Source organism: Phycodurus eques, chromosome 12 (assembly GCF_024500275.1).
Source record: "Phycodurus eques isolate BA_2022a chromosome 12, UOR_Pequ_1.1, whole genome shotgun sequence".
In the NCBI taxonomy this organism is placed as follows: domain Eukaryota; kingdom Metazoa; phylum Chordata; class Actinopteri; order Syngnathiformes; family Syngnathidae; genus Phycodurus; species Phycodurus eques.
Genome location: NC_084536.1, coordinates 9,532,716 through 9,643,415, shown reverse-complemented (window position 1 = coordinate 9,643,415; position 110,700 = coordinate 9,532,716). Strand labels below are relative to the sequence as shown.

Genomic DNA, 110,700 nt, shown 5'->3' with positions numbered 1-110,700 from the left:
CATTTAAGCCTACCAGAACCGGGAATCCGATGCCAGAGTATTGACGAACAACTCTCATGATTACTCTCGTAAGTTACACGACTCCCAGCAATTGCGCTTACCCCATTGTGTTCTCCACCTCCAGTGCTCCTTCCCTGCCACCTGCCTCGCCGTCTGTTCCAGCCACGGTCCTTCTCTGGCCCGTGCTCCCGCTTCCTGCACGTTCCCTGCTCCGGCCAACCAGCCTTTCTTTGAAAATATATATATATAGATATATATATATATATATATATATATAGATATAGATATAGATATATATATATAGGCCGTGATATCTAGGGTGCCTCAATAAACATGTGAAATATGAATTAAAATCGTCCACACATTCCAGTTCCAGACATTTTCTGCCAAGAGGCCTGAAATCAGGTCATTCAAATTTCTCGATCTTATCTATGTCACTAGCAACGATCGCTGCCTTCCCTCTCTGCTCCCGAGCCAGCACTGTCAACATAACAAACGCCCACAAGTGGGTCTGTTACACGAAGGCAACCAATCATAGGAAAGGGGGCGGTCTTAGCCAAATATGGACAAAGTGGATACAAAACTGTCAATTTTACAATAAAATCGAAATAAAATTATTCCAAATGTGTGAGTATTTTCCTTGCATTAGTTAAACCTGGCCAGGACTCCTTATAAAGCACCTGCATGATCGATCACAATTACGAAGGCTACTTTAAAACCGCATACTGTTACGTTGTAGACAGACCATGGCGCCATTAAGATGACTGCAGTTGTGCAAGCGCTTTCAGACAAACTCCTAAGATGCCATGCAGCGTGCCTGAAGCGAAAAAGCCGCTCGCAGCTTGTGCATGAAACTTATTAGATTAATATGACATAATATGTTGACGTTCCGCCGTCGATTGCCGTAATGTGGTCAGGACACATTATGGCCGTTTAGCAGTCAGTAATGGGTCAGCTAGGCCAACCGTCGGATGCTGGGTGCACGTGAGTGGACGAATCAAAACGTGCAAGATGATGTTTCACCTCCCTGGGACATGAGACTTACTACAGCCTCTGGAGCCCGGAAGAGGAAACGTGCTTAAGTCTTTGGCAGAATGCACACACGAAGCCAGATATGAGCGGAAACGCCCACACTTTAGGGTTACTCCACCTAAAGTGCGCAGAAAACGCACAAATGATAGAATTAAGTGGATGGCAGAATGGGCGCAGAGAGAAAGGCGGGGAGCTGCGTGCCTTTTATGACTTAAGCATACGAGAGAATATTGCCCTATCAGCACAGCACAATATGCTGCCTTCCAGTGATATACAGCTAATAAATCAGATTTAATGGTTTAGTCACCGACTTTCCTAAAAAGTGTTATGCTTTTTTTTCATAAATGTGGGTATGAAACTCCATTAAATTTACAAAGCAGTGAAATGTATCTTGCCTGGCTGGAAGCTCAACACCCTCAAACCTCTGATCCTAGAATCGCCCCTGGATGTGTGTGTGTCTTTTTTCAATTCCTGTGAGTACCTCAGCTTTTGTGTTCTACTAAACAGGCCCGGATTTCACACTAGTCAGTAGATTTGTGAGTAAACTGAGACTTCTTCAGTGTACAGTATATACTTTCAAGTAAGGTTGGGAAACGCAAAGTCAAAATAGAATATGAAACTAAGAGTAAAGACTAAAGATCTACCTTTTATGAAATACTAAAAGCACTGTTTTCTCAGACACAAAAAGAAACAATTGATAACGAGCATCTCAGTAGATCAAAGTGGAGTCGTGCTCCAGGTTTCCTGCGAATTTCCCCGCTGTATCTCACTCGGCGTGTCGCCACTGTCTCATGCAGCAGTCAGAAGAGGAATTTTGGACTAATTAACATGTCAGAGAGTGGCTGCTGCCTTTTGAGCTGTGCGAACACTGATTGACACCTAGTGTCCGACCTCATGCATTAAAAATGCACTTGAGCACTTCTTCAGGCGCAAATACTGTTGAAGCAACTGACGTTACTGTAAGAAACAGTCCGTTTAGCTGGGATACATTCAAGAGTACAGCTGTGCTTTGAGATACAACTTTAATTTGTTCCGTCACCATGCATATAACTCATAACACTTATCAATATCAGTATCAATAATGATTTATCCCAATTGAAATGAATGGAAATGCTATTAATACGTTCCAGCCTCACCGCCCCAAATTATAACATTGTACTTTATAAAATAAAAAATATATACTGTAGTAATAACGACGGCACGGTGGACGGCTGGTCAGAGCGTCTGCCTCACAGTTCTGAGGACCGGGGTTCAATCCCCGGCCCCGCCTGTGTGGAGTTTGCATGTTCGCGCCGTGCCTGTGTGGATTTTCTCCGGGCAGTTCAAGTTCTTAAACCACTCTATTGACTAACAGATCCCTTTAGATGGCAGCGTTGCATAGCTTTTGTGAAGAAGAACAAGATTAGGCAGTGAATCTCGGTTTGTCATGTTGATTATGAGGGAGATAAAGTTTAGGCACTTCACACTCGAAACAGACTATGTATATGTGTGATATAAACAGAATATGTATCGCGGTAGGTACTAAAAAGTGTGAAAAAAAGATGACGCAGTTCATGGAGTGAATGACGAACGAACGGCATGTAAAAGAGCCACTGACGTTCAACTTGAGCCATGCGGTGAGTCAGTGTCACAAACGGAGGATTTCATAGTTGTATAATCTGTAAATACATTTTTATTTTGGCATCAAAAGCCATTTGTCAGTCTTGGTTTTGTTGCTGTGGATTTGTTTCTTTTCACAAAAACTTGTTTTCTCTGTTTTTGGTCAGAAATTTGTTTTGGGTAAAACCAACCCAAATTCTACCACAGATTACAAATTTTTTTTTTTTTTAAAAAGCTAGTCTACTCTTTCTTTTATTTGGTTCGGTGCTAATATTGTCACAGAACGCAATATTGTGCGGGTCTTGAAAGATCAATCAAAATGATTTGAAAACGGCTGGCAGTGAAAGAGTGAACAAACTGTATTCTGTAAAGCTTAGATGACCTTTTGCCAGTCACCTAATGAATTGAAGGAAAACTCCAAACTAATGCCAACAACACTGATGGACTATACTGCGTGTCAATGGCAAGTTCCGTCCATAAAAAAAATTTGCATTTTTACTGCATCGCCTTTGGCATTCTTGGCATGAAAATATCCAGCGTACTAATAATCAACACAAAACAAATCAGCCCATCTGCTCTCATAAAAGTAATTTGGCATCAATAGCAAGCATATGTAGGCACATAAATCCAGCAACATTATGGAGCAAATTAACAAGAGCAGTTTTAGGCAAAGGAGGTGGCGATAAAACCTGCACGATTCATGCCTATAATAAATTGAAACTTAGGCAGCAGAAACATTGAACCTAAAAAAAAAAAAAGACTATTGTTACTCCAAAAGCAAAGCAGATTAATGGAAGACATCATTAACAATGTATGAGAGCACAAGCAGCAGATTTCTTAGAGGAAAATCTGACTCTTCAGCATGTTGAACCCTGCAAATGTTCACTCTCTACATTATTGCGATGACTATGGTTATCAATCATGTGACCCCTGTATGCGTGTACAAAACACTCCAGAAAAATTACATTTCCCTTCAATAAAAAACAAATTATCTGTCCTGATGAAATCAACTGATTCATTCTAATAACCTTGTCTGATGGCATAGGCCTGATCACCAGAATGCACATAATTTACCACATTTCCTTTTTTAACATGTAGGCCTACACTATATGATGTAATCGGACCAGAAAGACCCGCGATTGTGAAGGTCACATGGAGGAGCATCTGCACATATACTAATGGAATGCAAGCAGGGCTAATGGAGTTAAAGTAATAAATATTGACACTCTTGAATCATTACAGTGAAAAGCAGGTCTCGAGGTGGTGCAGGACTTGGTCAAGTTCATTTTTCCTCATCTGTTACTTCTTGTCGTCTTCGATTTCACACTCCATTACTGCAACTATGCCACACCTGCAATATCGGATCAATGTGGATGAAGTTCTCGCTCATCCACTTTTCTTACCCTTATACTTCACACCCCCGTAATTAATCAACAATGGATATAAGCTACAGTATATAGCAATAAGACATAATAGTGAATTTATTTGTTGGAAGATAATTTCAGCATAATTGTGCAATGAACTATTTTCTTTGTCATATTTGAGGAACACGTCATGAAAGATTTTTCAATCATGAGAAGCAATATTGTTTGATTAATCCTAATCATAATGCAGGGAAAATCACACAGCAAAACTGGCAGAAAAAATACCAGTGTGCTCACTGCCAATTTTTCATGCCCAAACAATACATGTGATTTACATTTAATTTAGGTGTGAAGATACATCTTTTCCTGTTGAATTCTACTTGTACTAATAGGTGGTGAGCTGGGGTTCAGTAGCCTAAAAGGTGAGGCTATTTTGTTTGATGGATAAAATGGCCAAAGGTGAGCATGTACTGTAGATTGAGAACAGGAGGGGGCCAAGTACAGAGCCTTGTGGCATGCATCAGTTAACAGGAAGTGGATTTCAGCTATTGGTTTTCTGTTGAAAATGTATGGTTACAATATTCAACGATAAAGAGTACAAATATACATATAAATATTGTCATAAGCTTGACACATCAGATGATACAGTAAGAATCTGAATGAATCTGCAATAAGTGAACCGCGATCTAGTAAGGGTTTACTGTATTTTATTAACTTTCATTGCACGGAATGTCATGGACACAAGCACATGCAAATAACTGGTATAGTAATTCGCAATTCACATTTAGGTATGCACAAGCTTTCTAAATAGGTACATGTGAATTGTTGTACATGTTGATTAACAGCCTAAACTTTAGAATCTAAAGGCATCAGTAGTCTCAATGTGGCTGACCTATATTCTGTCGTAACATTTATAGCTCACGTCAGAGTAGGGACTTCTTTGATTGAGTATGGATAATGGGCAAGACAAGAATGCATTGTAAAGCACTATCATGCTGGCTCGTAATTGCCTAATGACTTTAATTAAACTTCAGTCTCTAGTTCCTGACAAATCACACTGCCCACAGGTCCCACCTCTCCTATAAATGGATGACCACGTGACTTTTGTGCCATCGTCAGCAACCTATTCCAAGCACTCAAATTGTGTCTCTTATTGGGATCCAAATATTGTACACACAAGAAGCCAAGCACTGTCAACCAAGATAATTTGTCACTGCCTTTGGTACAAATTCTCGGCAAGTTATCACAACAAATATATCAGTAGTCTCCCAAATAGCCTCCAAAGGCGTACCATCACCCAAATTAATTATCAGTTTATTGCACATTAATGTCACTTAATAATTGCCTCTGGTAACAGTTTTCTGCAAAGGTTATTTTCTTTCATTGTTACTCCAACAATGGCCCACTGTAGGGAACATACATTTTACAATGGCTATAAATAATAATCATCCATATCAAGTGTATATTTTCTTCATAACTAATTCAGCTTAAACGTGCAGTTCTCTGCTAAGACCTAATAAGGTGCAGAGGCAAAGCCATTAAATAAACAGATGCAGACAATGTTATGCTGAGTAATGGCAATTGTGGCCTCTGCTGCCTTATTTTATAGTTACAAGGAACAGATATAAATAAAACATTATAATTGCATTTTACATTTTGCAAATAATCATTGAATTATTCAAATAATGTGAGCGATGATTCAGGTTAACCATCTACACCATTTTAAATGGTTTTATGAATTTGTGGTTTTATCCTCCCCAATCTTCCATTGTGATGATCAAAATGTTGCACTTTGACATTTTGCTGGTAGAGAGTGTTGCACTATTTATTATCCATCCATCCATCCATCCATTTTCTGTACTGCTTTATCCTCACGTGGGTCGCGGCCGTGCTGGAGCCTATACCAGCTATCTTCGGGCGCAAGGCGGGGTACACCCTGATCCAATCGTTAGCCAATCGCAGGGCACATAGAAACAAACAACCATTTGCACTCTCATTCACACCTATGAGCAATTTCAAGTCTTCAATCAACCTACCACGCATGTTTTTGGGATGTGGGAGGAAATCAGAGTACCCGGAGAAAACCCACGCATGCACGGGGAGAACATGCAAACTCGACAGAGGATTTGAACCCCGGTCCTCAGAACTGTGAGGCAGATGTGCTAACCAGTCGCCCACCGTGCCGCCACTATTTATCAACAAATACTTCGTTATGTGGTGGAAAGGTCATTGCACTTGCAATTTATGGATGTCAAGCCAAAAGAGATAAATAATTGCGATATTGGATTTTAATTTCAGATATATGAAAGGGATACATGGTAGTGTGTGAGTACAAGGAAAGCCTCCCATTGGGAATAAAGACACTACAAATAAAAAAGAAGGGAGGGAGGGTTGAAGAGAGAGAGAGAGCGAGAGAGAGAGAGAGAGATAATATAAACTGTCCCGGTTGGGAATACAAAGTAGATTTGCAGTGATTACAGAGGTGATGGCTTAGTTTAGCTTTTAGCTCTTAGCTAAAGTACCTCTATACCATCTACAGATCAATATCCACCAGCTGTTTGTATTTACGGCCGAAGGACTGCTGAGTTGAGACGACAGAGTGGGAACGTAGAAAATATTTGAATCCTAAATTTCCCCATAGGAGACGTAACCATCGTACGGTAATAGCAGAAGTTCTGCAACATAGCAGTAGTGAAATTATTAAATTCTTGCAATCTTCACAAAAGTATGGTGGGACACTGTAAGAAAAGATTGCTTCTGGCTGATTTGGTGATAGGAGTGTTTGAGAAAGTGAGCACAGAGCGTCATGGGGGCATATCTTGGCGAGAGGTGGAAAATGCAATTTATTTGAGTGCAAGTTCTTCATCCCCATGTTTACATTGTACACGAAATGTGGCATATGTCTTCATTTAAGTGCATGACTCGCATGCACTGTAGTGAATATGAAAAAAATTGTAAAGTGCTACTAGACTTGTTTGGTTTGCAGAGAGAACCTACCAAAAGAAAGAGTAGACTCTTTTCTTTCACCAGGAAAAAAGATTATTTCTAGCTTTTTACGTTACTGGTTACAGGTTACTGACCAAAAAGCAGACAAAACAAGCTTTTTGTGAAAAGAAACATGACAAGCAGTAGAGTGACTTTGACGCTAATATATTTAGCTTTTGTGACACCTCAAACTATAAAACAAGAAAACAAGATTGCGATCTCCCTGAACTCAGTTGCGGTAAAGTTGCAATTTTTAAGTCAACGATGAAAGAGCTAATAAAGGTAATAAACTTTGTAGACATCCAAGTGGTAAGAAAGACTGACGACTACTATCTGAAGATGACTATTTCATCTGTAATGGTACCTTGACTTATGAGTTTCATAACCATGCGCAGAGCTCAAAATACTTGTATCTCAAATCATCTTTCCCAACCTTCCAAAAAACGTTTGTAATGTGTTTGGATCAGAAAAATAGCACGATATAATTGTTGTTTGGTTGCACTCTAGTACAACAACAGACCATTGTGACAACGGGACCAGTGTGGTCACAGCCAATTGGGACATAAAAACACACTACCGAGAGTCACTTAGCAATGATGTGTTGCCGGTAATGTGGTAACGCTGATACATTGACAATCGTGCAAGTGATGCAGAGTCCTCCACTAATTTAGAGCGGTTTGGAATGACTAATAATGTGATAACTGGTATAGTGACAAATGGTGCAGCTAGTTCTCAAGCACACGAGTGGCCAGTATTGGTCCACAACAGATATGCAAAGTGAATGCACAAATAATGTAGTAGTGTCTCAACAGAGATGAGGAAAAATTGGCAGCATGTTACAATGGAATTTTAATTGTTTAAGAAGTTAATGGCAAAAGGGAAGCAGCTGTTGGAGTGTCTGTTGATTTTTGTTTGCATTGTTCGATAGCGCCTACTCTAGGGAAGGAGCTGGAAGAGGTGGTGACCAGGGTGTGGAGGGTCCAAGAGGATTTTGCATGTGCTTTTCTTAGTTTTGGCAGCATGCAAATCCTCAAGAGAGGGTAGAGGGGTACTGACTATTTTTTTGGCAGTCCTGACTGTCTGTTGCAGTCAGATTTTCCCCTTCTTTGTAGCAGCACCAAACTAGACTGTGATGGATGAACACAGAACCGATTCAATGACTACTGTGCATAACTGCCTCAACAGCTCCCGTGGCAGGCCGTGCTTCCTCAGAAGCCGCAAGAAGTACATCCTCTGCTGGGCCTTTTTGAAAATGGAGTTGATGTTACTCTCCCACTTCAGGTCCTGAGAGACTTTAATTCCCAGGAACCTGAAGCTATCGACAGTTGACACAGGGCAGTTGGACAGCGTGAGGGGCAGCGATGGCGAAGGATGCCTCCTGAAGTCCACGATCATTTCCACAGTCTTGAGCGTGTACAGCTCCAGGTTATGTCGGCCGCACCAAAGCTCCAGCCGCTCCACCTCCTGTTGATACGCAGACTCATCACCGTCTATGATGAGGCCGATGACTGTGGTGTTGTCTGCAAACTTCAGGAGTTTGACAGCCGAGTACGTTGATGTGCATTCATTCGTTAGTGTAAAACAAGAAGAACGGTGGAGAGAGGACACATCCTTGGGGGGCCTCGGTGCTGATGTTGCGTATGGATGTGATGGAGTCCCCCAGCCTCACCAGCTGTGTCCTGCTCGTCAGGAAGCATTAAATCCACTGGCAGATGGCAGGTGAGACGCTGAGCTGGAGAAGCTTGGAGGTGAGGAGTTCGGGGATGATGATGTTGAACGCAGAGCTGAAGTCCACCAACAGGATCCTCACGTAGATCCCTGTTCCGTCGAGTATTGTTATATTTTCTGTCTACATGTGGTGCCCCACCGTTTGTGTTTAAATATCCGTTGCTTCAAACATTCCACCACATAGATGCTATTCATTGGCCCTGTTTGTTTGCATTGTTTGTTAGCATTAAGCTGAATGCAGTTTTGCTATGTAGTTGTTTAAAATACACAATGTGTTATTGTCTTTATGTATGTTTAGTTTGACAGTAAACTTCAACTGGGAATACCAATAAACAGCTTAAAGCCTCTTTTCTGACGAATCGTTTACTCAATGCCAAACTGCAAATAATTGAAGTGAAGTTAGTTGAGTTCAGTCCAATGCCACCATATACTGTAGCACTTGAATTTCCAAATTTTGCTCACAAGTCAAAGCTTACAAATCCTCCAAACAAAGGCCCATACCTTGAAAAACTATTGTGACAAATGTTAAGACTCCACTTTGAAAAGATATAAAGCACAAACTTACATCTGAGCTCTGCCGATGGATCTTTTTGATGGGACTTGGAAGCTCACACGACCAAATAAGTATTGAAGGTTTAAATAAGCATTTTAAATTGAGGTTGGATTGTGATTCATGGAAAGCTAGTTATGGCTGGAGCCTGAAAAAGAAAGTATATTCATTATTGCTGCCACTGCACATCTCGCAGCAAAGTGGGAGATATATGCGCAACAGCTTTGCACTTGACGCTCTGGCCGACCGGGCACACACTTGATGTGTGAAGTCATCAATCATCCTTAATCCGGCACAGGGTTCAGGTTATTGATTTTAAGAAGGACCGAAGAAGCTCCCACTGCTCAACATTTGTAAGATCACTAACTAAGTGAACCTTCCCATGGTTCATCTCTGTTCACAATGTACGCGTCTGCTCCAAAAGGTATTGAAAAGTTTAATTTCTCTCTCTCTCTCATTTTTTTCTCCTCTTCACTCAAAACAATGATTCTCAAAGTGCAGTTACGGGTACCACTAGTGGTACACATAATCTTTCTCCAAATTGCCCTTAGGTGTGAATGTGTGCATGAATGGTTGTTTGTTTATATGTGCCCTGTGACCAGTTCAGGGTGTACCCTGCCTCTCACCCGAAGATAGCTGGGATAGGTTGCAGCACGCCTACGACCCTTGTGAGGATAAAGCGGTACCGAAAATGGATGGATGGATACACCTCTGCTTTGTTTTTTGATGAACACTTGAACCTACTACATTACTGTCCTCTAGTTTTGGCCATTATGGTGGTACTAGGAGAGCTTAGTATTTTCTGAGGTGGTCTTTCGCGAAGAAAACACACAACATTATTTCTTCGTCTTACTCATTTTGAACCTGGCCTGAATTTTGAAAAGTAGAAACTGACACTCACCAGCACGGGCAATTCCTGCCAGAAAAAGCATTTTGGAGCCCCTTCCGCACACCAGAGAGCAGGAATGTATTCATTAAAATGCTATTACATTCAAATGTTCTTACCAAAAAATAAAAAAATCCAGAAATGAAAAATTGAGCAGCTTTGCTCTGCCCATGTGCGGTTGAGTGGAATGATGATGGTGTGTGCGTGGTGTTTCCGGGAGGGGAGGGGATGGGAAGGACGTTGGCGGTGGTACCAAGGTTGGCAAGGTTGATGGAGGACATCTTGCTGTACAATTGATAGTGATATAGCCTCTTGCCATGTTTTGGAAGTTATACATATTCATATTTCATTGCTCTTCCACTCATGAAAGTTTCACATAATGTACACGACATGGCTGTGGCTTTAGGACGCAGTTGCACAGCAACAATCCAGAGTGGAAACAACTTTGTGGAAATAAAGTGAGGATGACCAAATTAAGTATACTGGTGCATTGAGATACAAGTTGAGTCTATCGTGACCACGCACGTAACTCAAAACACTAGTACCTCAAATCATCTTTCCCCATTGAAATGAATGGAAATACAGTCTACACCGTGTGGAACTTTAGTCAAGTCAATTGGGTGAGTGAAACAATAAAATATGTCTATGCCAACATTGAAACAGCTAACAAGTTAAACGGTGGGTTGCACTCTTGCACAGATGGTTTTAAGCGTTTACTTTAGTCTTCAAACCAACGTAAGAGATGATAACACACAAAAATAAAATATAAATTACTTTACCATACTGGAAAGAAAGTAGAAAGAGTCGCATTAGAAGCTTAACGTTGAGCTAAAACTTCAAAGATCAAACTAGCAACTGTACATCACAATGAATTGTGACAGAATTCACAAAAAGTCCCACAGTATGACAAACAGTAAACTTGTGTCTCATCAGTGTGAAGGGAAAAGAATCAACATTTTACAGAGTATATGGTTCCATCCATTACTCCTTTTGAGTTTGTTTTAATTTAGTTTTTACCGGTGTCGTGTGAAGTTATTTTGTTAAGTTTATTAAGTTATTATATATAAACAGCTTGAAGTCTTTTTTTTTGGGAGGAATTGTACTCGTTGCCAAACTGCGCCGTGCTGTGAAGTGAGTTAACTTGGTCACTGCCACCATACAGAGCTTGTATCTATATTTATAAAAAAATAAAAATAAAAAAATAAAAATAAAAAAGACAAAAACTCGAACGCAGACAAAGCCTCGTATCGCCCAAAAATTAAGATGGGTCACTTGTATCTCAAGACCCCACTGTACTTCCCTTATAAATGAAGACTGAGGCAAATTATCAGAAGGCTGGACAGTACCAGTAATATAAATAGGGGACCAAAAACATGTATATGTTCCATCACATTCAGGCTAGCTGGAAGAATAACAATTAAATCTCCTATTGAGGCCAATCTTAAAAAGAGGCGACCCAGAGTGGAATGCTATGGACTGTTAACTTGCCATGTCGGCCTGATGTCTACTGCATTGCTGAATAAATGGTAATTCTATTTTTTCTCATCGCTCTGGCCGCCATGTCATCTGAAACAGTTGCATGTGCGTTCCATTTGCAGGTGTTTTGAAGGTCCTCGTCATCATCATCATCACTGTACTTGTTTTTGTCCTTGCTTACCCCATTGATGTGCGCCTCATGCTTCAATTTTGACCCCCATTTTCCTACAAGTCATCTCAGGCCATTTATATAATGCTGAAACTCTGACACCTACAACGATTGAGTAGAAAAGTGTCAGCAGACAACAGTGCAAACTGGAGAGAATTACTGCTCGAGGACAAAAGCTGTTTAAGAATTTTGCAGTCCTTATTTTAATGGATCAAAACTGCCAGCCAGGAGTTAGAAGTTCAAACAGACAATGATTTATGTTGTAAGAATATTGTCCATAATGACTGACTTGGCTGTGAAAGGGCTGTGAGTATGCATAGTTTGTAGGAGGGGAGAGAACAACAGAATACTTTTTTCTTTTTTTCTTCTCATAATTCTAAGCACCCCGCAAACCAAGCGAAGATATAACATTTCATACCACTCACCAAAAACGGCAGATAGGTTATGATGAACAGTTTATTAGGGAAGGTAATGGAGGTTGTCCCAGGTGTGTTGGCAGGCAGTGGCGAGGACAGACGGCTGGCTTGGTGGCAGGAATGACGTAGATCAGGAACATGGGGGAAACACTGACAATGAGGAGAGACACAGGAGTCATAAAAGGGGACGATGAGTAATGTGGCTTACGTGAGGCAGGTGAGCCGTGATACCGCTTGGAGAAGCTGCAATACTTTGGCGAGGATTTCTGGGATCAGGCAGGCTTATATGCAGGTGTTGACGAGGGCTGATTGGTGACAGGTGCGCGGCTTGAGGAAGGTGCTGGAAAGAGAGCGGGGAGGGGAGAGAAAGTGCGAGAGGGCGCAAAACGCCGCCCAGGCTCCAACAATACGGCAGTTCGTGACAAAAACATTCTCCTGCAGCACATTCGCTAGCTCTCAGTGCTTTTTGCAACATTCAAAGCAATAGCTTGATGTTCCAGCTGTGGCTATGTCAAAATGTTTCAGTTTGTCAACGCTACCATTTATTCTACTTTCCTGTGGTTTATGATTTCAAAATATACTGGAACGAAAGAAAATTTAATTACACAAAGCTACAGATTTACAAGTCCTTCTGTATGCTCTTTGAGGATACGGCTGCACCAAATGTTTAAAGGTTATACATTATTTCATACTCTCTAATTACAAATATTAACTAAAAAGTCTAGATTATGATATAATGTAAAACATGATATAACTTGCATAGTATTTTAGAGTGAATCCTTTATCTTAGACCGTGTCTTTGAAAAACAGGGGACTTGTATTACTGTATTACTTTGAAAGGAAAGAAAAACATCATCAACATCAAACCAAATGAGGAAAAGGAAAGAACGTAGCAACACAACCGCCAATGTATGATTATGCTGAAAAATCATTACCAACATTGTGACAATAAGAATGTCTTTAAGGTTCCTTAAAAGCTCTTTTTCAGAGAAAATAGACCTCTACTGAGAGCCGCACCTCTTAAATAGTCAGTACATAAATGATTCTTCTACCCACCCTCATTTGCACACAGACGCAAGCTTATTTAAGTCTGGCTACATACGTATGACACACATATGAGGAGAATAGATGCTCGGACTTTAAAAAAAAAAAAAAAAAAAAAAACTATGATGTCCATCCATAGGCTAGGCTCAGTTTAAAATGTGTCAATTGGGCAACAACTTTAGAGTCCCTGGAAATGAAGGTGTTTTTTTTTTTTTTTCCATCTTTAACTTTTTGAATACTGCAGCACAACAGCCCCAGATTGGTAGAGCCAGTGACTTGGCTGGACTTCTACGGCACAAATGGTACTAACCCCTCCATTGCATGGTCTTTGCCTGCTCGCTTCTGACAAAACATGCTTCACCGTATTCCCATTACTGCCTCCTCACTGGATTTCTCAGTGGTCTGCTTCCGTGGGCAACAAATCCGAACCATGACTCCTTTGAATCCAGCATCTCCAGTACTCGCTTCCACATCACAACGCAGCAGCAAGTCTGGGGCATGTAATTAGTGTGTGGGTTTGCCCTTGTGTCCGTAATTGGTGGGGGTCTGCTCCCCACTGAGATTCCGCCAGGCATAAATTGTTTGACCCTGAGCTTTACAATACAGCACAAGATCTGTTCAGCTCTCAGCGTCATTATACACCCAGTGGAGCTGTTGAGATTGCAGGCTTCTACATATTTTTGATTACGTCTAAACGCTTGTCCCAGCTGATTTAGGGTGAGTGGTGGGGTACTTCCCTGGCCCTGATGCATGCATAATGTATTCTTGAACCGTTGAACTAACAAGTCATGTTTGTCATTTTTCACCCTGTTATCCCCTCCTGAAATATTAGTCAGATGTTACAAACAGGCGGCACGGTGGACGACTGGTTAGAGCGTCTGCCTCACAGTTCTGAGGACCGGGGTACAATCCCCGCCCCCGCCTGTGGGGAGTTTGCATGTTCTCCCCGTGCCTGTGTGGGTTTTCTCCGGGCACTCCGGTTTCCTCCCACATCCCAAAAACATGCATGGTAGGTTAATTGACAACTCTAAATTGCCCCTTGGCGTGACTGTGAGTGCGAATGGTTGTTTGTTTCTGTGTGCCCTGCGATTGGCTGGAAACCAGTTCAGGGTGTACCCCGCCTCCTGCCCGAAGATAGCTGGGATAGGCTCCAGCCCTTCCGCGACCCTTGTGTGGATAAGCGGCTGAGAAAATGGATGGTTGGATGGGTAAATCCAATTGAGTTTCGCTCTCAAGCACAAGAAGGCCTTTATGGGAGGAGGAATGTGTCTCTGTACTGCCATCTGTTGGAACTGAGGGAGAGTGATTTCATATTTGAAAATACACAATCTATATTAAATTGAAAATAATGGATATTAATTCTAAAACCAGCATGCTACACATCGACCATCTAATCCGGTCCTCCACAGTAGAGCACTATCAAAGAAATCTGCCAAAACAAACACAAAAGGTATTAAATTTTGATTGATACTGTCAGTGAGTGTTTCATTTAAATATATATATATATATATATATATATATATATATATATATATATATATATATATATATAGTTGCATAGAACTGCACTGCATTATACTGACATTGTGCTTCAAAACAATGAATATACGGTACTGGATTGTTAAATGTATTCTTCTCTGACAAGGTAAATCAAAGCCAATCATTATCTTTGCGTACATTTTGCTTTGAATCCAATTATATTGTACGGGTGTACTAAATATATATATTGCATAATATGTACAGTACATTCCTGTCACTGTCATCGTGTAGGCATGGGTTTAATCACCAAAAAAGTATTTGGTAATACAAATGTGGAACTATATAAGTAGTACACTCATCTGTATATACAACTAAGTGGATGTTTTCACACCTTGAATTACTCTCTCTCTCTCTTCCTTTTCTGCATGCTTGAGTGAACCTGAATTACCATTTAAAGTGAGATAGATGCAAGTGAAGTGGATGAGATTCTTGTTTGCACCTAAAGTGCACACATGCTAGACAGCCTTTCAAAATCATTTGCTTAGGTCAGGCCGGATGGAACCAACACCTAGATATTTTAGAAATGCAGGTATGGACATGTACACTCTCCTTCAAAAGTATTGTTAACGCTGAGGCCAATTCCTCAATGTTTGCGTTACACTGAAAACATAGGTTTGTCATCAAAAGACGAATATGAGAGCTCAACCAGGGGTTCTTTTGGTTGCGGTTTGTTTTGGGGGGCATCTTCCTTCAGTCTCCTGTTTAACAGGTAAATGCATGCTCCATGGGGTTCAATTCTGGAGAATTTCTATTCTACTCATTGGTTTCAGATTAATTCCTTTGTTGATTTTCTAGTGTTTCAGGCATTACCTTGCTGCGTGATGAATGATCTCCAACGAGTTTGGTTGCTTTTTATATCTGAGTTATTTTGCTGCTGCCGTCATGCGTTAAATCAACAACAAAGATGATTTAGCCTGTCCCAGAAGAAGCAATACAAGCCCAAGACATTATGTCCACTGAGTTTCACACCTTTGTATGCTTGGGCTCAGGATTGCATCCTATCTGTCTTTTTTGAGGCTTCAGCCTTCCATCACATCAAATTCCAGCCTTGCCTACTTATTCTTTCTGCTAAATAGTGTTTTGAATCTTCTGGTGTAGCATCTGTATTTCTGATCACGAACTCCTCTCCCAAACAAATACAATATTCATGCTTGTGATGATTGTTGTATGTAAACCCTGCAGCTGCATTTTTTTTTTCTATAGTTCACTGTTGTAGCATCATGGTTAAGTGGGTACTCGGTATTGATTCTGGCCCAAAAAAAAAAAAGACCACAACTAATAAAGCCCCAGAGTGAATATAAGAAGATAGAATAAATGAAAAGCAAGCAAAGCAAAAGCAAAGCAAATTTATTTATGTAGCGCATTTTACATTTTATACTATACTACGTACTTTACATGATTAAAAGCATTTAAAAACAAAGGAAAAAAGACACCTTATAAACGTTTCACAAAGAGAAAAATAAAAAAAAATAATTAAAAAAAAAAAGCGTACAGTGCAAGAAAGATCATTTAAAATGGAAACGCTCAAAAAATAAACATGACAAAAAAGACAAGTTTTTAACCTGTACATAAAAACTCTCACTTGGGGTTGACGTCACTTCTGTTGGCAACGTATTCCCCTTGTGTGCAGCATTAAAAAAAAAAAAAAGGAAATACAGAAGACGTGTCTTGTGTATTATACTGCAAGTTAAGCATAAAAGAGCAAGTTCATTTGCAAGAGAGACAGAACGCAAACAAATTAGCAGTAGCTTAAAATTCAAATAATAAATTGGATTCATTCATCTCTTGTTGAGCTAAAAGTGCAAATGGGATGATTTATGGAAACCTAAGAGTAACCTAGAATTTCTAAGCCATTCAGCAAATGATTTCATCTGCCCAAGGAAAACACTCCCCTTGGCAAAGTCAACTTCTTGTTCGTGTACATCATAACCGCTCCCTCATCTAAGACATCCACAAGAAAAATACACACAAAGAAGAAAAAACGATTTCAACTTACCGCCAACAGAACAGATGTGTCCTCAGGTGCTTAAGAAACAAATGTCGCTCGGCAGGTTTACGACATCAATCAAAAAGTCTTGGCTATAATCTCGAGCCATCTGGCAACTCAGTGCTTCCCAACATGAAATAAACTTTTCTCACAAATGTGAGTGCGGAAACAGTCCACTAATGGACATAAATAATTTACCTTTTCAAAGTAGACATTTTTTTTTGTTGGAAGGCCATCAAGAAGTGGAGGTTTTTGGAGAAACACTCTTGGATATTTAGAAGAAGACTGAGTTCAGATAAATCCTGGTATGTGAAGGCCCTCCAACAGCAAGTCGTGCTTCTGAAAATGTTCAACAGGGTAAATTAGAATTTCAGTTGTCTACGGTAAAAGAAACTGAAGTTCCTTGTTGTGAGTGTTTGGAAAATGGAATGATTTGACCTACTTTTTTGTTCTTTATTCTATTTCTAAAGATGTAAATCGGAAATCAAATACCTGTAGTTTCTGCTTGAGGGAAATGCGCCTTGAAATATTAATAGTTGAATTCAAAAAGTGGAACTAATGGACATGCATTACACACACTCCAAGTGAAATATTGTATGATTTTTTTTTTAAATATATAATTTTGAGGATTATACCTTTCAGAAAACAAAAAACACAAAATTCACCATCTCTAAAAACTTTAATATTATGTAACAATCAAGAATACATTTAAATTATTTTTTAATGTAGAAATTAGACAGGAATTTTCCCTCTGAAAAGTAGCTTTCATTCATTAAGTGTTTAATGATTTATTTTCCATACTGTTTATCCTCACTAGGGTCGCGAGCGTACTGGAGCCTATCCCAGCTGACTTTGGATGAGAGGCGCGGTACATCCTGCACTGGTCGCCAGCCAATCGCAGGGCACATACAAACAAACAACCATTTGCACACTCATTCACACCTACAGGCAATTTAGAGTCTTCAATCAACCTACAATCCATGTTTTTGGGATGTGGGAGGAAACCGGAGTACCCGGAGAAAACCCACGCAGGCACGGGGAGAACATGCAAACTCCACACAGGCGAGGCCGGATTTGAACCCCGGTCTTCAGAACTGTGAGGCACATCTGCTAACCAGTCAGCCGCTCTATCTAATATATGAATACTGAAATACATGAACTTGTGTGTATGCTGCTGGCAGGGTACCGCTGGTTGAACCAGAGTGGTTTTTAAGTTGTAGGTAGTGGGTAGCAACCCACAGACGCAGTCAGCGAAGTTACCTCTTCGACAAAACTGCAGCAGTGCATACAGGACAGAAAGAGAAACTCAAGTATCGATCTCATGACACTGATTTTGATTAATATCAATACCAACGTCTGTATTGATTTTAGCGATATCCGAGAGATCCGCCCACCACTAGTAGGAGGTTTTGCATTAGCTGATAACACATTACATTACATACTGTACATATTTACAGGCTTAGTGGATTTTGACAAATTGGATTTATTTTGCTGCGCTCAAGATTGGAAAAAGGCCTAAAGATACATAGTATTTGATCACAATTGTTCCTCTCAACAGTGATACAAGGAGACTGTTAGATATATTTTAGTAGTTATCATTTATTTGCTTAGCTTGCATTAGTATTTTGCATTAGTAGCTTGCATTAGTATTATGGACAATATTTAGATAGAAAGATGTCTCGCCTTCAAGAAGATGACTCAGCAACATTTGATGGAAGGGCGCCTTGACCAAGGACGTGATCGGATGTGGTCGGGGACGGGACAGGTGTCGTCTGGTCCTATGTTTTGTGTTGTGTCTTAATGCTTAGAACATTATGTCTTGTAGAACCCTCCTATTTTCAAATAAATGTAGGAGCGACGGGGGAGATTGTTTAGAGCGTGTTGAGAGGCTGTAACCTGAACAATCTCCCATGCGCCCTCCTCATGAGTAAAATGACCAACGTCTTCATTCCTTTTGTGTTTATTCATTATAATGTTTGGTGAGATAAATCCAACAGAGACACACTAAACTAACAAGGCTTACTTATTTGATGGGGTCGCCAAGTGACATCTGCCCCTGAAGCATCCCGAAGCTCCTTGTTGGCACTCTTGGCTGACACCTCTTTCAACGGTGTGTCTATCAAACACTTTGAAAAATGCTCACAACTCCTCTCGCAAGTGAAAGCGCTCCTGCCAAGCAGAAAGTAAAATAATGAAGTAGATCCTGTTTGCCTGCTCCATTACTTGAACAGTAAACACCACAGTAGTATCAGCCTACCATGCATCCATCTATTTTCCACGCTGCTTATCGTTTTCAGGATCATCAGAATCAGAATCATCTTTATTTGCCAAGTATGTCCGAAAAACACACAAGGAATTTGTCTCCGGTAGTTGGAGCGGTAGTTGGAATTTGTCTCCGGTAGTTGGAGTACGACAACAGACAGTCAATTGACAGAGAACACTTTTGAGACATAAAGACATTGACAAAAAACAGTCACTGAGCAATAAAGGGTTGCTTGTTATCTGGTAATGCCGGTATATTTATTTATTTATTTGTTTGACAATTGTGCAAAAAGATGCAGAGTCCTCTAGCACTTAGAGCAGTTCGAATGACTATTATTGCAATAGTCCGGTGCAATGACCATTGTGCAAAGGGCGCCAAGACTTCAAGGAGTGTATGCGGTTTAAAGTGATGAGAAGCGCGATAATCTGGGACAATGTTCTTTGTGCAAATGTTGCAGATACTCCTCAATCAGTGTGCAAATGGAGCAGATGCTACTCTGGCATGAGTAGCCAGTATTGGTCAACAACAGATATGCAAATAGTGCAGCGTGGCGAGACTACTACAGTGAGTGCACGAGTAATGAGTAAAATTGGCCCCACAGAAATGTGACAACAAACTCAAGTCAAGAAATTGCCAGCATGTTGTAATGGAATTGTAGGTTAGGTGTTTAAGAAGTTGACATAAGGCAAGAGGCGTGGTCTTAAACATGGATTTGGACTGTGGAACCAAGGTGAATGCCAAAACATTAATACATAAAATATATTTAGATTCAGGGGTACCACATTAAACTCATGGATCGTTCCTGGAAAAGTTTGTGGGGCACTGAATCAATCACAACTGGGCTGTTCTGGTTATCTTAAGAAGAAACTTCACCTCTCATCCAACCAGAACAATCCAGTTGCCATCTTTTCAATGCCTTGAGAATGAAAGCTGGATGATTAACAATATTCACAGGAACGTTGCTAGAAAAGTGGGCTGCTGAGAGTAAGAGAGAGGGGAGATATTAAAAGCGCTTTGAGTACACTTAAAATTGAAAAGCGCTATTCAAGTGAAATCAATACCACTAAATACGTTTTCAGTACTTGAGGAGTAATTATTTAATTTAAAAGTTACATACTATGCGAGTTTAGTTATGCTAATGGAGGTTATTTACAGTATGTTCCTCTCTTTTTTCCAAAGGATGAGGGCCCAACAACCTCAGATTCTGCTTTGAGAACCAGACCAACATAGTTACAGTCTGTGCTCCCCTGTTCGTATTTACAATCAGAGACATACATTAGGCTACATAGAAGCATATTACTAATTCCAGATAGCTATGAATCAAACACAAGGCCTTGCTGTGAAGTCGCAGTGCTAATTGCCAAACAACTAGGCTGCCATTAGTTTACTAAATTAGCAATGTAAAACATTCATTCCGATCCAGCCAATACCTGTATAATTAAGAAAAGAAGTGGCATTGGAATAGGCCCATTGACAGTAGAGTTACAGTATACCTCTTGTACTTCCCAGAGGTGAAAATGAAACCATTAATTATTTCATTTTTAATCTGTAGTCATATACTGTATGTTGATATGACCTCAAATTTTTATTTTGGCACCTTGACGCATGCACACTGTCCGCTGCTGATAATGTATTTCAGAGCAAAAACCAAGCTATGTGCCAACCTTAATGTGTAGATGGTGACATCATAAAAAAAAATGTGTACCAGAGCACTATGGATTTTCAAAAGGGCAACATTTCTGACGAGAGCAGCTTTAGGATGACTCTGTGAATGCCCAAATGTAGAAAGCCAGAGCCCTGACTTGTGAAAGTACATCTCTGGAGACACCCAGAAATGGCAGCCTACCAACACTCCCTAATTTAATTTAACCTTGAGTTTGGCAGAAGCTGCAAAGAAATGTCAAGAATATTCTCAAAGGTGTGTGTTTCTTCTAAAAGCTCGGCAGAGACAGGATTATGTTTTTTTTTTAGATGTATGACAACTTTTGCATTCACTCATGCTTTATTAAGGGTTAGGCCTACTGAGTGAGTCAGTGAATCTGACACGCCGACTGAGTGGAACCTTACACACAGTTGGAGATGGAGCAGAGGACGTTTAGCAAAGTTAGCCTACGAACTGTGTGTATCTGGGGTTCGGCATCCGTAAATGTTCATATTGGGAGGCCAAAGCAATAAAAGCATTACTTTGCAGTCATCTTGTGGCATCTTGGTGCCAATGAACTGTACTTAAGTGAGTTGAGGAACTTCATTTATACCAGTGATTCCCAACCAGGGTGCCGTGGCATACTAATGTGCCGTGAGAGATCATCAAGTGATCATGCGGGGAATTTTTCAATTTCACTTTCTTTGTCCGAAAATTTGCATTTCTCAATTAAAAATACATGGTTGCCTTGAAATATGAGTGCCTTGACTTACACGTTTTTCAAGATAAGAGCCATTTGCGGCAGGGCAGAGTCGAGTCACTATTCCTTAAGAATAGCAGGGGTTCGCTGTATCTCTGTGGCCTCTCAACTATGTTCACATTTTCAGAACCAACTGTCACTAAAATGCATTCATATTGATGAGCTTCTGCTGTATTTCTAATTCAAGGGAAATTGTCTAGCTACACCTCTTCAGTAACGGCCTCCAGTTTCCATACTTTGGTCCACTGGACTCGAGTTTGCCACCTTCTGGTTTTCAAGTTCTCATCGTTTATGTTTCAGGTTAGCCTGTGAAAGATTTTATTGCAGAATGCCTTTCTCACTGTGTCGTTTTGTCCATGCCAACCTTGAGGTGGTTGGCAGAAAAACCTTCTTTCCAGAGAGCTTGGACTTATAGTTTTACAGCACAGTGCATTCAATAAATGCATAATGTATGCGAGCGGCTGATAACTGGGAAACAACATATTGATCTATTCCGAGAAAAGTCACTCAAGTAAATGTTTCAAGACTATGCTGCTTCAAATTCAAACATTAACAAAACTAGTATACATTCTGTACCATTGCCAACTCTGCCAAGAAAAAAAAAAGCGTACTGTACAAAAGAAGGAACAATATTTAGTCATCCCACAAATGACTTATTGCTATAACATTTTCATTTCATTTGCTAGCATACAATTTCTAATACTGTACCATGAGTACACACATATATTATCTGTGGCAGCCACAAATGGACAACTGAACATATATAGTGGGTACGGACAGGATTCAAGACCCTCTTACATTTTTCACTCTTTGTTATATTGCCGCCATTTGCTGAAATCATTCAAGTTCTTTTTTCCCCTCATTAATGTACGCACAGCACCCCATTTTGAGAGTACAAAACAGCATGGTTGAAATTGTTGCAGATTTATGAAAAAAGAAAAACTGAAATATCACACACCTATACGTATTCAGACCCTTTGCTCAGTATTTAGGAGAAGCACCCTTTTGAGCTAATACAGCCATGAGTCTTTTGGGGAATGATGCAACAAAGTTTTCATCCCTGGATTTGGGGATCTGCCATTCCTCCTTGCAGATACTCTTTGCTCAGTATTTCGTAGAAGCACCCTTTTGAGCTAATACAGCTATGAGTCTTTCTTCCTCCTTGCAGAGCCTCTCCAGTTCTGTCAGGCTGTCTGCTTCCTGTTGTCTCTCTAATCCGTACATCATGGCTGGCCTCACCACTGTCTTATAAACTTTGCCCTTCATCCTAGCAGAGACCATTCTGTCACATAACACACCTGACACCTTCCTCCACCCGTTCCAACCTGCTTGGACCCATTTTTTCACTTCCTTACCACGCTCACCATTGCTCTGATCTGTTGACCCCAAGTATTTGAAGTCCTCCACCCTTGCTATCTCTTCTTCCTGTAGCCTCACTCTTCCCCCTCCACCCCTCACATTCATGCACATACAGAGGGTACGGAAAGTTTTCAGACCCCTTAAATTTTTCACTCTTTGTTATATTACAGCCATTTGTTAAAATCGTTTAAGTCATTTTAAGTCATCCCCATATTGACAGAGAAAAAACGGAATTGTTGAAATTTTTGCAGATTTATGAAAAAAGAAAAACTGAAATATCACACAGCCATAAGTATTCAGACCCTTTGCTCAGTATTTAGTAGAAGCACCCTTTTGAGTCTTTTTGGGAATGATGCAACAAGTTTTTCTCACCTGGATTTGGGGATCATCTGCCATTCCTCCTTGCAGATCGTCTCCAGTTCTGTCAGGTTGGATGGTGAACGGTGGTGTACAGCCATTTTCAGGTCTCTCCAGAGATGCTCAAATGGGTTTAAGTCAGGGCTCTGACTGGGCCATTCACGAACAGTCACAGAGTTGTTCTGAAGCCACTCCTTTGTTATTTTAGCTGTGTACTTAGGGTCATTGTCCAGTTTGAAGGTGAACCTTTGGCCCAGTCTGAGGTACTGAGCACTCTGGAGATGGTTTTCGTCCAGGATATCCCTGTACTTGGCCGCATTCATCTTTCCTTTGATTGCAACCAGTCGTCCTGTCCCTGCAGCTGAAAAACACCCCCACAGCATGATGCTGCCACTACCATGATGCACTGTTGGGACTGTATTGGACAGGTGATGAGCAGTGCCTGGTTTTCTCCACACATACCGCTTAGAATTGAGGCCAAAAAGTTCTATCTTAGTCTCATCAGACCAGAGAATCTTATTCCTAACCATCTTGGAGTCCTTCAGGTGTTTATTAGCAAACTCCATCCGGGGTTTCATGTGCCTTGCACTGAGGAGAGGCTTCCGTCGGGCCACTCTGCCATAAAGCACAACTGGTAGAGGGGCTGCAGTGATGGTTGACTTTGTAGAACTTTCTCCCATCTCCCGACTGCATCGCTGGAGCTCAGACAGAGTGATCTTTGGGTTCTTCTTTACCTCTCTCACCAAGGCTCTTCTCTCCCGATTGCTCAGTTTGGCCAGACGGCCAGCGCTAGGAAGATTCTGGTCGTCCCAAACGTCTTCCATTTAAGGATTATGGAGGCCACTGTGCTCTTAGAAACCTTAAGTGCAGCAGAAATGTTTTTGTAACCTTGGCGAGATCTCTGCCTTGCCACAATTCTGTCTCTGAGCTCTTCAGGCAGTTCCTTTGACCTCATGATTCTCATTTGCTCTGACATGCACTGTGAGCTGTAAGGTCTTATATAGACAGGTGTGTGGCTTTCCTAATCAAGTCCAATCAGTATGATCAAACACAGCTGGACTCCAATGAAGGTTTAGAACCATCTCAAGGATGATCAGAAGAAATGGACAGCACCCGAGTTAAATATATGAGTGTCACAGCAAAGGGTCTGAATACTTAAGGCTGTGCGATATTTCAGTTTTTCTTTTTTAATAAATCTGCAAAAATTTCAACAATTCCGTTTTTTTTCTGTCAATATGGGGTGATGTGTGTACATTAATGAGGAAAAATTAACTTAAATGATTTTAGCAAATGGTTGTAATATAACATCCATCCATTTCTCCTCACTAGGGTCGCGGGCGTGCTGGAGCCTATCCCAGCTGTCATCAGGCAGGAGGCGGGGTACACTCTGAACCGGTTGCCAGCCAATCGCAGGGCATATACGAACAAACAACCATGCGCACTCACATTCACACCTACGGGCAATTTTTAGAGTCTCCAATTCATGCATGTTTTTGGGATGTGGGAGGAAACCGGAGTGCCCTGTAATATAACAAAGAGTGAAAAATTTAAGGGGGTCTGAATACTTTCTGTACCCAATGTATATCCCAAATATCCCTTTTTCAGAATTTAACCTACAACCTTCCAAGAATATAATCTTTTTTACAGTAAGGAGACCATAGCTGGGTATAGTCTCATGTCCACAATCATTTTGGATACCATTGTCACAGCGAAAGAGAGAAGCAAACTTGGGGAAAGCGGAGGAGCTCCAGGCAAAACTACAGGCTACAGAATGAGCACTATTCCCACATGACCACCCAAAACCACAGCATGTGATGTCTTGCTCAATCTCTCATACTGAGTGATATCATCAGACTGAGGCAAGATGTATTGATTTCTGATTCTGAACAAAGATAACAGGACCCAACATTACTCATGCTCTGACAGTTTAGTAAGGGGGGCTAGCGATATAAAATTCCTGATATGCTTGGCATTCTGCCATATTGCACTTTTGATCAATGGGTTTCTTCAAGCCTTAGTGTTGTTCCCTTGGAAATGAAGTAACACATGAAGTAATTTTTTGTGTCCAGCTCCAGATGGAACAATGAAGGAAGGAGTGCGCTTGTTGGAATAGGAATAAATATGGGCCGACCTGCAGGAGCCATGCCTCTTAATCAGTCACTTTGCACACACTCACACCATTCACTGTATATATTTCTCACTAATCACATCTGGGTACATACACATATCAAAGGACTGGTATGGGATCAGGAGGGTGTGGGTGTCGGATTGGCTTTCAGTATGTCTGTGCTGTTTCCCGGTCCGTGCGCCCTGCCCCTCCACCCTGCCTGCCCCCCTGGATTTTAAATGCATCACACACACTCCCCATGTTTTAATGCACCACATACACCTATCTCTGGGGGGCGGTGGGTCGTGGGTGGGGGTAGGGGGGCTTTGGCTGTTAGGCAGTAGTGCCTGGCAGCCCTGCCCCACCCCCTCGGCTCACTGACCTCTCCAGATTTTAATGCACCACACCACTCGGGGGGGGGGGGCACTGATACACGGGGCAGGGCCAATGATTGCTAGTCGGGGACCTGGCAGTCATAGTAACAGGGGGGAGGCGGATCTCACTTACTTGCATGGCGGTAGTCCCGAGGCCGGCCCCCCCGGGCTAGATGACTGCTTGATGCTGGGGCTGACCTCTCATGGCCCGGGGCTGCCCCCCGTATCGTTTCCTTGTCGGGTGCCCCAATCCTTTCCAACAAACAAGGCACACTCTCCGTTGCGGGCCTTGCGGCTTGGGGGCGTGGGGCATCTGGCTCTCCTGGGGGTGGCATTGAGTCCCTGCGGCCCCCGCTAGGTGGCCGGTTGTCGGGGAGCCTCGGTGGGGCCGGCGGACCGCCCTGTGTCCCTCGGTGTGGGACGTGTCCCGTCCGCCGGGCTGCTCTCGGGTGGACCCCTAGGCCTGATCCCGCCCCTCGATTGATTGGGTGGGGTCCTCAGCCGCCGCGGTGCGGCCACAGCAATTGCAGGACACTTCTGTCAGTCTTTGTGCATGTAAAACGATATCAATTCACTTGCATGTATCCGCAAGCACACACCCCTTACTGCAACAAATAACTCATGAATATGCAAATTGATTCTGTATCCCCTCAATTATACTCTCGTCCTGTAAACTTTTATAATTTACTATAATTAATGCCACCACACTTCAGTTGTACAGCCGGGTTCACGACCCTGGTCCTGCATGCTTCGTCTCCTGTCCTTGTCCTGTTCTATCTTGTCCTGTCCTTTCCTCACAGGGTGTAGCACTACAGCCCCATGCAACACTCATATTTAACGTTTCATTGTTGTAGATAATGTAATGATTTACTTCACTCATCCTGTTTACAATTAGTGCTCTGTCTTTTGTCTTTGTTTCTTTCTCCCTTCTAGAAACTTAGTTCTGTTCGACTGATCAAGTCTGATTCTCAATAAACCTCAATTATAATACCACAGCGGAAGCTTAAAAACTCCACTGTGACACAGTCAAACTGTTTCGGCATAAAAGGGATACAGATTTTCCATTCTGCTTGACCTAATAGCCGACAGGACAAAAAAAAAAAGGAATAGGAATAAAGATAAAATTGGGTTTCACAAAGAAATCTAACGATACACATATGAGTTAATTCATTTAACGGTTGGGTGATTGTTAGTGGCGGTTTCTGTTCTGTGCAATATGTGTGGCCACACAAAAATGCTTTGTGAAATGGTTTTCTATTGGAGACATTACAGGGGGTCTTCAAGTATTTTGCCAATACAGGAAAACGAAGTGAAAGGTGACTGATTTTGGTCGATGATGTGGGGCAAAAAGTAGTCTCGCACAGGGCACCCTGCAAGCTAGGTGAAGGTAACTTGTACAATAAAATGAATTTAGAAAATGAACTCACCCCTCATTTTTTTCACCAATATTTGTGGAGAAGTGGGGTGTGGGTCAAGAACACACTTTTGGAACAGCCTACTGCCTGTCCATTCCTGAGATTTTAAATCATGACACAGAACGTAATCAACAACAACAGACAAACAGAAGGACCAACAACCCAACAAAATATGACCCTCCCCAAGTGGTCAGTAGAGCTCCGATAATCTCAAAACAGAACACCACATATAAAGATTCTGTTCCACCACCCATCTAGAAAAAAGTCATGCAAGACAGAAATCTCATGTGATCACACTTGATATGACAAAAACGGAGAAGAACAAACACAACTGGGTATGTTGCGTCGATGTTTCCAGAGCGTCTCCGAAGGGATCTGAGGTGGGAGTGTTGTAGAATGGCGCTGTCGTCAAAATAGACTTGCTTTGGAAAAGCAACCGTCACCGTTTGAGGAACCTAATTTTATACAAAAATTACATCAGGTCAGACATTTTTAATTTACGGCCGTTTTGTTGTTTATCAGGTTGCTTTTGGATTGTCTACATTCTGTTTCATGTCACAATTCACGGAGTCATGACCCCGGAGACATCATCTTTCCCCACACACATGAAGATTTTTGGTCGTAAATATTGAACACATTACTATTTAAGATTGTCGGCCCTGACTCTGTTTGTACCCTCTTATCAGCACAAGTTCCCTCTTATCAGGACAACTTCACTCTTAACACACCTCAGACCAAATCATAGGATAAACTTTAAAAAACTAGGATAATCTGTTGTTTGTCATGTTTGGTCAGGAAAGGGGGACAAAAACAGCCTGATTATCTTTATCTGTGTACCGGACCTTAGTAATTAGTTGTGCGTCTTACCAGGTGGAATGAACCAATTAGCATTTTTGCAAGTTGGGCGTAGGTAGTTTCAGACAGTTTTCATTTGATTACAGCAACCTTAATTAATTTACTTTAGCAAAAAAAAAGTATTTTACCTTAATACTTATGTCATTAGTAAAACCGCCATATTTGAATAAAAGAAGATATCTTCCCAACTTAGAAGCCCAAGGCCCTGGTACAGCATTCCAATGAAATTGGCATGGAAAATGAAAACAAATACTGGATATATTTTTTACTATGACATACTAAGGAAAATGACATAAATAGTAAGGCACAGTGACTTGGGGTAAGTCAATTAAATATGATAACCAGTCCGGATATAGTAACGCGTTAGATTACTCGTTACCAAAAAAAGTATTTACAACACATTTGTACCGCCTTCTATGAAACAATTGTGACAATCTGATTTATAGTTAACAAATGAAGTTAAAATCTGTGTAATTTTCAGCTCTAAGTGATGTACCTGCAACTGTTTCTTCAAAAAAGAGGAGTGTGTACCTTCTTGTCAGGGTTCTCATTAAAAAGGCTGCTAAGAGTGAAGGCAGACATTGCACTTCGCCAGCAGAATTCCAGTGAGCATTGCCGGCTTGTTAGGTGTCTTTTCTGTGAAGCTCTTAAGAAACACCAAAAGCTGCCAAGCTGCAAAACACAAAAACAAGGTAAATTGACTCAGACACATTAATGACTTGAAAAAGTTTTGAGTAGTCATTTTATATGGGTGTGAAATAAGAAAATGAATCAGCACTCTTTAATGATTGTATCTTATCTTCTCCCACTTAAATCAGAATCAGAATTATCTTTATTTGCCAAGTATGTCAAAAACACACGAGGAATTTGTCTCCGGGAGTTGGGGGGGGGGGGTCATTCAGACTCGAGATTGCAGGTTTCCTGGGGACTGGGATGGGGACTGGGATGATGGTAGCAAGTTTGAAACAGGATGGTAACTCACACAGATACACCTCCCATCCTGTTCATGGATGATCAACGCAGGAGGGGGGGAGTCAGAGATGTGATGGTGGTCGGAGGTGCAGCTGGGTGGGTGTGGGATGTGAAAGTGTTTTTTTCAAAATCTTTTCAAAATCTGGAGTAAAAGGTGTTCAAGTCGTCAGCGGGGGATAACACAATATGCATTATCTAGTGTGGTATAGCAGTGGTCTAGAATGTTATTTTCCCTGGTAGAACAGTTGATGTGCTGCTTGTATTTAGGAGTTTGTGGTTGAGTTTAGCTTTGAGAATAATGAGGGTGGGTGCTTTTTTTTCAATTTCGTTTACTTGTTCAGCAAGCGTTAGTGGTGCGGCACTCGTGTTAGCTTGAGGAGGAGTGTAAACACCCGCAAGTATGAAAGATGCGAAGTCATGCGGTGAGGAGAATGACTTACAGTTCAAAAATAGCTACTCCAAGTCCGGGCTGCAGAGCCATCCGTCCATCCATTTTCTTAGCGGTTGTTGTCAATATGGTCACTTGTGAGCTGGAGCCTATCCCAGCTGACAAGGACACACCCTAGCCTGGTCGCTAGCCAATTTACAGGCCACATATACTGTAGCGCATAAGTGGCATACTCAGGGCCTGGGGGGCAGATCCTGCCCTCCGCATGATTTATGTGGCCCGCTAAAGCAAACCGTGTACTTCATGTTTCTTGCTAAAATCTTTACCATTAATTTAATTCAGTTTTCACAATGTTGAGATATTCTAAGCATGTTCTTCTTTACTCAACCTTTTTTAAAAACAATAGATGAACAAACTATTTTAGTTGTTTTCAAAACTAGTTATCCATCAATTTGTTGAGTACACTCGACCCCCGCTATTCGCGAGGGATAAGGACTGGGCTCGACCACGAATAGTGGAAACACATGAATAATTGATGCTCATCGTAATTGCCACGGGTAAAAAAAATAATAATAAAAAAAAATTCCCTGAAGAAAAATGCAGATAAGGAGAGGATCAAGTACAAAAAAAATGTGAAAAGCGTGGGATCGGGAAAAATGACTGGTTTCTGCAAATAACCGGGGATAGGTTCCCTTCAACAAAATCTCCGAATAGATGAATCTGCGAATGCCGATCCGCGAATATGTGGGGTTCCATTATATAGAGGTATGTAATAATATGATGTGGTATTTGTACTTTTTGGAATGTGGGAGGAAGTTGAAATACCTGCAGGGGAAAAAAAACAAAGAAGAACATGCAAGCACTTGGAGAACATCCAAACTTCACACAGGAGGTCCTGAGTTGAGATTCCAACACCAAACCTCCAAAACTGTGAGGCAGATGTGCTAACCACTCCCCTTCGTACTGCCCAATTAGCAATATCACAGTTTTTAAAGTTTTTTTTAAATTGCGGAAAACTAAATCCAGTCCACCCATTACTAGGATGACAAAAACAATTCCACCATGGTCTCAGTTCTCAAGTGTTAGTTGTCAAGGGATTTTATAACCCCTTCCAAATTGGTCCCAGTTATCAAAAAAAAAAAAAAAAGAAAACTCTGTACCCTAATCTCCCTGGCGCCCTGAAGGATCAAAGCTTGTCTTCTTGTGGATAAGACATAAGAAACTGGAGTTTGGAACTGCAGTATTTGATCAATCTTGGGGCATTTTTAAATCCATCCATCCATCCATTTTCTGAGCCGCTTCTCCTCACTAGGGTCGCGGGCATGCTGGAGCCTATCCCAGCTGTCATCGGGCAGGAGGCGGGGTACACCCTGAACTGGTTGCCAGCCAATCGCACGGCACATACAAACAAACAACCATTCGCATTCACAGTCATGCCTACAGGCAATTTAGAGTCTCCAATTAATGCATGTTTTTGGGATGTGGGAGGAAACCGGAGTGCCCGGAGAAAACCCACGCAGGCACGAGGAGAACATGCAAACTCCACACAGGCAGGGACGGGGATTGAACCTCGCACCTCAGAACTGTGAGGCTGACGCTCTAACCAGTCGGCCACCGTGCCGCCTGTTTGTAACATCTGACTAATATTTCAGGAGGGGATAACAGGGTGAAAAATGACAAACATGACTTGTTAGTTCAACGGTTCAAGAATACATTATGCATGCACATTCACACCTCTGCGGAAAATCATTTTTTTTAAATCGAAGCTATGAATTAAAAAATAAACAAATAAAATAGCTACCGTTTTTTTCTCTAAAAGTAAACCTACGGCAAATACTGTACTAAAAACAACATTTGACACAGCCTCTTTGAGAAAAAAAAAAAAAAGGCAGAGGTGGGCACCATGACAAGTGTGGGTGTTGAAAAAGTGGGTGTGGCTGTTGTGACACCCTCATCCAATGCGTTGGGGGGGATGTGTGATGGTGAATACACAGTACTGGAGCTTTTCTGGTTATGCAAAGATGCAAATAAACAATTTACAAATAAAATAGCAGCAAAACGTCTCTTCATAACTTCGTGGTGAATAAACATAATTTATTTTTAGAAGCCAAAATGGTTTCCTCCACTTTCTGTTCCATGTCAAGGTCCAATATGTGAACACATCACAAGAAAGATTCTCAAGTAGCTGCTTTAAAATTGGTCATCTTACTACAGATTGCTCTTGTTTTGGTTCGTAATGTGGATATGGGATTCGGCCGCTGTTCAGAGGAGGTGCAACAGTTGCAGATCTATACTAATGGGACAGGGCTGCTGGCCACCCTAAAATCTTGACATATCCTAAACTATTGGCCTTATCACCTTTAAGAGAAAGCTGTGACGTAGCACTTTTTCAAGAATAACAATAATATATAAACAATATCTAACGGCTTGACTAATTGATTTTAACCTGTTTAATAAACTAAAGTTATGGAATTTAAATGTGGCCCTTGTCTCCTTCGATTTTTCTGTATGCGGCCCTCGGAAGAAAAAGTTTGGACACCCCTGAGACCAAAAAGTAACCGTCAACAAATTGTTGTGTGCGATTTAGAAACAAGACACATGAGGGGGGTGTTGCGCAATGATGACTACGCCGAGGGGGATGATGGAATGATTAGAATGGTGCAGTTTATGTTACCTCGGAAATATTGCTACTTTCCCCGTCAACTTCCTTTTAGATAGTTTTTTTCTGTTTTCTCCTTTTCTTTACAAACGAATATTTGAATGTAGACTTTACTTGTCAAACAATAAGTGATTTATAAATGCAGTATCATGGTATATGCTTTGGGTTAGCCAGTACAATAGTCGTTTGGCCCATTTAAATTTGGTGACTTTGGAATGTGTGTTTCCAAAGGTCTCTCTCTCTCTCTCTCTCTCTCTCTCTCTCTCCCTCTCTCTCTCTGTCTCTCTCCCAGTCTCTCTGTCTCTCTCTGTTTGAGACAGTTTGTGCTGTCTGTGACTTTAACAACAAAACTCCACGTTGGCCACAAAGCACAATCGCAAATGTCCGATAGCACGTGAAAGCACCACTACCCCCACTTCCCTGCACGCCGGAGGTGATTAGGGGACGTTGGCTCAACTATCCGGGAGACGCCGCCGCTTTGGACACTCCCTGTGGCCGGAGGACGCCGAGCTCTCAAGTCCGTCCGGAGCGCCATTCAAAAGTGCCGAGAGCCACGTTCAAGCTCCAAGACCCGAATTTCCACTTCCAGCCAGCCGGGACGGGCTCCGAACCGCTCCGGTTTTGTGGAATCATCTCCACGGTCCATTCCCCCCCCTACCCCCACCCCCTCCCCTCTTCTGTTGTTGCATTGGATATTGGAAGAGAGTGAACAGCGACTTTTTGAGCGTTAACAGGTAAGTTCGGCATTTCAATGTGATTATCAACACTAGTTTGTGTTTTTGCTTTGTTCAGTTGCTTCAACTTTTGGACACTTTTCCCAAACGTCTGCTACCCCGACTCATTCATTTCGACCCGCTTCGTCGTGGAGGGGGTTGGGGCTTGTATTAACGTTTCTTTGTACTGTTTATTAATAATTTGGAAAGTAGTATGAAAAGAGGGAAGAGAGTGCTCCAATGTTTTGCAGTTGAGTCGCTTTTCTGCCCCTTGACTTTTGCGTCTCGAGTTAATTGACTTCATCTGGCGTCTTTGTGTGTGTGGTGAGATGTCCCACTGAGGAGATGAACACCAAACTGAAATCTTTCCAACTTTCCGGCGTATTTCTCGTACCTCCGACTATTTGTGGCCATCGTGAAACCTTAAACAGAATGTGCAGTTCACGTTGTGGAAAAGAGAAACTTGTTCTAAACTTGAAAATTGAACAACAACCCTCCATTTTTAAACGGATTGCAACGAATCTTTTTTATCTTTTTTTCTTTTGTAAGTGCACTGGAATAAATCAATGCTAGACGTAGAATGGCTGATTATATCACATCTGGTCCCCCTGTGCATGTGTATAAAAGGTACTCATTCAGCACTGTATATACAATTTGCTAGGACTACAGCAAATAACATCTATACGTACAATTATTTGTTTAGCAGGGTGCCAGAAAAATGTCAATGCTCTTCTGTCTTGATAGACACTTTATTCATCTGTGTGAGGAAAATTATCTGTCATGAAACACAACTACATTAATTGTTTTAGGCGTAGCCTGCTCCACTATAAATACTTATTAATCTGAAGTCAACCTGAGTCTTGCTAGACTCTTACAGGACTTTTTTATAGGGATTGTTAGGTTTTTTTTGGTCTGTATGTTCACGAATATGTCCTGAGCCTGTTTGCTTAGAGGTCTCCACAACACATCAAATAATGAACTTTTACTGGTCAAACAGTTATGTGAGATAATGTGAAACGTTTGTGCAATTCTTTATCTTTTGGCTTGACAAATCATTTTGACTTTTTCTCCTTCTTTTATCTTCAGCGGTTCTTTTAAGTTGACAGTGCGTCAATAAATGTGCCTTTTTGTGAACACAACCCACTGAGCGGTTATGGCCTCCGGTGGTGTATTTAAAGGACCAAAGTCTCCCAGCCAGGCTGTTGTGGAGAATAGTGTTTGTACTTGCCTTGCCAACCAACCCATGCTGGATAGTGTTGTGAGGCATGGCTCATGTTAGCACGGCATCAACAAAGGTACGAGTCTACATATGCAGATCCAAATGCAAAAAATCCATTTGCATTGAAGCTATCTGTGCACATGTCAATGTCAAAGGCTGGATTTACACTGCAGGTCCAAGCGCCTAATTCTAATTTCATGCCATGTACATTTCAGGTCACACATATCTGACAAGGCTGTGTTTACACTGACAGAACAAATTAAACAACCCGCATGTGCAGATGCCCAAATTTTATGTAAACAACTCCACAAGCATCAACACAGAGCAATGACAACGCAGAATTAAACGATAATACGCTAGTACCTTGACTTGCAAGTTTAATTTTGCTCCATGACCAAGCTTGTAATTTATCAAATACATTTTCCCCATTAAAATGTCATTAATGTTCAAGACAGCCCAAAGCACCACCATTTTATTACATGTTTTTAAGAAAATTTGCCCTGTATTGTATAAAAACCTAAAATAGAGCATAAAGAGAATGTAATTCAACTCAACTGGATTGATAGAGCACTTAAATAACAACTGAAGCTGTAACAAAGTGCTGTGAATATGATAAACCAAAACACCATAAATTAAGTATAAATAAATGCAGGAGTAAAAAACGAAAACAAATAGATGGATATTATTTTCTAATTAAACAATACAGTAAAGACTCCCTCTACATTGGCCTTTGGCATACAGTAGGACCAAAGTTTTCTTTCCTAGTCTTGTCGTGTGAGGTTATTCATTGATGAGAGCGAGAAATAAGATTGAGGTTCACGCTGACTAAAAAAGGGTGCCGATATGACGTCACTCGCGTTGGCTGCAGGATCTGAAGTTTGAAAGTAAACAAACTGCAGTTTTATAACAGCCTTTAGTTCATCCATCGGTGAAATTGGTAAAGAAATAAACTGTTTTTTATCAAGTATAATTACTCTACATACTATAGTATTTGTGTAGGATATGTGTCTTCAAGGGGTGTTGCCTAGTAAGTAACATCGGGAGTTGGCTTTGTGTTGGTTTATTTGGTTGGATTAGTCTACGTGTGAGCGTCTGGGCTTGAGTTGTGGTCTACAGCAGTTTTGGGAGTGTTCTCTTTTTGTATTTGACTGTTCAATAAATGGGTGAAAGTGCATCGGTGACTGTCGTTCTCCTTGCCCACATGCAATGGCATGACAGTATCTTATCGGTAATATCTTTTTTTTTTAATCACTTCACTTGCGAGGTGGTGCATCTGAAGCTCACTTGAAAGACAAATTTAGGCTCACAGCAAAAATAAAAAAAACGACTGGCTCGTAATTAGAAAAACTCGTAAGTTGGCGAAATCGTAAGTGAAGTTACCATTGTACATAAATGTATAATTAAACCTATGTCCTGAGGTGACTCTTCTTAATTGATTTAAATGATGGTAACCGTCACATTATTTCCCTAGCAGCCGTCAACATTTATTTTGCATATTTAATGATGGGCACGCCTCTAATGTAGCATATTTACGGTATATAATTTTTTAATGCTATATCATTTGCTCTTGTTTAGATTTACAATGGATGCTTTTTTTTCACATTTATTTGTGATGTTTGGGCAAATGCGGCTGAGGATACATCACCAATCGGTGTATTTCGACGATGTCATGATCACCTGACGGGGTATAGCGGATATGTACGCTTTTACTGCAGTCTGATTGGCACATATCCGATCTGTGTCAGATTTGTATCTATATTTGGAAGAGACCGAATGTATGCTGCTATGATGCATATCTGAATTGTACCACTTACGGGCAAAAAAATAATAATAATCTTAATATTTTGCAATGTAAATCCACCCAAAATTGTCTCAGAATAGGACCCATTTTCGTTAAACCACACAAGCCTAAAAATGTGCATTTTATTTTCAAAGACCAACAGCTATTCTTATGTCAACAGTTATCTCAACATTTTCCAACCGTTCAACTTCTCCCCCCGCTATTTACTTTCTTGAGTTGTCGTGCTGTCTATTTGAATTGGACAGCTGCCGCCTCAATTCACAGATGAAACCAACCTAGTGTCCTTGTGCTGCTTACTATTGCAAAGCAGTCTGGGGAACATTTGAGGTGTAATTCATGTGCTCATACACTGGGAGACTGCAAACCTTGCAGGATGCTCTTGTGTGGTTTAGCTTTTAACCACTGCTGGTGATGTATGATTCAGAACCCCGTAAATCGTAAAGCTCAAGAAAAGTGGAACCCTTGAAGTTCATTTTGTTAGAATCAATTTCCTCCATTGGAAACAATGGAAATCAAATTTACTGTAGTCTTCTTATCATCTGGCAGTCTTCTCCTAATTCATTCCAGAGCCACCCCCCCAAAGCAAAACACTTATTTGTAAATGTTGTTCCTGTTGGAGAGTAGGGATAGACAATTATCGGCGCTGCAACACGTTAAAAAAAAGCTGGGACAGGGCCAACAAAAGAGAGAAAGTTGAGGAATGCTAAAAAAAAAAACACGTTTGGAACATTCCACAGGTGAACAGGTTAATTGGACACAGGTGAATGTCATGATTGGGTATCAAAAAAGCATCTCCAAAAGGCTTAGTTGTTCACAAGCAAGGATGGAGCGAGGTTCACCACTTTATGAACAACTGCGTGAGCAAATAGTCCAACAGTTTAAGAACGTTTCTCAACATACAATTGCTGATGCACAGGCATCTCTGCTCCCAAATTTCAAGTAACACTAAACGGGTGAATGTTCAGTGTACGTTGTCCCAAAACACTATCCGGGGAAAACATTCATTTGCTCTGCTTTGGTTGTCAGTTGTGTAGCTCTGCTGTTTGTACCTCACTATATCGTGGTTCACCTATTGCAGATTTGGTGCATTGCAGATTTTTTTTCATATTCATAACACACATAATTTGCCATGTCAAGGGATTTTGAGTGTATGCTGTAATTTTTGGTGGTAAAATAAATGTTTCCTCGCATAAAACATTAGGACTGTAAAAAGCAAAAGAAAAAATCATTGAAACACATGTTACAAGGAATAAAATGTACACGGTGTATGGTAGTACTGTGGATTACTGTATCTTTTAAGAGAGGTGTTAAAACGCTATATGTAAAGTGTTTCTGAGTAGGGTAGAGTTTAATAGGAGTGGTGGAAGATTAATAAGTCTGGTAGGTTCATAAATCTTTAAAATATCTATCCATCCATCCATTTTCCGTACTGCCTGTCCTCAACAGGGTCGGGGCCGTGCTGGAGCCTATCCCAGCTGACTCTGGATGAGAGGCGGAGTACGCCAGCCAATCGCAAGTTCTTTAAAATATGTAATTATAATAGAAAAATAAAAGAGGTCGCTACTTTGCGGATTGCACTTATTGCGGGGGTGGGGTGGCAGAACCTAACCCACGCAATACTTGTTTGATTACCGTATATAGAGCATATTATTGGAGGCTTTGTATTGAATAAACCTTATGTTATGAGTGTGTGTTTGTGGTTTAATCATATTAAATTCATGCTTGACCAAACACAAACAACTGGAGCATTGACTTTTTTTCCCCTTCAATATTTTGTGACAGGCAGGACAAAGACGGGTAAATAGGGACTGACAATTGCTGTGTTCCTTTTAGCTTCTTTTATGTCATGGGAAAAAAAAAAAACTATAGTTACCATCAGTCACCTGCCCCCAACCCCTTTTTAAAATTTTTGTTTTAGATTGAGCGCAGTTATTAAATTGTTAGCTTTATCTACATTTTTGTGGAACCTGCTTTCTGAAAGGAAATGGAAAAGATGATTATTACTGTTTGCATACCTTAAACACTCAATATGATCCTGTGTCCAATTTCATCACAGTATGAAAAGTTGCATTCAGAAATGTTAGTTAGCTATACTTCTTTTGGTTAACCAAGGAATGGTAGATGCTTGTAATTGTTTTTGTTAAGGTCCACCAAGTATATTCATGTCCAAACTTGTACTCTCCCAATCAGGCAGATCTACTGAGTGATGTTGATGACTTGGTATTCCAGGTCACTTTTCCAGTCAATTTTAACCTCTGTCCTCTCGAGTCCTTGCCTGCTCTCTGGCTCACCCATGATGTGATGCTGCTCCATTAAGGACAATTTGAATCTCCCATTTCTGGCAAGTTGTGATATCGTGACTCGACTGCCATGGCAAGACCAACTCGATCTGCGGGGCATTTTTCAACTAGATTGCGTCACCCTTCGCTTGGACATGGATGTGTTCTCAAACACCTGCTCCTGGGATAAAATGATTAAAAGCTACATAAGATGGTCAAAATATTAGAAACCGCTTTCGGCATGAGGCAGTCCAGTATGAGCACATACGATACAATTGAAGATTATAAACAACAGTAAGATGGAATACAATGTGGTAAATTCGAGGGTAAAAAAAAAAAAAAAAAAAGGATGTAGCCGTAAGTCATGTTTCTGTAAATGCACATTTATTGGTGTTTCACTATGTTGCCCTTGCAGATTTGATCTGGCGGGGCAATCTGGGCCACAAAACATGTTTCATAATAATGATGATGGTGAAATCTCAGGCACAGCTCATCCATCAGTTTCAGATTTTCACTGATTAAAATCTATATTATGCATTTGTGCAATGTATTGTAGTTTTAAATTTTATCATCTGGTCTGTAGAATGTGTATCTGAGATACTGTAAAATCCAAGAGACAGGCGTGCCATTTAACTGACATTTGATCCTGTTGCGAGTGCATATTGGGCAAAGGGGAAAGCAGGTATATCCGGAGGTGCAAGGAAAGTGTAATTAGGAGTGAGAAAAGGTCACAATACAACTAATAACACACTTCTAAATACAGTGGTACCTCAACTTGGGAGTTTTTTTAAGATATGAATCGTCGCTCGGCTGATTTTTTTGCGCATTGACCTTTGGGTGAACATTTAAGATGAGTGCTTGAAGGTGGCAGAGAACTCAACTTACTTCGCAAGAAGCAGCAGTTTTGCAGATAATGCACAATTATTAAAAAAGAAAAGAGGCCAACTGCTTGCTTCAAGCTGCTTATTGTCCCTACCAGTTGTAAGTTTACTGTCAAACTGAACATACAACAAAAATAATTAACATGTTGTGCTCAAACGAAAGTCTACTATCTTAATGCAAACGCATAATGTAAAACACCATAGACGAGCTAACGAAACTAGCGTGGATGTTGCAGTGTTATATTCGAACACAAATGGTGCAACAACATATGTAGACAGACAATATAGCAATAGTTGCAGACGCCTTATTTGGAATCCCACTTTTAGGCAGGGCACACCCTGCTGAAATATGAATGGCTTGAGCACCACAGTAAGGGTAGGCTCGGCAGATGTAATGAGATGACAATTCCAAATACACTATACTGTATTGCCAAAAGTATTTGCTCACCTGCCTTGATTCGGATATGAATTTAAGTGACATTCCATTCTTAATCCATAGGGTTTAATATGATATAAATCCACCCTCTGCAGTTTAAACTCTTCTTGGAAGGGTTTCCACAAAGTATAGGAGTGTGTTTATGGGAATTTATGATCATTGTTACAGAAGCGCATTTGTGAGGTTACACACTGATTTTGGACGAGACTGCCTGGCTCTCAGTCTTCGTTCTAATTCATCCAAAAGTGTTATATCGGGTTGAGGTCAGGATTGTGCAGGCCATCCACATCAAACTCTCTCATCCGTGTCTTTATGAGCCTTGAATTGTGCTCTGATGCACAGTCATGTTGAAATAGGAAGGGGACATCGCCACACTGTTTCCACAGAATTGGAAATGTCCAAAATATTACCGGTAACCCCTGAGCTCCTGTGAAAGGAGCTCTGAATGCTTCATCATACCCAGAGATTTTGGACGGTCAAACAGTTTGGGGATTTCCCCTTCCTGTTCCAACATGTCTGTGGACCATCGCACAAAGCAAGGTCCATAACGACGTGGATGAGAGAATTTAGTATGGATGAACTTGATTGGCCTGCACAGAGTCCTGCCCTCAATTTGATAGAACACCTTTGGGTTCATTTTGAGTGGACAGTGAGCTAGGCCTTCTCGTCCAACATCAGTGTGTGACTTCACAAATATGATCCTGGAAGAATGGGCAAAAATTCCCATAAACTCACCCCTGAACCTTGTTGAAAGCCTTCCCACAAGAGTTGACGCTGTTACAGCTGCAAAGGGTATACCAACATCGTATTAAACCATATGGATTTCAAATGAGCTATCACTTAAAATAATATGTGAGCCAAGGCAGGCCAGCAAGCACTTTTGGCAATCTAGTGTATGTATCACATTTGTACCAAATAAAAACAACCAAGTTTGTTATCATTTGGGTTGGGGTTAGGGTGTGTTAAGGGTTGGTGGGATTAATAATTATGCTGTCACACTGAAGTCACATACTTTTCCCAGCTGGAAGCAGTAGGGTACGACCGGGGTGCAGCAACCAGTCATTGCAGCGGCGTATGTCCTGCAGTCAATCATTTTGCAGCAGAGCGTGTCCTGCCTGGAACACAAGTGGGATTCCTAATAATTTGTCACAGCAGTCATCTGTGTATATATATCATCTGTGGAAAAAATACTAAATATTACTGTTGTTTACTGTTAAGTTTTGACAGTTGTCTTTGTTCATATCCATATGTATATATTGTACTGCCCCCAGGGGGCCAAGAGCACCACAAGAAGTAGTCCCACAATGGAAGGGTTACATTCTATTTAATTAGATTATTACTGTATGTTTTACTAAACAATACTGTAGAGTTCTAGTTTTCTTAAAATCCATGTTAATTTTTTTGTTTTGTTGGTGTTTTACTGGGGAGGTGGAATGGATTAATGGCCTTTCTATTCATTGGGAAAAGATGGTTTGAGAGACAAGTGTTTTGGGTTACAAGTGTGGTCACGGAACAAATTAAACTCGTAAGTCAAAGCAGCTCTGTGTTAAGTTTAAACCGTAATGGTATTTCCTTTTAATGATCAAATTAAAGAAGCACTGAACTCTTGGTAAGCCTCAGTAAGTAGTTTTTTTGTTTTTTCTAATACAAATTATTATTATTATTATTTTTTTTAATTTACTGTTCTTTGGTTGGCCCTTGACCTCTCAGCAGGAAGGATTATCCCTGGAGTTTAATCAAAGCTGTCAGATCTTCTCTTCTCCCGCTTTGGAGGCAGTTAGCAGCAGCCTGCAGCTCTTATTAATGGGATTGTGCCACTGGCTGCCTCAAAGCCACCTCTTAGATGTGGAGTGTGTTGGGTTACTAGCAAAGGGGCCCGAGACCTTTAGGCTGCCAACAGAGGCAACATTTTGTTGTAAGAATGGTCAGCATGTGTTTTCACTGATGAGGAAAGGGCCATCAGTCTAGTTTTTTATGCACAATGTGTGTCTAACGCAAGCCTATGAAATTCTTTACAGGTGATAATTAGGTTTTAGGTGATCAGGATTTTTGGGGCCGTTAAAACGATCACCGATCCGACTGTTTTCACGTATCTTCAAAAATATCTTGTCAGGTCATGTCTTCTAATCAGTCAGGTCAAATCAACATTACAACGTGACAGAAATAATGGGTGCTAACTTACTTTAATTAAATTACTTTAGTGTAATTAAATTACTTCACACACACCAAAACTTTACAGCATGATTCGACAGGACGCCGGTACAACCATTAGTGATAGCACTAGCTTGCTAGGCTATATTACGTTTTGTTGCCTGCTTGCTAGCAGTATAGTATTAACAGTACGTGAACATGGCTTGAGTTAAAGTCCTCTCCTGAGCACCGGTGACTACCAGCACAAGTTTTTCCCCATTTTGTTCTTATAATACACACGCCGCGATCGATTGTTGTTGTCGTGGCCGTGGTAACGAGTATATCCGGTCGCATTTGAGTTGACAAGATGAAGCCCAGTGATCGTAAAAGACTGGATGCGGTGGTATCGGAATACAAGATTTTATTGCAGTAGTCTGACGTAGTGACATCGTGAAAGACCAAATTTGTCTTCTTGTCTGATCCGGGCATTACGTTCTGTCCCACAGTGCCGACATGTTTTTTAAAAAAATAACTTTTGGCCGTCAGATATTTACAGTACAACAAGACACGCGACAAGGCTAAAAATAAACCAGCTTTTGTATTCAAATATACTGTACACGATGGCGACGCGGAGCCGATCAATGACGTCATTGATCAGATCGGCGAATTATGACATTTCAGCCGATCAGCATAAAATGCTAATTATCGGTTGATACCGATCAGATCGTGTGGAGGAGGTCTAAATAGCCAAAATATGGGACCTTTAAAGCCAGTTAAATATTTCTGCTTTGACAGAGGTTTGTGCATTTGTTTACATTTCAAGGGCACATATGGAAAATTAAAAAAAAAAAATTATTAACTGCCAGCTGTTTTGAAAGCAGAGTTCACCATATTGCCAAGTTGTTTTTGAGCATTTTGACTAATCTTGTATGACTCACAGAATATTCTGTAATAAGCACCAAACCTACAAAAATAGTGGACTCTCTTCTTTCGCCAGAAATCTTTTTTTTTTTTCTAGCTTTTCTCCCATTCTTTTGTAATCAACATTGCAACATGGGTTGGTTTCACCCCAAAATTAGATTTTTGTCTAGCAGAACAATGACTGACGCTAATATGTTTCGATTTTGTGACGCGTCAAACTATAAAACAGCAACAAGACTGAGAGGGCTATTGATGGCAAAATGTATTTACACATATACAGCTAAGAAAAAGACGCTGACACACCGCATGGCTCGAGTGTGGCATGGCGGACGCTATTCCATCCATGAACAGCGTCATCTCTTCTCACGGTTGCGACACACTCTCTACTACCTACTGCGACACATACTCCGTTTATACCTTGCATATACTGTACGTACACTGTTCACGTGAACTGCCCTAAACATCTCCGACTTCCATCAGTGTGCTAATTTCTCTCCCTCTTAATTGACATGGCAAGCTGAGATTCACTGTCTAATCTTTATCTTTTAGCCCAACTCCAAAGTGTTGCAACACTGCCATCTGCAAGGATCTGTTGGTCAGTACGGTGGTTTACCAACCTGAATTTCAAAAACAAGCTGGGTGAGACTGTCTTCCATTGAGAAACGTAATTGACCGATATATGCATCGGTGGCAGCAAACCGTTGGAATCTAGTTGATGAATATAAATGTCTACAGCAGTGAATGAGTTTAAAAGGAAGTCTTTGGAACTACAACAATGGCAAATATTTCAGCAATTGCTTATTTTTATAAATTATGCAGTTTTGTTTCTTTGCAACTATCTTTCATGATTTACGACAGCCATGCAGCCTCTTTCTGGACTAATAAAATTTGGCACTGGAGGGGAATAGAAGGTGGAGAAAACGTGAGGAGGAAGTCGACACGGATGCAGGTTTCCTTTTATTTTTTATTTTTTTCATCCAAGAACTGGGGCTGTTTCTGAGTTATGACTTGTTTGACACCCCGAACAGTCATGTTGGAACGTTTGTGGGTTTTTGGTCTAAGCCTCATGTAATTTGTTCTGAGTTATTGCATTACCTGCGTTGGATGCCCGTGTTCTTTCTGTTTGCATCGCACAACCCCCCCAGTGTCAGCTTAATTTTAAGATATGGGACTGTCCTCTGGAATTACAACTACTACTGGTACTACTACTGAGAGGCACACTAAAAAACATTGGGATGTGTTGACTTTTTATGCTTATATTAACTGCAATCTATTGCAAAATACATTGTGTGTTATGTGAGTAGTGAACAGTGGATGACTGCATGGCCTCATCTGTTGGCCCATTGTGAGCGAGAAGTCACAGCAGTGAACATTGGGTTTGTGGTTGAGCAAAGCCCCGTATCAAGGCCATGAATGTATGCTAGGGCCCCTCTTTTCTCCTGTCCTATAGCAATGGGATTACTGGCCCAAAGGCATATGAGGGCAACACCGGACTGAAAACTGCCAGCCCCAGCATGGTCTTTGTCCAGGTGCTCTTCAGGCCCAGATCGTGTACTGGCTGTGTGTTGTAGCAAGCAGACGGGTGATAAAATTGGGAATCCCATGCTGTTTCTTTGATTTATAAAACACACTGAAATGGGAGTATTTCCATTTAAGTAGCCACCCAGACGGCAAGCAGAAAGTTCTAATTCTTTGGCCATTCTTGCAACCAACTAGACAACCAAAGACCTCCATGTCCCATCTATGGTGTCAAATTATTATTGACCCAATATGCCTTCTCCAGCGTTTATTCTTCTGGCTAGGTTTACAACGGTTTATTTACGCAGCTTAGAATTCTGATTTGAAGTTTTACGGAACAGCTCTCAACAAAAAGGCAAAGACAATGGCCACTAACCCGATGTGCCCACCTCTTTCCAGATTTACTGCACAGCGTGTTTGATAAATTTATGTATGCATTTATTCATCTATTTAATTTATTTATTTTTTGCAGGGATAGACCAACAGACAAAATGGAGGTGAAAACGTCACTTCTAGACAACATGATTGGGGTCGGTGACATGGTCCTCCTGGAACCCTTGTCTGAAGACTCCTTTCTTGAGAACCTGAGGAAGCGCTTTGACCACAATGAGATATATGTGAGTACCAGTACATATTTTGGTCTATACATTTTGTATAGGTATTCGGTTCATTTCTAAACTTTTAGGCAGTTTAAAGTCCCTGTAAAGTGAAAGTAAATGACTTCTAAATTTGACACACCACCAGAAAACTGTTAACCTGGCCAAAATCTTATTGACAGTAACGAATGACTAGCGAATCACATTTACATGTTCACTCCTTGTACTATTCCAAAATAATAGTCCTACAAATAAAAAAATCACATTTGATTATTTGAAAACTATCTATTGAACGGGTAAGAGAGTACGTTGGCACGTTTTGACTGACGTGTTTTAGCTGCCGCGTCTCCATAAAGAAAAGGTTTTCTTTTTAGATTGAAATGGCTTGCTTGAATCAGCATCCCACGCTGTACCTTGGCCACATGTAGACTTCCGAACAGTTATAGAAAACGCTTGACTTCAGTTGTTGCTGCTGAGGATGGCCCAACCAGTTAAGGTTTAGGGGGTAATTACTTTTTCACACAGGGCCAGGTAACTGAATGTTTTTTTTTTCCTTTATAAATGAAATCACCATTTTAAAAACCGCATTTTAATTTCACTTGGTTATATTTGTCTGTTTTTTTGACCTTATTAATCATTATAGTGGGCAAGCTATGCCAAAATCTAAAAATTTGAGAAGGGGGCCAACACTTTTTCACGGGACTGTACATACACGCAAGCGATTTGCCCTAAGTCAAAATGGTAGCACCCGAAGGAAAAAAAAAACAAAAAAAACAGAAGTGCCAGCATTGCAGCTCTTGTTAGGATAAAGTAAGAAGTGTGTTGTTGTTTGATTCATTTTGATTCGAATGTGAAAAGTCTGATTGAGGATTCATTTTTTTTCATGGGGATTTGCGAGTGAATCAGAATCACCACTGATTCATTCGTAGCTCTTGAAAGTATATAAAATAAGGCTTCAAAATTGAGTAAACTCAAGCACAATACCACTGCTACGACATGGAAGTATGGATGCTACTTCGACTAGCATCTTTCTAATGGCTACACATGCCTACATGTTTTAGCCTGCAAAAATATATCTGTTGTTTAATATACCAACTTCTGTGGCTGGTATATATCCCACCGGCCAGTCACTGGGCATTTCCACGCCGTGCCAGCCCAAAGCTCCGATCCACACGCTGGCTGTCAAGCTGGACTTTTAAAAAAAACTTTTTGCCCCTTCCTCGCGCTTCCATCTTTCTCTCTGTGACGTGCGCCCACTCATGGTTGACAATGAGCTGCTGTAAAGAACTATCCAAAGGGAAAAATCATTTTCGGGGTGTTGGCACGTCAAGCTAGCTAACTGGATGTCCCAATTGTGGTGGATAACTGCTGATGAGAACCGTTTTTTTATCCATCCCCCAAAAATCAGGAAATGGTGAAAAGGTTTAACGCTATAGCTCCACAAGTCAATATTACATAGTTGTCAGTCTTTGCACATTTTCAGCATTTATCTTCAAACATGTATCATGTATTTAAGAAACAAATCTTTGAATTAATTTTCAGGGTCTTTAAGTTTATATTTCTATGTTTAGGGACATTAAAATTCCTTGTCCAGAAGCAGTTTATAAATGCAAAATGGTACTTTGAAACCCAGTCAATCTCGTCCATTTGTCTTTTATGGTATGTGAGAGTATAAGCAAACAGTTTACTAAATATTTTTTGTCTCATAACGGAGCTTGAGCTTCATACTCAGACTGTCTGGCTGCTGTAGACATCAGCTGTGATGATTACACCTCCGCTCTGGTTGCCGTTGGCTCACAGTGCCCGAGGGATGATGTCAACTCATGCAAGCAATGATAGCCATAGCAGCACACTAAATATTTTCTTAAGACGCAGCTTACTTCCCACAGGGGCATTGGGATGGCATATTTGTGTTCTTATCGTATGAAGCTCTCAGTATCTATAATCTGAGAGCTTCCAATTTTCTAAATGAAGACTTCAATCTTATGGCATGAGTATTTTTCCATGTTAGAAAGGCTACTAATATCAAGGTTTATAAGAAACAAATTATCTTCCTTTTCAAAACCAATGACTTGGGAAATCACAGCCCACATTCCTTTAATAAGTCTGAATGACAAACAATGGTACTCTCCCAACTATAAATGAAGCACTCATTGACAAAGATATTCCCAATCTTGCTTCGATTGCAGGACCAAACAAGCAAGGTGGTTATTTTAGAATGTCATCATTGGAAAATATATAAATGAGTCGGCATTGGCATTTCCACTCAATTTCTATCACCCAGACTTTAGTTTGAAAGAAGAGGGCTGCAGATGTGCATGTACCAGTTTTCAGATCAACAATCTAATAGGCTTTACACGATCAGGATTTTTGGGGCCAATCACCGATCAGCGAGTTTAAAAAAACGATCACCGATCCGATGACAAGATGGAGCAACGTGTCTGTTTAAATGACTTATTCATTTTCTGTATGTACTTGTGTACTTAATTGCTCAAAAAATTATATTTACAATAAATAATGTATCTTTGTTCATCTATGCCAGTGAGGCATAGTGACAGACAGAACAAATGAATGGTCTTCTATTAGATGGTAGGAAGTACACAAAGTAATTAATGTATCCACTTTTGTGACATTTGTGTTTATTGCTGTCCCGTGAGATTTTTCAATTGTGAAATATGTTTCTTGGCTTCATAAAGGTTGGAAATCGACGTCATTGATCGGATCGGCGAATTATGACATTAAAGCTGATCGAGCGATCAGCATAAAATGCTCATTATCCGTCGATACCGATCAGATCGCTGTAAAGTCTACAATTAAAATTGTCTTATGATTATATTGTTGAAAAAGGGTAACATGACTCCATAAATCTTCAGTCAAGACTGATGTTTCATCCATCCATCCATTTTCTGAGCCGCTTCTCCTCACTAGGGTCGTGGGCGTGCTGGAGCCTATCCCAGCTGTCATCGGGCAGGAGGCGGGGTACACCCTGAACTGGTTGCCAGCCAATCGCAGGGCACATACAAACAAACAACCATTTGCACTCACAGTCACACCTACGGGCAATTTAGAGTCTCCAATTTATGCATGTTTTTGGGATGAGGGAGGAAACCGGAGTGCCCGGAGAAAACCCACGCAGGCATGGGGAGAACATGCAAACTCCACACAGTCAGGGCCAGGGATTGAACCGGGTCCTCAGAACTGTGAGGCTGACGCTCTAACCAGTCGGCCACCGTGCCACCTGATGTTTCATCCATTTTTTTTAACCATTTTGTATTTTACAGCATAAAATATTGATTCAATACATGAGTTTTTTGTGTACTTTTGGTGAAAAACCCTGACCAGCACATGACGAAGTTTAGATTGCAGTCAATTATAGTCTTTTGTAGCAGCACTCTGCACTTGAAAAGGCCCACAGCTTCCACCTGTGAGCTATTGAATGAAAGGCTGTGGGAGGTTGTTGCCACAGGCAAGGCCATGCTCCACTCATTTTTGAGTGGATTACGCAACGACCATTACCATGGACAGCAGAGAAAATGTTTCAGGTTGATGTGTGAAAGTTCTATCCAGGCTCTGTTGTGAGCGTAGGAGTAGATGGCTGGTTATGCTCTCTGTGATCTGAAGTGTTAGATTTTGCTCAGACCTGGTGTTAACGTTACGTAAAAATGCTTGTTGGGGGGGTGATGGGAAACAGAAAAAGCAGTGTTTTATACACTATGATTCTGGGACATTTTTAAAATGTTTTCCTTCGGATTTTAAGTGTCACTTTTGATAACTCTATAGAAGTCAGTCACTAAAGTTATTTTTATAGTGGCAAGTTCAGCTCAGACTGTCAGGATAGAATTGAGGCAAAAGACTTATTTGGCATCAGTTCCTATTTTTTACTTTCAAATAGCAGTGAGTAATTACTCAGTTACCCCAACGCCACAGTCCACTAATACTGTATATCAGCAATATACTGTATCCGAAAAGGCCAACTATCAATGCAGATGGCAACGCAAAGGACCAGTAAGCTATTGTGGAAAAAAACCTTTTGGGACAGAGGGTCTTTCTTGGAAAAAATAACAGCAACAAGTAAATAACACAAAGTATCATAATTGGTTTAGCAAGAGCTGTAGCACCACACCTGTCTGCATTCTGAGGTTTTGCCCTACCCACAGATTCCGTAAAAGTGCCTGTGACCTGTATATCTTCAATTTCACTTCAGGCACTGCAAGCCTCAACAATGTATTAGCAATCCCCAGCTGAGAAAAGCGGAGGCAAGCAAAATTCCTCCCATTGTTGTTAAACAATAAGAGTTAAAATTGTCTTTTTTTTAGCTCAGTATATTGTCAGTCCAGTTCAAATCAAGAAATTCCAAGTTAATTCACCAGTTGTTTACCGATTTCCTCCCTGCAGACTTACATTGGCAGTGTGGTGATCTCCATGAACCCCTACAGGTCGCTGCCCATCTACAGTCCAGAAAAGGTGGAAGAGTATCGCAACAGGAACTTCTATGAACTTAGTCCACACATGTGAGTGCCCCTCTTTGTTCTATTTGTCTGGGGTATACTTTTCAGTGTTTTTCATTGTTGTAACGACCAATTCCCAACTGATTGTTTGTCTAATGTGACCTGGGATTGACTGACTGACAGCTAGTCCAGGGCCCAAATCAGCATGGATCCAGGTCATCCGCTGACCATGAAAAGGATAAGTGCATGGCGGTGTTCAGCTGTATCTATTGGCAAAAGCCAGTGCATTGCACATCTCTGTAAAGATTATCAAAGTGCATTATTTGACTAATGGGGAGGGGCAAGGGGGGGGAGAGGTAAGAATCGCACTTGCTCATGTAGTCTTGAGGCAGACTGGAGCTCCCCTCGTCATTCAGCTCTTTGGCTGACCATCTGTCCAGTAGCAACGTTACGTGAGAGTTGCTGTGAGGCTGCCAAGATGAAACAAAGCCCAACACTCGTCAATTAGTTTGCTGTGTCACTGGTCTGTAGCCCTCAAGAGACAGATTGGGAAGAAGGGGAATACCATTCTCCCACAGTGGACTCAGTAGACAAAAGTAAGATTTTGTTTTTCATTCACCCAGCCATTTTCTGTACCGCTTATCCTCACTCGGGTCGCATACTTGCATACTTACCTGTAGCCCCTAGGCTTCTATAAGCTTGTGGAAGTAATTGTTGATTAATTTTTGACACTGGCAAAAGGGCATTTAATTTATGGGCTGAATTCTCTGTAGACATTAAACATGACTATGCAATTGTCTTTCCAGCAGAATACAGAATGTCTTGTTGAGTAGACGGTGTGTGTAGATCATCTTGTGTAAAACGCCAGTCAAAGGAAGATAGTTTCAACATGCTACATAAATTGATCTTAATCCTCTAGTTGGACCTTCTGGTCTAAGCTTTGTAGTTTTACATTGATCTACTCAACCTGATGTTAAAAACTTAAAATCAAATACATATCCAAAGTTACTCTTAATTCCATGTCAGTTTTTTGTTGTATAGTGCAGCAATATTGAACAAGTGTTCTCTAAAAAGTTTCTCAACTGCCTCTAAAGATCAAATAACAAAATTTTTTTCTTGTACCATTTTGAACAGGAATGAAGAATTTAGAGCTTAATTCACATTGATGTACCCGAATTTGAATGATTTCCAATGCTCATGAATGTGATCTATTTCCGGTTTTAGGGCATATTGAGCATATACAATCTCAGCATGCCCTCCTGATACATAATGGTAACTTAATGACTTGTGCGCATTGGACATCTTAGTGAAAGACAGGCAGAACAAATAACTAGCAACGGATAAAGTAACTGCTGAACCCCTTCACTTTCCTTTTCAAATAATGCATCCACACATTAAGAATAAATATCACTTCTGTGTCAATCAACAACACCTTTTGGAAGTAAATGTTCCCATTTACAGCTATGTCACAAGCTCTTCCCTGTCACAATGAGTTCCAATCAATTGAAATTTCATTACAACACGTAATTGTATAAAAAGATCAAAGTTTGTTTTCCGACCAATAGTCATAAGGAAGCGGTCATCTTTCCACCATTTCTTGTCCTCATCAAACTGGCAGTCTCATCTGCCAGATGCGACACCCATAAGTTAACGGGCACTCCCAACCAGCGGAAACTTTCCTCTTGTACACATGAAGGTAAAGCATTATAAGTGAAGTAATTGGTACCTCTTACCCATGCAGAATTGTTACAGATGGCCTGGGGTCCACTGTTGCCAAGGCCAGACACAGACTGAGAAGTATGGGTTAGTAGTCTCTGGGCTAGGGTCCTATTTTCCAAGTGTTCAATGACATTGAAATCCCCAATGCTCCCTCTCTCAATTGAATCACATTTGACTAATGGGCAATGGGCCAAGGCCTGTCCTTGTGTATATGTCGGTGCTATCAGCTGTTATGTAGACCCCACTATGCCTATTGACATTTGCATACCCTAACTAAATAAATAAATAAATAAATAAATATTTTTTACATATGAAAAACAGATTTGTTTTTGGAGGAACGTACTAAAGAGTATTTAGACCTGGCGGCAATGCCCTCTGAAACAAATATTTGTACTGTGCTGCAGCAATGGATAAGCTATGGTGATCGTGGATTTGGCACGCTGGTGTCAAATTTCAAACAGTCATTGTCACGGAGGACCCTTGGCAGCCCTTCAGGCATATTGCCAAGACCGTAAGGCGCATCTGAAGGAAAATAATGAAGCTAGCGCATGCCACAAAAACTGCATACCATGTTGTTGATAATGCAGTTTTGTTTTGAATTATAAGTACTTGCTTTCAATGTTCTCCAGGTAAATTTATGGGTTGGGTGAACTTTAGTTATTTACTGATTAATGGCATGTCACCTTGGTTTGCCTTTCACTGCTCGTCTTAGCTGAAGGTTGTAAATACATACTTTCTTTGTTTGTGCCTCCTTTCCAGGGCAAATTACTCCTGGACTTTGTACCAAGCCTTCCTGTTAAAATTGTGTATCAAAGTGTTGTGTAGATGAACGAGTTGCCAAATTCAGTTGAATGTATAAGAAGAACACCCAAACCACAACCTCACTGTGATTGACGGGTGATCAGTTCAGGGTGTGGTCCACCTCTTGTCAAAAGTCAGCACAGATGGGCTGCAGCTCCCCCACGACCCAGAACAGAATAAATTGTACAGAAAATGGATGGATAGATGATTATAAATATACAAATTCTCAAATTTTTGTGTTTGTTACTGTTAATTTTCATACTGCATGCATGAGCCCTTTTTCGGCTTATATAGTCACTGCTGTAGCAGCAAAACTGTTTGTTGGTAGCTTGAAGTGGACATTTACTGTAATGGCATTTTGACTCAGGTGGGTAGAATGTGTTGGCGTGATGGTGAGATCAGCGCGCCCACAGAGGAATGATTGGGAAAGAGTAAGCTTGTTCCTTTCCACTCACATTTTCAACACGCGGATGAAATGCAGTGAATTGGGGGAAGGGGGGAAAAGAAGCATTTAAACAGGCCAAATTCCAAAATGTGAGGGAGGGCGAGTGACGAGTTGTATACGAGGGGTTTATACAGTATGATCAAACTTTCTCGTCTCAGTCAAGAGTCTTGTTGCAGCATTTTGTATTAACTGTAAGCTTTTAGTAATAGACATGGGAAGACCAGAAACACATTACAATAGTCAATGTGAGATAACTAATCATTGACTTCAAGTTGTGGCTTTTTTGTTTGTTTTCAGAAGTAATTGATTTACTTGCTACAGTCTCGATTACATTAGTTATTTATTTTCATACTTTTGTCTGTTACCAATACCACTGGAGTTTATCACTTAAAGAAGACCCAAAGACTTATTTCCTATGTGTTCAAATCTTGCACAATGACAACAATTCAGGGATATCAATTTGGCATTCTCTAGTGGTACCTGTTATTTTTTTTTAACACACGTATTCTACTCACACACATTTTACTATTATTTGGGGGGTTAGATACACTGTGACTTTACTCCAAGGGTTCTTCTCTGTTTTTGAGTGTTGACTTGCGAAATCCACCTGGAACCGTATGACTAAAATGTATGACTGCCCTTAAAGAAACCGACAGAATTGACTGCTGCTGTTGTGTTGCAGTCAGAACAGCCCGTGCAGAGTCAAGGTTGGGTAGCATGTGATTGGTCAAATTAACTCAATCAAGCTGTTAAACGGATTTGGGAGTGCTTAATGTGAAGAGGATTCAATAGCCTGTGGAAATTTGGCCATGTGTAGAAACTGCTATTTTGTCCAGACTTACAAAGGGGCCAAATGTAGAGACCTAACAGAGAGGCTGGCACTCCACTGCTCTTACTATCAGCCATTGTGTTGCAGTTCAGCTTGCATCAGCTATTGCGCACTGCCCGTGTTTGACAAAAAGCAATGTTATCTGGACAAAATCTATCTTTTGATTTCTTCCATTGTGAAATAGTACCTCTTTGTTTCTTGCTGTTGCATCACCGTAGGAAGTCTAGAGCAGTGATTCTCAACCAGTGTGCTGGAGCACATTAGTGTGCCATGAGCGTTCTTCAGGTGTGCTGTGAGAAATGATCAAATTTTATTTAATTGCTCAAAAAATTATTTCCAATAAGTAATGTATCTTTATTGTTGGTGGTTAATTCCATGTTGTTCCCATGTACTAAAATGAAGGGGTATATTATTAATTTCAAAATCTGGATTATGACAGATTGAGGAGAGCATACTGGGAGCTAATTGAGATCCTGTTGATTCGAAAATTTGCCACCAAGCCGTTAAGGTGTATGCGATTATTGGATTCTTGAATCATTTATGGCGTTTAAGACTAGTAGAAATAAATGGGAGTTTTGGTAGTTTGATGTTGTTGCTGTCTGTTTGTTCCAATTCTAGCCAAGGATCACACCCCTCACTGTGGTGTAACCATTTGATGAGGTATTGTAATCTTGATATCTACATTAATCAGTGATAAGGGCCGATAATTAGTCGGGAGAGTGGGGTCTTTACCTGGCTTTAGTAATAACTTAATTGAAGCTGTGTTCATATGGCTACTAATTCTACCTTTATCCTTTATCTCATTGACTGTTCCTGAAAAATAGAGGCGCTAGTATTCGCCAAAAATGTTTAATGAATTCAACAGGGATTCCGTCCGGACCAGGCGCTCGTCCTGGTTGCGTATTTTTTAATGCATTATGTAATTCAGTGATGGTTAAAGGAACATCAAGGCTGTCTTTAATCTGTGTATTTAATTGAGGAATGTTTAGATCCTTAATAAAAGTTTCAATTTCTTTTTGATCTGGGTTGTTCAAAGATGCGTATAAGCTGCTATAAAAATTGTAAAAAATGTCATTTATTTTTAACGGTGACTGTGTACAGTTGCCGTTTGAATCTTGAATGGCTGTAATTAAAGATTTTTCTTTATTGCGCTGAAGTTGGTTTTGAATTTTCCCGATTTATTATTGTACTCAAAGTTAGTGTATCTTAACTGGTGTAGAAAATCTGTTCTTTTTGATAAGATAACGTCTTACTGATGTTCTGCCATTTGAAGTTTGTTTCTAAGCGTATCTATCGGATTAATTGCATATTCTTCTGTGAGGTGTTTAATTTTTTCCTCAATTCCATTTTCCAATTGTTATTCTTGTTTTTTCTTATACGAAGAATATGATATCGTTCGACCTCTCAAAACAGCTTTACCGGTTTCCCACAACAGAGATGGGGATATGGTCAGGCAGTCGTTGAATTTTCGGTTTTGAATTTCAGAGACTCATCCCATTCCTTCCTAACGAAAGAATCAAAATCTGGGTCCTTCAATAAGGATGTGTTGAAGCGCCATGTTGGTTGGGGTCCCAATTTTGCCTTAACAATACAGTGTGCCTCATTTCCTTCATTTTAATGGGGAAATATGTTTTGAGATACGCGTTTTGAGAGAACATGCTCACAGAGCGTATAGTTGGCTATTGTGAGCTCATGTTAGGAGCTAGCTATTAGCAAGTCTGTGCGTCGAGTCCCTGGGCATCAGTTGAAACTGTGAAGCTACATTATTAGTTTTATTTCGTTACTGTTTGTTCAATAAAGTGATTGAAAGTGTCGAGGCGCCTATGTTTGTTCTAGACCGCCTGTGGGGTCAATACAATATGTTCTATAACAAGCAGTCACAGAGGATTTTCCACATTAGTATGCAATCATAGCAGAAAAATGGTACATACTAAATAGGTCACAGTTTTTAACATTTTCTTACAAACTATAAAGCTGCTCAAAGTATTAGTGTCCTTCTAAAAAGCATCACCACTGTGAAAAGCCTCAATACAGTATATCTCTTGTCATGATTAGTCACCAAAGACATTGCTTTAGCAACAGAATAAGACATTGAGAGCAGCATCAATAGAATAATTTCCCCAAACTGACAAGCCTGCTGCTTTTTGGGTTATAAAATGCTATGTATCACCCCCCCCCCCAAATATATTACGTAGCCAGGACATTAGGTTTCATCCATGTGCTGCACCATTTATTACTCGATGAAATCTCATGACTCGGACATAGTCAGATTCAGTATACTCTGTAGTAATTTTTTAACTCAACGATTTTGGTTTGTTGTAAAAATCGCCATGTTCCGCCGCCATGTGCTTTACAGAGACTTGGCTTTGTGAGGTTGTACGCGATGGCGCCGTCATGCTTCCCGGCTTCCATCTTCAGCGGGCAGACCGCGACATGAACTCATCGGGGAAAACAAAAGGGGGCAGGATATGCTTCTATATCAACGAAAAATGGTGTATGACCATCATGGAGCCTAGCACACACTGCAGCGCGCATTTGGAGTCGCTGTTTTTGAACTGTAAGCCATTCTACTCTCCTCGTGAGTTCCCATCATTCGTTCTCGCTGGTAACTACATTGCGCCTCAAGCTAACACGAACGCCGCACTGCTAATGCTCGTCGACGTAGTAAACGAAATTGAAAAAAACACCCGGACCTTCCCCTCATTATTCTCGGGGACTTTAACAAAGCTAAACGCAACCACCAACTCCCTAAATACAAGCAGCACTGTCCCACCAGGGAAAATAACATTTTTGACCACTGATATACTACGCTAAATAACGCATACCGTGCCAAACCTGATGCAGCACTGGGCTTGTCTGGTCACTGATTAATTCACTTAATACGGACATACAGGCAAGAACTTAATTGCGTGAAGCCTAGAGTGAAAACCGTGTAAAAAGTGGACCAATGAAGCAAAGATAGAACTTCAAAACTGTTTAGACCAGCTGGCAGCCTGGATGAATATACAGAGACTGTCACATATATATATATATATTAGTTTCGGTGAAGATGTGTGTGTACCAACAAAGCCATTTCGCGCATTCAATAACAACAAGCCGTGGTTCACTCCCAAACTTAAGGAACTTTGCCAAGCTAAGGAAGGCGCATATCAGAGCGGGGACAGGGCCTTGTATAATTGAGCTAGAAACCAGCTGACTAAAGAAATTAACATTGCAAAGAGAAACTATGCAGCAAAGTCGGAAAAACAGCTTAGCACTAACGACTCTAAATCAGTCTGGCATGCATTCCAATTGCTGACCAATTACAAGAGACAATCACCCCAAGTGGAGAACAATAGCACACTAGCCAACGACTTGAAAACCTTCTACTGCAGATTTGAAAGGGACACTTTCACACCCCACACCCACCGAGCCACACCACCGACCACCATAACATCTCTGACTTCTGCGTTAACCATCCACAAACAGGATGTGAGACGCATCTTCAAACAGCAAAAGATTAACAAAGCAGCAGGCCCAGACCATGTGTCCCCATCCTCCCTCAAAGTCTGCGCGGACCAGCTTGCTCAAGTCTTCACACAGTTCTTCAATAGATCTCTGGTACTGTGTCGAAGTACCATCCTGTTTCAAACGCTCCACCATCATTCCAGTCCCCAAGAAACCTACAATCTCGAGTCTAAATGAATACAGGCCTGTCGCCTTGACATCTGTGATCATGAAGTCCTTTGAACGTCTTGTGCTGGACCACCTCAAGAGGTCCCCTGGTGGACCCCCTGCAATTTTTCCTACCGAGCGAACAGGTCTGCGGATGATGCAGTCAACATGGGACTGCACTTCATCCTAGAACACCTCGACAGTGCAGGGACCTACGCAAGGATCCTGTTCAGCTCAGCGTTCAACACCATCATCCCTGAAGTCCTTTCCTCCAAGCTTCTCCAATTTAGCATCTCGCCTGCCATCTGCCAGTGGATTTACAGCTTTCTGACGAGCAGGACACAGCAGGTGAGGCTGAGGGAAAGCACCTCATCCACACGCAGCATCAGCACTGGGGCACCCCAAAGTTGTGTCCTCTCTCCGGTGCTCTTCTCTCTCTACACAAACGACTGCACCTCAACACACTCGGCTGTCAAACTCCTGAAGTTTGCAGATGACACCACTGTCGTCGGCCTCATCAAAGACTGTGATGAGTCTGTATATCGACAGGAAGTGGAGCGGCTGGAGCTTGTGGTGCGGCCGACACAACCTGGAGCTGAACACGCTCAAGACTGTAGAGATGATCATGGACTTCAGGAGGCATCCTTCGCCACAGCTGCCCCTCACGCTGTCCAGCTGCCTTGTCTCAACCGTCGAGATCTTCAAGTTCTTGGGAATTGCAGTATCTCAGGGCCTGAAGTGGGCGATCAACATCAACTCCGTCCTCAAAAAGGCCCAGCAGAGGAAGCACGGCCTGCCATGGGAGCTGCTGAGGATGTTCACAGAAGTCATCGAATCAGTCCTGTGTTCTTCCATCACAGTCTGGTTTGGTGCTGCTACAAAAAGGACAAACTGCAACGGACAATCAAAACTGTTGAAAAGATTGTCGGTACCCCCCTACCCACCCTTGAGGACTTGCACGCGGCCAGAACTAAGACAAGAGCGGGCAAAATCCTCTCGGACCCTCCACATCCCGGTCACCAGCTCTTCCAGCTCCATCCCTCAGGTAGGCGCTACGGAGCAATGCAAACTAGACATTCCAAGAGCTTCTTCCGTCTCGCAATCAACTTCTTAAACAGCTAACCTACAATTCCATTGCAACATGCTGCCAAATTTTTTGTCTTGAGTTTGTTGTCACATTTCTGTCGGCCAATTATACATACTTGTGCACTCACTGTAGTAGTGCAGCGTGGAGAGACTATCTGCATATCTGTTGTTGACCAATACTGGCCACTCATGCCAGAGTAGCACCTGCCCCACTTGCACACTGACTGAGGAGTATCTGCAACATTTGCACAATCAACATTGTCCCAGATTATCACACCACTATTCACTTTAAACTGCATACACTCCTTGAAGTCTCGGCGCCCTTTGCACAATGGTCATTGCGCCGGACTATTGCTATATTTTCGCGAACATAAGGCGCATCGTATTAAAAGCTGCAGTCTCAGTTACGGGGTCTATTTCTGTATTCAACACACATAAGGCGCACCGTATTATTGGGCGCAGGCATGGTAAGACATACGGTAGCATGCATGCACGCTAAAACAATGTTTTTAAAAAGGCAGCGGGAGCAAAACTGACTTTGGTTATACTTTATTGAAGTATTTAACAATGTACTCACGTTATTTTTTAATCAATCCTCATCCACAAATCCATCAAAGTCCTCATCTTCTGTATCCGAAAAGAACAGCTGGGCAAGTTCTCCATCAAACACGGCAGGTTCCCTCTCGCGGCTGCTCGATTCCCATGTTCCTCTGCGTAACTGATAGCTTGCAGTTTAAACTGCTTCGTAGGTGCCATTTTCGGGAGTCCTTAGGCAAACCAATGTTCTTTTGCATAATGCACATACCGGCGCTATATACCTACTGGGGGCGTGCCTTTAGCGTCCTCCTTCACGCTCACCCTTCCCCCTTTAACGGCCGCATGCTGTCCTCAGCCACGTTGCTCTTCCTCTGTATAAGCAGCGTGACGGCAGCTAATGCTCCCAGTCAGTCAAGCGGAGCGCTCATCACACAACATTTATAGATTTTGGAACTCGGTACACACACAAGGCGCGCCGCATTATATGGCGCCCCGTACATTTTGGAGAAAATTTAAGACTTTTAAGTGCGCCTTATGGTCGTTAAAATAAGATGAATTTTAAAAATGTTACCGTTATTACCAGATAACTAGTGACCCTTTATTGCTCAGTGACTGTTTATCTCAATGTCTTTATGTCTCAAAAGTGTTCTCTGTCTGTTGTCGTACTAGAGCGGCTACAACTACCGGAGACAAATTCCTTGTGTGTGTTTTTGGACATACTTGGCAAATAAAGATTCTGATTCTGACTTGGCCTGCATTCAAGTAAATTCTCTCCTCTCTCTTCCAACTTTTAATGTATTGACCAAGCCATATCAGTAGTACCACACACATAGAATAAAGGATTTTAGGCAGTAGACCCACCTCACTTAATTTTTTTAAATTAAAAATAGAGATATTCTGGATGTGCCACTTTATTCTGTTCTGTAACATGTTCTCCTTCCCACCTGTTTTACAACAGCACAGTGTCATAACCATTCTCATCTGGGCCACATCTGTTTGAACCCAGACTCTTCTGTGTGCATGTGTACTGCCAGGCCACCCACACTGCCTGGTTTGCCTATGGTCTCTTCATGGAATTATATGCGTGGGTGTGTGTTTTAGGCTTGGTTAGATCAGCCTCCTCATCCACCTGGTCTTTAGGAAAGAGTTGTTTCCTTGGCTGTCGCAGGCGGATTTCCTGCTCGCAGGGAAGCCTGATCACTCTGAGATCACAGGCTGCTCTTCTGGTCCTGACTTTAAATAGAAACTGCTGAATATAGCAAAGTCCTGTACTCCAGTTGTCAATTTTGGGGACTGTAAAAGGTATATTTCTTTCTAAATTAAATGGCAGTGCAAATGTGCTGTTCATATTGTATAATTTGGATTTTGTCTTTGCACTAGTCTGGTTGGCGCCTTTTAGAAAGGATGTACTTTAACCTTTAGTAAAACGTTTTAAATGTGAGCAAAGGATGCAGAATTTGTCCTCAAAGGACATTTAGCAGACCCCTTGTATCCCAGAGACCGGAGTTTAGCTGAGAACTACTATTTTCAATCGCTGATGTCATGCTGTTGTGGTTTTTGTTCACCGCTGCCACGTGTAAATCCAAATTATAGCCCGGAGTCTGATGTGAAGGGGAAGTGCCAAGCGCAACTTATGGTCTTGAGACTGGTCCCTGTCTCAACCCCACATTCCCAGCTTCACACACTTATGAGATGGCTAAGTGGGTGCCTTGTTCGCTTCTGTTTGATGATGACCATGGCACCTTTTAATGTTTAAAACGGCATGTTTGACAGCATATTTCTGTCATAGCGGAATTAATATTGTTCATCAACCTCCCCCCCGAAGGTATCCAATGCTTTTTTATGTCAAGGGATTGAATGGAACGACTACCCTGTCTGGCTGGTAGACCAGCAAGAGCACGACAAATGAAGTAACTGAGGGGGACATATATAGGCCAATAAGATAAATCCCCTGCCTTTGCTTGCTGGAACAAAACAATTAGTTTGATTTTATGTATTAGTTAAGCTATAATGGCAGCTCAACTAAACTACAGTATGCATGTAATCTTGACTGCTGTAACTCACTTGGAAAAGTCCCTGGCAAGAGACCTCCCACCCTTTTTTTTTTCCCCCTCTGGTACTCTCACCCCTTTGGCCCACAGTTCTACCCTTGGGCAGTATAATTGTATAATGGTTTGTTCATTGTCAGGATTAAGTCAGGTGACAGAAGGGTTTTCACAAATAAGATATCTGCCACACTGTGCTGCCCTTTTCAGTTGTGGGCTCATGTCATGTGAAAGTCTTGGAAAAGTGCAAATTGATGAGCTGAGAATAACCTTTTTGCATAACCTGAATGTCGCTTGGTTGTCTAAGTAAATCAGTTTGTATATGCGAGTTTATAGTAGAAAAACCTTTCAATTGAGAGAATCCAAAACAGGCACATTTAGTTTTTTTTTTTTTTAATACGGTGCGCCTTATGTATGTTTTTTTAATTATTATTATTTATCAAGTTTTTACTTTCAACATTCTCGACACTGAGTTTTTTGTTTTTTTATTGGATTGGATGCATTCTTTGAAGCATGGCCAACAGGGTAAATGTAGCTGGCAAAAATGAAGTCTCCAACTTATTCTCAACAAATTGATAACCAATTGATTATGTTGGGTGGCAATCTGCAATCCCCTAGTTTAGTCACGAAGAGTTTTTAAAACACTTAAGTATATTTTGAGAAGTTGCTAAACTAACTATACTACATTTTACATACCGGCATAAAGGCAAACATTTTGGTCACTTTGAGGAGGGCTCGGACTCTAAATCATGGTTTGTTATTCGTGTTGACAGTAACGGTGACTTCCGAATCGGATAGTTACTCCTTGTACTGTTCTGAAACAAGGACATGTCATAGTCTAAGAAATGAAAAATACAATTTGGTTATTTGAAAACTATCTATTGAACCGGAAAGTGAGTACGCTGGCGGTTTTTTTAAATGTATTTATTTGTCAGGTTGTTTTTGGCCTTGTCGGTGGCGTTAAATTATTGTTGTCTGGGATCAGGTGCCTGTTTTCAATCGTCATCTGCCACGCTGTGTTGGATAAAACCACTCCCGTTCATTCTGCCACGGTCGCCTTCCCTAGCGATGGCTCCTTTCTGGGTTCGGTTGGGGCTACCATGAATATCCATGCAGCTCTTCAGGCTCAGCTATCGGACGCCTAATTCCATGGAGATCATCGTCACGGTGGAGCGCTCAAGACTTCATCACCGCCCCCACTCCAGCCACCAAGGCCAACACTGCACATGTGCAGAAATTGCGTGCAGTATGTCAAAGTGGCATTGGCCATAAAAAAACAGGCTAAAAATTGCGAAATTTTTATTTTTTTTTTTTCTTTTCTTCTCCCCCTCAAGTAAATGCGACACGCCAGCAGTTCTAAAATTTTTTATGATTAAAGTCTGAAAAACCTGATTAGCTAATCACTTTTCCAGCAACTCTAATAACAATTTGAGTTGCCACAGATTCATGTATAGCCATAGACTTGGAATGCTACATTAGTGCCATGGCGACCTGTGGGTTTGAATGTGGCCAAGGTTGGCTAAGGCCTTGCTGTAGACGGAATGGTGCACTGTTTTAAGATGTGTGATGTAGCAGAACATTAAGCCCAATTAGGTGGAGCTTTTACTTTTGCCTGGAATGTGTTCATCAGGTGTCAGTCTCTGGCTATTGCCCATGATGTCATGACTTTTTATAAGTAATTAGTCATGTTACAATTAGAAGTTTAGAGTTATAATACATACTGTTGACTCAGAATTTTCTGTCTGTTAAAATCTACCCTGTGGTTACTGGTCTGACCAGGGTGGAGATTACCTCCAACCCATGCCAGCAAATTAGTGTAAACCACATAAAATATATGGTAACAAACCTCTGTATGTACCGTAATTTAGATGGTATTCTCACATTCCACCACAAGCTCTCTGAACCAAGCTGAATGTGAGTGTTGTTAGCTTTGAGTTTTGAGTATCACTAAGAGCACAACATTGGCATACCAAATCATTCCTAATTCCAGTACCAATTAAAGGTAGATGATTAGAGTCTTGGCATTGTGCAGATTTAGTCTTGCCACATATCCTTGGTGATAAATTGTCACCCGATGAATGCTTGAAATTATGGTTTGCCACAGAGCCCTACTAAGGGGGGAATGTCCATCTTGATTTGAAACACAAATCCATAACATTGTGTGTGGTAAAGGGTGGCAACTGAAAAATAAATTGTTGCTTGTCTAAGGAGGGAGTTTCGATAGCTTCCACTTTTTTTTTTCTTCTTTTTTTTCAGGTAGGTTTAAGGATTCTGCACAGCCCTCCAAAAAATGTTAAATGCTGCCATCAACAGCAGATATCATAATTAAGTTTGTTTACCTATCACCTACCAATGTATTATTAAAACCTATATTGAATAATAAGTAACTGCTTATGACAAATCAGCCAGTGGTTGTACTTACCATGATGTCGCAGTTGCGATGAACGTTTGCATAACAAAGCATTTGTTATGTTTGACTTAATTTCTGCTCTGCCTTCCTGCAGCAGTCTTGTCCCTGATTAATTTTGAAGATCAATAAGTGAATGGTCAGCTAGCCAAACCTTAAATGGTGCTTCTGTAGCTAAAAAAAGCTCCAAGTCACTTCAGTCTATCTTATAGATGCGACCTAATTCTCCAATACACTCACATGCTACTGGTTAGGTTTGACGCCATTCAGCCTGACACAGCACTGTGACATTTTTCTGATCCTCTTTCACTCTTCACTTTGCCTGAAAATTTTATTGAATGACAAAATAATTGACAACATAATGATTACAGTGATCACTTGCTGACAGATGGTGTATTTCATTTTGAGTCACATCGCTTGTGTATTAGTTGTAATTGCATTTACAGTATTTGGTTATATACACAAATTGGAAATTACCAATGTAACCCTAATGAGTTTGTAATTTCTGTCCCCCAGTTATGCTTTGGCAGATGAGGCCTACAGGTCACTCAGAGACCAGGACAAGGACCAGTGTATTCTCATTACAGGGGAGAGCGGAGCGGGGAAAACCGGTAAGAAACCATTTGTATTTGATTATATATATTTTTTAATTCTACTTACTGTAAAATCAACTTTCCCGGGGATTCTTTGGCTTTGTTTCTTTAATTTGATTTCTTAATCTCTGCTGGCATGTCAAGCACACTCCTACTTCATATTGTATAATAATTCATATTGATTCAGTAATTTTCAGTAATTTGGATATGCTGAGTGCAATCACAGATCATACAGTTCTTGATTTCTCACGAGTCAAAGATAAATATGATTACCCAAGAACAGAATATCTTAAATCGAAGTGGGCCACTAATTGGTTGCTACATACCTGGAGGGGAAAAATTATCCTTATCAGCTCAGCTTGTCTTGTTTGGGATGCTCAACAAAGATCTTTCCAAGGCATAGTAAAAATCTGCTCAAAGGCAACTGTACATTGTAATGGCTGTTATGTGGGAGGCCACTGTGTCGAGTTAGATCAAATCTACATTGTAGGGAAACTACGTGTCAGCACATGAATTACAAAAGCATCTCTGTGACTAGGTATCCAATATGTGGATGTCAATTGAAATGAAAAGGCAGACAAAATACAGTATTATCTTCTTTCGATAAAGTATAAAGCACACGATGGACAAATGGATGGACTGGATCACGGTATGCACACACAAAAATTAAATGTATCAATTGTAATAGTTTGACAATAGTCACCAGTCATATTGCAGTTGTACTTCCCAGGGTCTCTGTGATGTGGCATTTAGTAAAGTCCAAGACAGCAGTGGAAGGAGTGTTTTGCATGATGCGATGACTTAAATTTAGATGCTTTTGTCGACATTTAAAAAAATAAATAAATAAAAACATTTAAAAAGCCCCTCCCAAGATCCTGACCAGCTAAATCGAGGCGATAAATGTGGATTTCAGTAATCTCATCACCCCTGAAGCTCTGTAGTGGAACAAGGCCATTAAAAACAGGCCTGTCCATAAATATGGGTCATCGATGCTGATGTCCTACTCGGGGTTTACTCATGCATTTCTTTTACATGTTGTAATTGTCCAATAATATTTACATGCTCAAGAAGCATTTCTTCAGAGCAATGTCTGGGGAAGTTGTTGTTAACTTAAAACAATGCAAATAATCACTGCAGCATGTTCCGCATTACTTTGAAAGCAGATGATGATGATTATCATTTCTCTTTTTGGCTGCTGCATAAAGTATTTGCCCACTATCCTACCCCTAGCCTGGCTCAGCGTTTGATGACCTGCCAGGCTCATTAGTGATCTCTACCAGCAACTGATGTCAAGCTCCTTCCCTGTCTATCCCTTCCTGGCACATCACTCACATCATCACTTCTGGGTCACTGTCCTCTCCCTGGGCAGGATGAATGATCTTGACGCCAGCTCTTACAAGCTAGTCCTCGAGTTTGGCGCAATAGAAGATGCAATTTGAGCAAATTGTATTTCTCCTCCACAAAATCACATCTCTTTTGTTCCAAATCATTTTTTTTTATATACACTGCGTCGTCTGGTGTCTCATTGGAGCCAGTAGTTTTAATGATGACAACATGATGCAATAATAGTCCAATACATAGAAAGTAGGGTGTTTTGTGTATTGCGGCTTTGCTACCGTTGTGCTACATTCTTTCTGATTGGTACACACCGTCCCTGATGGGTGCCTGAAGGGATGAGGTTAAAGGGATTTTTGGGGGGGATGAGATTGGAGGATAAAACATGTTTTGCGACAGAGTGGACTTGATATTTATCTGTGTGTGTTGTTCCAGAGGCCAGTAAGCTGGTGATGTCATATGTGGCAGCGGTGTGTGGGAAGGGCCAGGAGGTGAATAAGGTCAAGGAACAGCTACTGCAGTCCAATCCTGTGCTGGAAGGTGAGTAAAGTAGTGACCTACAAGTGTAGAACAAAAAAAAAAAATATATATATATATATATATATATATATTTTATATATACATGTATATATAAAAAAAATGCTTGAAGGAAGCACACGTTGACTCTTTTTGATGAACTGTTCGTTATCTACCAAACCGCACGCTCACAGTGGATAGAATAGTCACGTATATGACAGACTGGTAAGGTGGTATCAGGTGTTGTAGTAATGGAGTGTTTTAACAAGTATGAGTACAGACATCCCCACAAAACATACTGAATTTAGAAGGAGCGAACGTGTACAATGTGTGAAAACGGGCTATATTTGAATGAGATTTGAGTAATTTTAATATTTCGTCTTTTTCCAGATAATGTTCTAATTCAGAGCAACAGAACATGTTCATGAGAATGCTCAGATTGGAATCCACAGTACTATCAGTTGAGCAGCTTGAACAATAGAAAAGGGTCTAATAAAAAAAATTGTCAATGTGCACATGTGGTTTGTCTGCGTAAAGCCAGATAGACAACACATGTATTGCTTGTAATTGCGTCTATGCAACGGGGAGATGTGTACAAATCAACAACCAGAAGTGTAAAATGTGCTTGAATTTTGAGCATGTTAGTATATTAAAACTGTCTCATTCTTACAACTAGAGCTGGAACATGGACAGCTGTATTTTCCGTGGGGGGCAGTGGACAGGAAATGCCCATGAAGGATGAGGCTGTATGCCCGTGTTTTTGTCGCTGCACATCTGCAAGAGTTTAGCTTCTGCGTAATGCTACACAGGGAGAGAGGGAGTACAGTTATCCGGCTTCACACAATGCATCTGTGTACTCTGTGCCTCTCACTTTTTCTGAATATTCTTTACTTTTTACTCAGTGTTAATGTCTTGCTAACATTTATTTGTGCTCACTGTTTTTCTGTGGCGTTCTGTCTTAATTGCCCTCTGGCAGAAGTTACGTTCCGCGCTTTACCAATAGCATATAAAGAAGAATTATTGGTACAGTTACGAAGGGATAGTAAACTTTGAAAGGATTAGTTAGGCAAGTAATACTACATTATTGTGAAGAATATGAATTGTTAGAATGTTTGTTGATTTTTATTTAATTTAAGTTCATCATATTGAAGTATTTAGACCTGAATGTGGCGTGACAACAAGGTTCAGCCCTATCAAAGCCTGGAAAATCGAAGTGCTTTACTTAATCCATACAGAATTATGGGGCCTCATCTGTTCAAATCTCTGTGACACATTGTCGTTAACTGATTGACATCTAGCAGGTCTGAGGCTCTGTGTTGAGTAGTCATAAATATGCTTTAGATAAAATTTTCTTTTTGTGTTTGACAGTATGTTTAATTCATTACTATCACTATTACACTACTTTGGTTGTCCTATTTTTCAGCCTTCGGAAATGCAAAGACGGTGAGGAATGACAACTCATCCAGATTTGTAAGTGCCCTTAAAAGTAACACAAAGTTACAAATTTCTTCAATAATCACTCTAATACTATGGATTAATGGCTTTAACTGCCATTCATGTACTGTATGTCAACTGAATTACGAATTTGTACCCGTTTAAAATAACTAAGCTTGTTGGAACCAGATTTTTAGAGTGTAATATACTGTATACTCATGATCATTTAGATATTAGTCGCTGTAAGATTGAGACTCCACCCTCACCAAATACTGTATGTCTTAATCTGTCTTGAAATGTGTGGTGCAAAACAAAGGAGAAGAAATGCAGTAAAGAACATTGTTGTATGCATGTCGGTAGCAAGCAGTCGCCATGGTGAGAACCATTTGTCCTGGGAATTATGTTTTCCCATATCGTTTGTTTTGGAAAAAACACTCTCCCCTATGTTTCTCACAAGCAGCAGAACTGGAACACTTGATATTTTGAGGTGACACACATGAGATGGCTTTTATAAATATATTTTCAAGTACACAATACAGGTCAGGTCCTTCGCTGGTCATAAACTGAACATTGGAGCTAAATACTAACAGACAATAAGCAATTGTCACTCCCAGTGAGCACAGTTAATTAGTATTTGTTTATTTTGTTATTGTTTCGTAGTCTATATTTTAATCAAATTTTGTTCGTCAGGTTTTAACTTTTAAGATTTTAAGGTAATCTGATTACTGCTATGAACCATAATTTTCCCAACTGGTGCTCGCAGACACAAACAATATATGCCAAAATTGCATTAAATAAATGGTATATGAGTTATTGCACAGCTTTTCTGACTTTAAAGACAACTATTAAATGTGGTGTGTGTGTGTGTGTACGTGTACTGTACGCTTTTTCTTGGCTAATTCAAAAGGTCTCACACCTGATTAAGGTCTTTTGGATGTTCCCTGGCATTTTTGTCCACTTTGAGGCAAGCCCACTGCTTTATTTTATTATTATTTTTTTAAATTATTTTTAAGCACATGAATCACTCGGACAGTAATATTTTCTGTACTAATATTATATTAAATATAATATTTTCTGTACTTTACTCCAGAACTTTTCAAAACAGTTCAAAATTTGGACTTTTCTTTCCCTGTTTGTTTTTTTTTTTTTTCTCTTCTCTCTCCATCATGTCATGTTTAATTACTAATGTCCATAGTACTGTTGAAATTATGCCAGTGTAGACTTAGACCAGAGTTGTATCCAGGAGTATTATAAAGGATTATGGCCCTGATCTGTTTATATTTAGGTAACCTTGGCATAAACCTTCAGACAAGGTCGTGATGACATCCTACCGGATATGAAGTCGTCAGACACCCATGGATGAAACTTTTTTTTTTTCCATTTTACTGCACGTAGTCGTCTTTGTTTGGACCCAACTCACCAGCTAAGCTTGGACAGTTATGACCACCATGTAATAATACGTCATAGAGCTGCCTGTTTAACTTCCAAGTTTTAAATGGAGAGACAAATGGGATCTGAAATAGCATTTTTATTCCTATTTATGGGAAAGCAACTGACTGAGGTTGGAGGTCTTAAGTACTTAATACATGAGAGGCATATACTGTAGTTTTTCTAACGTTTGTTCTCTGACCAACAGGGAAAGTACATGGACATTGAGTTTGATTTCAAAGGAGATCCTCTTGGTGGAGTCATCAGCAACTGTGAGTAAGCCCCTGTTAAATGTTGCTTCACATGACACTTGCAGTGTAGTTATTTGCAAAGAAACCAATCTTAATATACATTCCATATGAAGAATAAGAGGCCAATAGTTCATTGAAACTACTGTGCATTCTTTCATGAAACTGTCCAGACATTCATTGTATTGCTACCGATTTACCCCCCACTGAAGCCAATATCTAACTTAGACTGATCAAAACACACCCCCTCCACACTGTGACTCCCCCCTATTCAGTTCTTGTCTGTTTTTCTTTTATCTTGCCTCTATTCACATTGTTTTGTCTGTGCCGGATTCCCCGCCAGAGGTCACAGAAAACAACGAGAGAAGCTTATGTTTGAGGCACAAGTCACTCTCTGTTTGTTGGCTCAAAGTTAATTCCAGCACAAGACTGAGTGTGAGGAAGAGCCACTGACATGTGACTTCTTCAGAGAGAGCAGGCTGACTTGATTGCTGGAAGGGTCAATATGGATTTATTATTATTATTATTGTTTTTAAATAGAAGCGACGCAACGGGTCCTTCTAGTTTTGTATCCTCCTCGTGTGTTTTCTTACCACCAGTCACCAAACAAAAAAATTACAAAACGTGTCCCTTGTCTTAAGATGACAGAATGGAAGCAATGGAAGGACATTGTAGCTCTATTCTGGTAAATGTGGAGTGGTTCTCTTTGTTCACACTTCTGTATCGCTACTGCCAGCCACTCACTAATGGCTGTTCAAATATTGATGTGCTTGAGCTCTGTGATTCACGGGCTGTGGGTGCCACAGATGCACGCTCAGCCTGATCCCCAGGTCAGTGTATGACTGCAGTGCTTGCATTGCATCTGTCCCCGCAGTGCCCACCTATGTGTTGAATCAGTTTGGGTACTCTGTATTTCAAGAGCCCATTTTGACATCAAATATGTCAGTCACTATAAATAATAGGTGTGGGATGATACAGGTAAACCGCGGTTCTGTCCGTACCTTGGTTTTTGAGCCAAGGTTCAGTACATTTCGGGTACGCATCTTGTGGATTAAGGTCCATGTTCTCTTGTTCATGCAAATCGTGTGGGTTTTTTTTTTTTTTTTTTTTTTTTAACAAACCTGACTTGCACTCTTTCAAGGTACGCCAAATCTCCTGTAATAACTTCTGACACTTCTGACACACCCACTGTGCGCAATGACTAAAGAGGCATGCTCATTGAAGTGTAACAGTGGCAGTAATTCCCAGAGAGTGGAGTTTTCTTGAGACAAGAATGCCATAGAAATCTATATGAATATGTCTCACCATCTTAGAGTCCTTCAGGTGTTTTTTAGCAAACTCCATGCGGGCTTTCATGTGTCTTGCACTGAGGAGAGGCTTCCGTCAGGCCACTTTGCCATAAAGCCCCGACTGGTGGGGAGGGGTGCAGTGATGGTTGATTTTCTAGAACTGTCTCCCATCTCCCGACTGAGTCTGTGGAGCAGTGATCTTTGGGTTTTTCTTTACCTCACTCACCACGGCTCTTCTCCCCCGATTGCTCAGGTTGGCCGGACGACCAGCTCTAGGAAGGGTTCTGGTTATCCCAAACATCTTCTATTTAAGGATTATGGAGGCCACTGTGCTCTTATGAACCTTAAGTGCAGCAGAAATATTTTTGTAACCTTGGCCAGATCTGTGCCTTGCCACAATTCTGTCTCTGAGCTCTTCAGACAGTTCCTTGGATCTCATGATTCTCATTTGCTCTGACATGCCCTGTGAGCTGTAAGGTCTTATATAGACAGGTGTGTGGCTTTCCTAATCAAGTCCAATCAGTATAATCAAACACAGCTGGACTCCAATGAAGGTGTAGAACCATCTCAAGGATGAGCAGAAGAAATGGGCAGCACCTGAGTTAAATATGAGTGTCACAGCAAAGGGTCTGAATACTTACGGCTGTGTGATATTTGTTTTTCTCTCAATAAATCTGCAAAAATTTCAACAATACCGTTTTTTTTCTGTCAATGTGGGGTGCTGTGTGCACATTAATGAGGAAAAAAAGTAACTTGAATGATTTTAGTAAATGGCTGCAATATAACAAAGAGAAAATTTTAAGGGGGTCTGAATACTCTACGTGTACCCACTGTAAATCAAAACATGCAATGTGAGGTTTCACCTTCACGGGGTGCTTGACTTACAACAGCCTTTGGAGCGCAGAGGGGTAGTTGTGCTTAAGCCGACGGCAAAATGCGCGCAACTACCAGATTTGACACATTCATGTAGCTCGCAAGAAGGTGCACAAATGACAGATGTGAGCTGGTGAGTAAATTACTGTAGTGCGCTGAATAATTGACTGTTATTTAAGCACAATTATTTCGAATAGTAAACTGCCTCTTATCCCTTGACCATTTGTATGCTATGCATGTGGCAATACAGTGGTAGAAGTAAAATATGCATAACAAATTCAAACATACAAAAATGTAAACAAACACTACGTGTGTAACAGTTGGATTAAGCGTGTGTCAACTCAGTGCAACAGTAGGATTAAGCAAGGGTTAATTGGTCATGCCTCCAGAAAGGGTTGCAGGCAGGATCAATTAACCCTTGCTTAATCCTACTGTTGCTCTTAGTTATAATCTTAGAGGTTAAAATGTCGCTGAATTATGTATGACAGGCCGCAGCATAACGTGTACATCCAATTGCTACGCACTCGGGGTGAGTAAAGTAAAACAGAAGATGGCTTTTTTTGTGATTGCTTGCTCCCCCCAAATTATTATTGGAATGATTTATTTTCTTTACCTCAATGTTTATTTTTGTCTCTTCCACTAAGAAAGAACAAAACCCTCTTAAATATGGGATACGAGCTGTTAGGATGTATTATGCTAAACCACGGAAACTACTAGCTGCCGAGCTGCGGTCCTTCTCGCTATCCCTAATCAAGTGGCCACCCCTTACGGATACAAATGGCTCTCTACTTGAAATACCCACTAGAGGGACCAAAACAAGGGATCGTAAGAATATCAACTTCTATTTGTGACACCAAGTTCGTCACTGCATTTCAAAAGTTGTGCTGAGTGTAATACACTCACTACCTCATTGTCATTATGTACGGATAGCCAATTGTTGACTTCCTACTTGCACTGTAGAACACCAACTGCAAATCCAGCCTTCTTGGGGCCTGCCAGCTATGCCTTCAAGCAAGACACCCCCACGTCTGCTTGTTAGCAACTTGAGTCACCAAAAAGCACCTTTGTAGTCTCAAAGCGTATCTCAAAACATAGGCCTCATTTTATTGAAATGGAGTACAGCAAACCATTACATCAGGGTAAGGGAGGCTGCTAAAAATTACTTAAACCTAATGTACATTTGACTCATTTCTACCCAGAGAGAGGGAATGTTGTCATCCTGCAGGGCAGCTGGCCATCTCTGTAGATAGTCTTTAATTAAGTCATGGTAACTCTAATGCGGTAAGCAGATGACGTTTCTCTTTTACTCATGTACTTTTCACACGTAACTGGGAACCAGATCGAATGATGCCTGACATCTTTCTTACACGTATACTGAAATGGGGACGTAAACAGGAAAATTATTATAAACATTGACTTGGTCGCCATAACAATTTGACTAAATGGTTTGCAAATAAGAAGCTGTACAGCATCCAAAACCTTTCAAATGTATTGGAAATAAAAGCGGAAATGTTGATCTCTTACTGTACCGCAAAAAATAAAGGGGACTGCCTCACTGCTTCAATACTTCTTGAGGGCATAGTGGAGAAGGTGAACTTCAGGCTGGTTGACCATGTATTTATTAAGATGGCCTAGTGAAATAACAGAAGAAAATGTTAAGCTGTTATTAGTACTTTTTTAAACTGGCATTGTTTCCTTCTGTTGTTGTTTCGCTCTTTCAGATTTGCTGGAGAAGTCCCGTGTGGTGAAACAGCCAAGAGGAGAGAGGAACTTTCACATCTTTTATCAGCTCTTGTCCGGAGCCTCTGATGACACACTCGGTAGGTTTTAAGCACACAGCACATTTAATTGGACTGTGCTTGGAGTCATGCATTTATTTTGGATTTTAAATAATTCACTGCAATGGAAGTTTATATTCATTAACTGAAATCCAACCAAGTATGTTTTTCAATGGGTATTCATGGAAGAGGGCCTCGCCCAGCTTGTTTACGAAATTCAGGTTTGTAAATGAGTGCCATAACTAACTGAGCTCTGTGGAGGGGGGTGTTGCATCACTTTGGATTTGAGATCAGCACAGCTATTGAGTAGAAGGTAACGATTAAGGTTGTGAATCTCTGCTTGCCACTTTCGACCGTGAGGGGAAAGAAATGCCAACATGGAAGTCGGACAAGTTTAGGCATCTCGCACTCGAACAGAGTGTGTCCTGTATATGTATGGTACTATAAACAGAGTATGTGTCACGGTAGGTAATAGAAAGTGTGTCGCGATCGTGAGAAAATATGACTCAGTTCATGGGGTAAAAAAAGCCACGGACTTTCGACTCGAGCTATCCGGTGAGTCAGCATAATTTCTGGCGTGTTTCTTAGTTGTGTATCTAAATTATAATTTTTCCATCAAAAGCCCTTCCTTTCTCAGACATGTTTTTGTTTTATAGTTTGAGGTGTCATAAAAGCAAAAAATATTAGCTTCAAAGTTACTGTTCTACTTGACGTTTTGTATTCACTGAGGGTTTTTTTTGGCTGCTTGTTGTTCAGAAACCAGTGTTTTTGGTGAAACCAACCCATGTTCTACTGCTGATTTACTAAAGACTGTCAAAAGATAGAAACAAAAAAAAATTATTCTGGTGGAATAAAAATGCTCTAAAATGGCTGGCGAAATGGAGAGAACTGCTTCGAAAGCAGCTGGAAGTGAATGAGTTAAGGACCTCTCATAAATGGCAATCATGCACAACCATACACAGAAAATGATTAATACGACTTAAATGAAACCTTAGCTACCCAGATGTTATTTTCAAAGTTTTTTCAGTTTCCTCTTTTCATTAGTTCAATTTGGATGTCAGACGGCAATCATATGTGTCCTTATTACTAGGTTTAGAATTGCATTCATTCATTTATTTAAAAAAAAAAAAAAAATTTAAATGTGTGGACATAAAACTAATGTCAATTCACCAAGATGTGGCGTGAGCATTCACAAGCATAGTGCACCTGGACAAACACATGGCCGACGCTTTAATGCCACCATCTTCCTGCTTAACAAACACCACAGAGAACAAAGGGGGGCTGTGAAACCTGTTCCTTGTATTTGCTTTTCCGCAGATAGAGCATTGTTTTTATGCCCTGCACACAGGATAAGAACATAATGGCCATTGACTCCAGAGCATACAGAGAAGAGAAGGCTTGATGCAGTTATAGTTTGCACAGCCACTGATGAATTCCAACGTGTGCTCCCACTCGCCAAATCAATTTCTTTGCTGTGCATACTGGGGTTTAAACATGGTTGATTTGCTCTTTGTGAGTGAAGTTCCGTCCTGTCTACATGGAGTGCGAATTCATCCGCAGCACCAGTTTATATCTTGAAGTTGTCAAGTAATTTCTTGAAGGAATACAGCTGGGGATTTTATTCAAAATGGCTATTTCTACCTCTCAACCTTGAATTTCACATGAATGTCTCATTCTCAAGTGCTTGACAAATTGCTCCAGTTCAAATACAGTCTCTGTCCCCTTAGTCAATATTAAGTTTGCATGGCAAACAAAATAAATGTCTTGCACTTTGAAATGCTTTTTTTTTTTTTTTTTTTTCCCCCCTCTCTCCTCCAATTGTTTTACACTGTACAATGACAGTTAAGGCTATTTATTGTATTACGTTACTGTCCAAGATGATATGGTTATTAATTTGACACACTATATATTACATCATACTAGTTTCAAACAGCGGAACAGTGAAAGACTGGTTAGAGCGTCTGCATCACAGTTCTGAGGACCCAGGTTCAATCCCCGACCGCGCCCGTGTGGAGTTTGCATGTTCTCCCCGTGCCTGCGTGGGTTTTGTCCGGGCACTCCGGATTCCTCCCACATCCCAAAAACATGGATCGTAGGTTAATTGACAACTCTAAATTGCCTGTAGGTGTGAATGTGAGTGCGAATGGTTGTTTGTTTGTATGTGCCCTGCGATTGGCTGGCAACCAGTTCAGGGTGTACCCCGCCTCCTGCCCGATGATAGCTGGGATAGGCTCCAGCACGCCCGCGACCCTAGTGAGGAGAAGCGGCTCAGAAAATGGATGGATGGATAGTTTCAAACCACTGACTATTAGTATCATATGCCCCAATAATAAGTATGAAGGTGTTATAGCCAGATGACGGCTGTAATTTATGCCTGTGATTTGTGTGTATCAGAGAAACTGAAGCTGGACCGGGACTTCAGCAAGTACAACTACTTGAGCCTTGATTCCGCGGTGGTAAACGGCCTGGATGACGCCACCAGCTTTCGGACAGTCAAAGTGAGTACAGCAAACATGATTACATGGCATTCAATTTACACTAAAATATTTGTCTATGCCTTTAGGTATGTGAATTGTTAAAGGAGAATTGAAGGATCAGACAGTGTGATTTCTCCTTGTCACTTCGAAACAGTCTCACAGTATAGATTGCGAAAATTCCACAGCAGGTTCCTTCCCACAGGCTGTAAAACTTTGAACTGAACCTCATCCTGGTAGTGAGCTAAAGCTTGAACTCTCACATTCATGTTGATTAGCCATATGCAAATCACTCTAAGGCCATACTTACACTAGACCTTTTGAGCTGTGCCGGACATGGGCACAATTCGGTGTCATTAATATCAAAATGTTCCTAGTTTTGTTTAGAGTCCTTGTTGGGGGAAAATAATGTGAAGGCATGACTTTGACATGTTGAACTACTCAAGCTTTGGTCAAATTCATTAACACGTCTTCACTTTGTGTCCAGTCAAACCATTCATTTTCAGTGAGACATTAGTTACTGAGCGGTTGTAAAATGAAAGCAAATCTCAGTAACGTGGGGTGTGGTTCTGATATGTTCTGGCAGTCTGATACACCATCACCATGGAATTAAAGCTTGGCTTCTGTTCTGTTCCGAATGATTAAAGTCTTCTTAATCAGTGATTTTATTTGCCATCCCCAGAATGCAATGCAGAATTGTGGGCTTCATGGAGAACGAGGTCCAGTCAGTGCTTGAGCTGGTGGCAGCTGTTCTGAAGCTTGGCAACATCGAGTTCAAGCCAGAGTCACGCTGTAACGGCACAGACGAGAGTCGCGTCAAAGATAAAAATGGTACGGGTTAATGGACATTTAACAGGATGTGGAGATGGGAAGCTGCAATTTCTGTGATTTGATCATTTACAATCATTTTCACACACAACCAGATGACCAACTGTTAAGCCACTGCCCCCTATTGGATCAATAGAAGTGTCACATTATTACTCGTCACCAACTATGTAATTGCTGCATGATGCCACAGCTAGTTTCCTCTAATATTGTTTTTTTTCCTCCCTGTGCCAAAAGATAATTCATTTTACACTTCCTTTGATAAATAAAATATTTTTTTTTTTTTTTTTTTTTGCGCAATATGGCATTTCAGGAAAAAAAATCTAAATGCACACATTCGTAGGTAATCAAGCAGATCAAATGCTGGTTGAGTTTAGAATATTCAATATTTTTCTTAATACATAAAAGCCCCTTATACTAGTTTGTTTGGTATATTGCAGAAGTTCAAACATTGTGGAGCCATCATAGTGAGCAACAAGGAAGATGCTTTGAATGGAAAATACGTATGATCTATATCTGCAAAAATGCCCTAGCACAAGCATATCAGAGGGTGGAATCAGTTGCTGATAAACAAGCTGACATTCTTTACCAAACCAGGTTCTTGCCCAGGAGCAAACTGAAAGGGGGGAAAAAAAATGCTTTGACTTTAAAGCCACTGTTTGCGTCTTTCCGCCTATTGCTAGCAGTGGTTGTTTGTAGTTTTAACCATGTGTTCCCGTTTGTCTGAGGTGCAGATTTAAAAGAGATGTGTGAGCTGCTGGGGATCGAACAGGCGGTGCTGGAAAGGGCATTCAGCTACCGCACCGTTGAGGCAAAATTGGAGAAAGTGTCCTACTACCTTGAACGTCGCCCAGGTCAGAGGGAAGGTTATGCATGTGAATAGAAATGGTTAAAGCAAGACCATTTGTGTTCTACGCGCACACACTACTCGCTCACTCTTCCATGCTTCACGAGCTGCCACCTCTCATCCATGTCAATGTTACATCAAAACCTTTCAATTATAGATGAGTTGTATTCCTCTTGGAAATTCATTTGTGGGTCATATTTTAGAGGTTAGTGGGTTCACTAAAGTTATTGTCGCACATAAAATGAATTCTGTAAACCTGCTGCATTAAAACAAAAATGTGTTACTATCACCACTGCTTGTAATTGACCTGGGATGATGTCCTGTTATTTGTAATCAGCAGGTTTGTTTTTAATTCCCCTGACATTGAATCTTTTTTTTTTTTTTACTTTCAGGCCTACTATGCTCGAGATGCCCTTGCCAAAAATCTCTACAGCCGTCTGTTTAGCTGGCTTGTTACTAGGATCAATGAAAGCATAAAAGTAGGGAGTGTCCATAATGTGATTTTGTATTGTCGCTGTCAGGTGGAAACATCATGTGTCCAAATAAATATGGTCCTTCCTTTCCTCCTCCCCCCCCCCCCCCCCCCCGCAAATCGATACTATTGGTCTGTCGCCACGTCATCTGTTTTTATTTATTTATTTATTATTTTTAAATGCGTTTTTAACCAATTTAAAGAGTTGAAAATAGCCTGATGATAAATCTATTAACTCTCCAACGCTGGAACTGTTGTAAAACGACATCTCTTCCCTAACTCTGCAGGTGCTGTGCAGCATTATGTCCCTTCAAAATTTAAAGTCTGGATGTTTATTAGACAATAATGAATAAAAATACTGTAGTTAAGTTTGGGGGGAAAAAAAAAAAAAAAAAAAAAAGTTAAGGTAAATGGATTGCTATAATGAGTCATGCGAGATGGAAGCGAACAGCCACGAAGTAGGTTTGTGGTTGGATTCATTTGCGCCTGTTACACAGCTTCGACAGCTCACACTGTGGTAGTTTTATTTATTGCATCACTCATGGCTCGAAGACCTTTGCAAAAGAGTTTCGGAAAATATGCTGGCGATGTCTCCTACCATTATGACAGCATTGTAAGGTATAATTTGATAATTTGTTTTGAAAAGGAGTCATTTTGGAGATGCAAGGATTCTGCCCGACAGCTACGATATATTTAATGCTGCATAAGGTTGATACCACACCACTTGCCCTCTATAATTCTAATACTGACAAAATCCTCTGCCTGTAGGCACAAACTCAAACCCGCCACAAGGTCATGGGTGTGCTGGACATCTATGGTTTTGAGATATTTGAGGTAGGAAAACTGAAACATTTCTGTTTTTTTTCTGTCTGTCCGTCTTCCTGCCTGTGTCTCATGAGGACAGATTCTGACCACCCATCCATTTTATCAGCTTTGAAAGGATTTTGCCCCAGGCTGTTGTGTGACTGTGTGTGAGTGGTGGCGTACCTGTGAGGAGCTTATCACCACAACTGTGGACTGATAAAAGCATATTCATGTTGGATTAGTCCAGCTTTACTGCTCTCAGGGGTAAAATCCTCTTTCGTTGCGCGTTGATTTCAACACTATCTGTATGGCAAAGTGAAACAAACTGAACTCAAAGATACTGGTCAACGCACTTTCTTGTCTGTGTGTGTATGTAAAAACATTTTCAAAATTCCAAATACAGGGGTCCTTGACATACGACATTGCGAGGTTACAAAAAGTGCTTGGCGTAATAATACATCATCACACAGCACAAGAAGGCACATTGTCCCCGCTGTTCTTACTGGTTGTCATTTGATTGGTTTATATTTATGGCATAGAAGGTTTTTTTTTTTTAAATACAAATATTTACTGATACTAATGACGTTTCAAGGTTACGGGCGGCACATACGTCCCCTCAGGGCATATATTACTATAATTGTCTTTACTACTGCCTTAGCCTAGGTTAGTGATAAACTACCGCACATTCCAACACAATTTGGGTTACGTTGTTGCTGTTAACATAAAGTGAGGACGCCCTCCGTTACATTGAAACCCTAACGAAAATTTGAATTCCCTTTCTGGGATTAAAATTATTAAAATACACAGACCTCATTTCCGTCCTATATTTCTATATGTATTTATATATTCTATCCAATGTTATTAATATGAGCATGGAGAGCTGCTTGATTTACTATGTCAGTCATTGTCAACGTGTGGTACTAGTAACGTAGGCTTCCTCCAGTAGTAAGCGAAAGAATCATGGAAAATTTTTTTTAACTTTGCATAATGTTAGTGGACTAAAGTTTTTTTTTTTTTTTAAATCCAGTGCAGTTCAGTTGCAGTATATTTGACTTTTAAGTACAATACATTTGCATTCAAAAAAAATAAAAAATTTTAACGGGTTGCTTTTTAAACATTGATTTAGCGATATATAGTAAAGTGTGAGAGGTGATGAGTGCTAGGTATGAATAAATGGTAGAACTATTCTTTGCCATGTTGCTTGAATGTCCCCCAAACCCTTCATTCATTGCATTTTGTCATACATTTTTTCATACCACTGCTCATTCACTTCACTCACTCTCAAGCCATTCCTCTCCTCTTGACTGTTGTCCCGTGTCTTGGTCACCAGAATGCAGTAAGTAACACCAGCCTGCTGTTTGCTGTGCTTTACGCATGCTCTGATCCTCCTAATTCTGCTGTTCACTAAAAGACAATTTAGGTTCTCCCAGTGTGCAGCACAGCCACATGGCTGTCGAGATGCAAACGCAACCTTTGCATCACTTGAGCAATGACATTCACTCTGTTGGCAGGCACCCTGTAAATATCAGAATGCATCAGGCCTGTAAAGTGTGAATAAATCCTCCAGTTAATCGGGGTCCATCAACAGGCTGTGTTTTGTGTTTGTTTCTGAGGCAATGCAAACATGGTCCACCTGCCTTGTTGTTTGAGATCGCTCATATTTTTCTGATGTGGTTGTTCTTGTAATTGCCAACAGAGTGTTTCTGATGTGTTATTGTGTTGTTAATTTCTTTTTTTTTTTAAATGGTAATTTTTAGTCTCTTTTGAGGAGGGGCTGTTATCTGAGCTGGTTTCGGATCATATTGAGAACTAAAGTTTCAACCGAATGTATATTTTGAAATGTACACTATATTTAAACATATTAACTCATTCACTGCCAGCTGTTTTGAAAGTAAGATTCCCCATATTGCCAGCCGTTTTAAGGCATTTTGACTAATCTTTCAAGATCCACAGAATATTGTGTTCTGTGACAATAAAAGCACCGAACCTACCAAAAGAGAGTACTTTTGTCTTTCACCATTTTCTACCTTTCTACCTTTTTTGGTTCTGTGGTAATCGGCAGTAGAACATGGGCTGGTTTCACCAAAAACAAACAAAATGAGCTTTTTTGTGGAAAATGTCAAGAACAACAGTGAGTTTGATGGAAATAATTTTTGCTTTTGTGACAACTCAAACTATAAAAAAAAAAAAAAAACAAGACCAAAAAGGGCTTTTGGCAGAAGAATAATTTCTTTACAGATATAAGAAACGCACCATGTGCGATGCTAACTCGCCGCATTGCTTAACTTCAACATCGGTGGCTTTTTACATGCCTTTCGTCATTCATTCCAGGACACATACTCTGTCCATACCAGAGGTGTGGACTCGAGTCACAGCTTGGACTGAAGTGAGACCCGAGTCATGAATTTGTTGACTTTAGACCCGACAATGTTACTTGCAAGACTTGCTACTCGACTTGGGCAGCAATGACTCGTGACTTCACTCGGACTTGAACCCATTGACTTAAGAACTTTGACCAAAGCACTGAGATACCAAAATTCTTAGCTTCTCTTTCAATGGCTATCGTGTCACTTTTGTTATACTACAAGAAAATATGAGAAGTGACACCGTAATGCTGCTGTTCTTACTGATAATTTTTTAGGTCAAATTGTACGATGCTATTATTGCTATATTTAGCTGATTATCTTTAGACACTTAACGCACTGATGAGCACACTTTTTTTTTTAAAGGAATTGACATTTTTGAAAAAAACAAAACAGTTAATCAATCAGCGATAAATGTGACAGTTACATTCCAAGAACCACTGTTAACATTCACAGAAACGATGACAATTAACGTAACAACAAGGATGTAAATTATTGCCCCCCCCAAAAAAAAAAAAATCCACATTGCATTGTGGGAATCACGCGGCTTGACATCACAGATGCTTGATTTCGTTCGCATTATCACTTACCTTTGTGAACGATCACGCAAATAGTTACATGGCGGGTCGGCCGTGCGCTGTCTGGGCTTTCTGTTCAGTCTGGTTTAGTCAGTGTAGTGTTCTCAAGAATCAGTCTTGTATTTCTTGTTTTTATTCACTTAATTTACCGATCAGCACACAGCAAGCATCTATTCGACATGAAACTACATTCTTGATTTTTCTCTGTGTACTTTTCCTCCACCTCTTTGACGTAATATTTTTACATGGTGCCACTGAGTGTTCCAACTGAGATACCAGAGTTGGATAAAATTGTGCCTTGATATCAAGATGACAAACTTGTTTCTCTTTTTTTAATTGCTTTGTTTTGGATGCTCACAAAAAAAGGGCCTATTTATATTTGTTTGAAATTGCCTCACTAAAAATGTTTGTAGACAAGAAAATGCAGTTTCCTGCTATAATGCACAATGCGAATTTAAGAAAAATACTGTTGGTTGTCTAAAAGAGGGAACCAATTGCTAGTTCATTACTAAATGAAATGTCATTTTCTCTTGTGTGTTCATAATTGCTCTTTAACCAAGCAAAAAATATATTTTATCCTTATACTTGATTATTCCGATAGAATTGTCAGTATAATACTTGATTACTAATTGCAACACTACTGGATGCAAATTGTTATTTGGGACAGGTCTGTTTAATGTCACTTAAAAAATAGTGTGTGGGGGGGATTAAGTCATGGCATAGCATTTTCATAGAATAACTAAGATCGTTTTTTTTCAAAAATTTTGATCAGTCCCCAGTTTTCTTATAAAGGTTCAATGTACTTTTTTAAATTTTTTGGGGATAAATAAATATGGATTTTAAAATATTAAATATATAAATGCAGTGTATAATATTTACATATCCATCCATCTCAGGCGTGCTGGAGCCTATCCCAGCCATCTTCGGGCGAGAGGCAGGGTACACCCTGAACTGCTCACCAGCCAATCGCAGGCCACATATAACAAACAGCCATTCACACCTATGGACAATTTAGAGTCTTCAAACAACCTACCATGCATGTTTGTGGAATGTGGGAGGAAACCGGCGTACCCGGACAAAACTCACGCAGGCACGGGGAGAACATGCAAACGCCACACAGGTGGGGCCGGGATTTGAACCCCGGTTCTCAGAACTGAGTCAGTCGGCCACCGTGGCTATTTACATATCAATTAAATATAAATATACATATTAGAATTATTTTGTTGTTAAAATTACTCGAATACTCACGAATACTTGCGACTTGACTTGGGACTTGAGGGCAAAGACTTGAGACTTGCAAAGCAATGACTTGGTCCCATCTCTGGTTTATACTATACATATACATACTCTGTTCAAGTATGACATCCCTAAACTTGCCAGACTTCCAATGTGTTGGCTTTTCTCCCCCATATTATTGACATCACAAGCTGAGATTCACCACCTAAATATTTATCTTCTACTCAAAAGCTGTGCTGTGCTAAAATCCAAAGCGACAGAACGCCACCATCTACAGAACTCTGTTAGTCGTTGCAGTGGTTTACAAACCTGAATTTCACAGACAAACTGGGTGAGAACCTCTTCCACACCCTGCCCCATTGATTATCGCACTTGACAAATATACTGTATATGTCAGGTGGCAGTAAATGGTTGGATTCCAGTTAATGAATGTAAACATCTACGGTAGTGAATGAGTTAAGGTACAAACGGAAAAATTTGCGTACTTGTTCGAAATAAAATTGTTCTTAAAAATGAGGATCCCTGTCACATAAAATTGGGTTTTTAGGAATATTCCCATTTCAGCCTTGTGTCTGCTGCCGCTTGCCTTGCTTTGTTGCTAAATGTGTGAGTGAGTTTTTAGCGGTGGAGGTGACTGCGGTTTCTCGGTAAACTGAAATGGAGCTTTAAATGGGAAGCAGATTACCCTTTTTGTTTTGTGTTCCCATTTGCTTGTCATTGAGAAACCTTGCCGTGTCCTTCACTTGATAAGTTCTTACACTAAACACGCTTCTAACCACCTTATTGCTGTAGCAAATAATGTCTAACCCAGCACGCAGCACAATTAGGCCATCTGCCAGGATGTGTGACTCTACCCTCAATGGGTCATAGTTGACAATAGTTATAATCGCCTGTAAATGTTTAACAAGCATATAGGAGTGATTACTTAAATTGATTTATCCTAAGGGCCCATCTGCTTACACTAGGACGATTAATAGTAATTTGTAGTTCACTGTTCACGTTGCGTAAATGTGTGTATTGAAAAACGAGGTAGCCAAATTTCAGATCTGCTAGAATTTGACCATGTCACCTAACAGATGTTCTGTTTTTGTGTGTGTGTGTGTGTGTGTGTGTTTTTGTTTTTTAACACAAAGAATACTCTTCACTAAAGGAAATGCAAGCTCTTCTCATTGGGCAATTGTACGCATCTGACAGTAGTGCTGATGTTAAAAGGAAAGAGAAACTGACTAAAACTTGCAAGGTTTAGCGAAGTGTCATTCAGCACAGACTGATTTGAGAGCTATGACATTATACAACTAATTAGGGATGAGAATGCATTTTGTGGTACAAGTCCAGTGGGGGGAAAAAAGAGCCATTATCAGATATTAAGCCAAATATGTCAACCTTTTAGTTAAGCAAAAAAAAAAAAAAAAAAAATCACCAACACCCATTAACTTGAAAAGTTATCAATGAGTGAAACTGCTTTTCTGCCCCTACTCGCATAGGACAACAGCTTTGAACAGTTCATCATCAACTATTGCAATGAGAAGCTGCAGCAGATCTTCATTGAGTTAACTCTCCGTGAGGAGCAGGAGGAGTACGTCAGAGAGGCAAGTTTGGATATTCATACGCAATGTTGGGATTATTACTTTGGAAAATGTAGTTGGATACAACTGCAAGTTAAACTGTTAATAAGGTAACAGTAGAGTAACTTTCAATTTCTCAAAGTAATATAACCAATTACATTTGCTTACATTTGGATTAATTTTCTTAATTTTGAATGAATGCATGAACAGGACCCTTGGATTTTTCTGCAAAAGAAATGGATTAAAACTATATATCATTTTGGAATTAACCACATTTAATTTATTTTTTGAATAGTAAACTGGCAACATGATTAAATGTAGATAAATAACAATTTTTTGTTACATTATGTGTGTACAACGTGGCAAAAATGATACCAAGTTGATTTAACAATTGTGGGGGTCAATAGCCACTATCATCACACTAATGTTAACAGCCTTCTACGTCATTACAGTATTTTGTTATGTGTCCGTCTTTCCATCACCTCCTCTGGAGAGTGAAAAATGGAGGTGATCCCCTAATCCAGCAAGAGTAAACAATCCCTGTTGTGGCCCATCAAGATCTGCTTGTTTTCAAAGTCCTGTGTGTATGAGTGGTGACCCCTAAACTCCTTCCCTACAAACACTACTGCTGATTTTCTGGCCACTTGCCAGTGTACAGCATGGGAAAATACCACAGGCCTGTCGACAGGAGAGAGTCTCACCAATCAGAAATTGCTCTGATCGCCCATCAGTATGAGCGACGCCTTCTTTGCACTCACCCCCTTCCGAATATCTGTCACATTTACATCAACTGAAGCTGTGTTCCCAGCCCATTACTCGCTGTGATTTAGAAGTTCACAAAGCAGGGTTTTTTTTTTTTTTTTTTTTTTTGTGTAGAATTTTCTTTCGAAGCCACTTTTGAGAGTTGACTGGAAATATATGATGTTGTCCCCATTGTCACAATACAGTACTGCTTGAATCTCCATTCTTTTTTTCCATACTGACATTGTGTTTACAGATGTAATGGGAAAAGAGTCAGCGAGGGTGTTCTGAGGAATTTTCCTTTTGTGACGATCATCAAACCACCGTTTGTTCTTCATTGTCAAGCCATTGGAACTCTGACCTTAATTTCCTTTTGTTGCAGGGCATCGAGTGGACCAACATTGAATATTTCAACAATGCCGTTATCTGTGACCTCATTGAGAATGTAAGTCAGATTCCTACCGATGGGAGAGAAGGGAGGGGGGGAGAATCTATTCTTCTAATGAAAAATAGATTCTACACTGAATTAATACCCTCTTTTTGTTCAACGCACCACCAGAACCAAAATGGCATCATGGCGATGTTAGATGAGGAGTGCCTGCGTCCCGGAACAGTGACAGATGAGACGTTCCTTGATAAACTGAACACTGTCTGTGCTGAGCACCAGCATTTTGAGAGCCGTCTCAGCAAGAATTCAAAGTTCCTTAACGACCACAGCTTGCCTCACAGTTGCTTCCGCATCCAGCACTACGCCGGAAAGGTACTGGATGGGAATCTACAGGGGGCTGTTTTTGCACTTGAAATTGCTTTTTAAAATGTTTCATAGCAGACCAATTTTCTTACTATATACTACTGTAATAAGGCGACAAACTAAGCCACGGGTGTGAAAGTCATTTTCTTGGCAGTTCGGGTTTCCCTTACAGAGGACATTATGACTCATATAATTGAAAAGAGAAATCTGACGTTTTACAAGATTATACCTTTTATTTCCCACAAAATACACACAAAAAAATAGCTTTACTCTGTAAAGATACAACCCCCCTATATATATATATATATATATATATATATATATATATATATATATATAAAATTTGGCTTTTTAATTGTTTTATGTCCTGTTATTGTATTGCTTGATTGCTTTTAACTATGTTTGTGTGGTCACTGGAGTGGCTTGAAAGGGGCCTTTAAATAAAATGAATTATTTTCATTGTTAAATATTTAAGTATAACACTGTTGTTGAATTTAAGTTCATCAGAGATATGAGGGAAAATGCTTGCAATATTTGCAACAAATGAAGGACAATTAAAATTTTAGACCAGATCTATTTCCAAAATGAAAAGAACAAAATCCATTTTCAAAGAAACATGAAGTGTACACCTTTTTTTGCTTTAATATGCCACAAGAAATGACCAGAGTGGTGAGTTTGACACAAGTGCACTAAGCAATTAGAAAACATCAAATGGTGTGATGTAATGGATTCACCCCCCCTTTGTGTGAAGGTACTGTACGGCGTTGAAGGCTTTGTGGACAAGAACAATGACCTCCTCTATCGGGACCTCTCCCAAGCCATGTATAAGGCCAACCACAGTCTGATCAAACAGCTGTTCCCAGAGGGAAACCCAGCCAAAGTCAACCTCAAGAGACCGCCCACTGCTGGCTTCCAGTTCAAAGCGTCAGTGGGCACTTTAATGAGGAACCTTCAGACCAAGAACCCCAACTACATCCGGTAGCGTGTTGTGTGTGTGTGTGTGTGTGTGTGTGTGTGTGTGTGTGTGCGCGCGCGCGCGCGCGTGCGCTGACATTAACAATGCAACATTTTGCATCCTGCCATATTTTTGCCAGGTGCATCAAGCCCAATGACAAGAAGGCACCCCACATCTTTACAGAGTCTCTGGTTTGCCACCAAGTGCACTACTTGGGCCTGATGGAGAACGTCCGTGTGAGAAGGGCCGGGTACGCCTTCCGACAGGCGTATGAGCCCTGCCTGGAGCGCTACAAAATGCTCTGCAAACGGACCTGGCCACACTGGAGAGGGCCTGCCAGGTAATGGTCATGTTTATTCACTGGCACCAGTTATCAGGCAGGCAGGGGGGCCCCCCATTACTGGGACCTTTGCCAGAACACCTTTTGAGGCTTTTAGTGAAAATGTGCTGCAGTGAGTTTACAGCAGCTACTCCCAGGGAAAAGACTGTGACCAGTGCTAATAGGCTGCTGTTAGAGTGGTCAGCTCCCAGGTGGGATTGTGTGCAGCTGCGCGACTATGAATCTGGTTCAAGTTGTGCAATAGCGCATAACTTTTCCCCGAAAATAAATTATTTTAGAATGACATGGACATTATTTCCTAGCTCATTGTGCAGCATTTTTATGAGATTTTTCTTCTACGGTACATCAATGATTCTCAAAGTATGGTGGTACGTGGGCTCCCTCTTGTGATTGGTGAATCACTGCTCAAGTACAGTTCAGTTGTATTTAAGTTTGACGTTCAATACATTTAATATTTAAGAAATAATTGTTTTTAAAAATGTAATTCGGTACAATTTTGATTTAACATTTACATTTTAAGTGCATTTTAAGTGCAGTGTTAAAGTTCAAACTGTGCATCATGTTACAGTGGCTTACAATAGTAAATGTAATTTTTAGGACTAAAACATTTGTCTCATTTTCAATTAAGACTGCTACGTGACTGTATTCTAATGTAAGTCATGGTGGCAGTAAAAGAAGACTTTGATAAAGCTCTTGTATTGGATATATTGTTGCAATGTTTTATTATTGTATCTAGCAGTCAGTGTTTATACTGCATATAGAGAAGGTTGCTTGGCCTTTATAATATTTTTTTACATCAGCTATATCACACATTTTCTCAGAAGAATAATGTGCATATTTCATAGGGCCTCACTCACCACGCTCACATAAGGACATATAGAATGCCACGTACTCAAGATATGCAACGTTCCCCTTGTGAACCACAGAATGTGGAGGCATTTCATAGTTATCAGTCTTTGCCTTCCATATGAACCAGACTCTCATGTTTCACCCACTTTCCTGGTAAATCACATTCCTATCAGGGTAATCAGTCACACTTCCTTCAGTCAACTTTGTTTGTTTCTCTTTATTTGTAACATATTCACTCCTTGTTTTATGTGCAATGAGATTTTTAACCATGCTTTTTTTTTTTTTTCCTTTCCTATAGAGCGGGAGTAGAAGTGCTGATGGCAGATCTTCAGGTTCCTGCTGAAGAATTCTCCTATGGTCGTTCTAAAATCTTCATCAGGAATCCTCGAACGGTAAATCCACAGCACAAGCATAAAGCGAGTCTGTAACCCTTGTTTTTATTTTTCTTATTTTTGTGTTTTGCCATATGTGCTCGAATGTCAAAAGGTTGTTCTCGTCTGTTTTCACACAATGTTTGTGAAGGTGGCATTGTTCCGGGCCCCCTACTTAAAGTATCGCCTTCAACCAAACACATGCTTCCATTTAGCCATCACCGTCTTACATGGGAAATGAGCAACTTGACTTGGAACTTAGAGGCTCTTTAACTGCTCAAACATGCTGCATTTAATAGCTTTTTTTCTCTCCATCAAAATACTTAGGAAAAGTGTAATTTGATATCTGCAGTATTACCAAATGGAATAAAAGGTCCCTTCATCATCTTCAAATTGGATGAAATAAAAAATCTGAAGGGCTGTAGGGCAAGAAAAGGTAGCAAAACCCTGGCGTTCATTGATTGTTCATTGCACTGCACCCATGGCTTTTACATATTCTTGTTACCAACCAGAAAAACACAAGGCTGTAAACATAATCTCCTTGCCAGAGTTATGGCTATAAAAGCGATGTGAAGACCTAGGAGCATATGCCTTCTGGTGAAAAGACAATCAATGACAATAAATGTGTTTGTATTGTAGTTAAGGAGAAGTGGATTTGTTTTTCTCCCCCCCCCCCCGTGGGCCAAGCAGTAAAGTAGTATTCTGTTCCCTTCTGAGGTTGGCGCTTGGAGTTTGTTTGAGATGTCACTGAATCAATATTTGCTCAGAGATAAACATTGCTCGCCTCATGATGAAGACGATAAAACACTTTGTACTAGCCGACCTGAAAGTCAATCCCTGTAAATTTATTTTTAAATTTATTTTTTATTTTTAAATTTTTAATTTTTTTTTTAATTTAATAAAAGTCTTTTGAATTTGACACACCACAGAGAGGTGTTAACGACCTTGAAATTTTAATGATTTAAAAATTATGAATACAGTACAGCCCCACAAATTGTCGCAGGGCTATCCACCACCTAGCTTGCAAGTGACTGGGGCTCCTCACTTGACAGGGACTGATTAAGGGTGTTCTCTTATGTTCCAATCCACACTTGCCTCTTCTTCCTTACAGCTGTTCTTCTTAGAGGAGAGGAGGAGGCAATGTCTTCAAGACCTGGCCACGCTCATTCAGAAAATCTACCGTGGCTGGAAGTCTCGCACTCATTTCTTGTTGCTGAAAAAGAGTCAGATTGTGGTAGCAGCGTGGTATCGTCGCTATGCGGTGAGAAGCAGTCTAGCTGAAGTAGCATAATCATTTGCAGCATAGAGACAACAGGAGTCAAAGCATTGCTAATTTGAATTGTTTTAATGTGGTTTGTCGACATCCTTTTCCACCTCACAGCAACAAAAGAAATACCAGAGGATCAAGAGCGCCACTACGGTGGTGCAGTCATACACTCGGGGATGGCAGGTGTGCTCCCTCGTCTTTTTTTTTTCCTTCCCTTAAAGAATTAAAAAGGATCCAGAAGAGAGTGAGAGAGAAGAAAGAATGTGGTGCAACATTGAAATACTTTCTTCCTTCTTTTTGTCAGGCTCGCAAACTGTTGAGGGAGCTGAAACATCAGAAGCGGTGTGAGGAGGCGGTGACCACCATTGCAGCTTACTGGCATGGCACTCAGGTACTGATGTCCTCAATGCCGTCTTACATCCCCAGATTGTTTTTGCAAAAGCTGAAGGCCTTTTCTTCCTGCTATGCAATTCCGTTGAACTGTTGTTTCAAATGTATGCATTTGACGTTGCGTCTTCTGCTGATCTTATAACTGCTACTTTGGTTTTATTTTGAATTTTATTTGATTTGTTTTTTTCCCCTTGATTCTCCTCCTTTTCACACTCTCTTCCTTACCTAACGGCACCATGAAACCCCCCAGGCTCGAATGGAGCTGCGACATCTAAAACAAGAAGTGCGGAATAAACATGCCGTGACAGTAATTTGGGCATACTGGCAGGGAACAAAGGTATTTGATGTTATGTGTAGCTGTCCCGGCTGTCTTCTCAGTCCCTGTTCACCAAATCCCATTATATTACATGACAATAAGTAACTGGGCTATAGCTCATCTTAACACTCGCTCAGGTCATTTTATTATACACTGCCCCTTAGGTTGTCAGGTTTTCTCTATTGAAATGTGAAGCAAAGCTGCTTATAAATACCGGTACATAAAACCACAATGTATGGCATAAAACCATGGTGATTTATATGCTGCTAGTTTATAAAGCCTCTGTATCATAGTCTTTGTAGCTCTTGTATAGCTTATCAGAATTTACATTATCCATTCTCATATCCGTCACGGTTGTTTTTATCATAAATATCACATTTCAAGGTCTTCAAACCGTCTGATAAGATCAACCCTGACTTATCCTTGATGCTGTTTGTGAGGTCTTTGCTCTCTGGCCAGATAATTTTATCATCAGGCTAGTCTATTTTTCACATGGTTCCAAAAGTCATGAAGTTGATTGACGAATTGAATGACCTTCTACTGAAAATAACTTCCTCCACGACTACCACCACTGTCTATCAGGCACGGAGGGAGTTGCGTCATCTGAAGGAAGAGGCGAGGAATAAACGCGCCGTTTCGGTCATTTGGGCCGGCTGGCAGGGCACCAAGGTATTTGGGAAGCCTGCTGGATTGACTTGTAGTGACTTTGTGATTGGCCGCCTCCATCAATATCCCCCAAAACACCTTTTCATATCCATCAGTCTTCTCAGACCACTCCGTACATGTTTTTTTCCTTTTTTAACTAATCCAACCAAGCCCGCGAATGACACATCTCTCATAGTGGTCACATACTGTGCATATAAAGTTTACACACCCGTGTTCAAATGGCAGATTTTTGTGATGCAAAAATAATATAGACTAAGATAAATAATTTCAAGTGTTTTTCCACCATTAATGTGATCTATATTTGTGTTAAAATTTTGTGCTGACACTGACTGCTATTTGAAACTGTTCATGATTCCCTCCACCCCAAAGCCTGATGCTGCCACCCCCATTCTTCACTGTACGTTTGGTGATGTTTGCGCCAAACGTACCTTTTGGAATTATGGCCATAAACTTCAACCTTGGTTTCATGGGACGATTGCACATCTTCCCACATGCTTTAGGGAAATTTCAATTGCATTTTTGTAAAATGTAACCAGGGCATAGATGTTTTTCATTGTAAGGTAATGCTTCCGTCTTCCCACCAAAGTGCTTAGCCCTGACAAGTGAAGAAAATGGGAAATTGCTGTCACATGTACTAAACAGTCAGGACTTGCCAGAAATTCCTGCAGCTCTTTCTTTTGCACCCTTCTCCTGACTGATACCTTTGAACATTGACATCCCACTGATGGAAGATCTCTCCGGACCATGGGAAGATATGACTACAAAAAAAGAAAAGCCTATGAGAGGATCTGAACTTAATTTGGGATTAATCTGAGGCACTTCATATTGTGGCAGGTGTGTGCTGACTTCCATTTAACATGAGTTTGAATGTGACAGGGTTAATTCTGAACACGGACACTTTTCAGTTATAAGAGGGTGTGCACACTTATGAACAATTATGTTAATTTTTACTTCCCCTCTCCCAAAAAAAAAACAAACAAAAAAAACTGTTGAACAGGTTATAAGTATCATGGTACAATGGTGGAAAGTTCCCCCAAAAAACCCTGGCATTTGAACAGGGGTGTGTTGACTTATATTTATATATTATATTTACTGTTTTCAGCACAAATCCCATTCAGTCCACTAAACTCTGCATGCCACGTGTTGCCTCTCTCCGCATGACAACTTTATTGACTAGCCAACGCTTGTTTGCTCTTGCAGTGCTGTGCCGTCACTGTTTCTCCACAGGAAAAGTTTGGAGGCCTTCAGGTGACATTTTCTGGCAGCATCTTAACAAACTCTTCATTGTCACTCCATGACAATATTTGAACATCCATTTCATTTGCAGAAATGCCTGAAAAATTAGTTGTTTGACTGTCAGTGTCATTGAGTATTTGTTTCTAAAGGGTGGAACAGTTGTCCACACGGGGTTTGTGTGCAGTGTCTGTATGTGTGTGCGCAGCGTTCGATGCTGTGTTTGTTTGCTCACCTTGGGCAATTCAGTGTCGCCCTCTTCTTCTGCTCATCGTCTCTCGCTTGGTTTTTTTTCCTTATGTGTCCTCGCCCGTCCCCTGAACAGGCTCGCAGGGAGCTGAGGAGACTGAAGGAAGAGGCCAGGCGTAAGCATGCTGTTGCTGTGATTTGGGCCTGCTGGCAGGGACTAAAGGTACCGTAGCAGCCCTAAGGCACAGCCATCACCCAGCCTACCAACTACTAACCAACCACCACCATCTCTCCTCCCATCTCCTTCAACTGTCTGTGTCCTAATTCAGGAAGCCAGTCTCTGCCTAGTGCAGACATCAGGCTTTGTTCCCAGCGGCATGTTTCCGACTGTGTGCTACTACCTTCAATGCAATATAAAAACACACGATGGTGCCTTGAGATATGAGAGACCTGACGTATTTCGACATACGAGCTGTCGTTTGACTTTTTGTTTTATTTTATTTTTGTTGCTTTGATTAAAAAGCACACAAACTTGAGATGCAAGCACTGTGTGATGCCTGTAAACGCAACTAACTAAACAAGCTTTAACCTCACAGTTGAAGTTCATTGTCAAACTAAACATAAAAATAAGAATGACGTGTTGTGTATTCAAAACAACCACATAGCATAAAACTACCCAACTTTAAGGCGAAGCTAACCCAATGGGAAACTCCATTGAGGGGCTAATGAATAGCACCAATCTGGTGGTGTTATAACCCTTTTTAAGCAATGATTTTAACACAAACTGATGAGCAACCCATGTAGACAAATATAATACTCAGAGGAATATATTTTTCATCCTCTGCGAAGAGCAACAACTATTACTGCTGAGGAGTTGTGGTCTCCATGTATATCTGTCTGTGTTATACTGCCCCCAGTTGGCCAAGGTAGGAGCAAGACAACATCCAGTGTGACAAAAAGTTTAATTATTTACATTCTATTTAATTATGTCATACGAGTTTTCTTGGGGGAAAAAACATTACAAATTTAGTTTTGGGGGGAAGTCATGGTATTTCCATTCATTTCAATGGGGAAAGATGATTTGAGATATTAGTTATGAGCGTGGTTGCGGAAAGCATTGAACTTGTATCTCAAAGCACCATTACATAGTGTTACTTAATGCAGGGGTGTCGAACCCTTTTTTTTTTAATATTTTTTTTTTTTTTTTTTTTTTTTTTGTCTCGGGCCGCATTGTAGTTGTGATTTCTCCCAGAGGGCCGATAGAACAGTGAAACCATCTAAATGTTTAATCATCACCCAAACATTACCATTACACAACAAATTGAGGGATAACTAGTTTTGAAATCAGAAGACAAGGGTAATAGTTTGTTCAAGTATTGTTTAAGTTCCTATCAAAAGAAGGGTTTGGTAACAGAAAAATGCAAGATCTCAAACATTATTGTTTATTATTATGACAATTTGGAATTTGGGTACAGATTTTAGCAAAAGTCACGGAATTTGACGAGCATGGTTGGCTTTCGCGGGCCACATAAAATGATGTGGCGGGCCGCATCTGGTCCCCGGGACTTGAGTTTGACACCTATGACTTAATGGCTGACACACAGAGTGATTTCCCAAGCGTGCCCACCATAACCTAAATGGCTCATGCAGAAGGTAAAGTACAAAAATGTATTTATTACACCCTCACAACAGCACCTCATGATGTGGCCATATTTATTTTTTGCTGTAATTTTCCCGTCAATATTTAAATTCCAATCCCCATTCCTGTGTACTTAATGACTTTCGTCTTTCAACATTGACCCCTTTGCCACCCATATGACGGCGGCCCCCACGAAGCAATGCAATAGCTGCTGTATCCTCTTTTTACAGTTCACTTCGCCCCTATCGAAAGGATAACATTTTCACTTTACCCGGGAGGATTATTGCTATGCAGATAAATTTTGACTTAGGTTTGAAAAATTGATGGTACCCTGCATTAAAAAAATATAGTTTTTGTTTTATTATTATTATTTTGTTATTCCAGCATTTTTAAAAGAGCATAACTTTGGACACATTTTTTACTCACGGGTCTGAGGCTGTCTTCTGTTGCTCTCTTTCATCCATTCAACTAACCCCATGTGACGCGCCATTGTTTTGTATTTATCCTGTCTTTTCTCTCCTCTAGGTGTGTATTCAATTTGTATTTGTGCGTGCGTTTCTGTGGTGATTGTGTGATAACTGTCCATGTGGACATTGTTGCGGTGTTAATCTCTCATCATCCTAATTGTTCACCCTGCCCCTCACGATCCACTTTGCACCTGTTCACAACACACTTTCCACTATTAAGGTCTGCATGAAGGTCGTTTGCCATAAACGTCATTAACTGTTCCATTCGGCGGGGAATTTTATTGGATGTAATTGCAGCAGCTCGGCGTTAATACTTTCATTTTTTCCCTTCCCTTTCACCTCAAATGAAAGAGAAGCAGCAGGTGATGGTCTTGTTTTTGTTTGCTTGTCCCTTTGATAGGTACGCAGGGAATACAGAAAATTCTTCAGGGCAAATGCAGGGAAAAAGATCTATAACTTCACCATCCAGAGAATCGTAAGTAGGGCTTGAATGTATAATTCAATTGATATAAAACATAAAAATATATGTGCAAGGTACGAATATGTTCATGTACATAACTATAACTAATAAGGGGTGCCCATGTTCAAAGTACAGTCCTTTATTCCCCTTGTAGATGCAGAAATACTTTCTGGGTTTGAAGAGAACCTTGCCTTCCATGTCACCCATTGACAAGAACTGGCCGGCCCGGCCTTACCGCTTCCTGGATACAGCCCACACAGAACTCCGCAGAATCTTCCACCTCTGGAGGGTCGGTCACAAAATACACATCAGCCACGTATCGTTCAAATTCTATATCCTTCCTACGTCACGTTATATGAGATGTTCAACTCTCATTGATCCAGTCAGTAATGGATGAGCTGCTAACAGTCTCATAGCCGCTGCACACTTCGCGACACGGCCCAGCGTTACTGAACTGTGGCGCAGCGTGCGGGCTTCGGCAACTAGTTTTCCTGCGATTTGAATCGCAGGCGGACACACCTGCAACGTCGCAGATGTAGTGGTCAATCAAAAATGACATGTTGTATCACGTTATCTATCACAACAACCTTTGCGTTTTTGGGTACCAAGAGAGATCTAGCCGGCCGCCGCCAAGCCATACCAATACAATATATACATTACAATGTGGAAAATAACTATTTGTAGTTTTCACCATTCAAGTACACTTTAACTGTGAGAGACTGAATCTAAAAAAAAATTAAATTCTGAAAATTATATTGCATGATTTTTAATTTACATTGCATGATTTTTAATTTACTGGTAAAAATTACAGACCTCTCCATTCCTTGTAAGTGGGAAAACTTGCAAAATCGGGGTGTATCAAATCCAGATTTCTGCACTGTATATATTGTTTTACAATAATGTTGTTTCTGTGACTTGGCTTCCCCCATCAGGGGTTGCCACAGCAAGTCACTACTTAGGGTAACTATATTTCATACCGTATTTACCTGTAGCTAAAAAGCGAAGTGTTGCTAGTCTCTGTTGCCGAAATGAACGAGTGCAGTCAATGAATGATCATTGCCAAGGGCCTCAGTTCAGTCTCATTCGGTCACGTAGCTCCATGTACGACAGGCCTTAAGCCGATAAAGAGGTTAAAAGGAAAGGCAAATTAGATCATTCTGAAAAAGACCAGTGCATAAAAACATGTCAGCTAGAGAGACAAAGAGAGAGAGCTCAACCGGGACCAGAGCTCGTCCATTTACGACGTTCCCGACATGCACTTGGTCACATTTGATAGCAGATATGTACACAAAAGAAATATCTGTGAATGAATTGAAGTATTCAGAATGTGAATCCCTACTGTCAACTTCCCTGGCGTTCTTGTTTTTGTTTTTGTTTTTTGCTCAGTGCAAGAAATACCGGAGCCAGTTCACCCAGGAGAAGAAGGCTGTGTATGAAGAGAAGCTGGAGGCAAGTGAGATTTTCAAGGATAAAAAATCTCTCTACCCGAGCAGGTACCGAAATTCACTGATGCACGTTGCTCTTCATGTTCACACACTAGTAATATTTCTGCAGTGTAATGTTCAAGTCACGTGTGTTTTGTCTCAGCGTAAGCCAACCCTTCAAAGGAGACTACCTGGAGATCAGCAAGAACCCCAAGTATCAGAAACTCAATAGTTGTGTTGAAGAAACGGTTCTACTCGCTGATGTGGTCAACAAGATTAACAGGGCCAATGGCAAAGTAAGAAATATTTGACAATAGCTGCCGTCTGTTCAAATTGAATTTGTGCTTTGGAAAGTGGAAAATTTCTGCAGGAGGCCACCTTTTGTAATATTTTGGTACTTAACATTTTGCATCCCTTCCCTTGGCAACAGCATTCCGTTCGCCGGCCTTTGCCATAAGGCTGACAAGAGCAAAATGAGATTCCTAAGCAGTGTAACTAACGGTCTTGTGTTGCCTTCAGGGTGCAACTCGCATACTCCTGCTCACTAAGAAGAGCGTGGTGCTGGCGGACCAGAAGACTGGCCAAGTGAAGGCCAGCGTTGCTCTGCCTGACCTCACCAGCGTCTCGGTCAGCACGCAGAACGACGGCTTCTTTGCTCTCAAACTCAAAGAGGTGAGAGGACCAGACAGAAAATATAATTTCAAGTACTCTTACAAACATACGCTTATTAACTTTGTCAGCTAAGTTGTGGATGGGATGGATCCAATATCACCGCAACCGCAGGCAGAAATGATTGTTTTACAGCAACATTAATGAACTCGTGGAGATAGCACGGAAAATGTAAAATGAGTTTGACATTTTGGGATTGTAGTTTGTATTTGCAGTTTAAGCCTTAATAAAAGCAAATTAAAAAAAAAAAAGTGGGGGCCTAAATTACTCCACCCCGGACTCATTGCAGGTTTTATGAAGCCGTTGTCTGATGCTCATTTCGCCACAGGGCTCAGCCTCAGCCGTCAAAGGAGACTTCTTACTCAGCAGTGAGCACTTGATCGAGACCATCACCAAACTCCACCACATCGGCTCCACTGCCTCGGACGACGGGGAGCAGCTCAACATCGACATTTCGGATGAGTAAGTTGACTCAACTTGATTTCTATAGGCCCAATTGACAACAGATGTTAGCTCAAGTCACTTTACACGTGAAGCGGTTCAAGAACTGTCCTCCTCAAATATACAGTATGTACTGTATTTTTGAGAAACCAACTGAACCCCACACGAGCGAGTACTAGAACAAACTCCCAAAGAAGAAACCGAAGCTCCATGGGGTGACAGTCTGCCTCAGCTAGTTGGTTTGAGATGGAGGGACAGAGGGTAGCTAGAGAGAGAAAACAGGATAGAGGGTTTGGGGGAGGAGAGAACAATGGACACAACAACAGCAACATCAACAACAGTAATAGTCCGATGATGACCGCAACGAGGCATAGGCCGGTTACCAGGTACAAGGTATACCGGGGTTTTAAAAAGTCATGATTTTTAAAAAACGCAAATACTTTCCATTTTTTCCAGGTATTAACTGTTTTTTGGGGGGGTTGGTTGGAGTCGTCAGTGTAGGCAAAGTGACACGTACCCTCCCCCTCCCATTGTTGCGGGCAGTCGGTGAACCCGGCAATGTTTCGCCTAGCCGAAACAGTCTCTTTTGGGAATTTTTCGACTACCGCAACTCAGTAGAGGAAGGGTATGCAAAACGTGCTTACGAAGAGTTGTTGTAAGTCTTGGATGCAATACTTCCAATATGATATAAAATTTACGAGCGCCACCCATCACTCTTCGACAAATTCAAGGACATGTTGATATATTAATATTGACCTGAGGCGAGTGTGGAGTAGGACCCAAGTGCAGCACACTGAACCCCCAGAATAGTTGGAAAGGAATTTAATATCAACTGTAACAGGTCACTTTAAAGCCCAGATACAGTACGTGCAGAGCAGTTAACTTCAGTCGAGATGGACTTTGAAGATTGGGATGTCATGTAATGCTCACTAATCCACAGGTAGCAGGTCAGGGATGCAGCAGCTCGTTGTTGTCTTAATCCGCAATTCACAGAGAACAAGAGCGGTAAACGCACAGTTCGTTGAGTTTGAAGCAGAATCACAAACAGCCACAGGGACTGGCAAACAAATGTGCTAAGGCAGAACTTGTGGTCGGACAAGCGTGTCGCCCTCCTGGATGCTGTTTGATGACGCGTGTCCTGTTTTTCAGGTTTCTGGTGCAGTTCAAGCAGGACAAAGTGTGCGTCAAGTTCATCCAGGGAGCCCCCAAGAACGGCAGCAGCGTGTCGTGCAAGCGCAAAAACAACCGCCTGCTGGAGGTGTCGGTCCCCGCCACAGCGTAGTGAAATCCCGTCTCGGATTGTGCTGCTGAAGGACGGCAGCGAACACCATCACCCTGCGGAATGACAGTGCAGTTATTTAGCGATTTTTCTTCCCTTTAGCGAACGTTACTAAGGCACCACGATAGCTATAACACTTTTTGCGGCAAAGAAATCCCTTAAATGGAGTTGCGTGCCACAGAAATTTGGTTTCAATGGTGTAGGAAGACAAGAAAATAATTGGCAGCCCACGTGAGATTTGTGTTGCGAGTGGTGGTGCTCGCTCTGCCTGGATGTCGACAGCGGTAAGATAACGAGCTCTGAGCCCCGACTGGCCTTGACTCGTCCGCTTTTAAGCAGTTGATGTGCGATGACTTGTGGGAACTGTTGGGGCAAGAACTTGAAATACTGCACTTGCTTTTATACTTTGGTAGAACCAAAAAAGAAAAAAAGAGGATGAGCTGAAAATGAATTTGATTGTAAGATGTATTATTTTCTTAATAGTTATATAAAAAAAAGAGCACAGTGGGCTTTTGAATTGAGATTGTAAAACCGCCTTTTTTTTTTTTTTTTAATCGATAATTCCAATGTGCCAATGACTTGTCATGTGTCGGTGCACGCATATAAAATGCCGAGGTGGCCCCACTTAGTTATTATAATTGCCAAAAAAAATTCCAAATAAGGGGGCTTATCCGTACACGTGATAAAAAAATAAAAAAAAAATTCTACTATAGCTAGCCAGTGTGTGATCCATGCCAAGCTTTATTTAATCTGCAAGAACAGTCAAACGATCATAAACTACTGTCACGTTTTGAACGTGACGCCAAGAGAGAAACACGAGATGGTACCTCAGCGCGCTGAGCTTGCTTGTTTCCAATTCCAAGCTTTTCAATATCGCCGTTGGTAATTCCTACGTGTGCAATATTTGCTCTGGATGATGTTTTATTTATTTTTTTTTTTTTTTTGTTTTTTGCAGCTAAGCAGTAGTGCATGACCTTAAGCTGTGTTGGCCTTTGCATTGACTTCCTCACTATCCTCGTTTAAAAAGTTTGTCAAATTGCAGCTTTTTCCATCTCTGACTTGAGCAGATTTCTTTTCCTCTTTGCTGAGAATAACCAAACGCAAAGCACACACATTTGTCGTGTACGTGATTGATGAATTGCAGGAAGTGTGATAAGGTTTCTTTTTGGGGATTATGGAGTTGTTGATGTGATTAATATTTACTGGTGAGGAATATTGTTCGAAGGGAAATGTGATTAGGTGGAGTCATGTGTCACGTGTGTACTTTTGAATGTCACCTATGACGCTGAGACTACTGCTTTGGAACACTTGTTCCTTATTTTTGAGGGTGTGCAGTTTAAACGCACCTTTTTGCTTATCTCACATTTTCCTCCCTGTTGTCTTGTGGCTACAGCTGCTTTTGTGCCTGATGTCAAAACTTTTTGTTTCCTGAGACAACACAAATGTTTCAATGTAACATATACAAGCAATGTTATTTTTTAATGAAATAAACAATAATAAATGTTAGCATGGGGACATTGTTTTCTTTTTGTGCAGTTATGGCACTTGTTTGTGTAATTATTTCACTGCACGTGAGGAACCCTAAATTATTACTGAATGATGAATGTGCTTTTCTGTACTATTTTTCAGCTTTTGCTCCTTGCAGAACTGTTAAAACACATTCTCACATGATTTTGCCTTTCCCCACTTTATGTACCAAAAAAAAAAAACGTTTTACTCTGGAGGTATCCAACTTTTTTTTTCTTGGAAAAAAATGGCCATTCTTGAAGAAGGGGACACACACACACACACACACACACACACACACACACACACACACACACACACAACAACAGCATTCAATGGGAAAGTCCTGAGTCAAAAAAATGTATATACATTTTGAGCAGTTTTCTCCTTGAAGTTATATTTTGTTAACGTGTAGTTTACAAGTGTTCTTTAAAAAAAAAAAAAAAAAAAGTTTTCAATAGTTTTGATAATTGTCAGTCTTTTTTTTCTAGAATAAAGTTGGATCTTAGGGGTGGGCTAAAATGGCATAATGTTGTGAAAAGTATTTTTTTTTTTTTTTTTTTTTCTAGAATAAAGTTGGATCTTAGGGGTGGGCTAAAATGGCATAATGTTGTGAAAAGTCTTATTTATTTATTTTTATTTTTATTTTGATTTGTTTAGTTTAAAAAGCGTGTTGTATGCCACAACGTGCCGTCCACGCAGGACAAAATCCTCCCTCACCAACATCAGATTGTTACTTCTGGCATTCCTGGGAGGCCCTATAGGTTTTTATTTATCAGCCGTGTCAACAAGAGGTTTGGCCGGCCCCAAAGACTACTCCTCCTGCTTAATAACAAGCCGGGCCTTGTAGTCCAGCGGCCGGCCAGATGTTTTCCATCACATCTGGGACGAGGTTAAATTCCGTGGCTTGCGGAGCCCTGACGGCAACGGGTCTCTTGGGAGCGGCCCTTTAGATTGAGCTTGCAATGGTAAAAATAGCAGAGAGAGTTGGGCTGCCCGAAGAATTGGTTCCCACCGTTCAAGGCTGCTGGGAAAGGCAGGAAAAGACCCAGCCTTCCACCAGCCCGCCCACCCACCCCTTGGATAGTCGAAGCTCAGTCCCGCTATGGTCCAATATCCTGCAAACGGGAGGGGAGTTGTTTCCTAAAGGGGTTTCTGTCAAGAAGAGCTCATTGTTCAACTTGAACTACGAAGGACGACTTTGGCAATTCGGTTGTCTTTGGCGGCACCGTGTGGAGATAAAATGACATTACTGTTGTGGGGGGGGGGTTGGAACACACACACATAATGAACGATACGATGGGGGTCCTCGGTTAACGACGGGCTTCTGTTCCTAAGCTCAAATATTTGCATTTTAAACATTTCTAGGTCGTATAAATATAAAAATAATTATATGAACTATGACGTATTCTTATTCCACTGTGCAAACGAGTTCATTGCGGGCTGTTCGAAACCAAGAAACATACGACGACACCCTCGCCCCCGAATGAAGACGTTTGTGTAATATGACATCGTAGCCGCTAGAGGGCGACCTGATCCTTTTTGAGCGAGGATTTGTTTTGTCTTTTCTTTTGTTTTGTTTGCTTTTCAAACCTGGCCTCAATCAGCTTCCAGAATTGTTTGTCTTATGTTATCTCATTATTTAAAAAGCATAAAATCAGACCATCTTTCAAAGTGATAGATATATTTTATTTTCCCAGATAGAACAAAATGAGTAGAGCCAGCTATTTAAAATTAAAAATAACAAAATCAAGCCCAGGTACTTCAACCTCTCTTTTCTCTACTGTTTTTACTTTTACTTGACCCATCACCTTGTAATGTTGTACTGTTTTGGGGTTGAGGTCAGGGTTCTTTCTTCCCAAAGGCATCCAACCATGCTTGTTTGCAACTTGCTTTGCGCCAAGTCGTGCTGGAATAGAAAAGGTCCATCCACAAACTGTTCCCACAACATTGGAAACATAGAATGGTCCAAAATCTCTTAAATTAAGATGCAGGAGCTTAAGCGGGATACACATACTGTTTTTTTTGTTTTGTTTGTTTGTTTGTTTGTTTTAATGACAGCGATCACACACTTGGATGAATACAAAGATCATAAATATTGAACTAAATCATAATTGTTGGCCCCAACCATTTTCTGAGCAGATAAGGAGGAAATTATCATTCTTGGCACACCCCACATCACAAGATCAACGGTCAGGATAATCTTTTATAGCAGTGTTTATCATTCTTATATTTAGCAAGTACCACCTAAAAAAAATGCTTTGCTCTCCAAGTATTTAAATACAAAAAAAAAATGTAAATAGTGGTGTAGTAGGCCTAAGTGTTAATAGAAAACGAGACAGGTTTTATTTTTATTTTATAGAACAAAGGCATAGTCTATTATTTCATTCTGTTTCATTTATTCTCTAGGTTTTATACTAAAAAGTATATTCCTATTATTGTCAGCCACTGTAACATTGTGCTCATTTTTAACATTAACACTGCACTTAAAAATGGGAAAATAAACAAAACTGTACTTAAATAATGATTCAATTCTAATGTATTGTACATAAGTTACATAAAAACTATACCTAAGTAACAAACAGTTCATAAAGGTTACATACAAATGTATTGTACTTCAAAGTTAAATAACTGAACTGTAGTGAATCTTTTGCATACGACTATAGTGGTGCTCGTATTGCACCTTGAGATTTACTGTTTTAAAAACATCTCAATACAATACCCATTTTGAGGTTTTTTTTATAATTTTTTTTTTTTACTGTAAATAGCTGGAAGTTGATTAAAAGCAGTAAGGGACCACCAATGCGATTTCATCATTGACTGTGTAGATGTCAACACACTGATTTACTACAGCAGCACGAATCTGCGCTGAATGAAAGCGAGCCTCGTGAAAGGAAACATTGAGGGGCAAAATTCATTGCAGTCAAATGAATTGCTTTGTCTCGTCTTGCGGGTCACCTTGTGGGTCATTTAATTTCCGTTGTTATTGTGGGAGATGCGATTTGGAATAATGAACACCAAATGAAATTGTACCTTGAACTCCTCCCACCACACTGACACACACACACACACACACACACACACACACACACACACACACACACACACACACACACACACACACACACAATCACAGTTTAAAAATAATATGCACTAATGACCTAAGCCAGGAACTGAGGTTGGGTACAAAGGATCCAGGTGAGGGAACACAAACTCATGGAGCAGTCTGCACCGTGACCAGATCGCAAGCTGTGGCCAAAAGCAAAGTTCTTTGGGACTGAGTGCAGCATGGAGCCTGCACGCACAGCAACCAGGGACACCATGAGGCAGGATCATGGCCACGGCCCACCACAGTTCCCGGTGCAGAGGGCTACATGTGTTCCTCCACTCTTAGTGTTCAAATATCAGTTGCTTAAACGGTTATAATACCATTGCAATTCGTTAGCCCGTCTACAGCGCTTTGTATTGTCTGTTAGCATTAAGTTAAATGTACTTTTCTGAGGCAAGGTTATGTGTTTGTTTCAAATCCACAATTTGTATTTCTCTTTGTTTAATGTTTAGTTGGACAGTAAACTTAAACTGGGAGTAGCAATAAATAGCTTGAAACCTGTTTTTTTTTTTAAAGAATTCTTCACTATCTGTCAAATGGCTGTTTGTTGTGAAGGGAGTTGAGTTCACTGCCACCATACAGTGCTCGTATCTCAAATGTTTGCTTGCAAGTCAACAACAACAACAAAAATCATCTGAACGACAGCTCGTATATTGAAAGACTTAAGTTGGGTCACTTGTATCGTATCTCAAGGGCACCGCTATAAAAGGCAGATGGCAAGGGACACCTAAAAACACACTCGCACACACACAGTCGTATTACTTGGCCCTGGCATTGTGCACGAGACTAGTCTGGAGGGAGGACCGTGAGATGAGGCTGGAAGGGACTTTGATTAATGACAGTAAGTGGGTGGTGGAGGGTTTGTGTCCGCACTCGCCCTCGTGTCACAGGCACAATGGCTTCATCAATTTGTAGCCATTATCACGTCAATGGCGGTGAGAATGCAGGACGGAGGGGACTTAAGGGTTAAGGGGGGTTAAAATAATAACAATAAAAATAAAGACTCCTGCAGCACCATCTGTGGATTGTTGAACATGCTTCAACCAAGTCTTCGATTTGTTTGATTTGTTAAATAAAGTGTGGTAATTTGTGCATTTAAAAAAAAAAAAGACATTATTCCCCCAGGCACAGTGGAAGACTGGTTAGCACATCTGCCTCACGGTTCTGGGGACCGGGGTTCAAATCCCGACCCCGCCTGTGTGGAGTTTGCATGTTCTCCCCGTGCCTGGGTGGGTCCCAAAAGAAAAAACACGCGTGGTAGGTAGATTGAGGACTCTAAATTACCCGTAGGTGTGAATGTGAGTGCGAATGGTTGTTTGTTTCTATGTGCCCAGCGATTGGCTGGCGACCGCTTCAGGGTGTGCCCCGCCTCCTGCCCGATGATAGCTGGGATAGGCTCCAGCAGTCCGTGACCTAGTGAGGAGAAGCGGTAAAGACAATGGATGGATGGATGGATTATTCCCCCATGAATTTGCAAATTATACTACTCAAAATTCTTTGGGTAGTATAAGGCTCTAAGAAGCCATAAAATGGAGCCAAATGGAATTTATGAACAGTTCGAAATAGCAGTCAATATTAGCATGAAAACTTTAGACTTCTGCAAGACAGCAAAAAAAATGAAAAATGTCAGGAAAAGCCTAGTATCACATCTGAACTTTATTTGGGTGTTTCTTTCATCAGCTTGAACTGGGGCCTTCGTCAGGGTGAAGAGAATTACTGCTGATGGTATATTTATTTTTACTCAACATTCATTGTTAACGGTGGGGGCATTTTGTGGAGAGAAAAAGCGCTGAAGCCCCCCTAAAATAGGCCTAACGAGGGCACTGACTACTCCCAGCAGTTTCTCCAGTTGAAGCTGAGGGCTTAGTCAAGGTAGAGGGAATTATGAACAGTTTAGCAATGTTAGCACAAAATCATTAGGCTTCTGCTAGAGAATGTCAGAAAAAGCCTCAGAACAAAGCACTTTTTTTTAGGTTATCAGGGGCACTATGAATGTTGGCAGGTGTGTGCTGACTCCCATTTAACCTCAGTTTGAATGTGACTGGTTAATTCTGAAGATGGCGCTCTCGAAAAAAAAAAAAAAAAAAAAAAAAAGCACACGCATTTTTATTGAGTTGTAAGCTACAAGTTATAGGTCACTTATTGTGGAAAAGGGTTTGAAATGATTTATGTTGTTCTCTTTTTTTTTTTTTTTTACATCACAAAAACATGGCATTTGAACCGGGGTGTGTAGACTTTTGAAATCCACTATGCCTACCTATGGAAAGTTGTTCACAAACTGCCTGTATATCCAATATCGCAAGCTTGTGCATTCTATAGTACACAGCTCATATGTGCACCTGCATAGGACTGAGTGCGTGTGATCCCAAGCAGCTGTTAAGCCAACACGGATAAGCAAATAGCTTGTTATCACACATCATTAGGAGCTTATCTCTGAACATTAGGCCTTGCAAACCAAGCGTATGTGAACACTGAGAATTTAGTGAAAAGTGTAATCCCTTTTTCGATAAGAGATAAGAGGTGACTCTGAGTAAGACGCAGTGTACCGGCCGTGTAACCACCTCTCACCAATTGTCTCAGCTCCTGGTTTTCCTACCTCAGCGGATCGAATGATCTTGTTGGGATGGACACAGGGTCAAAACTGAAACAACATTGACAGAAGGCTGGGAGAAAGCAGACTGGGAAGGTGTCATCTAAGTGTATGGGGCTCAATTAGGGGAATTGAAATCGCCCACCCCGGCCCCAGTGTTGGGAAAACATATATCAGATAGTGACAGCCCCTCCTCTAAACCTGTCTACTCTCCCTCTGTCGCAACGATTGGCTTGGCGCTGATTCCCCCCAAATTAACCCCAACAAGGGACCTCTCAAACACACGCTTGAGTGTATCTAATTTTGTCCTCGTTTTACTTAACCAGATGACCTTCATTTTAATCTTGGGACTAAACACCATCACTTCTGTTTTATTTTCCTTAAAATTTAAAAGGTTCAAGGCCATCCAGGCTTTCACGTCTTCAATACATAATAAAAGTGTAAGACATTCGTCTTCTCTAATGAGGCATAAATCTGACTGTCATCATGAAGCAATGAAAGGAAATATCATGCTTTCCCAGGATGGGGCAGCAAATACAAGAAGAAAAGCTGGGGCCTTAAGGTTGCACCCTGTGAAGCCCCATAAGACAAAATTGTCCATAAGTGCTCATTTATGTTTGTCTATATGTGCTTTTGTGATTAGCAGGTGACCAGTCCATTGTATGCCCCACCTCTGACCCTAAGTCAGCTGGGACAGGCTCTGCAACCCTCATGAGGACTATAGAAAATGGGTGCATGGATGAAAATATGGATGCTTATTAGCCTTTTTTTGTTTCAACATACTCAAAATAAAGCAATGACCAACATGGTGATCAGCCACTTTTACTCAGCCCTGCAAGAATTTCAAATGTCAGATAGGTATGATATAGATATACAGTATGACACATCAGAATTTTTCAGCATTTAAATTGAAAGGCATAAATCACAATCGATGTGACCTAAACCTACACACTTCCCTAATGTAACCTTTCATCCTTATTTATGTTGTCATCCTCACAGTGCTTCCTGAACTCATAAGGGGCTGGAGGACCATAAAGAGTAGGGAACATTTCAATATTGGAATGAAAGGTGCTATGCCTACATCATCTAAGTTGGTGATAAAGAGTAATGGTTCATCACATACGCACACAGAAGCAAACACGTGCACAGCACATTTTATTAAAGCCAACAAGCATGAATTGGTGGGAGTGTCTATGCACCGTGAGGTTAATTGGACGGCTGCCACTGTGACACGGCAGAGAGAATGATGAGGACTAATTGTAAATAGCTGGAGTGATACAAAGAAGGATGGGAGTAAATTATGAGCTCGAGAGTCACATTTTTTATGTTTGAGATGTAGAAATAGACAGCATATTCTAACTTATTTTTTTTGCACTTCGTGTTTATTTTCAAACATTTATTAAATGATCCACTAGAACTATAGTGGGCGAACTTCATTTTTGTCATTTTGCAGGGGAGTGATTTACCGTAATTTCTCGTGTATAATACGCATTCTTTTCCCCAAAAAATTGTCAAAAGTCAGTAGTGCGCATTATACATAGGTATAGGGGCAAATGGAAAAAAACTTTCAAATTCTATAAATGTATGCCCCCATCTAGTGGTTATAAAAAAACTACACTTTCATTCCAAAATGCCACCGCCACCAGGTGGTTATAAAAAAGGTGTAGCCTTCACTTTCATTCCAATATGACAGGGGTTACGTATGACTGAATATATGTACAGCGATGTTCATAAGTTTACATACCCTGGCAGAATTTGTGAAATATTGTTGTTTTTTTCTAATATGACTGACGAATGAACAACAGTCATCATTAATTTCTTAATGGTTGTTTTGTTTAATGGTAATGCTTTTCTGAAATTCTTGACCATTTAATTTGAATCCCATTACAATTAAATTAAATGTGTTTGACCTGGTCCTTCATGTTTTCTTTAAAGAATTGTACCGATCTTACAAATTATGCCTGGGTAATCAAACATATGATTACAACTGTGTGTTTTCTAATTTACTAAATAAAAGTAGGGCTGGGAATTTCAAAACAAGAGCCAGTAAATAATTTTAAAAAAAGGATTACGTGTTCAAATAAAGTGCTTAACTTCAGAATAATTCTTGGTAAAACTGACAAAATACAGATAACACTTCATGTTTTGATCATATGGGTAGAAGCAAAACCATGCATTGTAAAAATGCACTATACATAGGTAGAAGGGTTTTCCGGAATCTTGAGGTCAACTTTGGGGATGTGTATTATACATGGGTGCGTATTATACACGAGAAATTACGGTAAAGCCTTATGGCTACTATAAAATCTGGGTGATTTACAGTATGTGTTGCTGATAAATAGTAATGGTTGCTTGTTCTAGATATTTGTTTTTACAGAAATTGTGGTTTTCCTCAGATAAATATTTTGGAGTTGGACCATATTGCTTGCAGTTTTATCCACAAGTTAGGTGCTATCATCATCTTCAGTTTCATAGCCTGGCTCCCGGTCAGTGGCCTAAAAGGAAAGGAACAAACTCGGATTATAAAACAGTTTAGTGCTACAGTGGTCAAATTCCAAATATCTATATTTTATGAAATATGATAGCTAACATTCACTTATCCTAAAATGCAGATGCACTCTTAGTTAAAGTTAAATCCCTACTTTCTTCTTTTTATGGTATGTTGGTCGAGTGTTGCACTAATGAAACAGAAAACATGATGAATGCCATAATGGACTGCCCCTATGTCAAAATTGGAATTAAAACTTGATTTAGACCAGTACCAGTATTCATTTGAAAGATATAATTTTTTTCTGTTCAAAAATGGAGCCACTCTACTTCTTATTATAAATGAGTTTACATGTTCTTGCCGTGGTTGCAGGGGTTTTCTCAGGTTTTCAGGCTGATTTCCTGGGTGCAGAAACTTATTTGTTTCTCCTAACTTTTCAGCAAGACAAAGATACAAGATCTTATTTTAAGTCATATCAAATCAATTCATACTAGTTCCAAGGGAAGATTTTGTTTTCACTTAAAACAAGACATTTTGTCACTAAAATAAGTGGGTGGGGAAAAAAAATACAAAATCCACCAGTTGAACTACAATGAACTGACTTGATAAGATTCTTAAAATAAGATCTTGTATATTATAAAAAGTACTGAAGTATTTTTCCTTAAAAATAAGATAAATTCACTGGCAAAGATTATAATTTTTTTCAGTGTAACCTTAATTTAGGCCAGTATTCATCTAAGAGATGAGCCCTTTCTCTATTAATTTCTGCACTTAACTTAAAAATGGTAAAAAGGGAGTGAAGTAGGACACTCAATACCACCCAAAACCTAATAAGGATGCAGACATCGTGACAGTCACACAGACCTATCAATCTTATCAGCTGTGACGCTAAGATATTATCAAAAATGTTTGATCTCTTCTCTCCTTCTCTAGTGACTAGTGTGCCCTGAATATCATTTTAGGTTATCGATTCCATCTTAATGTTTAAAATGTATATCAGTGCATTCATTCATCAAAAAACTTACATAATAAATAACATGGAATCGAGGGCAGCATGGTGGACTTTTAGCAAGCATGTATGGCTCTCATTTTTGAGGTTCGGTGTTTGACTCTTGTCAGCTGTTGAGCCTGAAGGTTTTTGCAAACACTTTGATGCTGTACAAGCTGTAAGATGGGACCAAAAGCCTACAAGAACATCTGAGATGAATGGTGCAAAAAGCCTTGAAATGATATTATCTTGGTCTCATTATTATTATTTTTTACATCACAAACACTTGGCATTCAAACATGACTTTTTATATGTACAGTATTTGGCGGCCGTCATGTTCTCGTGCAGGATGAAGGTGAAGTAATTAGTATTATGAGATGCTGCATGTCCCACAGAGCAACAGATGTTTAGCTACTCTCTACTGGCCCATCTTTGTGTGTTAAGCATCCCTACGTGTGTCCGGGCCCTCCCCTCATTCACACGGCTCCGTTTAGGACTAATTAGCTCCGTGGCCTCCTCCTCATCCTCCCGCTGCACTCTTCTCTTCCGACCCCCAGGTCTTATCTCATTGTGCTGTCGTCTCATTGTTTACCGTGCTAAGTAATAATCATCCAAGCTCAGCTCCTCCGACGACCTCCGCCTCTGCTCCTCCTCCGCTCCTCCCTCCTTGTTCTCGTCATTATGTCCTGGCCTCCGCCGTGACAAACGTCATTAATCAACTCATTGCCAACCACGATGAACCTTGCAACCCGTAACACCCACCCCCTTTGCTCGTGCAGGAAGTATTCTATTCCCCGGCGGTCCATTAGGGCAATCAGAACAAAATCGGAGTAGGGACAATAGATGGCACAATGCCAACTAAAAGAAGATATTAAAAATTCCACAAAGGAACGCTGTAGACAGCAGGAGAACAACAGCCTTTGTTATTCTCATGCCTCAAGTCAGTGGGAAGGTTTTGTCATAGACTTGCCTTCGAGCTGTTTTTATGCACAGATCTTTGTATTTGTAGTAACAGAAATTTTAAAAGAATTCTTGGGCAATTAAGTGAAATTAGATCATTTCCCGCAGCACACCTAACGATCTGTCGTGTTTTACATTAGTGTTTGGGAATCACTGCAGTAGAGAATGTTTCTATCCACAAGTGTGAAATCCAACGGGAACGCCACACGAGAGGGGAAGATTGTTCTCAAATGTTCCTGTGTACCGAACAGGGATTGCCGGTAACCTCTTCACAGACGTCACCCACGTTAACCTCTATCAATTTGGGTATGAAAAGATGCAAAGTGAATGGTGAGTAGAGAGAGGAGGTGTTATGTCTCCCTCAGCCTTGTTTGTCTGTGTAGTTATCCCAAATGATGCAAATGATCTTTTGCGGATCACCTTTGTGACGTGGTTCTCTTTGCAATACTTTTTTTTTTTCTTTTTGTGCTTTTTTAATCCGGAAAGCACAAAAATTTACATATTAGTGAGTTTCCAAAAACTGCTGATGAACATCATGAAATTATAATCTGAGTCTTCCAAAATGCAACTTAAGTGTGATCCATACAACCCGACAATCGGACCAAATTACAGCATTTTCCCTCCCTTGCAATAAAAATCAGAAAAGGCTTGATTGTCCGATGTCTCTTAAAGATTACTCAGAGCGATTATCCTGTGGTATTGGTGGTGTTGTGAGTACACCACACACGATAAAAGCAGCAAGCACAAACAGGGAATTTTTCCTCGTAAAATGCAGTGTCTCCCACATTTTCAAGATCGGTTAAGATATTTAACACGGCATGTGTGTAGTCTGCTTTAACCGATTTTCATGTGAGAAAAAAAATCAGCACGTGTGTTCTTACTGCTCTTATATTGCACACACCACACACATACCCATAACTTGCAATCACAAATCACCTCCCTCAAACTCTGTCTTATTATGTGATTGGGAGCTTTTATTATGCTTTTTGGCTAGAAATCCAAATGGTATTATTGGCGCTAACCGCTGCAAAACACCCAAAAAACACCAAATTAGTATGGTGGTGGCGGTATCTTGTTTTGGGACCTTAGTTAAGGTGGAGGGAATTCTGAACAGTTCAAAATGTTAGCGCAAAACTCTCAAGCTTCTGCCAGAAAGCGAAATATGTCAGGAGAAGCCTACTAGAACAGCTGGAATGTTTTTGGGATGTGTCGACTGGGATTTAATGAGTTTGAATATGATTAGTTAATTCTGAACACAGCCATGTACCCTTTTAAAAGAGGGTGTGCACACTTGTGCAGCGACTTTATCTCAGTTGTTTATATTTATTTACACTCTCCAAATTATTTAGTTTTTAAATTGAGTTGTACAGGTTGAAGATGTTAATGGTGGAAAAAGTATAGAAATGATTTATCTGTCTATTTTTTTTATATCACAAAACTGGCATTTGACCAGTGGTGTGTAGACTTTTTATATCCACTGTAAGGATTTGCGACCCTAAATATTGAACTGGTTTGACATTTATGATTTTTGTTCCTGACCATTTTCCCATCTGGGACACTTCA

General features: G+C 40.6%; 1 protein-coding gene across 1 annotated transcript; it reads left to right on the top strand.

The window, feature by feature from the left end:
* The first annotated feature begins 32,360 nt into the window (after positions 1-32,360).
* myo1b (myosin IB) lies at positions 32,361-99,002 on the top strand. The gene is given in 34 exon segments (XM_061691449.1): positions 32,361-32,660; positions 44,297-44,441; positions 48,816-48,931; positions 62,908-63,002; positions 64,755-64,859; positions 66,259-66,305; positions 67,906-67,969; positions 71,829-71,927; positions 74,280-74,383; positions 75,042-75,053; positions 75,055-75,190; positions 75,919-76,016; positions 76,018-76,038; positions 76,424-76,510; positions 77,272-77,337; positions 82,969-83,073; positions 84,173-84,235; positions 84,350-84,550; positions 85,293-85,519; positions 85,636-85,836; positions 86,984-87,077; positions 88,168-88,317; positions 88,438-88,506; positions 88,628-88,714; positions 88,964-89,050; positions 89,612-89,698; positions 91,254-91,340; positions 93,624-93,698; positions 93,838-93,972; positions 95,070-95,176; positions 95,271-95,403; positions 95,627-95,779; positions 96,105-96,238; positions 97,367-99,002. Coding segments are annotated over 33 exon segments (3,504 nt in total). The 5' UTR covers positions 32,361-32,660; positions 44,297-44,315; the 3' UTR covers positions 97,500-99,002.
* Positions 99,003-110,700: the final 11,698 nt, after the last annotated feature.